The following is a 114,906-nucleotide window of genomic DNA, read 5'->3' as shown; positions in this document are numbered from 1 at the left end:
CACCAGCTCTCTTTTGGTTACTGTTTCCGTGGAATATCTTGTTTCATGCTTTCACTTTCAACCTATTTGTATCTCTGGTTATACAGTGAGTCTCTTGTAGACAGCATGCAGTGGGATCATGTATTTTTATCTACTCTACTGATCTCTGCCTTCTACCTGCTGAGTTTAATACTTTATATAATATAATAAATATTTTGTTATGTATTATTCTAGTATATTTATATTTAATGTAACTACTTATAAGGAGGGATTGACTTTTGCCATTTTGCTATGTGTTTTCTCTAAGTTTTCTATCTCTTTTATGTTCAAATCCTCCATTAGAGCCTCTTTTGTGTGGGATATTTTTAGGATACGATTTTGTTCACTTTCTTATTTCTCTTACCGTACTGGCATACCTCAGAGATATTGTGGGTTTGGTTCGAGACCACTACAATATAAGAAATATCACAATAAAGCAAGTCACACAAACTCATTGGTTTCCCAATGAATACAAAAGTTATATTTACACTATATTGTAGTCTATTAAGAGTCAGTAGCATTACGTCTAAAAAAACAATGCACGTACCTTAATTTAAAAAGACTTTATTGCTAAAAAATGCTAATTTTCAGCTGAGCCTTCAGTGAGTCATAATCTTTTTGCTGGTGGTGGATCTTCCTTCGATATTGATCAGTGTGGTGGCTGCTGAAGGTTGGGGTGACAGTGGCGATTTCTTAAAATAAAGCAACCGTGAAGTTTGCTCATCAATTGACTCCTCCTTTCATAAACTATTTCTCTGCAGCACATCATGCTGTTTGACCACATTTTTCTCACAGTAGAACTTATTTCAAAATTGGAGTCAATCCTCTCAAACTCTGTGCTGCTTTATCAACTAAATTTATGTAATAAATTCTAAATCTTTTATTATCAGTTCAACTGTCTTCATAGCATCTTCATCAGGAGTAGATGCCATCTCAAGAAACCACTTTCTTTGCTCATGCATAAGAAGAAACTCCTCATCCATTAAAGTTTTATCATGAGATTGCAGCAATTCAGTCACATCTTCACCCTCCACCTCTAATTTTAGTTCCCTTGCTGTTTCCCCCACATCTGCAGTTGCTTCCTCCACTGAAGTCTTGAAACCCTGAAAGTAATTCATGAAATTTGGAACTGACTTCTTCCAAACTCTTCCCATGATATTTTGATCTCTTCCCATGAATCACGAATGATTCTAATGGCATCTGGAAAAGTGAGTGTTTTCCAAAGAGTTTTCAATTTACTTTGTCCAGATCCATCAGAAGAATCACTATCTATGGCAGCAATAGCCTTACAAAATGCATTTCTTAAATAATAAGACTTGAAAGTCAAAATTACTCCTTGAGTGATGGGCTGCAGAATGGATGTTGTGTTAGCAGGCATGAAAACAACATTAATCTCATTGTACATCTCCATCAGAGCTCTTGGGTGACCAGATGCATTGTGAAAATGTGGTGATATTTTGAAAGAAACATTTTTTTCTAAGCAGTAGGTTTCAATAGTGGGCTTAAAATATTCAGTAAACCATGTTGTAAACGGATGTGCTGTCACGCAGGCTTTGATGTTCCATTTATACAGCACAGGCAGAGTAGATTTAGCATGATTCTTAAGGTTTCTAGAATTTCGGGAATGGTAAATGAGCATTAGCTTAAACATAAAGTCACCAGCTGTGTTAGGTCCTAACAAGAGAGTTAGCCTGTCTTTTGAAGCTTTGAAGCCAGGCATTGATTTCTCCTCTCTAGCTACTTGACATCTTCTTCCAAATTAAGGTGGTTTTGTCTACATTGAAAATCTCTTGTTTAGTGTAGCCACTTTCATTAATTATCTCAGCTAGATCTTCTGCACAACTTGCTGCAGCTTCTATATCAGCACTTGCTGCTTCATCTTGCACTTTTGTGTTATAGAGATGGCTTCTTTCCTTAAACTTCATGAACCAACCTGTGCTACTTCAAATTTTTCTTCTGCAGCTTCCTCCCGTCTCTCAGCATTCATAGGATTGAAGAGAGTGAGGGCCTTGCTCTGGACTAGGCTTTGGCTTAAGAGGAGTGCTGTGGCTGGTTTGATCTTCTATCCACTCTACTCAGACTTTCTCCATATTGGCAATAAGGCTGTTTCACTTTCTTATCATTCATGCATTCACTTGAGTAGGACCTTTAATTTCCTTAAAGAACCTTTCCTTTGCATTCACTACTTGGCTAACTATTTGGTGCAAGAGGCCTAGCTTTCAGCCAATCTCAGCTTTTGACATGCCTTCCTCAGTAAACTTAATCATTTGTTGCTTTTGATTTAACATGAGATTTATGTGACTCTTTTTTCACTGGAACACTTATAGGCCGTTGTAGGTTACTCATTGGCCTAATTGCCATATTGTGTGCCTCAGGGGATAGGGAGGCTGAGGAGAAGGAGAGAGACATGGGAAAAGCTGGTTGGTTGAGCAGTCAGAATGCATACAACATTTAATGATGAAGTTCATCGTCTTATATGGGAGCTGCTGATGGTGTCTCAAAACAATTACAATAGTGACATCAAATATCACTGATCAGAGATCACCATAACAAATATACTAATAATGAAAAAGTTTAAAATATTGCAAGAGTTACCATAATGTGACACAGAGACATGAAGTGAAGAAATGCTGTTGGAAAAATGATGCCAATAGACTTGCTCAATGTAGAGTTGCCGCAAATCGTCAATTTGCAAAAAATGCAATATCTACAAAATGCAATAAAGCAAAGCACAATAAAATGAGCTATGCATATATATTTTCCCATTAGTTTTTTTTGTTTGTTTGAGGAAGATTAGCCCTGAACTAACACCTGCTGACAATCTTCCTCTTTTTGCTGAGGAAGCTTGGCCCTGACCTAACATCTATGCCCATCTTCCTCTACTTTATACGTGGGACGCCTGCCATAGCATGGCTTAATAAGTGGTGCCTAAGTCCTCACTGGGATCTGAACTGGCAAACCCCAGGCCTCTGAAGCAGAGAGTGTAAACATAATGAATACACAGCCGGCCCGGCCCCCCATTAGTATTTTACTGGTTCCTTTGGGAATTACACTTAATATCTTCATTTGCAACAATCTAGTTTGCATTAATACCAACTCAGTTGCCATAGTATATGAAACATGTACTCCTATATAGCTCTACCTCCCTTTATTTCATTTTTATCAAAAATTGCATCATTATACATTTTGTCTCCATCCATATCAGTTGTAATTATTGTTTTGTGCAATTTTATTTCAAATCATATAAGCACAAGGCATTACAGACCGAAAGTGCATCAATGCTGACTTTTAAACTTTACACGTCTCTTCTGAGTATGCTCTCCATACTTGACATGCACATGGCTTTATAGATTCGCAAGGTGGGAGCTTTTAACACCCATATTCTCCAAAACATCTCACTCACCAGCCTTCCCTTCAAAGCTTTTCTGTGTGTCTATCGTTTGCCCCAACTAGTATTGGGGCATATGCCAGCAGCAAATAGATTTGTCTTTAAATATTTTTGACAAAGGCCCTCTGGTTATTCACCTCTCCATGTTGGGAAATTTCTGAGTATGGCTCAATAACAGCAAGTCTTTTGAACTGTTCCTTCAGGAGACACTGGCCTGCCATGGAGATGGGGATGGGGTAGAGAGGCAAAGTAGGTTAAAATGCCACAAACTCTCCTACCATGATTCAAACACCTTTTTCTAGGTTCAGTGTTTGCCTGCTCTGTAAAGCCTTGATTCATTTCTAGAGTCCCTATGAGTTGATTCTTGACAGCTTTTTACCAATATACTCACTGCTTTTGTGGGGTGATGGGCCCTTAGAATTCCCCATAGCATCATTTTCTCTGAGTCCACCCTGCATCTCCTGAAGAACATCCTTTAGTCTTTCTTGCAGTATGGCACTATCCATAGCATATTCTGTCAGCATTTTTTCCCCTGAATGTGTCTTTATTTCTTCTTCCTTCTTGAGGGATATTTTCCATGGATAAAAAGTTTTGGACAGAGAGTACTTTTTCTTTAATCATTCTATTATCATCTAACTTCCATTGTTTCTAACAAAACTAGTTGTCATTCTCATTTTTTCCTCTAAAATCCAATGTATGTTTTATCCTGTGGCTGCTGGTTAGGTTTTTTAACTTGAGTTTTCAATGATTGATTATGATGTGCTAAGGTGTAACATCTTTCCTTGTGTTTATCCATTTGGGATTTGTGGAGATTCTTAGATATGTAGGTTGATGTCTTTCATCAGTTTTTAACCAACATCCCTCAAATAGTTCTGCTGCTTGCTTCTCCTTCTACTCTCCTCTGGTCTTCAATCACGCACGTGTCAGGCCATTTCATATTGTACTTCATGTTATTGATGCTCTTTTTATTCCTTTTTTTTTTCCACTTTGTGCTCAGTTTGGATACTTACCATTACCCTGTCCTTAATTCCACTATGTTTTTTTCTTCAGATTTCTTCAATTTTCTGTGGATCCCACTCAAATAATTCTTTATTTCATATACTGTATATTTCAGCTCTAGGATTTTCCCTTCATTTCTTGTAGCATTGCCATTTCTCTACTTAAATTCTAAATCTTTTCACTCATTTTGTCCAATTTCCCCTCTGACTTCTTTAATGTCTTTATGATAGTCATTTACCTTCCATGCATTTATTTCCTTCTCAGCTTGATGGAATACATAGAGGAGGCCCAGCATTCCCAGGTGCTTACAGGATCCTCCACAGACTCAGGTTGTGCACTACCAGAGGCACCCAAATAAATTTCCTTTTAGTGAGTGTGACACTGATCCATTCCTGGCTGGAAGGTCACTAGGACTTGATTCTGAGATCCAACTGAGAAGTTCTGTCTGTAAGGTGTTTCCATTTTTTTCCATTTCAAGACTAACCCACCAAAATCCAGTTCAGGCTCCTTATAGTCCTAATAAGTGACAGATTTAAATATTTTCCTGAGTTTTGGTCATTCCAGGCCACCTTTGTGTAAAATCCCCCTTTAGCTATAAAATTGGAGGAGAAGCACATTTATAATTTTATATTTAATATTTTTTAAAGTCCTGCTCTTTCAGGGTCTACATTGGTCATTGAGGATGAAGATAAATCCAAAATGTCCCTGCCCTCATGCAGTCCAAACCCTGGTGGGAGAAAAAGATCTGAGCCAATATTAAGATTGGGAAACCTCTGAACTGAAAGGCGACTGGGTTCCTTGGAAGAAGGGCTGTGCAACATTATGGCAAGGACCTATGGCTGTTTTCTTGGGTGATTGTGCATGGAGCAAACATTTCCAGGACTACTGGAGACAGAGTTTGAATTGACATCAATATCTGGAGACCCAATGTGTCATCATGACACCCTTGTTAGAGTGGGGGCCTGAACAGATCAGGTAATAAATGGAGTCCCTGCTAAAGTCCAGCTCATGGTGTCTCCACTGGCTCAATGGACCCCACCCAGTGGTCATTTCTCCAGTGATCACATTCATAATTTGGGATCGATGTACTTGGCAATTAGAGCAATCTCCAATATATTGTCTCTGGTCTATGAGTAAGAGCTATTACAGTACAGAAGGTCAAGCGGAATATGTGAAGCTTCCAGAATCCAGGAGGCACCACCCCATGGCCAATATAGTAAATAAGAACAGAATATTGTATCCTCAGGCAAGGGTATGGCAGAGATTAGTCTACCATTGAGGACATAAAGGATGTAGAGTCCTAATCATTCCTTATCTGGGCCCTGACTGCAGGGCCTGACTCCTTTGTAGCTCTCTCACTCTTATGGTTAAATCCTGGGTCCAAGTCTCAGCATGGGCTAACAATGTTCTAGGAGATAAGGTTGTCTTTAAAAGCTGCCTGGAGGCCTTCTAATTTTCCTGGCATTCTCTGTGATGAGAGCTGATTGAACTGAGCCTGTCACTTTCTCCCAGGTTTCTGAGGTAGCTAACAAATCCAGCCAACACCACAATCCTCACAATTACCTTGCCTCTATGCCTTAGAGGTGCTGAGTTGACAGATACCTCAGTGCTGCCCCTTCAGCAGGACCACATCCCAACCCACCACGGAGAGTTGCAGAGACATGATGCTGTCTGACTAGTGAGTGATCCAGTTACAGAATCCCACGGAAGGTCTGCTTTCTAGATCTCCTTGTAGGACCAATGGACTTTGTTTGATTCCTGGGATCAGAGTCTGATGCAGGGAGAGGAGAGGGAAAGGATAAGGTAAGGGTGCACTACTGAGGCTGCTGCTGTGAGCAGTGAGAGCCCAGTTTCTCTAGGACCTCTTGCCTCCCAAGCAGCATCCAGAATGCCTCCAGAGGTGAAGCATGCATCTCCCAATCTCCTGACCCTTTGTTGAGGGTCCTCCTGGTCACTTGAGCTGTCCTGTAATTGCAGTTTCCCTTGAGCAAAGACAGAGGCGACATTTGTGATGGAGGAGAAGGCCCTAAATCCACAAAATGTAGAGTCATGGTTTCCAGGGGAGTTAGGGAGTGGCAAATGGGGAGTGCTCAACCTTGTTAAGTCATCAAGAAAATGTGAAATAAACCCCACGTGAGGCAATGATTTCCGCCTACTAGAATGGCAGTTAAAAGCACAAACTATACCAAGAGTATTGCCAATGATGTGGAATGTTCAGAACTATCATGAAATTCTGTGGGGAGTGTAGAATGGTACAACCACTCTGGAAAGCTGTCAATTTCTTGTAAATTAAATGTGTGTCTACCCTATTACTCAACCATTCCACTCTTACATATTCAAGGAAGAGGAGTGAGAGCATTTGTCCATACAAAAGACTTGCATACGGACATCCTTAAGAGCTTTCATCATAATAGCCTCTGACTAGAAAGAACCCAAATTCCTATCACCAGATGAATGGATAAATAATTGTGGTATATTCATGCACTACTTGGAGATGAAAAGGTATCAACTATTGATACGCATGACATGGATGAATCTCAGAATCATTAGGCAAAAGGAGCCAGACACAAAAGACTATATACTGTGTTATTCTATTTGTGCAGAGTTCAAGAACAGGCAAAATTCATCTATGGTGATAGGGATAAAAACATTGATTATCTCTTGGTAGAGGGGCGAGAAGGAGAACAAGAGTATTTTCTAGGGTGATGGAAATGTTCTATATTCCCGCTGACCACAAAGCCCCTCATTCTCCCCAATACTATGCGAGAGCCCAGGGACACTGATGAGTTGGCATTTAATCTGTGGTTCACAGAGACAATCTTTGCCTGGAAAATGCCACCCACTACCATTTTCGAAAACCATGAGGAAAATGAGCTGCCAGTATCTGCTTAATGACTGTTTCTTTTTGAACTAAAGCCTATCAGGTGGGCACTTATGACTCAAATTTTTTAAAGAATTAGAACCAATTTCTTCCTTCTCTCTGAGTACTGTTCTCACCCTCCCTGCACTTTTCAGAACTCCCGTGAGAATACCACCCAGAGCTTTAAAAGGCAAGGACCACGGTTTTCATAATTCCAGCCCAAAGTGGCCTGGATCCAGGTGGTCTAATGTAAATGTTTGTGAAATGTTACTAGTGAGGTTAGCCCATTTATTCCTGAGTTTTGGACCTATTCTTTGTCTAAAATAATAAGCCAATTAGATGAGGTTAGCAATAGAAAAAATTATAGGAACTGCACACAGGAGATATCACTAAAATCTTTAGTTTAAAAGAATGCACAAAATAGGCTCTTAACCAGTTCATCCTGCCCTCTCAACGATGAGGACAGAGCTTCTCCCATAGAGTGTCTTGGTGCCCTGTGGTTCACTCAGGATTTCATGTATTCATTCTCGTCTTCTAGTACAGACAATAAAAGAACTACCTCCTGGGTGGGCATAAGAAGTAAATGAAATAGTTCTCATAAGGCACATAGTGAGTGCTTAATAAATGTTCCTATTATTATCATTCAGCAACCATCACTGAGCCCACACCCATACTTGGTGATGGGCACATGGACTGTCCAGCTGGAAAAAATGAACAATATATGTATAAAAGTGTTAAATTCCGGGATGTCTAAAGAGCTCCTAAAATCACTGAGAAAAGAACAAGCCAATCAAAAACTGGGTAACAGATATAAACATATAGTTTATGGAAAAAGAAACATGATTGGCTTCTAAACATGAAAATCCACTCAACCTCACTCATCACAAGAGGGTTGCTTGACTGAGGAATCCTTTTTCGCTGATCAAAGCTGAAGAACAATACATATTATGTAATGTATTTGAGCAGGTGTGGGGAAGTAAGCAACCTCATATATTAAGAAAAACTCTGTCAAAATTTAAAGCGCCTATAGTCTTTAGCTTAGCAATTCACCTTCCAGGATTTCTTTGTGCAATTATACTTCTGTTTGTGAAAAAATATCCTTAAACACTAAAGCATTAATTTTACCACCAAAAGATTGGAAACAAGGTCAAGAGCCATCAACAGGGTCATGGATACATGAATTATGTATTTATATATAATTATATATTTATATATGTAACATACATATGATTACAATAAGTGTCAACAAATAGATGCTTTACAGGCAACAATGTGGGACTATCTCCCAGATACAGTTTTAGTAAAAAAAGATGCAGAATATGTGTCCATATTACACTGAGTGTGTAAAAAGCTTTCTGCTTAAACCCTTGCACATGTGTGACCTGCCCTGAGAGGGCGCTCAAGAAGCGGGTAACAATGGTTTCCTCTGAGTTTGGCAACTGGGTGTCTGGAGGGAAGAGGCTGGAGGGAATTTTGGATTTTGCACTTTGAGCAAGTATTTCTTTTTCAAATAAAGCACTACACTAATTAATTAATTGTTTGAGAAAAAGAGAGGTGATCTCTATCTCCAAGGCACTTGCAGCCTCATGAGAATGGCTGGAAGAGCAATGGGGGGACAGGGAAGACATGTGTCCAGCCTCTGCCATTTGGAAGCCAGGACTCCTTGGGCAAGTCACGGCTGCTCTGAGCCTCAGTATCTGCATGGACAAAATGAACACAGTGACTCGGTAGGCTGGGAGGATCCAAAGGGAGGAGAGTTTGCAAGTGATTCATCACGTGTGGGGCACCTCAGGGTCTGGGAATCATGGTGAGAGCTGGATTTTGTGATTGTCTGCTTCAGAAGGAGCCACAGAGGAGGAGAGATTGCTGAGCAGGAAGATGATGCGATACTGGGCTAACTTTGCTCGCACTGGGTAAGAAGACCTCCTGGCTTCGCCCACAAGCAGGTGTCTGGGGATGAAAACCTCATCCCTTTTCTGCTCTCCCTTCCAGGGATCCTAACAGGGAAGGCCTGCCTCTGTGGCCAGTCTACAATAAGACCGAGTGGTACCTGCAGCTGGACTTGAATGTGAGCCTGGGTCAGAGTCTGAAGGAGCTGGAGGTGGAGCTTTGGACAAAACCTCTCCACTTGACAATGTCCACTTCCGGGGCGCTCCCCAGTCCTCTCTCCTCCTTAGTCTTCCTTTCTCTGCTCCTGCCTTCCTTTTTCTCTTTCGCTCCTTGAGAAGTTACCTCCCTGTGATTTCCATTTTCCTTCTCCTTCTGCAATTTCTCCTGCAATCATTATCTTCACTCTGAGTTTAGTTACTTTGTGGAATCAGTTGCATTTGCAGATGTTTTATGGACTGGAGATGATTCTTAGGGAATTCTTTTCAACATTGAAAAATGCAGTTTGCCTGGAAGGCTACCAGATTTCTTCAGTAAATCTGCAGGTTGCCTGGCCTATTAGTGGGCATAATCACGATCTTGTTACTCATATGAAATAAATCAGAATGTGAAATATGCACAGAGAATAGAATGTAATTATGTACTGAAAACTCTCCCCCCACCTCTAGCACCCAAGATGAACTGGATTTTCTATCAGAGAAGCTGTCTGTGTGTGTTACTGAAACATGAGTCCCCCAACCCCAATCCAGGTGGGTTTCAGCCACAAGCCAAGCACAGATGTCCTGAACATCACTGGCTTGAGCTGGGCTCTTCTCTGGCTCAGGAGTTATGTGGGGGAGGGAGGCATGCTGGAGAGCCTCCTGCTCAGCGATAGAAGTCAGATGTCTCCAAGGTCAGGAACCCAGAAGTCGAATGCCAGGCAGCAAGGTCAGTTCAGGGACACCGAGGAGAAAAGATGTTTCCCTGATGGGGTCGATGTTAATCCGTCATTCAATAAATCTACATTGGGCATCTGATGTGTTCCAGATATGTCCTCACCGGGAATACAATGACGGGTAAAGAAATGCTCTCCACCAAGTGATGAGCAAACAGACAGTAAGGGAACATTCAGACAAGCGAATGTCTTATGATGTAAGTTTGGTAAGTTCACTCAGGAAAAGTAAGGTGTTTTAAGAAAGAGTAACAGGGGAACCTAATTTAGATTGAAGTCTTAGGAGATTCTCTCTGGAAAGATAACATTGATATTAAGAAAGGAGGAACTAAGGTTATCCAGATGACATGTAGGGAGAATGTCGCAAGTACATTCAAATGATGCAGTTTTACTTTTTATATCCGTACCATCCCTACTATAGCCATATAATCCATGTTATATCCATGTAATCCATATTAGAATCACATAAGCCCTAGTATATCCATATCATCCAATTATATCCATATAATCACTGGTATATCCATATCATCCATATTGTGTCCACATAATGTACCAGGGTAATTAGTTTTCCTTTGTGATTGCCCCAGGATTACACATGAGGACCACAGAGGAGGAGGGTTTCTGGGATGTCAGTAATTTAGAGTCATCTGGACCAGAGATCGCCAATCATAGCCTGAATCTGGCCCCCAGGAGTGTTTTGTTTAGCCCACACAATGTCAAAAATGTTTTGGAATTAGTTTCCAGCTAAATTTAAGTTAAGGAAATTTCACATTAACAACCATATTTCCAGCTTCTCCAGAAAAGAAGAAGATCTGGCCACACTGGAGCTCCATTCCCACATGGTAACCAGGGATTCTGAGAGCCCATATTGCCCCTTTGTGCAATTAGAAGGTATCCTTTCCTCAAAACCCTCCACAGACATCTTCCAGGAAACCATCAGTGATAAACATCTACATCTGTGGTGTCAATGACACCTCCTCTGAAGTAGTGTCCTTGTGCAGTGCAAGACTTGTAGACCGATTCTCAGTGACGCTGATGGAACAATCTGCAGGAGCTGAGTAGTGGTTGCCCCTTTATAAAGGCATGAGCTCTCAACTTTCCAGAGTGCTCACTAATCCCTTTTGTCTTGTGCCTGGCCTATTTCACTCACTGATGTTACCTGGCCTCTGAAGGTGTTTGGGATTGGACCCCTGGCTTCTCATTTTACAGTAATCTGTGGAATGGTGAAGGGAGTCACCCAGCATCACTCAGTGAGTTAGCAACAAGTCCAAACCAGGCCTTGAGACTCTTGTTTCTCCAGAGCAGGACTCTTCCTGCCGCGCTGCCTGCCTCCCTCAGCAGATGGTCCAAAGCTGTTGATTGTCTCTGGCTTAGGTGGCTGTGGGAGGGGTTGATCAGGGATGCTTGGGGCACTGTAGGGCTTTAGGAAGAGAGACCAGACCAAGTGCAGGCAAGCTGGGAATTCAGTTTCCTCTGCAGCTGCAGAAGGCTAAGGTCTCTGTTGATATTTGGCAAAACTAACAGCTTCAAAACAACACATAACTCATTTAAAAAAATATTATCATGTTAAATTGCATTGTATATATTGTTTATATACTGCTTGTAGTCACATCGTCCTCAAATATGGCTGTAATTTTGGTAGAGGTCTTCCAAGAGGGAGCATATTTCTAACTCATCCAGATACAGGGCCCACTTCCCTCCTTATTCCTGTCCACATGGAATGAGATGTTTTACTGAGTTGAAGTTGAGATATAAATGCCACTTAGCATCCTGCCCTTTTTTCACTGAATCAGGGTTTTCTATAGAGTGTATTTAGAAGACTCCTTTGGAGGGCTTTTCCTAAATTCCAATGCCCAGGCCACTTTCCTGTGCAACCAAAGTAGAATCCTCCTGGATGGGACGTGGAAATCTTTGATTTCAGACTTTAAGTGTTCTGTGCACACACATGGTTAAGAACTGCTGAGTATTCACAGCATGTCATATGCATTTTCCACAAGGCTAGAGATCTTCCCGAAGATCAGCTTTCATATCTGCCTGATGAGGATCCATCACAATCTCTTTAGCCACCAGCCGCTCCTGGACTTTCATGGGCATAATTTGATGAGAAAGTTTGGGAATGAGTATTTCTACTTTTAAAACAATTTCTGGCATCTGGATTAGCAGGAGGAGATGGCCCGGTCAAAGTCCATGCCTTTTTAGATTCTCTCCTGTGTTCTACACATTCGCTTCCCTAAAGGGTCCCATCACTTCAGCCTCCTCAGCAGCACAGGTGCATGTATTTCAGTCACCTCTGCTTTTCCATCGCTGAAAAACCTAAAATATTTAATTTTCTATCATAAAGTAAACAATTTACTTTTGAACAGAAAATCCTTTCTTCTTTTCTTTTCAAACAATCTTGGGCCTGAATCACTAAATCAAACAAAAACAAAACTTTGGAGATACCCAAAATCAGTCTTTGCCTGTGAATGTCCTAATGTCCAGCAGAGGGCAGCATTACAAATGGAAAAAAAAACCTCCGTCTGAGGCTCCTAGGGTGCTAAAGATGTGAAACTGTAGAACTAGGAAGGAAAAGAAAACCATACAAAAGAGTTAAATTACAAACAGTACCATTCATCATTGTCCCTTTTCCCTGTAACATCTGGAAAGGGGAAACGTACAATCCATTACCTGAAAATTCTGACTGAAATGACTAAACTCACAGGCAGAACAGAGGTTGGGCCAGCAGTCTTTTTCTTTCCTAATTTGCCTGCCCCACCCCGAGGCCCACTTCTCCTCCCTCTGAGCCTGTAGCCCTGGCTGCAAGTCAGGGGCTTCCCCTGGGCAGAGGTGGGGAGAGAGGGAGGCGGGCTGAGGCCCTGCACCTGGGAAGCTGCCCTGCCTGGCGCAGCCCCAGGTAACACATCTACAGGGTGAGCCTCCCTTCCCCCAGCTCAGACAGACCCACTGGGTCATGGCCCTTGTGCTCTGCTGGAAGTTTGTGTTAAGGGTGTGCCTCATGTTAGTCCCAGGGAAGGGGGGGTGGGGAGAGAACCTAACTTGGCACTTTCCTGGCCCGTAAAAGGGAATGCGTTGGCAAAGAGGTTACTGTCTGTCTGGATGAACTAGAACTCAAGATGGGGCATAAAGAATGGATAGGAGGATAAAGGCCAGGAGAGGTGTGGTGGCAGCATGACCATGAATATTCAGTGGTGGGGAGAGGCCCAGCCCAGTTGGCATCGTGGTTGGTATTGGCAAGGTTTCTGGAGACACCCTGGAGGCCTAGAGGAGCAGCTTTTAAACCTTGACCTGTAGGAAACAGATTTCTTCCTTTACAGGGGGATAATTGATAAAAGATGAATTTAGCTATCAATCTATATATCTGCCGGTCCATCCATCCATCCATCCATCATCCACCAACCACTTGTCCACTGGCCATTAATGTATCTATCAACTATCTGTCTATAGCTATCTATCTACCTATCTACCTATCTATATACCTATCTATCTATCGATCTATCTGTATCCATCTATCTACCTGTCTGTCTATCTATCTATCCATTCATCTATCTATCATCTACCTGTCTGAACCTCTTTATATGACTACCCTTGAGTCTCTATTGACCTCCTAGACTTTTCATATGCGCGAGTCAACATACTCAATATATGCTTTAGGTAAGATTAAATATGATGTACGTATCACATGTTATAAAGTCCTGATTAAAATAATTGCACATTTGACTATTTGCTTTCTATTCTATTTCCATAAGTGATATAGTCCTTAGTAATTTTGCCTATATCAATCTTCTCTCTTCTATTAGGTAATAGGTTCTTAAGACATGGTACAAATTTTTGAGTTTTTAAAGTGAATATAATACACATACAAAAAAGTGTATATGTGTATATATTCTATAAATATACATATATAATATATATTGTCTTGATGAATGTTCACTAACTGATCATGCCTGTATAGCAGCATCCAGATCAAGACACAGACTATGATGAGCATCCCAGATTCCATCCTGAGCTCAGTTACAGGCCATGCCCACCACCCCTCTTCCTAACCATCACCCACAATGGTAACCACGATCCTGACATCTAGCAGCATATTTCCGTTTTCTGGGTGTTGTGCTTCATAGAAACAGAGTCATGTACTCTTTTGTGCAGCTTCTCTCTCTCAACATCGTGTTTATGACGCTCATCCATACAGTATGTGCTTGTAGTTTGTTCTTTATCATTGCTGCATAGTCATTATTTGTGTGAATGTGACATCATTTATCCATTCTACTGCTGTTGGGCACTTGGATAGTTTCCAGTTTCAGGTTTGTACGAATAGAGTTTCCTTGAATGTTCTAGAACATGTCTTTTAGTGACTATGTGCATGCATTTCTCTGGCAAATTTACTTACAAGTGGCTTTGCTGTATCACAGGGGTTGCATGTGTCAACTTTATAGTAGACACTCCAAAAAGTTTTCCAAGGTGGTTGTCTCACCTTGTCCTCCTCTCAGCATACTAAGAGATTTCCAGCTGTTCTCTATTGTCGTCAACATTTGGTATTTTCTGAAAGTCTCTACACTTTTATCCTTATTAATTACTGTACATTTCTTTGTTTAGTTTTACTATGTGCAACAATTGATTTACAAAATTGCATTTCTGAAAATAAGTTACTGAATGGGAAAAGGGGACCATTGACGGTCAGTTAGTAATACAAGGGCAGAAACAACCTTGTCCACCATCATGACCACTAGTTAGGTGGCCAGGCACTGGTTTCATCAAGGGTCACTGTCACTGCAGCCATTTTCTTGACCTTCAGGGAACTCGTTTTTGACACTCAGATCTCTGAACAGAAATCACTTATGTTGATTTTACCAAGGCCCTTCGGACGCTCTGCTGTAATCGGGTGATCAGATTCCCCAGATTCACTCCAGTTCCAGGCCTGGCAGAGGCAGAGCACCTGTGGGGACTGTGGCCTGGGGGTGGGTCTCAGAGGGGAGAGCTGCCCACGCCGTGTGCGTTGGTGAGGGATGCCTGCACCCCACTTCCACAGGTACCAGGTAGCTCTCAATCCAGAGAGTTTTCTGCTGCCTCCACCTTGAATCCATGTGTGTGTGGGTTCCCTCCTCCCTGTGCCTTGACTGTTACTTTCCCTGCTCAGAAAGCGGTCGTCATTGCTTGTCCAGCTTCCACCTTCCAAAATGCTTCCATTCTGTTTGTCCCTGTGAGCTTGTGCCTTTAAAGACTCTATTTTACTATCCTTTTAGATGAATTTGGGGAGAGAGTGAAAATAAATGCAAGTTCTGATCGTTCTTCTTTAATAGGAAATGGCCAACTGCTTTTTAAATGAACATTTAAAAACACGTTTACATGTGTTTCTACTTTTTGACAGCTGCATAACATCCCAGAGCAGGAATACTTAGTAAATTATTTAACCGTTTCCTGTTGTCACTCACTAGGTTGTTTCATAGTTCTTACTACTGTCAGTATCACTGAGGTGAACCGTTTGATACACATATGTCAGAGTTATTCCTAGAGAGACCATCGCTGGGACAACGGTCATCGATAGAGTCAGTCTTCCGTATCCATGGATTCCACACCCACGGATTCGACTAACTGCGGATTGTGTACTATATTTATGATCCACAACAGTGGATACAGAGGGCCTACTAAAGGACGTGAGCATCCATGGATTTTGATATCCACAGCGAGTCCTGGAACCAATCCCTCATGGATATCCAGGGATGACTGTATTCGGATATGTTTTGCTAAATTGCCCCCCAAGCATACTTGCACTAATTTATCTCTCACACCAGCTGTATAAGTTCCTGTTTTTCCATATCTTTCCAATACTTGGCACAACCACTAAAATAATAAGGATACAAATCCTTGCCAATTTCATAGGGGCAATTTGAGTGTGTGGTTTTAATTTTCACGAGTTAATGTTCATGCTTATTAGTATATTGAAACGACATTTTGTATGCATGAGGTTGAAAGGCTCTTGGAACCTGGGTAATGGGATTGGGGGACAGTGGACTGACTCATTGTCCCACACACACTCTTGTGCCCAACACCAATGTGCTCCCGACCTGCTTGCGTAGAAGGACGAGTAGGACAGAACAGACAATGGTTTGGGGGATCTCAGAGGGTTACAACTTCCCCATGGTTTCCATGACCTTCTAAAGTGAGAACTGAGAATAGCATCGATAGATCCTGTGATCCGGCAAACTTAGTGCAGTCCAGCACTTTGGAGACACTTATGTCATTATTCTTGCTGAGGCCTGTGGGAACCAAAAAGCCAAGCTTTCCCAGGCAGAGAGCTTAGCCATTTTTGGAAAGGAGAGCTCACCTTCCTCTCTGCCAGTGAGTGCCCAGGAGGTTCCTTTTCAGAGTTATCCTCTTGTCCTCTCCAATGGCTTGCGTGCTACTGACAGATTCTACTTTCAGAAATGTCCTTTTAGGGACCGGCATCATGGCCGAGTGGTTAAGTTCTCGCACTCCACTGTGGCAGCCCGGGGTTTTGCTGGTTCGGATCCTGGGCGCGGACATAGCACCGCTCATCATGCCATGTTGGGGCATCGTCCCGCTTGCCACAACTAGATGGACCCGCTACTAAGATATACAACTATATGCCGGGGGATTTGGGGAGATAAGACAGGAAAATAAAGAAAAGAAATGCCCTTTTTATCTCGACATTCCCTTCATTAAAGCCTTTCAATGGCTCCCCATTGTCCGAGATGAAAGCCAGCTTTCCTTCATTTGGCACTCAAGCCCTCACTCCTCTACTCACCCATCCAACCCAAACGACCTCCCCAAGGAGCTCACAAACCCACCTTGCAGCACTGCTAATGTCCTGTCTTCTCTGTGCTTCCAGATCCTGCTCCCCTGTTAATGCCCAGTATAATCAGGAGAAGTAACAGAGAGTTTAGGGTGCTAATATGTATAAACTTTCTGGGTAAGAAAACGCACAAAACACCTGTCTAGTTAAGGTCACTGTATTCCCCAAATGTCTATAATAAAATATAACAGTAATTTGAGGTGACTGAGACCTTTCCAGAATATGATTCAATCTTAACGTTTCTGGGCCTAAATTTTAATATATCTTTCTAATTCACCCATTTACCTTTTTTATTCATAAAAACCTGCAGGAAACCTTTATAGTTAGGACTAGGAAGCAAGGACTGGATTTAAAATCAGGCTATTGGAATTTAAATCAAAGAAATGCAAAAGCTCAGCGTTCACCTGAGTGTAGTACACTTATTCCCAGAGTTAAACAAGATCATTTTAGATGGCATACAAAGAAACTTTAGTGCGTTTGTATAATGGCTACATATTTGTTTTGCTGTGTATTAGAAAAAAATCCCTAATATCAAATCCATCACTTATTATTTGTGGCAGGAATTGCCAGCTGTCCATTAAATTCTGTCCTACCTTCTTTGGTGCACACATTCCAGCCTTCCTTGCAATTAGATTGGTCATATGCCAAAGTTCTTTCCAGTGAAATGTAAGCAGAAATGAGGATTGCCAGATTCACGTCTGGTTCAAAATGCCTGCCCCTGACCATGTTCACTTCCTTATGCTCCTCCTCTCTCTAGCTGACTGGAATTGACACCCATGAAACTGTTAGAAACCATAAGTTAAAGATGCCAAAGCCATCATAGTCTAGGTCACAGGCTGGCAAACTATGGCCTATGAGCCAAATCTGGCCCACCTTCTGTTTGCCCAGGTATTGTCTATGCTGCTTTTGCTACTACAGCAGAATTGAGAAGTTGCCGCAGAGACCATCTGAACCCCAAGCCTAAGATATTTACCATCTGGCCCTTTACAGAATAAGTTTGCTGACCCCTGGTTAGATCCTTGAATGACCATGTGGAGGACAGCCACTTTGTTGACCTGAACAGCACCCCAGTTCTTTACCTAAGCAGGAAATAAGCTCCTGAAATTCTGGGCCCATTTGCTCCCATAGTTTACCCTACTCTCACAATACGTTCTTACTCAGCAGGAGCTAAACTAGGCAGCCCCATGTGATCGCCTGATGCAGATGACCTGACCGCCAGTTGCTAGTGCTGTGCAAGATGACCAGTTATGCCCATGGGGTAGTGCTCCCCTCTGGGACCCACTCTCAGGTCAAAACTTCCCACAGGTGCTCTCCCTCACTCAGTCCTAGGACCAGATCGACCTTTGGGAATCTGACCCCCTACTCACAATACAGCATTGTAGGGCTTGAGATTGGGAACGAGATGTGAGTTCTCCCCAGTTATCTGAGTATCAAAAGGAAGAAGTTCCCTGAAGCTCAAGGAAATGGCTGCAATAAAATGACCCTCGAGTTAGCCAAGGACTGGTCACCTGTCTAGTGGTCATGATGCTGGACTAGGTTGTTTCTGCCCTTATGTTAATAACTGTCTGTCAATGGTCCTCTTTTCCTATTGAGTAACTTATTTTTGGGTGTACACATTTGTAAATAGATTGAAGGTATTATTGCTGCTGTTTCCTTATACACATCTGATTTTTACCCTCATTTTAATTTCTAAAAATACAATGACACATTTTCCATGCTTACCTTTAATTCATGGTAAGTTGTAGAAGTCTTCCGTTTGTGGAAATGATGTAAAATTTCCTTTTTGAATGATTGTTTTCAATTAAAATGTATTAAACTGTTTAGGAAATGGAAAACTGCTAATAATAGTATAGATGGTATGTTGATATGACAAAAAATTATGATGTTATTATGAGAAGCAAAGAACATCAGAAATAACGTCAAAATAATGCACAAAAACAAAGTAACATCAAATAACGTCCAGAAACATGACATTATTATGAAAATAACTGAGGTTCCAGAAACACTGCTTGTGTCTAGGCTGCTTTGGAAAATGTGATGGGATGCTAGATTCACAGAATATTGATCCAGGTGGGATGGTGCATGAGAGGTCACCGCACCCATAGCCACCCCTGCCTCTCACCTCCTCATTTCCAGAAAGGATCCCTGAAAGTCACCCAGTGGGGTTCCCTGACCTCTGGTCGCCCAGTGCAGTGTTCTCTAACATGAAGGTTCTGCCTGATTAATCCCACGATTAATAGATAAGGTCAAGTGAAGGGCGCAGTAGAAGAGGTTCTCATACTAGTTCAGTGCTTCTTCTAGTGTGTGCTTCCCATATCTATTGAGTGAATTGATGGAGATGGAGAGGTTTGGGGGGCTAATGTAGATCCCCCACAGGTGTCTTCTCTCCTAAGACCTGCCCGACCACTTAGGAGTTAAGGCCAGTTTCTAGGATTTTACTCTTCATCTAATTCCACATGGGAAACCTCAGGGAGTTCCCCAAGGCAAAAACGATAATCCCAATCAACTGCCACTGAAACAAGAAGAGCTGTATTGCATACAGATGATGTGACCCAGAGAGATTACACACGTAAAGCAAAACTGAGGTCTTCATGAGGTTTCATGCACTCCAGCCTCTCCTATCACTTCTGCGGAGTCATCATGAGCCAGGAATGGCCTTCCAGGCTGTAGCTAGACATAGCAACTTCTGGGAGTGGCTCCCTCTGTTTGCAGGATTGGCAGGTGTCACAAGTGGGCATGTGATTGAACAGTGGGGTTGGGAAAATAATTCACCCCTGCCTTTTATATTGTGCTGAGTCAGCACCCTACAATCTTAGACTATGAGCCAGGGCTGTGTGCCCAGGTTGCAAAGGCCAGCTGAAGAGGGAAAAAGGTAGGATGGTTATGTTTTAACAGGTGTGTGTGTGTGTGTGTGTGTGTGTTATATGCTAAGTGATTAGAGACAGCCTTGGTGTCTACTTGTGAGAACCACCTAGATTGTCCCATGTGGATAGAGACAGGGGTGCTCTTCATTAGGTTGCTCTTTGTTACCTGTGTTTCTTTCCTGGATAAAAGGGAAGAACACAGCCTAGGTCAATCTTTATAGAAGCAATGAGCTCTGGGGACTGACTCTAATGCTGTCACAGAGTCCTCACCCCACCACAGGGCTTCCTCTCTGGCCTGCCACAGTGTCTAGGATTAGTATAAGTGAGCATCCCTTTTGGAATTTGTGTCTCCAGAAGCTTCATTCAGCTATAACCTACAGCCTTGGCCAAGAACCCGTGGGTTCTTTCTGGGGTTGTCATGTGCTTTATGCTGCTGGTTGCCCAGTTTTCCCTGATGTCAATATTGGTCTGGCCTGGACACAGGTAGGCGTGCCAATGACACTGAGAAAACAGTGTGAGGGTGGAGAAGGCACAGCTGCCTCTTTCCTGCACCGGCCTGGAGACAGCCCTGCTTCACATCTGCCCCTTCCCCATTGGCAAGAACGGATCTCATGACTCCAGTTAATGTAGGGGGCCTGGGGCATGCGTTCCCGGATGGGCAGCATTTTCTCAGTGACAAGTCCACACTGGGAGAGGGAACCGTGAAGTGTGAGCCATCATAGCAAGCCCTCCGCCACCTGGTCACCACCTCTCCCAGGAACCCCAGCACTCCTGGTTCCAAACAGCCTTCCAGGCAGCCTGAGGACCCAGGAAGACATGGCACTTTGAAGGGATAGAGGTGGCGGAGATCCTAGAAGAGAGAGATGACCTGAGTTCATCCACAGGGGAAACAATCATGTGCTTAGGGCATCAGAAAGTCGGTTTGTCAAAAAGTTTTGACACCACAGCTGCGTGGTTGAGAGTATGGCCCGTAATGTTATGCAGATTTATTCAATCCTCAGCTCTTCCTCGTACTTTATGTGTGACTGTGGGCCAGTTCCTGACCACGTGAGCCCGAGGAGATAATAATATCAATTCACAGGGTTATTTTGAGAACTAAGTGAGATCCTGCAAACAAGACACTCAGCACAGTGTTTGCCACACACTCAAATGAATGTCTGAATGAATAAAAGTTTTCAAATGAGTATAAACACTCAAAATACTATAGCCAGGAAATGGCTATGGAAATACTAATTACATGAATAATCTTTCAGAATTTTTCCTATGCAAAAAAAGATATATATTTTTACTGAAGTGGAATATTATACATAACTAGATTTTTAAAAAATAATTATTTTATTGAAATACAATTCATGTACCATAAAATTCAGCATTGGTTTTAGTATATGCACAAAGTTGTGTAATCATCACCACTATCTAATCCCAGAACATGTCTATCACTCCAAAAAGAAACCTCATACCCTTTATCAGTCATTTACCTTCCCTCCTCCCCCAGCCCCTGGTAATGGCTAACCTCCTTTCTGTCCCTGTGGATTTGCTTATTCTGGACATTTCTTACACATAGAAGCATACAATATGTGGCCTTTTTTGTCTGGTTCCTTTCATTACCATAATGTTTCCAAAATTCAACCTTGTGATGAAGGAAAAGATTCTTGTTGTAAGAAGTATCCGTACTTCGTTTCTTTTTATGGCTGAATAATGTTGCATTCTTTGGATAGATCACATTTTGTCCGTCCGTTCATCAGTTGATGGACATACGGGTTGTTTCCACTTTCCGTTATTAAGAATAATGCTGCTATTTGTGTACAAGTTTTTGTAGGAATGTGTTTTCATTTACCTTGGGTAATTACCTAGGAGTGAATGCTAGAAAATACGGTAACTTTACATTTAATCTTTTTGAGAAACTGCCACACTGTTTCAAAAGAGCAGCCATAATTGTCTTATAGTCCTTTTTTCCCTTCACAATACATCATGGCTGTCTTTCCTTGCCAATAAATAGCTTTGGGCATCACTACTTTGAGTGAATGGATAGCGTTTCCTTAGCCAGCTGTACCAGAGTGTCTATAACTGGTTCCCTGTTGTGGGACATTTAATGATCCTATGAAACAGGCTTTGAGCATGTTCCTCGTCCCCCCAGCAGGTAAAGGACACTCTTCCAGGGGTACCCAGAGCACTTTTTATCCATTTTGGACCTTTCAGATTGCACAGCAATTCACCCCCCCACCCCACACACACACCCTATCTGTCTTATCTATACACAGGGAGCTTCTTGAGGAGATGGAACATGTCTGGAATTCATCCTTGTATTTATAACACCTAGCACAGTGTCAGGCATTTGGAGAATGAATAAGCAGAATAATGAACAAATAGAAGGATGGATGGATGGATGGATGGATGGATGAACAGATGAATAGAGCCAGGGACAGGGAGGGATGCAGTTTGTTGCCGTAAGAACAATCTGTCCAAAGATCCCTGCCTCTAGAGCTAGCGAGTTCCCTGAGCCTGGAGGTTTATGGCAGGAAGCTCAGTCACCTGGCAGGAACATTGTAAAGTTAATTGGGCATCAGAAGGGAGGCTGGATGCAATTTAAGATGCTTCCAAACTGAACAGCATAGAGCTCTATGAAATAGAAGCCCAGGGAAGCTAAGAGATTGGTCCTCAGTTCCCCATCTGAGCAACTGCAGGACTGGGAGTTGCTCTGAAACTTTTCAAGTTGTTCTGGGAGCCCAAACCAAACTCTCCCCTTGTCCAAAAGCATCTGTTGCTTGTGTCTGCCTTTGGGAAGCTTACAGTCCACTGAGCTTAAAGTCCAGGAAGGCAGAAACTCTTATGTAACAAGTTGTTTAACCAGTCTATGGCTATCTGTAATCAGAGAGTTTACTCTGTGCCGTTTTGATGAAAGAGGGTACACTCTGGGAGGCGTTGCTTAGAGGTTCTGAAAAGGCCCTGACTGATCTTTGAAGGGGGAGAGTTTTCTGCCTGATTAGGCCATTGGCTGGGAGGGAGGGAATTGAGGGGCAGGGCAGGGAAGGGCTCTGGGGCTGACTGCATAGCCCCTTCCAGCAGCGCTGAGTCCTGCAGGCCCAGGAGCTGCTGTCCTTCCTTCCACGATGTGGCTCTTCGCTCTGGTCCTGGTCTCCTTGGCCACTTCTACAGTCTGGGGTGAGTCCGTCTGAAATACAGATGGGGGGCACATTGGAAATGCTGGTCCAGGGGTGAGGTGAGGGACACACATACAGGACAAAGGCGTGACAGCTCCGGTTCCACAGCTGCTGCCCTCCGGATGTGGGGCGCCCGGCCCAGACAGTCCCGTCCAGGGGAGGATAAACACCCAACTTCAGCTGCCAATGCCGCACGCAGGAGGGTACCAGCTAACCTCATGCCTCCAGATGAGGACTTTGAAGAACTCAGTTTATTTCCCCTTGAGATTTGTCCAGATATGGCCAAATCATGGAGAGTGACTTAGCAGAAAATAAATCTCAACTCTGGGGAAGAAGAGTGCGGGTTGGAGACCCAGCTCAGCCCTTAACTAGCTGTTTATCCTTAGCTAAGGTACTTCACTTTTCTGTGCCTCACTTTCTCTCTCTAAAATGGGGATGAGGACAGTACCTACCTCACTGAGCTGTTGGGAGGATGAAATACATTGTTTCTAAAGAGCATATTTTCTGTTATGAGGAGAGAGAGTGCAAAATAAAGATTAATAACTGAAGTGGTGGTTTTGAAATATAGTGTATAGATAGAAATTTAAGGTATGGTAAGATCAACAGACAAGGAGCCGACTGCCATTGAAAAGAAGTTTTTTACACACAATTCCCAAGGTGAGGTGGAATGCCAGCACAAGGTGAAGCACCTGGAGGGTCAGGAGACAGAGGGAGGAGGAGGAATTGTGGGCAAGAGTTTTTATCCTGCTTGCTGTGAGAAGGAAGGGGTGAGGCAGCATAAGCATGTTTAGGATTTGCAAACTAAACAAACTGCTCTGGGGCCAGGGGGCAGTCCACAGTTGTCAGGTAAGTGGCCCTGGAGTGGTTAGGGCAGGATGATAGAGGCCTGGAAGTCCCTCCAGTGTCAGCAAGGCCCCTGATATCAAAGCACCAAATACAGAGCGTAAAGACATGGTTAATACAAGGGTGCAGCAAGGGTCCTCAGAATACATCTTGTGCCATTTGATAGATGGAGAAAAAGAGACTCAGACAGGGAAATGTACTTGTCCAAGGTCAACTGGAAAATCACACTCAGAATCTATGTGTTTCTCCTGAATCCAGGATCAGTGCTTTGTCCAGTAATGTCCTGACAGAGTAGGCGCCATCTGGATTTTAAGTTCATTCTGGTGGAGTGACACCATGAGAGGCCTGGGAGTGAGTGTCAGGGCAGAGTAAGAGCTAAATTGGGAGGGATAATTCCTTTACCAATGGTCATCTCCTGGCAAGTCCATCTCAATTCGATCTTCAGAAAGTCTATAATGGCAGCATGCATTTCCTCAGCTTCCTCATTTGTAAATGGGATATATGAACACCTACCTAGCAAGGCACTTGTGAAGATTAATTTAGCTGACCTGGAATACAGATCTGGCACAAAGGAAGTGCTAGTACACAAATATTACCTATAACACACGTGGTAACTGCTGCTCTTAACACTATGGCTGATGCCTCTCACCCCATCGCCCACTTTGTCACCCTCGGCATCTGGCTTCTGTCCACTTCATCTCTCCTGAAGGTTAGCACTGGATATTCTTCTTTAAGAGCAAGTCTGGGTTATTCTTTCTGCTGTGGCCACACACTTTGAGGGAGATGCTGTCCTTTTGTCTACATCTAAAGGAGAGCAGTTGGGAGGACGAGAGGCTAGACATCATTTCCTACGAGGAATGCTGGAACCATGTGAGGACGGACAAGAGAAGGCCTGAGGGATGGGCAGGCTCAGGGGTCTGCAAGGCTGCTGCCACATGGGAGCTCAGGACGGGCCACAGCAGGTAGAAGCAGGGCTGATGTGGAAGCTGCAGGGGAGGAACTTCAGCTCAGCGAGGAAGAGCTGTCTGCTCCACAAGAACGGAACAGACGGGGATCTGACCCCAGTCTCAGCCCCTCTGGAAGACCCTGCTCAGAGCCGCCAGAAGAATCCTCTTCAAGCTGATGGTGTCACTCTCCCGTACTCTAACAGTTCATTCCTGCTCATTTACCCACAATAAAGCCCAAAACATTAGCCTGGCATTTGAGGCCCTCCCACACATGACCTTTCTCACCCCAGGATTATTTTCCTCTCCCATAGACTCTGTCTGCCTCACATGGGCCATCACTCTTCCTCGGGCAGGCCTTGCCTTTTGCTGTCTCAGAGCCTCGCCTCGGCACATTCTCTATACCTTTATACCCCTCTCCCATCTCCAATTGCTCAGCCCTCCTCGACTGCTAGTCCCAGGCTCCAAGGTGACAGCCTCCATGATGACACCTATCAGAAGGCCTCACTCCATCTTCTAACTCCTGTAGGACCTTACTGGTACTTCTCTAAGGACGCTGACCACTTTCTCCCCAGCAGTAGGGTCGAGCGTGTATGTGGCTCATTCTCCCCACAAGGCTCAGAGCTTCTGAGAAGAGGGGCCGCCTCTTGTCCATCCTCCCATCCAGCACGCAGCTCAGCGCCAGGATCCTCGTGGATAACTGTCTCCAGGGCTCGTGAGAGTGCAACCCCAATGTCTGCTTCACTCCCAGCAGCTCTCCTTCTTACATTTCCTTCTCACTTGATGCCGTTTTGCCTCCATGTCCAATTTGCTCCTTAAGACAGTCCTGGGAGTTAGGAAGGACAGTTGACCTCCTCTCCCTTTTACATAAGAAGAGACTGAGGCCTAGAGAGTTGAGGTGACTCATTCAAGGTCACAAGCTGAAAGTGGCAAGACTCCCAGAATCCAGGTCAAACCTTTCACTGCTGACATATCCTCTTTTCCTCTCGCTGTCCAGCAGGGCACCCATCCTCGCCGCCTGTGGTGGACACCGCGCAGGGCAAGGTCCTGGGGAAGCACGTCAGCCTGGAAGGATTTGCACAGCCCGTGGCCGTTTTCCTGGGGGTCCCTTTTGCCAAGCCCCCCCTGGGATCCCTGAGGTTTGCTCCGCCGCAGCCTGCAGACCCATGGCCCTTCTTGAAGAACACCACCTCCTACCCTCCCATGTAAGCCGGGGGCTTTGGCATCTTTCAGTGGGTGTGTGCCTCAAAGTAATGCAGGAAGGAGCCAAGGCCATCCTCCGAGTGGCTCATACTTTGTTCTGGAATCCTGAAGACATTGTAGATCCTTAGAGATACTCCAGAACTCTCAGAGCATTCTAGAGCCCTGTATTCAACACATGGTTGTTGAGCACCTACTGTGTGCCAGGCATGTTTGAGGTCTTGGGATCCATTAGCGAACAGAACCAAGATCCTGTCTTCATGGACCTTGCATTCTCGGAGGGGAGACAGATAATAAATAACATGCAAATTAATAAGTGAACTATGTCATATGTTAGAATATTTGATAAGAGCTTTGGAAAAAAAATTAAAAGGTGAACAGGTGAAGTCGATCAGGTGTAATGGCTCTGTTTATTCTCCTGTCTTGAACATTGCCATAGTTGGCAAGTAGGGTGAGCCAGGCAGTGTGTGGGTGGGGAGTGCTTTGGGATGTTGACCAGGCAAGTTCTCATCTCCCAGGTGTGTTTAGCCACCTAGACATGAGCAGAGGAATGGTGGATGTGTCCTAGTCACGCTGGCCATGTTGGGCAAAAGAGCCCCTCAGCCACCCTCAGGCCTCCATGCATCCATTTAGCCCTTATTCTTCTCAGCAAGGCATTTCTCTGAATCTCCAGGTTCCCACCTCTTGCCTTCTTTTCATTTCTTTCCTTTTTCCTCTTCTCTACTCTTCTCCCCTTCCTTTAAAAATTATATTCACTGTTTTTGTTTCTTGATTGTAAGTGTAATACATTCTTATTACAGAAATGTGAGGATGCACAGGTAAGGAAAAGTAAGAAAGTGAAAATCTTTTATGAATTTACCACTGGAGAGAACAGTGGCTTGTGTTTTAGGTTCTGTTTTCCAGACTTTCACGTGTTGCAATGTTTTCTCTCTTAAAAATAGAACCACCCAATATTCTGTACCAAATTTAACATTTGTGTTTCTTTTTCACACTAACTGGGTATCCTCCAATTCAACTCAATTCAGACACCATTTACCAGGAGGTAGTATCAGATGCCACCGGTTAAGAACTCAGTCCCATAGGATTGCCCTCTACTTCAGACTCCCAGTAAGGGTCCACGTTGTCATCTGTACTTCCGATTGACCAGCTATAAATCAGACATTCTCATGACGCCCTCCTTATGTTCCATTAATTTTCTATAACGGTTCACAGACCTCAGGAAACTGATTTAGTCACTAGAGTAATGGTTTCTGAAGGATTTTAAAGGATATGAATCAACAGTAGATGAAGAGATTCCTAGGGTGAGGCTGTGAAGAAAGCAACTTCTGTTCTCATGAAGTTTGGGTCTGGCAAAGCGGCAGTGGGAGGCATTCTGGTTCACCAACCCGGATGCTCTCTGAGCCCTTGTCCATTTGTTTTTTTACGGATGCGTCCTTACATAGGCATGATTGATTAAATCTTTGGCCATTGAACATTGATCCAACACCCAGCACCTCTCCCTTCTCTAGAGATTAGGTGAGTGGGACTGAATTTTCTAAGCCTCTAATCACTGGTTTGTTTCCTGGCAACCAGCCCACATCCTTAGCTGAGGTCCAAAAGTCACCTCATTAATATGATAAACACACCTTTATGGCTCTCATCTCTTAGGAAATTCCAAGGTTTTAGAAGCCCTGTGCCAGAAACTGCATGAAGAACAAATAGATGTTTCTTATTATAAATCACAGTATCCCATCACACTATACAGATAGTTTGGATGCCTCTTTTGCTCACTTATAAGTCTATCCTGAACATCGTTCTATGTCGTTAAATATCACAGCCTGACATTTAATAGCTGTGTTACGTTGGGTATTGAATCATCATTTATTTACCTGATCTCTTATTTGGGGTCACGGTTGTTCTTAATGTTTTTGATAATATACATAGCATGAACAACCCATAGTCAAATCTTTATGCACACTCACAATATTTTTGGAGAAGTTCCAAGAAATTAATTTCTGAGTCAAAGAATATGCACCTTTTTAAAAATTCCCCCCAAGAACTGTTCCAACTACACTCCTTTCATTAATGTAGGAAAACCTCCTTTCCCTGGACCTTTGGCAATACTTGGGGTTTTTTAAAAATGTATTTTGGCTAGTGGATAGACAAAATAGTAATTATTATCATCATAATAATATGTATGTATAGTTTTGCTATTTATTTTGCATTCATTTGAATACCAGTGATGTTGAAGTGTTTTCTGCTTTTTTGACATTTGATTTTTTTACTTTATGAATATTATGCCCCTTGCTCTTAGTGATCCCAGAAATCTTCCTCCGGGATGGAGATCAGGAAGTCATCTTTTCAGGCCTGACTCTGACTCCTGACAGCTGCGTCATCCAGGCACCTTAGTGCCTCAGCCACCTCATCTGCACACTGGGGGCGGTGACATCTGCCTTCTGCTTGCATTGAGATTCAGAAATGTTGATTTTAATGTTCTTGGAAATACAAGCACTCCATAGTATGGATCTTTATGTCTGTGTAAACAAAGGATTTCTAACCTGTCTGTCCTTCAATTGTCTTCTCTATAACATCTGGGTAATAATAGAAGCCATGTCACGGGGCTGCTTGAGGAGTAGATGAGTTAATACAAAAGGAGTACACACCTGACGTGCTGGGAGGACTCAGGAAATGTTACCAATTATAATCTATGCTGGATCTTCATGGTCTGTTATTAGGGCAACCATTAGTGCTTGTCTGGGCTGGATGTTGGTAGAACCTTAGTATGTCAGGGCTGCAAGGCCCTTAAAGAAATCTCTCCCTTCTCTTAGATCTGAAGATTGAGGATTAGAGCAGGGAAGGAATTCAACCAAGGTCACCAAGCTCATTAATGGCTAACACAGGACTAGAACACAGTTCCTTTAATGTTGTCCCACAAATATTTCTCCTGACATGTTGTACGCCCTGAATGTCTGCCACTTGAGTGACTTCTCATGGTTTATGGAAGTCTCCTGGCACTAGAACACCTGGTTTACCTAGTGGAGGAACATGGTCACCCTGCAGCCCACCATACAGAGCCCAGGGGAGAGCTAGGCTGTGTCAAGAGCCTGCAGGAAATGGTCCTCTCCCAGGTGTAGAGGCGGCCTCCTCTCCTTGACCCAGGGCATCCTGAAAGCTCTGGGAAGGGGACAGGTGACAGGCCTCCTTACTATACACACTTGTGGAAGAACCTAGTGTGCCCCAGGGCCCCCCACCCTGATCCTCAGTTACCTTCCTTGTCATTCCAGCATCTCAAGTCTGGTAAGAACAACATTAATACATGCCTAATACTCCCGGTTCAAGGCTCAGCCTGACCGTAGGAGACGTCTCCTTGCTCAGCTCTGACTGACTCAGGAGTTCTTCCTTCTCCCCTCCCAGGTGCTCCCAGGACACAGTGGCAGGGCAGATGCTCTCAGACCTCTTTACCAACAGAAAGGAGAACATTTCTGTCCAGATTTCTGAAGACTGTCTTTACCTAAATATTTATACTCCTGCTGACTTGACAAAGAAAATCAGGCTGCCGGTAAGTAGTGGGAACCACTGATCAAGGCTGGTGAGTTCCAGCCCTCCAGGATCTTCTGGTGGAGAATGGAAGAGGACAAAGGAAATTTTGGGTGGGGGCACCACCAACCATGGCTATTTCAGAGGCCCCAGGGCTTTCTTTACCCACCACAGCCAGACCACATGATCACAGGAAACCGCAAGGGATGAAAGCTTTTCCCGTCTTCCCTTCTAGGTTCTTTGGCTGGCCTAATAATTAAATTGACATAAGACAGATTAACAGAAGGAAAACAAATTTAATTTGGTATGTACAGCAGCTTATCAAAATTTGAGTATTGAAGAAGCGACCAAAGCAAGCAGAATTTATACATTTTAGACAAAGAAACATTTATGAAGATTTAGCAGCAAAGGGGTTTGGGTTGGAGGGGAAAGTTAAAGACGAAGTAACGAAGGTTGTTTCTACAGCCTTCTCGGCCTTGACTTCCTCATCTCTGGTGATAAGGATGCCTTTTCCTTTCCAGATGTAGGGAGATTACCCTTCACATGGGAGATTCATCCCTGCTTTCAGGAAACAAAAAGGGTTAGAGTGTCCTTGCACTGGCTGTTTTCTAAGAAATTTTCTAAAGTAAATTTAATTTCAAATAATCAGTATACCAAAATGGCATATTTAGGGGTGGCATGTTCTCCTCCCCTTCAACCTCAGTTATCCCTAGTCACAGACATAGGATCTTTTGGGGAGTTTGCTGTACATCTGTAATGTCCATTGTCCATTGTCCAGGTTCTCTTACACTAACAGAAGAAGAAGAATGATTACTCTTGGTTGCTACGTTAGGAATCTGACACCCAGAGCAGCTTATATATAATTTCCAACAAGGTCAGAGCTGAAGTAATCATAGTGATAAGCCAACAACCCAACCTGTACTTTACAGAGAGAGAACTGAGGCCCAGAGAGGAGAAGGAGAGGTCACACAGTAGGGTTGGCAGGATGAGAACGGTTGTCTTCTGATTTTCAAACCAGTGCTTTTTGGCACAGACTAGGAAATCAAGCCTGTGTGTGAACTTTCCTCAGCACACAAAGAAACCTGCCTCACAGTGTCTCCTGATAAAAGTGTGGAGAACACAACACGGATCAATCCAAGAAGCACTTTCCTTGGCCAGCTCTCTGGGACTTTGTTGTAGCCTACTTCCCTCCCTAGCAGAATTTGGCACAGGGTGATGACCCAGTGAGTCAGCATTTCCTGAATAAAGGGAGGCCCAGAGATGAGGGAGCCTTCCAGACTCAGGCTGGATGGTGGGAGAGGGGTTCTGGAAAAGAAGGGGGTCCCTGGGGTGGAAAAGGTAGGGGTGTGAGCACCCTGGAATCTCCCAGAACACATCTGGCATGATGCCTAGGAGTGGAGGAGGCGTCTATGAACTTGTGACTAGAAGTGGCACTGCACATGCTTGGCTCAAAGAGGTTGGAACAAAGACTCACTCATTCTTTCATTCATTCATTGATTTATTCTATGACGTACTCAGTGCCCCATATACAGAGCTAGACTTCTTAGCAGAAAGGAGGAACATGATACAATTACCAAGCAGCCCCTGCCTTTGCGGGTCTTACCATCTGGGCTGCACAGACGGACACTAACTTCAGCAAATCTCTGCTGCCCCGACCCTGTCTCAGCCTTCACTCAGAGATGACTCAGACTCAGCCCCTCCACCTGGAGGCAGGCGGCGATCAGAGGTGTGGGAGGAACAGGGCCTCTGGGAACCTGCAGGCAGGAGACCTCTAGCTATGGACACAGTTTCTGGAACTAAAGTCTCCGCTGAAATCCCGGTTCTGCCTTTTACTAGCTGAGACACCTGGCTCTGTTTCCTCAAAAGGAGAATAATCACATATGAGGATTCAACGATGACTATCAGGCTTTAACTCAGTGCCTGGCCAGGTACACAGAACAGTGCTCCTGACATGTTGCTTAGAGCTGAAGGGAAGATCTTCCTCCTTCCCTAACAGCTGACCTACTGCACCCTGGACATTGGCTGCAGTGACTTAACATGTGGACTCTGGAGCCACACTGCCTGGGTTCAAGTCCTGCTTCCACCACTTACAGGCTGCCCAACCTCGGGCAGGTTAAGTGTCTCAGTTTTCCTGTGTGTTAAATGGGAGAATAGTAGTTCCTACTTTAGGCTGGTTTAATTTTAAATGCTAAGTACAGTACTTGGCGCATAGTTTGTGCTATGAGTTCTTTTTTTTTAAAGAACAAAATTATTATAATATTATTATTTTAGCTACTCTCACTTCCTTGCTATGTGAGCTCCTTAAATGCAAGAGCCGTGAGTCATGAATTGTTTTGTCCACTCTCATCCGTAATTCTTATTACGGTCCCTGGCACATAGTAGTTTCTCAGATCATGTTAGCCAAATGACTGAGAACTTCTCAGAGGAGGTGGCTTTTAGGCTGGGCTTTGGAGGATTGATGGGATTTGGGGATGCAGAGGAATCGGCAGGAGGAAGAAGGAAGGCATATCAGGAAGACACCCCACTCAGGGCATGTGCGCTTCTTGAGATAATCATTCACGCATGAGAGAAGTTTAATTCACTGCATAAGAGATAACTAAGATGAAGCTGAAATACAAGGGCTGTGGCATGCAGAGTATGCTGAGCTGAGGGAGGGGTCCACGGACGAGGGTGATGGGAGTGTTGGGGAGAAAATGACACTTATAGACTTGACTGTTCCCGTGACTCTGAGCATGAAGAGCCCTTATAGAAGGTGGCACTGAGGCTGGAAGAACAGGCAGGGCCAGCCAGCATGCATTGATTGGGGTAGTGGCCTGGACCCCAGCTGGGACAGTAGGGGCAGAGGGCAACAGAATGCTCTAACTTTGGGGGACACTGGTGGACTTTGGGTAATGGCCTTCTTGAGTCATGGCTAAGAGACAGGTTTCCAAACCAGATGACATATTGAGGTCCTTCTCAGATCTGCTTCCTGTAACGAGTGTTATCGCTTCCTCCCTGTCCAGGTCATGGTGTGGATCCACGGAGGTGGTCTGATGATAGGTGGAGCATCAACCTATGATGGGCTGGCCCTCTCTGCCCATGAAAACGTGGTGGTAGTGACCATTCAGTACCGCCTGGGCATCTGGGGATTCTTCAGGTAGGATATTGGACTCTCCTCACAGTGAATTGGCCCCCAAAACAAGGAGGGTAGGGTCCCACTCCGGTCATGTCAGCCTTCAAGAGGATCTTTACTAAATTCCCTAGTGAGGCACCCAAGTCCCTTCATAACTGAGCTACACCTCCCTTCTCATTCCCCAGACACACTGGTCCGCTTGCTTCTGAGCTTTTGCATATGATGTTCCATCTGCCTGGAATATCTATTCTTTCAAATTTTTATTCATCCTGTAAGATCCTACTCAAATGTTTGTTGTTAGTGCTGTTGAGTCGATTCTGTCTCCTAGTGACCATGTAAGGAAGAGACAGAAGCTGCCTGATATTTTCGCATCATCCTGTCATCTTCTGGCGCTGTATCAGACAACGCTCTGCTGCTATTTATGAGGTTTTCATGGCCAATTTTTTCTTAAGTTGGTGGCTAGGTCCCTCTTCCTGGCATGCTTTGGTCTGGAATCTCTGATGAAACCTGTCCAGCATGGGTGACCCTACTGGTATTTGAAGTACTGGTGGTATAGCTTTAGCATCACAGCAACATGCAGCCGCCACATTATGGCAACTAGTAGACTACTGGTGTATTTCCCTGATGAGCAAACAAACCTGGGATGCAACGGTGACAGTACTGAATCTTAACCCCTAGACCACCAGGGCTGGATAACTCACGTTACCTCCTCAGAAACACTCACCTCCTTTTCACCTGTGCTGCCCCAGTACATTGCAACGTGTAAAGTGACAGTTAGCATCAGCACAGCAGTTATAGGCTTACACATCTTACCTCATAGGAAAGTAAGGAAGGAGCAGACTCATGTTGGGAGCTCAGTGAATGCTTGTGGGTGAAGGAATGGGTGGCTGGAGCTGGGAGATTGTTGCATCATCTGAGCTCAGTGAAGCCCTCCTAGGAACATCAGGTCCACTCATTCCATTTCCTTCTGCATTTGGTGCACACATGAGTCAAGGCTAGAGTGTTCTCCCTTGAGTCCTCATGGAAGCAGGAACCGCGTTTCCTGCAGGACAGTTACTAGTATTAGGAGCATTTTGTAAACGTACCAGCCCCAGGAACTCTGACCCTGAGATGGCTAATGGGTGGGCCGAGGGAGGGGTGGACTCCTCACTGAAAACAGCTATGGAGCTGGAGGAGGGGTATCCTAGGTGAGTCATGACTCAGAATGTATCACCTGCTCTTTCAGCCATGTCGCGTTTCTCTGCTCCCCGTTACAGTCAAACTGCTACATTAGTTCTTCCCAATTCCTCTCCTCCCAGTCTCTCCTTTAACCTATGTCAATCAGGTTTTCACTCCGACCACGCCACCTGACTGTTCTGGTCGAGGTCACCAATGACCTACCAGCTCTTGGCCCAAACTTGGTAAATATCCACATACCAACTTGACAGCATCCATACACGACCGTTCACTCCTTTTTGAAATGCTGCCTTCTCTCGGCTCATAGCCACCTCCTACCTCACAGACTAATCCTGGTCAGCCGCTTCACTGGAGCCTCCTCCTCCCCCTCCTACAGCCTCAGCGTTTGGCCCCCTCTCCATGTCCACTACTGCCCTGAGTGATCTCAGGGGGCGCCTTCACAGCTCCTTGTTTTAGCCCCACTTTCTCCTTTGAAACGCAGATGCACATGATTAACTATCTCCTTCTATGCCCACTGGACGTCTAAAGGGCACCTCACACTTCACTGGGACAAACTAAAGCCTTGACACCCACTGCCCCTCCCCCAAAATACTCCTCCTTTCCCCACAGTGCCTCCTGCTCCGCTTCTGCTTGCTCAAGATAAAGACCATGTGGTCAGCCTTGACTCTTGTCTTTTTCTCATATCCCACATCCAGTGGATTAGAAAATCCTCTTGCTTCCATCTTTAAGATTAATTCAGAATCCAGCCACTTCTCATCTCCTCCCTTTCACCTACCCTAATCTAAGCCCTCTGTGCCTCTCACCTGGCTTATTGTAACAACCTCCACTTTAATAATCCTGCTACTTTTATACTCTGTCTGATCTGCACAGTAGCCAGAGTGATCATTTAAGGCATAGATGGAGTCATGTCCTTGCCTTGCAGTGACTTCCCTCCTTACTTACAATGACATTGAGGTCCTTACCAAGGCCCACAGGACCCTCTCTAGCTGTGTGTCCTGCAATCATACTTTGTTCACTGGACCCTGGAGCCTTTGCATTTGCCATTTCTTCCACCTGGAATTCTCTTCTTTGGATGTTTGCAAAGCTCCTGTGCTCATTCACTCAAGTTTCCTCTCAAATGCCACAGCTTCCAAGAGGCCTTTCCTAGTCATGTGATCTCGAATAGAATCCTACTGCCCCACCTCTGCCTTTCCTTTTACCAGATTTTATTTCTCCTAAAAGTACTTTAACTACCTGACATTATACTCTATGCCTGTCTGTTTATTTGTTTATGATCTGTAATGTGAGCTCTGTGTGGTCAGAGGTTTGCTTGTTTTGTTCTCAGATGTGCTCCTGGCTCTTAGAACAGTGTTTGGTCATAGCAGATGCCAGATAAATGCCATATAAAGGAATGTAGAACTCACAGCAGAACAATGCCACAGGAGAAGAAGGCAGGTGGAGACACTTGTGTCAGGGCTGTGGAAGCCCCGTCTTACTCCAGAAGGCTCACCTAGATCCCCTAACCCCTTCTGTGGTTCTGAGAGCCCTGCCTTGATGTCTCTTCTTCCACCCTACCCTGTTCTCTTACTCACAGCACAGGGGATGAGCACAGCCCAGGAAACTGGGGTCACTTGGACCAGGTGGCCGCACTGCGCTGGGTCCAGGAGAACATCGCCAACTTTGGAGGGGACCCAGGCTCCGTGACCATCTTTGGAGAGTCAGCAGGAGGTGAAAGTGTCTCTGTTCTTGTAAGTGTTCCTGACCCTGATGTGGCTCCTGATAGGACTCTTGGAGACCAGTTTAGCCATGGGCACCTTTATTTACAGGACCTAGATTCAAGGCTGACCCCACCCTACACAGCAACAAATGGTGGAAAGCTAATAGCCCAACTCTCCTTGGCCCCCAGGAAGCTCAGAGCTCACCTAGCATCCTGGCGCCATAAGAATATTCAGTCACAGCTGCAACATTTCTCATTTTCTAACTTGGTTGCGCTCTCTCGCTCCTTCCTAATCATTTTCCCATTAGGACTCATCTCACTTCTCTTGGGATATAGGGGTGGTTATACATTATGAATAAGAGCAGGCAACCTTAAAGGTTGGGCAGAGTGTCATGGTTTGGCTTATAGCCATATACATGCCAAGGGGACATGGGCACAAAGATCAGGTCAGGGGCCTCCTCTGAGATGGTCTGAATGTTTGTGCATGCCCAAGAGGGAAGGCAGCAGTCTCTAGGATGTCTTGCTAGTGGCAATGGGGCTGGGGGAAGCAATGGTGGAAAATCAGATTAGAAGGTGCTAGGAGCTGTAAGGAATCCTCCAGCTGCCTCACAGGTGAGCAGAGGGTCAGCACTATTACTGTTTGTTTTTTGGTGAAGGAGATTGTCCCTGAGCTAAGATCTTTGCCAATCTTCCTCTATTTTCTGTATGGGACGCTGCCACAGCATGGCTTGAGGAGTAGTGTGTAGCTCCACACCCAGAATCTGATCCTGTGATCCTGTGAACCCCGTGCTGCAGAGCAGAATGTGTGAATTTGACCACTATGCCAGGAGGCCGGCTGACTGTTACTGTACTTTTACAACATGGATTGATTTCAGAGTTAAATACTCAGGGATAAATGTTTTTATATTTTATCGAATGGAAAAAAAGGAAAAGTACAAATAACCTTAAAGAAGAAAAAAGTCATACAAAATCCCATTACCCAGGGATACCCACCACAAACATTTTGACATGTATTTTTCTAGGCTTTTACCATGACGCACCCTATCCATCTATCTTTCTATCTACCTATCCCTCTATCTGTCTAACTACCAGCTGTCTGTCTGTCTGTCTATCTATCTGTCCATCTAGGATTATTTAAACAAAAAATCTTCCTTAGCATTTTAAGAGAACATTAATATTTCCCTAAACATTAAGCACTCCTCCATAATTTTATTTTTTATAATAATGTAGTATTCCATGGTAAGAATGAAAAATAGCATATTTACCAAATCTCATAATATTGAAAACTTATGATATTTTCTACTTTACTTTTATAAACAGCACGAGCATTTGTAGAAATCGTTGTGTGCCTCCGTGGTCATTTTTCTAAGGATATATTCTGAGTAATGGAAATGCAGAATCAGAACCGTGTCTTTAAAGTGTTGTTAGGAATTCCTAAGCATCTTTCAGATACTTTTGATTGTTTTAATTAGCACGCATGCCGCACACATCCTGTTCTGTCCCTTGCTCTGTGCTCCTGGCTGGCTCCGGCTGAGGGAGGTCTTCTTGGAGAACCGGGTCCTGGGGTCAGCCTGGGGAACAGGCCAGGCCAGGACCTGTCATGTCCACTGAGCCCCAGGGTCTCCAGGGGAGGGGCCAGGGCAGAGCTGTGGATGAGACTAGCTCTTCAAGACCCCTCCTGTGAGCGTAAACTCTCTACATCTCCACTTTCCTCCCAGGTGTTATCTCCACTGGCCAAGAACCTCTTCCACCGGGCCATCTCTGAGAGTGGCGTGGCCTTCACTGCTGGCCTGGTCCAGAAGGACTCGAAGGCCGCGGCTCAGGTGAGTCTCACACTGGGACACCCCTGCACCCTTAGCTCTGCTCTCCTGGAGTCTTCAGGGGTCTGTCTTGCTATGTGATCCAGCTGAGACCCTCAAAGCATCACAGTAGTGAGAATGGCTGTGAGGGAAAGGCAAGGAGACACCTCAGCCAACCTCCCAGTTATCCAGCTGAGCATACTTGGGCAGAGAGTGGAAGCAGCTGGCCAAGGTCAGAGAGTGATGGGGGCAGAGCTGGGACTCAAGCTCACGATTCTGGACTGCCAGCTCAGAGCACTGTCCATGAACCACATTTCCCAAAGTGTGCCAAAGTGGGGTGCCAGGCCAGACGGTGGGCAGTGGACTGTCACCATTTGTTGTGTTTCTCAGGGTTTGAGTTCTGGTGAATCCACTTGCAGCATGTGAGCCTGGAGTGGTCCTCACTGAGGCCTGTGACTGCAGGTGTTTCCTCGTGATGGGGAAAAATTCATTCATTGATCCATTTATTCATCAATGAATAATTTTTTTTTTTTGAGAAAGATTAGCCCTGAGCTAACATCTTCTGCCTATCCTCCTCTTTTTGTTGAGGAAGACTGGCCCTCAGCCAACATCCATGCTCATCTTCCTCTACTTTATATGTGGGACGCCTGCCACAGCATGGCTTGCCACACAGTGCCATGTCTGCACCTGGGATCCGAAACTGTGAACCCAGGGACGCTAAAGCGGAACATGCGCACTTAACCTCTGCGCCACCGGGCCGGCCCCCATCAATGAATAATTTTGATGTACGCAATATCTAGCAACCTTAGGAAGCTTCCATTCTAATGAAGGGCACAAATTAATGAAGACATAACCAAAAAAACCTAAAATGTCAACTCTGACAGGAGCAATAAATGAGAGATACCTGATGTCATAACAGAATCCAAAAGGAGCAGTTAGTCCAGTGTATAGGGGGAGGGTATCAGGAAAATCTTCCCTGAAAAGATGGTGAATGAGTTGAGATCATAAAAATAAGCAGTAATTTACTTGGTGAGAAAAGAATATTTCAGGAAGAGGGAACAATGTGTGCAAATGTCCCGTGGCAGGAGGAAGTATCACAAGTAAGAGAGAATGAGAAAGGCTTATGTGACCAGAGCAGAGGGAACCTGGAGTGAGCTGAGGATGGGGACATTGCAGGGGCTGTGCTGCACAGGACCCTGGTGAGGACTTTGTCTTTATCTGGAGACTGTTAGGAAGCCAAGGAAGAGTGAGCCACAGGAGGCTCTGCTGAGGAGAGCCCACTGGAGTCGGTGATGTGGGGCGTTTACGTAGGGCTGTGAGAGCTGCTTTCGTGGAGTGGTGGGGGCTGCAGCCAGAGTTAAGGGGGCTGGTGAATAGGAGGAGAGGAAGACACCAGGAATTTTTAGAATTTTTGAAACTGTTTTTCTGAATTCTCTGCTTATAAACAACAGAAGCCCCATTGACCAGGCTTAAGTTGAGAGGGGGGATTTATTTAAAGGAAACAAGGTTGACATAGATGAGGATGGATTTTGCTGTCAAATAAGAACCATAAATTGGGAAAATGAAGGGAATCTAAGGCTCTTATGTTCTCTCTCCCTCTCTCTCCTCCACTTCTCTCAGTACCTTTTTATTTATTCAACAAATACACACTGAGCACTGATTCTGTGTCAGACACTGTCCTAGGCTCTGGGGAGCCGTGCACACTCTCCATGGCTCCACCATCATGGAGCTTGCCTTCTTTCCATCTGCATCTTCTCCTCTGGTCTCTTTGTAAGTATCTTTCCTGAAGCCAAATGTCTAGTAAGAAGATGACACAAGATCTGAAACAAGACAGAGTGATTCTGGACTCCATGCTCTCAGCCCCACTCCTGCTGCCCCTCCTTAGATGTTCAGCTCTGAGATCTTTGTTCCCGTTCTAACAGAGACAAAGTAACAGAGACAGAGGCTGTGTAATTGGCATGACTGGGACCAGGACTCACACCTGTTGGCCCAGAGTATTTTCTACCATCCCTCTTGTGGCCTTTAGAAATTGAGATTGGGATGGAACACCTCTTTATTGATGAAAGGAAGGGCCATGGTGCTTGAATTCTGCTGTCACCTGTGATCTTTGCAGCAAATTGCTGTGTTTGCTGGGTGTAAAACCACGACCTCGGCTGTCATTGTTCACTGCCTGCGCCAGAAGACAGAGGACGAGCTCCTGGAGACGTCAGTGAAGATGGTAGGTGCATCCATTCTTGTGGTCGCATGAGGCCCCACCCTGTAAACTTGGCTGTAGCCTTCATCATTTCAGCTGTCTCCTTGACCCGGGAAAACTACCTGGGACAGTGTCTCACCTCTCAAGAGCAGTGTCAGCTTCTGCATGTGAATGGCGAATTTGTTTTTTCTTTTCTATCATGAAATATCTCAATCATTAGCATAGTCAAAAATAGTGAACATTGTGTAATAATCCCCTAGCTTTATCAAAACTTACCATTTTGCCTATCTTACTTTCAGATATATTTTTAAGAACTAAACATTACACATTACCAGAGGTAACTATCATCCTGAATTTTGGGGATGGGGGCATTAAGAACAAAGATTTTCGGAAAGGTTGCCACAATTTATCTTGGCTCATTTAGAAACTGCCTCAATTATAACCCAGTGGTGGCTTCTAGATTTTCTAGATTCTACCTTAATTGTGATTCTAGGATAACTACACATCCATCCATTTACCCATTCATCTTCTTATTTTCCATCTAGACATCCACCAAAGCATGCAATTCATCAATATCGTCTGATCAATTTAACATCAATCTATCCCTAGCATTCATTCACATATTATCAAGCATCCATGCATCATCCACCACCATATATCCTCACTCCATCATCCATCCCTCTAAAATCAATGATCCATCTATTTCCTATCCGCAAGTTATCATCCATCTAGCCATTTATCCATGCAATTCACTCACAATCCATGTATTAACAAACTCCATCCATCCATCCTTCCATCTGTCCATTCATCCATCTATCCATCTATCCACCCATCTACTTGTACTAAGTGTATGGGTGGATAACAGGAAGAGTGACGAACACATGAATTGCCTACAGTCCCTGCAGACAGGGAACTATTCAAAAAGAAAAACACTCATATACGTCCTGGCTTACGCGTATTGGGAGTACAGAGAGGGGAACCACTCATTATAGTCACAAGGATACTTCACAGAGAAGATGACATTTGAGGATTGATGGATGCCTATTGCAGTGGGTCATCACATGGAGGGTACAGCAGGACAGATGCCCAGAGAATGCAGCATCCGGGGACAACAGAAACTATTCCTTTTGTTGGGGGAGGGTGTGACTGTGAGCCCAGGAGTAGGCTGAGCCCCTGGACTCTCTGTCTGCACCCTGGGCTCCTTAGGATACTCCTGGACCCTCAGGGACAAACCTCCAGCACTAGACTCTGCTATTTCCATGGGTTGAGTCCAGTGTGACCCTAAAATTGGATCCTGGGTTTTAATGCTCACATAAGGTGACCAATGCATTCAAAGAATTAAAATGGAACTTTTTTCTTATGCGTGGAAAGAGGCAACTTTATTTCCGCAATTCTCGATGTGGCATGAGAGGACCTAGCATTTAAGGGAAGAGTTGGTGATCTGGGGAAAACCCGGAGAAGAAAGAGCACATGATCTTCTTAGATCTTCTGAGATCACGTAGGAGAGTTTCCCTGATTATGCACTCTCCTCAACACACACACACACACACGTACACACACACAAACCTGGATGGTAAGGTTACAACCCATAATAGAGGGACCCTTACTGGTCACTTCCTCCATGCCAATCAGATGTTTTAGCTACAATGTGACGTTACGATCAGTGCAATCTTGGTGAACACACAACAAAGAGAAGTGTAGGTTGGTGTGAATTTCTGTGAGCTTGAGTGAGTCAGGACTTTCTGATATGAGATGAGAAAATTCATCTCAAAGTGCCTAGAGCAGAAAAAGGAATGTGTTGTAACAGACTCTTCACGTAACTAACTAAAAACTAAACTACAGTTCAGGAGTAGATGGCTTCAGGCATGGCTGAATGCAGATGCACATATGATATTAATAAGAATCTATCTCCATCCCTCAGCTTTTTACTTCTCAGTGTACACTTCACTATCAGGCAGGTTTGTCCCCTAGGGGGGTAAGGACAACAATAGCCCTCTAAACTTAACATCCTGTCTGCTTAGAAACCTTGTTTTCCGATAATTCCTGCAAAAGTTTTGGCATAATCTCTATTGAACTGACATAGGCATGTGCTTATTCCGGAAGTAATGTCTATGGTCAGGGAGATGGGGCACCCCAGGTCACATAGATGCTTGAATTCAAGGACTGAGAGTGGGGAAGAGGGAGCTCCCCCAGGGAAAAAGATGGTGTTGTTGTCTGGGGGAACGATAAGGGGAAATGGATGGAGGGCGGGGCAGGCACCACCACAGACATCCTCTCCTGAGCCCCTCCCCCGTCCTACACCTACACTCTGTGCTCACGCCCAGGGGAACCAGGGTCCGGCTTTTCTCCAGGAAGCCTCCTCACCCACACCCTCTGCCTTTGTCTTCACAGAAATTTCTCAGTCTTGATTTCCATGGAGACTGCAGAGAGGTAAGGACCTGTGGTGTTGATTACAGATTTTAAGTTTGATACCTTTAAACTCCACTTCAATATGAGTGAAAGAGTTCCACGTGTGGACTCATAGTAACTCCCTGTGTTCATATGGCTCAGGCCCAGAGAGGGGTAGTGATTTGTCTGGAAAACACAGCCAGGAGGACTACATGTAGGACTGGAACTCCTTCCTCTGACTCCCAGTCCGGGGCTCCCAGTCATTAACCCTGTATCTCCTCAGCCCAGCATACCTCTCGTTTTTGTTTATATTTCCTGCTCCCCAAAATGGCTCCTGTAGAGAAGGCCGGACTAGAACCTTCCACTGTGGGGAGAGGGAGATAACTGGGTAAGGGGTTTCTTCAGAAGCCTTCACTGAGGAGCCCAGAACTTCTCCTGGAGGCTGTTGGGTAGGTTAGCTGTGCAAGCTGCACTGTCGGCAGGGCCGTCAGGAAGGGAGCCAAGAATCTCCATCCTGAGGAAGCCCCCTCCTCCCAGCCAGGAGGTAACTCGAACAGCATCCTCCCCATCTCCTTCTTCCTCCTCTCCTGCCCTCTAATATGTTTCCAGTTTCCAATGGCATTATCTCTGCAACGTCTCACATTCCTGTCCTCTCTGCTCTCTCCCTGGGGATGGTAACACTTCGCTTAAAAAGTGTGGTGAGGATTAGATGAGATTCGCTCAGTCATTCAGCAAAGATTTAAATAGTACTTACTACATGCCCTACCTGATTCAGGATCTGGTGTTATAGCAGCAAGACAAGTAAAATAGAGGTATGCCTTGCCTCCTAGAGTGAGGGAAGAGTCAATAAACAGACAAATAAAATACATACTGTGTGTGATGATAGTCAGCATTAGGGTAGAACAGTAATTGGGAGGTGGGGCTGGAGTTTCCCCGTGGTTTGAATTTACATGGCAGAGTGGGGAATGCTCCATGAGAAGGTGATATTAAGCCCAGTTCTGGAGGAAGAGAAAGAAGCCAGCTGTCAGGAACATGGGAAGAAGAGTGTTCCCAGCAGAGGGAAGAGCAACAGCAAAGGCCCTGAGGCAGGAGGGCAGTGTGGCTGGTGTGGAGGGAAAGAGGAACAGGGCTGAGGCTGAAAAGGGAATGGGAGGTGGGGGGTGGTCCTTTAAAGGACTTGGATTTTGATCCCAAGTGTAACCAGAAGTCTTGGGAGGGTTCTAAACAGAGGAGTGAGTGACCTTGGATGTTACAAAGGGCTCGTTGACAGCTGTGTTAAACGGAAGGTAGGGAAGGGGCAGTGCAGATGCAGGGACAGCAGCTGGGGGAGCCCTGGGCTGCAATAATCCAGGCAAGGGATCACGGCGGCTTGGACTAGCCCACAGCAGAGGGAGTGGTGAGAAGGGCTTGGCGCCTGGATATTTTTGAAGTAACAGCTGACAGCATGTGCCAATGGACAGGATGTGGGGCATAAGAAAAAGACAAGGGGTGAAGCAGACCCCTGCTTTTCAGACCTGAGCCAGGAGATGAAGGGGCCGCACGCAGGGCGACCACCTGCAGCCACTCATGACAAAGGACATCACTGCCCTTCCCACTGATGCTGGTGTCCGTCAGCCCCCACTGGATGCTGCTCCACTTGGGCCCTCATGGTCTGTCTCCTGGACTTTCACTATCTTCCACCTGTACTCTCCCTCCCACTCCTATGCCCCACGTTGCAGCCAGACTTACCCTTGTGGACCCAGGTCAGGGCATGTCGCCCCTTCTTAAAAGGCTGACCCTCCTTAGACAAATCCACTCACCTCCATGGAGTTATCCTTCAAAGCATATCTGAGTCCCTGCTCTGTGCCAGACATGGTGCAGAAAGTGTGCTGCACCGTCTACTCTCTCTCTGTCCATGCCCCACAGCCTTCCTCCAAGCCCAGGGCTCCCGGGGTCTGAGGTTCCTGGGATTAGTGCTACACACTGATACCACAGTCACTGTGCTCACGCCGTTCCCACTGTTTGGAATACTGTTCATTCCTGAGGCCCACTGCAGGTGACGGGTACTTCCTGCATGTGGCCTGCTCTGTGTCTTCCTTCCAGAAGGAGTTGCTCCTCTAGGCAGCTTCCCACAACAGCCCTTTCTGAACTGCACAGCCTTTCAAAGAGATCAGTGGTGGCACCCAGATCCTTTGTCCCTGTTGTCAGCCATATTGCATTAGGATGTGGGCCCTTGTCCTGCTGAGTCAGATCACTTGACAGAACTTTTCCTCTACAGCCCAAACTGGCCGGTCTTCATTGGCCCTTGTGGAGCAGACACAGGTCCTGGGAGTCACAGGGTCTCAAAGCCTGGGTATTGTCCAGTTTCACCTGCCATCCAGGGGGGAATATGACACATAGTGGGTGGAGCTGGAAATATGGCACGTGGTGCTGGTGTCTAAGTGAGGGATCTGGAACAACACTGCTCATGAATAATATCTAATGTTCATCCAGCCCTTTCCAGGTACAGGGACTGTGCTGAGCATTTTGCATGTGTTCAGCCATTTAAGCCCCACAACAACCCATCTTATAGATAAGGAAACTGAGGCACAAACACATGAAATTACTTTCCCTGGTTATCAGCTAGTAAGTGGCAGAGCCCTGTTTCAAATCCAAATGGTCTGGCTCCAAAATCCATGCTCTTAACAACTTCTGTGAGCGAATATGAAATATAACTGTACCCAGAACCAGCTTCCCAGATGGTGACAGTGAGTCAGGCTCTGCGGGACCATGTAAATATTTTTCAACAAATGTAAAATCTAAAATTAAGGCATTGATCAACACAATGCGAGCCCATCCCTGATTCTTTTTCTCCTGCTATTGCTCTCTGATAGGGAGCCAAGCCTCAGTTTAGGCACCTGGAGTGATGAGCAGCTCACTGCCTCCTTGAAGCAAACCTTTCATCAAGAATAGCTCGTGTTTAAATATAGAGACATAGATACAGTCAATTGTCATTAATCATGAATTCTGTTTTTCTGAGTTCACCTATTCACTGAAATTTATTTCTTACTCCAAATCATCACTCGGAGCACTTTTGTGATCATTCAGGGACATGCGCAGAGGGACAGAAAGTGCAAGTCAAGTGATGACCGTGCGTTCCCATCTGAGATCAAAGAAGGCTACACTCCGTCTTCTGTATCATCTCTCATACTATTAAAAAATGTCATTCCCATGGTCCATTTAGTGCCACGTTTTTCACATTTTTATGCTTTCTGTTGGTGGTTCCTCTGTTTAAAATGGCCCCAGGCATAGTGCTAAGGGGCTGTCTAGTGTTCCTAAGCAGAATAATGCTTCGATGTGCTCAACATGGGAGAAAGTACGTGTGTTTGATGAGCTTCGTTCAGGTGTGGGTTACAGTGCTGTCGGCTGTGCGTTCAGTGTTAATGAACCAACCCTGCAGCCCATCCAGAAAAAGGAGGAGGAAATTTGCTCTGAGGCCCCTCTGGAAAGGCTAAAGTAACATCCGTAGGGTGTGATGAAGCTGTGGAAAAATTGCTACAGTTGTGGATTCATGAGATGATGACGATAAACTCATAGTAGACAGCACTGTCACAAGGCTGAAGGACAAGGAAATTACAGTCACATTACCCAGGCTCCAGAAAATGTGGAGTCCTTATCAGCTGGTTCTTTATTATAAATAAGAACTACAGATAACTAGTCATGTGTAATAAATGTATATTGCATAAGATGTCTTCAAACACACACAAAAGAGGGTTGATGAAAATGTGACCACAGGCATGCAGGAACCTGACCCCATATTTCCCCTGGGAGCAGTGGCTCAGTGATCACTAATTCAGAGTTCACAGTGACTTACAGCCCTAAACCACCACGAATAATGAGGACTGACTGTAGAGAGAGAGACACATACATAGATATATACACTCCAATTGAAATATATGTAAGTATGTATATATATCTAAATGATTAAATCTATACATATATTTATATACTTATACATATTTGAATATATATAAATGTGTATATGTGTGTGTATGTATATGCATATATCTTCCAATTTGAGGGAGACTTGCCCCCAGCACCTTACCATATCTAGCCTCTGGTCGAATTTCTGCCCTTGGGTGCGACAGAGACTTACCATCCTTTGATGGGACCCTCAGTTCTGTGGTCACTGCCATGGGCACGCAAGTCTGTGGTGCTGGCCTTGTGCTCAGCCAGGTGGAGATACGGAGGCAGGTGTTTCCTTGAGAGACGAAGCACAGACACTGTGCTCCCTCTTCCCAGAGCCATCCCTTCCTGCCCGCTGTGGTTGATGGAGTGCTGCTGCCAAAGATGCCTGAGGAGATTCTGGCTGAAAAGACGTTCAACACTGTTCCCTACATCGTCGGAATCAACAAGCAAGAGTTTGGCTGGATTATTCCAATGGTGAGAATGTGCTGGTCTCTTAGACTCACCTCCCCTGCCCTTCACATCGCCTCTCCCATCTCAGGTCACAGGAGCTCCTCCTTGTCCAGACCCTCCTCGGGTTCCAGGACAGCCGTCACCTTTGCACAAGTTGACATTTCCATGGAAACCTTCTCTGGCTTGGCCCAACTGTCACCTGAGTGTGCAGCCCTGGGAACTTCTCTCCCTAAACACTCTCTGATTGTTCTCCAATCCAAGAATCCTGAAATGTCGATGCTGGGGGGCCTGTAGAGACAATCATGGGGCAGATGAGAAAATCGAGGCCTGGAGAGGACAAGGAGCTCAGGGCTGAAGGAGTGTGAGGCCTGGGGCCCAGCAGCCTCTCCCCTGGGCTTGGTGCCTTCATGGTTTCTCCATAAACTCCACACACGCTCCTGGTCATCAAACTGCAAACATTCATAGGAGTTCGCTTCCTCCTGTGTTAAAATGACTGCTGAAAGCTAGGAAGGGCTGTCCCTTCTGCCAAAGATCAAGCCGACAGGAACGTAAGTGGTGAGGACAAGTTTTATTCAGTTATATCACTGCAGTGGGGAAGAGAGTCCAGCATGAACTGAGCAAGTCCCTGAAACTAAAGCTTGGGGCCTGTTTAAAGGGTCCATGTGCTCAGGGAACGGCATGGTGTGTGCAGGGTGGTTTGCCCATGGGACTAGTCCACCTGTTTTAGCTAATTGGTGTTCATTGGAGGAGAAGCAAATTTTCCTGTTTTGTTTTGTTTTTGGTGAGGAAGATTGGTCCTGAGCTAACTTCCATTGCCAGTCTTCCTCTATTTTGTGTGTGGGATGCTGCCACAGCTTGGCTTGATGAGCAGTGTGTAGATCTACGCCCACATGGGATCCGACCCAGTGAACCCTGGGCCACTGAAGCAGAGCGGGTGAACTTAACCACTATGCCACTGGACCAGCCCCAAAACTCTCTTGCCTTTATGACAAGAGACAGTGGTATATGTTGGAGCAAGGTGCCCAAAGCAGTTAGGTTTCTACCCTCCTCCAGGGACTAAGAGAGAGCAAGAGTCATTCCCTCAAAGTTTGCTTTCAGAGAGATGGCTCTCAGGTCCTTAAGGAAACAGGTGGGATAGTTTCTTTACATTGTAAAGGTCAGAGAAAGGATTTATAATTGCAAACTATCTGAAGTTACTACTCCGAGAGGGATTTCTGGGACCTATCTACCTATCACCAGGTTTGGGCCGTTAACAAACAGTAAATTTCCCCTGAGAAAACCCCTTGCTTCGTCAGGCAGGCATTTTAAGGGAAGCTGCATCATCCTAAAGACAGGGCCTTGAGCTGCCTAAGCCTGGTTAGATTTTGGTCAAGTCCCTTATGCAGAGGTTTAGATGGAGTCATTACGTACAGAGTTCTGCATTTCTCACTTCAGAACAATTTCAGGGGTCATATTGAAGGACCAAAGCCATAATGGCAGGATTTAGGGCTTCTTCAGTCAGCTGAGACAGAGAGGGTATTTGTGAGCTCTGTGTCCTCTGCCCAGAGCCCTTCGCTTCCATACTAGCCTGGCTTAAGCCTTCCCTCTCTGTCTTGATGACCATTGTGGGGACTGTAGCCTGACATATACATGCACATACATACTGCAAAGGACTGGGACAGCTCTTCCTAACATTTACTTTACCCTCTTTGCACTCCTTGAGCATCTGGGTATAAGTCCGTTGGACTCATTGATTTTGCCCAACTCTTCAAAGACCCTGACTGTCAAGACATGACAAGGTGACCTTCAGTCTGCATCAATATGGTTGATGGGTCAGTTTGATTCTTCCTCTAATTCCCAATGATTCACAATTGCTTAACCTTTGTTTTAACAGATGATGGGCTACCCGCTCTCTGAAGGCAAGCTGGACCAGAAGACGGCCACATCACTCTTGCAGAAGTCCTGCCCCATCCTTGTAAGAGTCTAGGGAATCACAGGAACTGGCTAAGACCCAAAGAGGGGAGGAGTTTCCCCAAATCACAAAATGATTAAATTGCAGAATGAAGATGTGGGCCAGAGGGTTTTGCCCCCATTTTTCTACCTTTCTCACCCACCACCCAAGGTGGGGGATGGTTGCACAGGGCTCGAGAGGCTCACCATTAACACAAGAAGAGAAGCTGTGCCACTCACTGGAGGGTGGCGATCACTTTCACTCTTGACCTATTTCAGCACATCCCTGAGGAACTGACTCCAGTGGCCACTGAGAAGTATTTAGGAGGGACAGACGACCCTGTCGAAAAGAAAGACCTGTTCCTGGACTTGATAGGCGATGTGATGTTTGGTGTCCCATCTGTGACTGTGGCCCGTCTCCACAGAGGTGAGTCCCAAAGGTTGGAGAAGAAAGGGACACTGACCCAACCAGCTGTGCTGTCTGTCCTGCCCACACCGCTACATAAAGAAATATTTGGAAAGTTTGTCCTATATGGCCTAGGGTGGCATGTTGTCCTATGTTGGTTTCTGCTAGAAGGTGACTCTTGGAAAAGGATCCAAGTGCAAGTAGTTTGTTTTGGAAGTGATCCCAGAAAACATGAGTAGAGGAGTATAGAAGTGACACACGAAGTAGAAGGAAGCCAATCCATGCTGCCCTATCAAGCAAGTATCCATTTGCACACTGGAACTGGGGAGCTCTGGGAAACCTGCTGTAGACAATCTCAGGGTTATCTCAAGAGAGCAGTATGAGAGTTCCAGTATTTATCCTCCAACTGCCAGGAGTCCTTGGTTGAAGGCTGTTCCCAAGGGGTTGTTAGTTCTCTGGTGCTTTGACCTACTGTACACATGGGCAGAGTGGTCTTTGGTGGCCGAAGACCTCAGGCAAAGAGCTACAGACCTGGAGGTGGAAGTCAGTTTGGCATGTCCAGAAGTAGAGGATATGGTGAGGCATCAACTGCATCTGCTACAAGGACTCCTCACTTGAAAATTTTGTAGTCCATGGGGCCATAGAGCTAACCTTAGAAGACAGGTTTTGGAAGGTCCAGAACAAACTAATTCATTAACTAGTGGAGCTGGGGGTAGAGTGAGGCCAAACAAAAGATCAGGAGGGGTTGTCCAGGACCAAGAAAGCTGAAAGAAACGAGTAGCAGGAGGTGTGGGGGCAGGTGGTCTGGAGAATGTCAATGTTTGCAGCTGGCTTTTGTCCATCCTGGTGTGTGCTGGGTCTACCACAGGACCTCCCACACTGACGCAAGGCCGTGTGGGTGGGGTATGAGGTCAGGGTGGATGTGGTCACCTAGAGGGGAGGTGTCCCTTCTGTGTGCCTTTCAGAGGTCTTCACAGGACCCGTCCTTCTCTAGGAGCCCTCCTTCGCCTAGTCTGCAAGACAGGAAATGGTTCTCTGGTCCTGACCTCTCTCTCTAAACTTGCTGGGATGGTTGTAAATTCAAGATGTTATAAGAATGGTAAAAAGTACCTCCAGCTGACCTACTATGTGCCCGATCACTCAGGACAATAACATACAGGTGCTGGTTACCACTTCCTCCTCCTGAGGGTCCTGATGAAACTCTATAGCCAGGGTCCACCTGGGTCAAACCTGTTCTTTCATAAACTTGGTCTTTATTCTTCCTACCTGTCTGATTTGTGGTATCCCTGTCTGCATCATCTGCTGGTCCAGCCACACCGGACTTGTGTTTTTCATCTGAAGTCTCATGACTTTGAGTTCAGGGTCTTTTGACAGGACTACACAGATTTTGCCAACGTTATTCTTTCATTTGTGTATTTTCCTCACTGTCTTTTTGATAAAAAAGAACTTTCAGAATATAAAATTTATATATAATAATTATAGTATATTACAGTTGTGGAAAGTTTTGAAAATGCGGAACACATAAAGAAGCAGTTAGATATCACTCGTAACCCCTCCACCTAGAAGAATCTGCTATGAATTTTTGATATGCTTTCCTCTAATAATCTTTCTATGCCTTACATAAATTTAAAAATTAATTTATATTATGTTTTTACTTATAGAACACGATATTGTCGATGTTTCTTCAATGTCAGTAAAACCTCATTGAAAACACTCATCATTTCATGGATTAAAATTTATTGTAGTAGTTGGGGCTGGCCCAGTGGTGGAGTGGCTAAGTTCACCTGCTCCACTTCAGCGCCTCAGGGTTCACAGGTTTGGATACCGGGCACGGCCCTAGCACCACTCGTCAAGCCATGCTTTGGAGGCATCCCAGATACAAAATAGAGGAAGAGTGGCACAGACGTTAGCTCAGGGCCAAACTTTCTCGCCAAAAGAACAAAAATAAAAGATTATTTTAGTATTCCTGTCCTATTGGACATTTCACCTGACTTCTCACATTTTAATGCTAGAAAAACATTCTGCTCGGCCTTATTTGCATACGTCTTTGATCTTGTCTCTAATAATTTTTTAGGATTGGTTTTAGAAGTGAAATTAATATAGGCTGTGATGTAGGAGCATTTTCAAGTTGCTGATGCAGAGTTTGAAATTTGTTTCCAGTGGTAAGAGGGTGGATTTCTTAATTCTCTCACCCGAGACTCTCACACTAAAAAAGAAAAACAACACTGCCTCTTTAATAAGCTCTTCCTCACCAAAAAAAAAAAAAAAACAGAGAACATCACACTGTTTTAATTTGCATATTTTTTATTACTAGCTCTCTCTTTCCTTCTGCTTCTCTCATTGTTCCCAATCGTAATTATCTAAATCTGTGCCTTACTTAACTTTGAAGATGTGTTGTGATTGTAAGGATTTTATAAATCTCAGTGATTTAAGGCAGAAAGTTAAAAAATGAAGAAAAAGAAGTATATCTTTTGGGCAGCATTGTGCCAAAAATAAGTTCTCCTCATTCACAGAAGATCTCTCCTCTATGGCTGTGTTCTGAGCTCCTCTCTAAAACGTTTGGGCGGCAGAGGCAAGGTGAACCCCCTCATTTCAGGGAGCTCTGCTGACCTGGAAGCAGCTGTTTAACAAGTGGATTCCTGAACTGCAGGGGATTGCTTCTTCCAAACACCTCCTCTCCCCAAACCAAGGGTGCAATGATGGGGTGTGGGAGGCAATTAAATAATTTATTCTACTTCCTCATGTCATCACGGTATATATTGTTAAATCGTTGGATGAATATTTAATGATGAGAAGAAATGATTATAATATTTACATAATAACATATACAATATTGTCTCAACTTTATATACATAAGAGGAACATGTGGGGCTGGCCCCATGGCCAAGTGATTAAACTTCTGGGTGCTCTGCTTTGGTGGCCGGGTTTGTGGGTTCAGATCCTGGGTGCAGACTTGCTCCACTCGTCAGCCATGCTGTGGAGGTGACCCAGAAATAAAGCAGAGGAGTATTGTCACAGGTGTTAGCTCTAGGCTAATCTTCCTCAAACAAAGAAATAAAAAGGGATATATGCAAAAATATTAACAGTTTTCTCTGAATGGTGAGATTATATATGCTCTTCTTGTTCCTTTTCCTTTTTTCTGCATTTTCCAAATTTGTTATTGTGTCCAAGGGGAGAAAAAGTTGTAAAGTTTCTCCAGCAGCCTCACTTGGGATATGACCTTTAACTCCTTGTAGGCAATATGATTTCTGCAAAGTGCTGACATCCATGCCCAAATGGCCCATGAGTTAGCCCTGAGGGAGCAGGGATGGGCAGCTCTGGTGAAGCCATCAGCAGGAAAACTGACATCTCTGTGGCTTAGAGAGGAGGAAGTGAGAGAGGGGGCAGGGGAGAGGAGGAGAGAGGGCAGGAGAGAGGCAACGTTGTCCTTCCTCAGCCCCCTCTTCTCTCTTACGCCACCACCTTAACACTCCCCAGGCCAAGGAGGAGGCAAGACATGTGAGGTGACAGAGGAAAAGGGAAGGCTGAGTTTGAGGTGCCCTGAGAAACAAGAGACAGATTGTCCCCTTTCTGCATGTGTTTGTATTTAAATATTTGTGCTTTCAGACCAGCGACTTGGAGTTGCTTCATTCTTCTCAGAATAGGTGAGAAAAAACACTGGAAACTCTCAAAACTGGCCAGAACAGATGACTACTGTTGGACAGCAGGGATTCTCCAAAGGAATGGAAACTAGCCTGTTATCAATGAAATCCAGTAGTGTCAACTGTAGGTTTGTAGGTGTTCTTGAGTGTGGATGCATGAGGAAGCAACTGGGTTTATGGGAATTGACCCAGTGACCCTATAATGATAGTTATTTTCAATGGATCTATCTAGTGTTTCAATATTCATTTATTCATTCATTTAATCTTCATTCATTCATTCAACAAACACTGGCTCAAATTCCATTCCACCTCCACCACCTATGAGCCCTAAGGCAAGTCAGAGAACTTTTGAAAACATTATTTATTATGCTGATAACCAAGAGTTTTCTGCAGGGCCACACAGTGTCCAGCACACAGCTGACACTCACAATGACAGTTGTTATTAATATTGTTGTTGTTGTGTACTCAGGACCCAGGTGTGCCACCAATTCCCTGAGTGCTCGGGGCCCCCAGAGACCTTGATACCATCCAGGTGTGCATCAGGTAAAATGAACTGTGTATGAATCCATGTCTTCTCAGATGCCGGAGCCTCCACCTTCATGTATGAGTTTCAGTACCGCCCAAGCTTCTCATCAGTCATGAAACCCAAGACGGTGATAGGGGACCATGGAGATGAGATCTTCTCTGTCTTCGGGGCCCCATTTCTAAAAGGTGATGGCCCTTTACTGACTACAAACTTGGGATTAGCAGATCTGGGTACAAGTCTCAGCTTGGTGGCCTTGGGCAATTTACTCCTTCTTTCCAGGTCTTAATTTCCCAAATTCTCCATAACAGGGTTGAGCAACAAGTGTCCCCAACCTTTCTCTTGCTGCAGCATGCCTGATAGAGAATGCGTATCCATGTGCCCTCATTCATGGTCACTACAAGAATCCAGACCTGGGCATTAATGTGACAAGCGGTTGGTGAGCTGTCAGGTCCAGATCAAGGGCTAGAACGCCACCCCCATTTCCACTCACAAGAGCATAGCAGACTGAGAGATAGAGAGGTCAGAATGGGTGTTGAGGTTGAATCAGGGCTACTGTGTGTCTATTTACCTATCCAACCATTTGTCCATCTTTCTAAAACTCATACCTTTTCAAACTTATTATATTAATAATATGATATTATAAGAAACCCTTTCACAAATGTCTTCAATGCCTTAATTATTAACAGTGAGGGATGAGTTGCATGACTGACCTCCACAAATAGCAACCAGGGTTATTTGTGACACACCACTGCCTCTGGAACTCCCAGGTTGGGTGACACTTTAGGACCATTGCAGCTCTGTTATTTATCAGAGTCTGTGTAAATTTGGGTAGGTCAAGGGGCTTGAGAACAGGCCCAAAGGAGAGAAATCTTCTGAGGTGGGGTTGCTGTGATGGAAAGTCAGGGGTACAGCATTGTAATTCTGAAGGGGGTGGTGTAGGACTGGTAGGCACTGAAGACAAAGGCTTTCAGATTGACTGCATCCATTTATTGTGTTGTAGATCTGTAACTCTCAAGCTTAAAGTGCACATACGTTACCCAGCGTCTTCTTAAAATGCAGTTTTTGACCCAGTGGGTCTGCAGTAAGAGCTCAGATTCTAAATTTCTTACAAGCTCTCAAGTGATGCTGCTGCTGTGGGTCCATTAAACACACTTGAGTAGCAAAGGCTTTTTGTCTTCTTCTCCACAGAGGGTGCCTCAGAAGAGGAGATCAAACTCAGCAAGATGGTGATGAAATTATGGGCCAACTTTGCTCGGAATGGGTGAGCCTGGTGGCAATGATGGAGCAGAGATGGGAAGTGGTAGGGCATGTCTGTTAGAAAGGGGTAGCATATAATGTTTAATGGTCAAACTCCTGACCCTGTGTCCTTTGACATGAGAACTCTCTAAAAGTAGGCAGGCTGCTCAGGAGATGGTGAGCTCCCTATTGTTGGAGGCATATGAGCCTCTAGGCAGAGATAACACCAGAAGTCCCTGAAACTCTCAGAGGATTGTTGAGACCACACAGTGGATTTGGGGAATATCTCTTTGCTTCTGTTCCCAGGAACCCCAATGGTGAGGGGCTGCCCCACTGGCCAGCATACGACCAGAAGGAAGGCTACCTGCAGATTGGTGTCACCACCCAGGCAGCCCAGAAGCTGAAAGACAAGGAAGTGGCTTTCTGGACCGAGCTCCTGGCCAAGGAGGCAGCAGAGAAGCAACACCAGACAGAACACATTGAACTTTGAGTAGGCAACCTATCAGGCCTCAGGGGCCTGGGGGAGCCAGGAAAGAGTGTTCTACAAAATTTGCTTAAAGTCCGAAGAGGCATCTTATTGTGGAGGCTGGGGAATTGTCTGGGGGGGCGGGGGCGGGTGTGGACAGAGGCCAGGGAGGGGGAATTTCTGTATCTGTGGCCTCAATTTTGGGAATAAATGTCCATTTGGAGACCAAGTCGGTGTCTGTGTCTTGAACTGGAGAGTAAGCCATCCTCCTTGTAGAGAGAAGGATGAAGAGAGAGGGCACTATCTGCAGCAAGTTGCCTCTGACAGGTCTTACTCGGCCTCTGGACAAGCAGAGCAGCAGGCTGGGCCCTGGGACACTTTGCATCTGCTCCATGTCTCTAGGCCCTCAACACCTTCCAACAACAGGATGTGGGGTGGCCAGAGTGCAGTGTCCCTATCTTCCTTGTGGAATTACCTGTAAATACGGAGGCGGCACAGTTGAGCATCTACCTGGAGTCCGGGGGAGAGGGGAGGTTCCTTGCTGACCTTGACACATGTTATGTGGCCTTTATTGACCTTTCTACAGGTCTACAATTCTTTCTTCAACATGCACAGTATCCTCGAAGACCACTCACTGAGGTCATCTCTTCCAACAACTCGTCTGAGCCCCTTCTGTAGTCTGGACCACTTCAGTTAAAGATGTGACCACCTTGGAGTGATCCCTGAAGTGTCAGGCTCTAACTGCCTCTTTAAGAATCCCTGGGGTGACTCCTGGCTTCTGCTGGGATGTAGAAAGCTCTACGGAGTGACACTCCCACCCTAATAGCAAGGAAACACTGGAGTATCCTCAAAACCATGACTTTTCCTAAACCATTCAAAGATCTGAGGCAGCAGGTGAACAATTACCCTGAGGTCTCAGGAAGACAGGCACTTTGGAGCAGAGATGGAATGTGGATGCTGACTCACTGTCTGCTACAGGTGGAAGATGGGGTCACCGTGGGTGTGGGTAGAATTACTCTAAGATTCCTAATCAAGTGCTAAAGGCCAAGTGTGGGCTAGTGTGAGGGTATAAAGTCCTTGAGAGCCACAAACGCATGGGGGAGTGTACACAGACTCTTCTCCATGGACCTCCATCAGAGGCTCCTAAGAAAGATGGGGAGCATGTAGTAAGACCAGAGAAAGCCTGTCTCAGGGGTGCAGGCATGAAGTCCTGCTCAGAGGCTTCTCCCTTAAGGAATGAAATCCCTAAACCATTGGGAAAAGGGCAGCAAAACCACTCCCTCAGGGCCTTGGGGAAGACCTATTGAGGCTGCAGAAAGGAGAAAAATTTAAATCTTCTATTCCTGGGACTGTAACAGGAGACCATCTTGGGTCCTGGTCCTTAGAGGTCCTTTACTGCTGGGGAGGGCCAGAATCACTGAGAAAGCCCCCTCTCCATGACCAAGGAACACAGGGTCTGCCTGAGGCTGAGGCTGGACCAGGACAAGAGAAACCACTCCTGGATGCCAGCACTCAGTTAGCACACACCAAGGACTGAGAAGCAGAAGTTTACCACTGGGGAAGGGAGACAGTGTGGAGCGAGACCCTCTCTGAGGGGCAGGTGCACAGGGCAGGGCTATAGCTGAGGGTAGCACAAGAATATGGGGAAAACCTTTCAGCAGCTCTCGCCCTAAGCATGAGGTAACACTGGAAGAATGTGAATCGGGTGGTGCACTGAAGAAAACCACAGCAACAATGAAACCCAAGCTCAGCTCCACTCCTGATAAACGCACTCAACTCTCCCAACAAACACACGTGCACACACACACACACACGTACACACAAACACATTATCAGAATAGCAGAAGAGGCATTCCCATTTCCACTCATACATACTATTTACTTCATTTTCTACTCTCTCACATTTGCTGCTCAGGGGGACTCTGGATCCCTCATCCAATATTGCAAACACACAAAAAGCAAGAAAAAACTCCACTAACACGAAACAAAACAATCAGCAGAAGTAGAGTCAGAGATGGCCCAGGTGTTAGAACTAACAGACTAGGGATCCAAAACAACTATATGGAAAACTTGCATCAACAGATGGGTAATTTCCACAGAGAGAAGCAAATTTATGTGTTAGAAATTTTGAAAAATAGTAACAGAGATGAAGAATACCTTCAATGGTTTTATCAGTACACTTGACACAGCTGAGGAGAGAATGAGCGAAGTTGAGGAGAGGTCGATAGACATTGCCCAACTTAAATAAAAAGAGGAAAAAGAGTAGAGAAAAACAGTACAGAGGATCTAAGAGATGTGGAGTAATATGGAATGGTCCAACATAGGTGTAATTGGAATCCCAGGAGGAGAAGAGAGAAAGAAGGAGCAGAAAACGTATTTCAAAAACTAGTGGCTGAGAATTTTCCAAAAATAATGAAAGATACTGAAGCTTGGTCCAGGAAGATCAGTCAACTCCAAGCGGGATTAAAGGACAACACACACATCTAGCCATACAATGAGACAATATTGAAGGCAACCAGAGGAAAAGGACATGACATGCCGTAGAAGGGCACCAGGGATGGCACTTGACCACCTATGTGTATGGACAAAGGAGGCCCAGAGAGGGGAAGGAACTGGCTCCAATAACCCAGAAGACATGCATGAAACTACTGGAGCCAAATTGAGGCCTCCTTGCCCTTAAGCTGGCATCTCCCTACGGCACTGCCTGGCCACCCCCAGATCGACCCTGCCCACACAGGAAGGGCCTTTTCCTCTTGACCATACTCTCCACTCCTCACCCATCAGCCCCTGCCTACAGCTGCTCCCCCTCCCTGCCCAGCTCTGGGGTGTGCAACCGAGTCTGTCAAACACGCTTTGCCCCCACATTCCAGGCAGCTGTGAGAGACCAGGGGCTTTGAAAGTGCTATTAATGAACATTTCCCTTAAATAATTATGACTAATCTTTGGGGAAACTGGTGGCATTAGCTGGTGCCTGATGTAGACCAAGTCATGACCTACAATAGAGGAAGGGAAAGCAGAAAAAGAAGGGAGAAAAAACATGTAAAAGAAAGACTGGAGATGAACAAAATTCAGGCTGGCTTAAAAGAAGCAGAAACCTACAGAGGCTGAAAGAAATCCACTGGATGAGACGTTCTCCATCCTCACTGCCACTGGAGTCAGCTGAGCTGCTTTTAAAAAAATACCTTTGCCCGGGCCCCATCTTGATTCTGATTCCCTTCCTCTGAGGAGATGCCTGCGCGTCAGGAGTTTTTACAAGCCCCCCACGTGAAGATGGTGGACAGCCAGGGTTGGAAACCCCTCACCTGCTCCATCTGTTCCTGAGGGGAACACTTTCTATCAGTCTCTGCGTCTCCAGGGCCGTGCACAGAGCGTGTGCTGAATGCCGGCAGGCATGCAGGGCTGAATGCACGAGCAGGCGAGTGAAGGAGTTGTTTCCCAGGTGCCTGGAGATTGTAAACATGTGAGCCCACCCAGGATTTCTTCAGTGACTGGGATCTTGTGATCAGAATGCAGGAAGAAGAAGGAAAGCAGCACATTGACCAGGCCTTCTGGAGACTGGAATATCATCTGGGAGATGAACCCTAGGTAGTTATGACAACAGAGTCATTGTATCATTTCCCCTGCAGTGACACCCACCTCCCCAACCCTGGATGTGGCCCTTCATGGCAACTCAACCCCTCTGAGCTTCTGCTTCGACAGCTCCTGCTGATGTCTCTGGGTCGCTGAAGGTTTCTGCTCACTGGGACCTCGCGTTGCACTATGTCTGCTCTCCTGACCTCTGGCTTTCTCTGCACAGTTTCAGTCCAACCTTCCTGAGACAGAAGGTCTGATTGATCGTCTCAGCCACCCTCCAGTAGAGACCATCCCAACCATGGTGTGGTTCTCCACTTCTTGGCCTGGGTGCCTGCCCTGGACTGTGCAGCTGTGACCACACCATGGGGAGCAGAGCAGCCCACATCTCACCCTCAGAAGAGCACTGGGGAGGGGCAGCCTTCTGAAGCTGGTCCCTCGTATCTGTAGGCCCTGCCTGGAGCTTCCCTGGTCAGTCCAGGAGATGAGCATCCAGAAGAGGGATGAACAGTGAGTCTAGGGTCAGCAAACGTGTCCTGTCCATCAGTCCCTGTGCCATCAGCTCATTTGTGTTCCTCTGTGCACTGGCACCAGGAATAAATGTGAAGGCAGGGAAGCTGGTGACCAGAAGGGTTCCTGTTAGACTGGGGGCTCCTCGGGGTCAGGACCAAGGTCAAATTCATTTTCACGGTCCCCTAGAAAGTTCTTGGCAACAGGACTATATTGTCAGATTGATAGATGGCAAGCCAGATGGATCTTTACAACGTGGATTTGGACATCACCTTTGGTGACCAGTAGATTATGTCTTTGAACTCTATGCTAATAATAGTAACTAAAAGTTACTAACTATTTATTATTTGTCTTCATAATAAAACACTTTTCATATTAATTGAAATAATCTTTATGGCAACCCTCTCAGGTTGCCACAAGGCCCAAGAAAACTCAATTAGTAAGTGACAGCCAGGACCAGCTACTCAATTGACTGTGCAAAATAGAAATGTGTAATTTGCATAATTTTGTTGTGCAGAATAAAATAACTCCTCATTTCAAAAATTAAGATTAACAAGATTGTAGCAGCAGAGCATTAAAGCAACTGGGGAGCCAGGAGGCCTTCAGAGAGCCGGGTCTGTGTGACTGCACAGGTCTCACGCCTGTGAAGCCGCCCCTGGTGACAGAGCTGGGATGTGAACCTCGCAGTCTGGCTCCAGAGCCTGAGTCCTTAAGTGCAAAGCAACCCTTCCTTCCTACACAGGACATTGTTTACTGTCCACGTCTGGGCCTGAAGGCATCCTAACTTCATCTCCTGATTCTGGCCAGAGGCACCAATTTGGCTGAGAATTCTCTGCTGCCCTCTTGTGGGCAGAGTCCATGCAGCCACACCTGCTTCAAGGATGGAGCCAGGACTGCACCCCAGGCCAAGACTCTCCACCGTGTCCCCAAATAGTGTGACCATGCCTGAGCTGACACATCCAGGGATGGTATTTAGAGTAATCTCTTGGCTCTTGTGGCCTCTGGGGTCCTATCCATGCAGGGCCTGCTTGGGTGGAGCTTCCTAGATCTTATTCCTCCTTCAAACTGAGATAAATGCCTTCATGCCCAGGTGTTCTCCCAGCCTCTAAGACAGAACTAATCCAGTTCCCAGCTCCTCAAAAGTGCTCAGGAAGCTCCACTCACATAACATTTCTCTGCAGAAAATCTATACTTTGCCTCTCACCTGAGCTCGTTTAAGACTATCTAGTCTGCCTGCCATTATTCTCCACCCTGCAGAGCCAGAGTGATGCATCTGAATGGCCACAACTGTTATCACCTCTCTATACATACACCCTTTGCCATGCGATTCTGCAGGTCCACTCATTCAGAGTCTGGGCTGGACTCTTGACTTGCTTTGACAGTAAAACAAGGTGGAAGTGATGGGGTGCCAGTTCTCACCTAACAACTCATAAGTCCTTGCATGTGTCCCCTCCCTCTCGTGAGCCCATGTGACTGTCATGTGAACATTCCCAGGCTAGCCTGCTGGAGAACGAGACACCACATACAGGGGAGCCATCCCAGGAGAGGCTGTCTCAGACCAGCCAGCCTCCAGCTGACCCACAGCTACAGATACATGGTTGAGCCTGACCAAGCTCAACTGACCAGGTTGAGATCAGCAGGACTGTAGGAGGCAAGTGGTCCACAGACTCATGAGCTACATACATGGTTATTGTTTTAAGATCGGAGGTGGCAATAGGAGACTGTTTTGGTGCCACCTGGAAACCACAGTGCCCGTGTTCTATTTGAATCAGCTTCATCTGTTGCTCAGGTGCCCTGTCAGCTCAGAGAAGGGGAGAGAGAAGCTGAAATGGGGAGAAATGCTCTGCTCAGCAGTCATATGCATCTACTTAGCCAGCTCAGAGGTTCCTCCCTGAATGCCAACCTCAGGTCTGTCTGTCCTCACCCTGCAGGAACTGAGTCCTGAGTCCCCATAACGTGAGCCCAAGAGAATAATGATCTCAGCCCACGGGACAAAGAAGCCCTTCTCTAGGGCTCTCATTCCACGGTGCTTTCCACAACATCCCTCCCCACCTTTTTCAGCAGATGATAGAATCCCGGGTGAGGATGCCACGGGAAGGGAGACAATGACCAGCCTCTTCCCGATATCCTTCTTGTCCTCTTCCTAAGAGAAATCTGATTCTGTCCAGAGAAGCAATGTACTGAGTTACAAATTCTTACCCCAACCCCCATACTCCCTTGTAGTTAGCAGTTGCCATGTTACAAGGATCTGGCCAATGAGATGGAGGCAGACATCTGAGTGGGGTTCTAGAAAAATCTATGCTTCTCCAGAGTAAAGAGGCACAGACTCAGCTGGCATCTGCGTTATACACTCTTTATTTTCCTTCCTCCTACGTGAAAGGTGGGCAAGATGTCTGCAGTTGTGTTACCCATTTTTCCTCCATGAACATGAGAACCACATGCTATGGATGGTGGAACAGCAAGCTAGAAGGTTTCCAAATTCTTGATGACTTTCTTAAGCATCTCCAGAGTGTTCCTGGGTTTCTGGGCATGTCCAAGGAGAGACCATCACTAAGTTCTTTTCCAGAACCAAGGACACCTCTCCCTCTTCTTCCTGATGAAGAACACCTCTCTCCCTGACCCATTGCCTACTTGTCACACAGAATGAGAAAACCTCATTTGTCGAGAGACCATAGTTATTTCTGTTACATGGAGCCACTTGTCATCCTTACATATATGTACTGTATATATAGTCTTTTTGCTTCTTGATAGTGAGCTCTATTTCTGGCATAAAGAACAAGAAAGCATGGGATTGGGGTGTACTTGCAGAAAGCCAGTAAACCATATTTCCCCTGGGATACACGAGACCTCTGTTTAAGATGAACTCTCTCTTACTGTGTGACATAGGATAAGTCATTTCTTCCTAGCACATTGTAGGCTCTTACATATATATATATATAAATCATGTATACTTTAGTGTGTGTGCATATATATGTTACATATATGTGTACAATTATACATATGTATATACAAATAGATTTAATTTAATATGTATTATGCATTTGCAACAACGAGGGTGTTCGAACAGTTGAGGACCTATGTCCCTACCACCTGGACCATGTTATGCCTGTACGGCTGGGGACCAGGGAGATGGCATATCAGAGTCGTTAAAAGAACAGACCGGAGCCTTACTTCCTGGGATCAAACCCCAGTCTCACCCCCTAGTAACTTATTTCATTTCTTTATGTCTCAGTTTCCCCCACTTGTAAATGGGCTTAATAATACTACCTCATGGACTCATTAGGAGGATTCAGTGAGCTGCAGTTTATAAAGCACTAGAAATGGTAACTGGCACAGGATAAACCAATGTGTTTGCTAATTACATGTCAGCTCAGGGCACTGGCCTTGTCCAAGGATGCTCCTAAGGTCTCAGTCCTTCTGGGAATCCATGGCTTGTGAGACTGGGATGACCCCATTCTTTCTCTTAACAAAGCCAGGTACTCCTTCTGCCATGTTTCCCCTCCAGTTCAAAAACTCCAGTGGGGACCTCTGTAAACTTAATTACCTAGCTAGTAATTCTAATCTTGGCTCTGTGTCTGACTCTGCATCTGAAATGAAATGTCAGAGTTGCAGTGTTCTTTCTTATCTCAAAATTGGCCATGCCCTCACACTCCTCTCCATTGGTGGAGTATTGTTACTGCTAAGTGACTAGAGATTGAGGGGAGGGTTCAACAGCAAATATGAGGAGGGTTTGCAAGGTTATGGTGCAGGAACGAAATTTAGCTAAGACCAGGGAATGAGCTCAAGATGGGCAGCCTGCAGGTGACTTGCTGTTGGACTGACCATGGCCTTCAAGTCTGCAACAGGGTTACTGTGGCCAGGGACTGGGTTTGCTTCATGCCTCTTCTCTTCTGACTCTGAGTGATCCTGTCCTAGGTTGGGACTCTGGAATGGAGTGTGAAGCTGCAGGAGGTGTGAGAGCTGCTCCCTGTATAATAGCCATTCTCTGCCGAAGAAATAATGGATCTAGGACTCCTGGTTATGTCGATGCCATGGCCCTTAAGAGAGCCTTCTCTGGGGACAGAAATGGTCTTGCTTGATTTCTTTAAGCCCAAATGCTCACCTTCATACCCTGCTAGTCTGTCCTAGCTCAGGCCTTCCGAGGCCTGAGGCTGATAGAGCCAGTAGCTGATAAGCAGGACACCGGGAGCCAGTCAGTTACCAGCTCTTTCAGGAGTCTCTGGTCACCGCACTTCTGACTTGAGCATTCACGGATTTTGGTATCCACAAGGGATCCTGGGACCATCCAGGATAGATTAGATAGATTTTGGATAGATTTTGCCAAATCATCCCCTAGGACACTATGCTAGTTAATCTCCCACATGAATTGTGAAACTTCCTGTTTTCCATACTCTTTACAATACTTGGTGGGGGCTGGCCCCATGGCTGAGTGGTTAAGTTCACGCGCTCCGCTGCAGGCGGCCCAGTGTTTCCTTGGTTCGAATCCTGGACACGGACATGGCGCTACTCATCAAGCCACGCTGAGACAGCATCCCACATGCCACAACTGGAGGAACCCACAACAAGGAATATACAACTATGTACCAGGGGGCTTTGGGGAGAAAAAGGAAAACATAAAATCTTTAAAAAAAATATTAATACTTGGCATGACCACGAAAACAGTAATGGTACAAATCCTTGCCAATTTGATAGGGGCAATTTGAGTGTCTGGCTTTACTTTGCACGTCTTGATGTTCATGCTTATTGGTATGTTGAAATGACATTTTATATGTACGTAGCGTGAAAGGCCCTTGGAACCTCGTGATGGGATGGGGGACAGTGGACTGACTCATCCTCCACACACACTGGTGCCACCCGCAATGTGCTCCCAATCTGCTTGCATAGAAGGACAAGTGGGACAGGACAGACAACGGTTTGGGGGATCTCAGAGGGTTACAACTCCCCTGTGCCTTCCATGACCTTCTAAATTGAGAACGAAGAACCAGCATCCATAGATCCTGCGATCTGAGAAAGCTTTGCACAGTCCAGCACTTTGGAAATGCTTATGTCATTATTCTTGCTGAGGCCTGTGCGAGCCCAAAAGGCCAAGCTTTCACACGCAAAGAACTTAGCCATCTTTGGAAAGGAGAGCTCACCCTCCACCCTCCCAGTGAGTGCCTGGGAGGTTCCTTTTCAGAGGAACCCTCTTGGCCTCTCCAATGGCTTGCCTGCTTCTGCCACATTCTACTTTCAGAAATGACCTTTTTGTCTTGTCATTCCCTGGATTAAAGGCTTTCAATGGCTCCCCATGTCCAGGGTGAAAGTCACCTTTCCTTAGCTTAGCATCCAAGCCCTTGCTCCTTATTCACCCACCCAGCCCCAGTGACCTCCCCAAGAAGCCCACAAATCCACCTTGCACCACTGCTAATGTTCTCTCTTCTCTGTGCCTCCAAATACTGCTCGCCTGTTAATGCCCTGTATAATCAGGAGGTCACAGAGAGTTCAGGGCACTAATACATAGAAACTTTCTGGGTAAGAAAACACACAAAACACTTGTCTAGTTAAGGTCAGTGTAATCACTCGGATGTCTATAATAAAATATAATAGTAATTTGAGCTGTGGGCCCTTTCCAGTGTATGATTCAGTCTTAACTTTTCTGGGCCTAAATTTTAGTGTTTATTTCTGATTCACACATTTACCTCTTTTTTTCATACAAAACTGAAGGAAACCTTTGTAGCTAGCCCTAGGAAGTAGAGACTGGGTTTACAGTCAGGCTCTGGTAATGTAAATCAAAGAAATACAAAATCTCAGTGTTTACCTGAGGGTAGTATACTTATTCCCAGAGTTGTACAAGATTGTTTTAGATGGCATGCAAACAAACTTTAATGTATTTATATAATGGTTACATATTCATTTTGCTGTCTATTAGAAAAAAATCCCTAATATCAAATCTGTAAATTGATGTATTAATTTTGTCAGGAATTGCTAGCTTTCCATTAACGTCTGTCCTACCTTCTTTGGCGTAAAAACTGACCACGATCCCAGCCTTCTTTGCAATGAGTTGGCCACATGGCTAAGTTCCTTCCAGTGGAATGTGAGTGGAAGTGTGGAGTGCCACATCCAAGTCTGGTCCAAAATGCACCCTCCACCGTGTTCACTTCTTCATGCTCCTCCCCTCTTCAGCTGACTTGAATCAACACCCATAACAACATGCGAAACCATGAATTAAAGACAGCAAAGCCATAATGGTCTAGGTCACAGGCCACCAAACACAGGCCCATGAGTCAAAGCTCCCCGCCATCTCTTCTTAAAATAAAGTTTTACTGAAACACAGCCATGCCCATTTGCCTAGGTATCGTCTATGCTGCCTTTGCTAAAACAGCAGAGTTGAGTAGTTCCCACAGAGATCATACGACCCCCAAAGCCTAAAATATTTACTCTCTGGCCCTTTACAGAGTAAGTTTACTGAGCACCTGGGAAGTCCCTGAATGAGCACGTGGAGGACAGACATCTTGTTGACCTGAACAGCACCCCAGTTCTTTACATCAGCAGGAAATAAGCCCCTGAAATTCTGGGCCCATTTGCTCCCACAGTACTCTACTCTCACAGTACGTTCTTACTCAGCAGGAGCTAAACTAGGCAGTCCCACATGATAACCTGATGTAGATGACCTGATCACCAGTTGTAATGCCATGGAGAATGGCTACTTATGCCCACGGGGCAGTGCTGCCCTCTGGGACCCACTGTCAGGTCAAAATTTCCCACAGGTGCTCTCTCCCACTCAGTCCTAGGACCGGATTGACCCCAGGAAATCTGACCACCTGATTACAACACAGCATCAAGGGCCTTGAGATTGTGAACAAGATGTGAGTCCTCCCCAGTTATCTGAGTGTCACAAGGAAGAAGTTCCCTGAAGCTCGAGGAGATGGCTGCAATAAAATGACCCTCGAGGTAGCCAAAGCCTGGTCACCTGTCTAGTGGTCATGATGTCGGAAAACTCTGTTCCTGACCTTATGTTACTGTCTGTCAATTGTCCACTTTTCCCATTAAGTAACTTATTTTTGGGTGTACACTTTTGTAACTCGATTGAAGATATTACTACATATATTTCCTTAGCCATGTCTTATTTTTACCATCACTTTAATTTTTAAAAATACAATGACACATTTTCCATGCTCAACTTTAATTCATGGTAAGTTGTAGAAGTCTTCCATTTATGTAAATTATGTAAAATTTCATTTTTAAATGATTGTGTTAAAGTAAAATGTATTAACCCATTTAAGAAATGGAAAACTGCTAATAACAGTATAAGCGGTATGCTGATATGGCAAAAAAAGTGATGTTATTATGAGAAGAAAAAACATTAAAAATAACATCAAAATAATGCACAATAAAAAAATAACATCAAATAACATCCAGAAACATGATGTTATTATGAAAATAACTGAGGTTCCAGAAACACTGCATATGTCTAGTCCCCACAGGAAAATGTGAAAGAATTCTAGATTCAGAGAATATTGATCCAGTTTGAATGGTGCATGAGAGGTTACCACACCCATAGTAATCCCCTTGCCTCTCACTTCCTCGTTTCCAGAAAGGATCCCCGAATGTCACCCACTGGGGTTCCCTGACCTCTGGGCTCCCAGTGCAGTGTTCTCCACCATGAAGGCTCTGCCTGGTTAATCCCATGGTTAATAGACAAAGTCAAGTGAAGGGCCCAGGAGGACAGGGGCTCATGCTACTTCAGTGCTTGTTCTAATACGTGCTCTTCACGTATCTATTGAGTGAACGGATGGAGATGGAGAGGTTTGGGGGGCTAATTTGGAGACCCAGATGTGTCTTCTCTCCTGAGACCTGCTCAGATGCTTAGGAGGTAAGGCCAGTTCCTGGGATTTTACTCTTCAGTTCATCTCATTCCACATGGGAAACCACAGGGAGTTCCCCAAGAGAAAGCGATAATCCCAATCAACTGTCACCAAAACAGGAAGAGCTGTATCGCTTAGAGGTGATGTGACCCAGGGAGATTACACATGTAAAGCAAAGCTGAGGACTTCTTGAGGCTTCATGCACTCCAGTCTCTCCCGTCACTTCTCCAGAGTCACCATGAACAAGGAATTGATTTACAGCCTGCAACTACGCATAGCAACTTCTGGGAGTGGCTGCCTATATTTGAGAGATTGGTTGGTGTCACAAGCAGGCATGTGAGTGAACAATGGTATTGAGAGAATAATTCACCCAAGCCTTTTTTTTTTTTTTTATGCTTTTTGAGGAAGGTTAACCCTGAGCTAACAGCTGTCGCCAATCCTCCCCTTTTTGAAGACTGGCCCTGAGCTAACTTCTATGCCAAGCTTCCTCTGCTTTATATGTGGGACGCCTACTATAGCATGGCTTGACCAGCGGTGCCACGTCTGCACCTCGGATCCCAACCAGTGAACCCCAGGCTGCCGAAGCAGAACGTGTGAACTTAAACACTGGCCCCTAATTCACTCCTGCCTTTTATATTGTGCTAAATCAGCACTCTACAATCTTCATAGGCTGAGAGCCAGGGCTGAGCTCCCAAGTTGCAAAGGCCAGCTGGCCAGGGCAAAAAGCAGGATGATTATGCCTTAACAGGTGTGTGTGTGTGTGTGTGTGTGTGTGGTGTGCTAAGTGATTAGAAACAGCCTTGCTATGTGCTATCAGAACCACCCAGATTGTCCCATGTGGACAGAGATAGGGGTGCTCTTTATGACCCGTGTTTCTTTCCTGGATAAAAGGGAAGAACACAGGCCAGGTCAGTCTTTGCAGAAGCAATGACCTCTGGGGACTGACTCTAATGCTGTCACAAAGTTCTCACCCCACCACAGGGCTCCCTCTCTGGCCTGCCACAGTGTCTAGAATTAGTGCAACTTAGCATCATGTTTTTAGTTTTGGGTCTCCAGAAGCTTGATTCAGCTACAGCCTATGGCTTTGGCCAAAAATCCATGAGCTTTTCTTAGACTGTGATGTGCTTTATGCTGCTGGTTGCCCAGTTTTCCCTGACGTCAATATTGGTCTGGCCTGCACAAAGGCAAGCTTTCCCATGACACTGAGAAAACAGTGCGAGCGTGGAGAAGGCACAGCTGTCTCTTTACCACATTGGCTTGCAGACAACACTGCTCACATCTGCCCCCTCTCCATTGGCAAGAATGAATGTCATGACTCCAGTTAACTCGAAGGGGACTGGGACTGGGACACGCAATCCTGGCTGGGCAGCATTTTCTCAGTGACGAGTCTGCACTGGGAGAGGGAACCATGAAGTGTGAGACATCAGCAAGCACCTCCACCACCTGGTCACTACCTCTCCCAGGAACCCCAGCACTCCTGGTTCCAAACAGCCTTCCAGGCAGCCTGGGGATCCAGGAGGGGTCAACAGAAAGATATAGCCTTTTGAAGGGATGGAGGTGGCAGAGATCCAAGAAGAGTGAGGTCACCTGAGCTCACCTATAGGGGAACCAAGAAACAGAAAGTGGGTTTGCCATAAAGTTTTTGACACCAACGCAGAGTGGTTGAGAGTATCGGCTATGACGTTGTGCAGCTTTTGTTCAATCCTCAGCTCTTCCCCATACTTGTTGTGTGACTGTGGGCCAGTTCCTGACCAGGCTGAGCCCCAGGAGATAATTGTATCAATTCACAGGTTTATCTGAGGTCTAAGTGAGATCCTGCATACAAAACACTTCAGCACAGTGTCCTCCACACAGTAAAATGAATGTCCAAATGAATAAAAGTGGAAAATATAAATGAGTATAAACACTCAAAATCCTACAGCCAGGAAATGGCTATTGTAATACTAATTAGATGTAAAACCTTCCAAAATTTTTCCTATGTAAATAAAGATATATTTTTACTAAAGTGGAACATTATATGTAATATTTTAAATTTTAAAATATTTTAAATAATGGTAAATTTTAAAAAATATTTGTTTTATTGAAATAAATTCATGTACCATAAAATTCACCATTTTAAAGTGCACAACTCAGTGATTTTAGTATATTCGCACAGTTGTATAATCACCACCACTTTGTAATCCCATAACATTTCCATCACTCCCAAAGCAGCCTCATCCTCGCTAGCAGTCATTTCTCCTTCTCTCCTCCTTTAATCCCTAGCAACCTCTAATCTACTTTCCGTCCCTGTGGATTTGCTTATTCTGCACATTTCTTATACGTAGACCCATACGATATGTGGCCTTTTGTGTCTGGATCCTTTCACTAGTGTAAGGTTTTCAAATTTCAGTCTTACAATGAATGAAAAGATCCTTGTTGTAACAAATATCTATATTTCATTTCTTTTATGACTGAATAATATTTCATGGTTTGGATAGATCACATTTTATTTGTCCATTCATCTGTTGATGGATATTTGGGTTGTTTCCCCTTTTGGCTATTATGAATAATCCTCCTTTTGTGTACAAGTTTTTGTATGAACATGTTTTCAGTTATCTTGGGTAGTTAACTAGGAGTGGATGCTAGAAAATATGGTAACTTTACATTTAATTTTTTTGAGGAACTGTTAAACCTTTTCCCAAAGAGCAGCCATAACTGTTCTGTAAGCTGTTCCTTTTTCCCTTCACAACACATCATGACTGTCTTTCCTTGCCAATAAATAGCTGTGGGCATCACTACTTTGAGTGAATGGATAGTATTTCCTTAGCCAGCTGTACGAAAGTGTCTATAACTGATTCCCCATTGTTGGACATTTAATGATCCTATGAAATAGGCTTGGAGCATATTTCTCATGGTACCCAGAAGGAAAAGGGCACTTTTCCAGGTGGACCCAGAGCACTTTGTATCCCTCTATTTTGATTATTTCATATTGCACTGCAATTCACACCCCACACACACCCACACACACCCCATCTGTCTTACCTACTTCACAGTGAGCTCCTTAGGACATGGAACATGTCTTTAATTCATCTTGGTATTCATAACACCTAGCATGGTGCCAGGCATTTGGTAAATGTTTGGAGAATGAATGAATAAACAGAATAAGAACAAATGGAAGGATGGATGGAAGGATGGATAGAAGGATGGATGGATGGATGGAAGGATGGATGCGTGAATGAACGAATAGAGTGAGGAACATGGAGGGATGCAGTTTGTTGCTCTAAGAAGATTCTATCCAAAGATCCTTTCCTCTAGAGGTAATGAGTTACATGACCTGGGAAGTGTGTGAAAGGAGGCTGAGTCACTTGGTAGGAATATTGTAAAATTAATTTAGGCATCAGAAGGGAGACTGGATGCAATTTAAGATGCTTCCAAGCCTGATAGCAGAGACCCCTATGAAACAGAAGCCCAGGGAAGCTAAGAGATTTGTCCTCAGTTCCCCAGCTGAGCATCTGTGGGGCTGGGAGCTGCTCTAAAGGTTTTTGTGTTTGTTCTGGGAATCCAAGACCAAAGTGTTCCCTTGTCCAAAAGCATCTGTTGCTTGTGCCTTCCTTTGGGAAGCTCACAGCGCACTAAGGCTAAAGTCTAGTAAGGGAGAAAAACTTATGTAACAAGTTGTTTGACCAGTCTGTGGCTATCTGTAATGGCAGAGTTCATTCTGTGCTGTTTAGATAAAAGAGGGTAAACTCTAAGAGGCGGAGCATAAAGGATCCACAAAGCCCAGAGTGATCTTTGGAAGGGGAAATCTGTTCTGCCTGATTAGGCTATTGGCTGGGAGGGAGGGAGCTGAGGGGCAGGGCAGGAGCTGGGGCTCTGGGGCTGACTGCACAGCCCCTCCCAGCCACGCTGAGTGCTGCAGGTCCAGGAGCTGCTGTCCTTCTGAGATGTGGCTCTTTGCTCTGGTCCTGGTCTCCCTGGACTCTTCCACAGTTTGGGGTGAGTCTTTCTGACATATAAATGGGGGGCCACATTGGAAATCCTGGTCCAGGGACGAGGTAGGGGACATGCATGTAGGACAAAGGCGTGACAGGTCCGGTTCTGCAGCAGCTGCCCTCCAGATGTGGATCTCCCGGTGCAGACTGCCCCATCCAGGGGAGGATAAACACCCAACCTCATGTGCCAGGGCCGCACGCAGGAGGGTAGCAGCTAACGTCGTGGCCCCAGATAAGGACTTCGAAGAACTCAGTTTGTTTCCCCTTGAGGTTAGTCTAGATATGGCCAAATCAATGACAGTGGCCTCACAGAATATAAATATCAACTCTGGGGCAGAAGTGTGTGGGTTTAAGTCCCTGCTCAGCACTGAACTAGCTGTGTGTCCTTAGGTGATATACTTCGCCTTTCAGTGCCTCAATGTCCTCCTCTCAGATGGAGAGGAGGACAGCACCTGACTCATCGGGCTGTCGTGGGGACGAAATGCATTGTTGTTGCTAAGGGGTATATTTTCATCAGAGTTCAAAATAAAGATTAATAACTGAAGGGGTGGTTTTAAAATATAGTATATTCATAGAAATTTGAGGTATGGTAAGACCAACAGAGCAGGACACCACTGCCCCTGAAAAGATAGTTTGTTACTCACAGTTCCCAGGGAAGGAGGCATGTCACCACCATGGTGGCCACAGCGTGAAGGACCAGGTGGGTCTGGAGACAGAGGGAGGAGGAGGAATTGGGGACAAGAGTCTTCATCCTGGTTGCTGTTGGAAGGAAGGGGTGAGGCAGGGTAAGCAGGATTAGGGTTGGCAAACTCAACAAACTGCTCTGGGGCCTGGGACCATCCACCGTTGTCAGGATCCTGGAAGTGGAGTGATTAAGGCTGGATGACAGTGGCCTGGTATTTGAGAGGCCCATGAAGAAGGTGGTCGGGGTGTGGGCTCCAGCAAGCTGGAAGGGCAAGCTAATTCCTGCCTCTAGGAATGGCTGAGTCTGGGAGGGGTGGTCCCTCCATGGTCAGCAACGTCACCGATGTCAAAGCATCTGATCAGAGAAACTAAAAGACATGGTTAATACAAGGGTGCAGCAAGTGGCCTCAGAAAGCATTTGTGCCATTTAATAGATGGAGAATGTGAGACTGAGACAGGGAGATATATTTGTCCAAGAACAACTGAAAAATTACCCTCTGGAGTCTGTCTGTGACTCCTGAACCCAGAGCCAGTGCTCTGGCCATCAGTGGGGACAGGCCAGGCCCCACATGGATTTCATGTTCTTTCTGGTGGTATGACACCATGAGAGGCCTGGAACTGAGTGTCAGGGCAGAGTAAGAACCAAATTAGGGAAAATCATTCCTTTACTAATGGTCCCCTTTTAGCAAGGCCACCCCATTTCCATCTTCAGAAAGTCCACAGTGGCTGCCTGCATTTCCCCAGCTTCATCATCTGCAAAGAGGGCACAATACACCTACCAGGATAGGCCTTTGTAAAGATTGATTTAGCTGACCTGGAATGCACATTGGCACATTGGAAGTGCTATTACCTATAACACACGTGGTAACTGCTGCTCTTGCACTACGGCTGATGCCTCTCACGCCATCGCCCACTTTGTCACCCTCGGCATCCGGCTTCTGTCCACTTCATCTCTCCTGAAGGTTAGCATTGGATATCCTTCTTAAAGAACAAGTCTGGGTTATTCTTTCTGCTCTGGCCACACACTTTGAGGGAGATGCTGTCCTTTTGTCTACATCTAAAGGAGAGCAGTTGGGAGGACGAGAGGCTAGACATCATTTCCTACGAGGAACGCTGGAACCATCTGAGGACGGACAAGAGAAGGCCTGAGGGATGGGCAGGCTCAGGGGTCTGCAAGGCCGCTGCCACATGGGAGCTCAGGCCGGGCCACAGCAGGTAGAAGCAGGGCTGATGTGGAAGCTGCAGGCGAGGAACTTCAGCTCAGCGAGGAAGAGCTGTCTGCTCCACAAGAACGGAACAGATGGGGATCTGACCCCCGTCTCAGCCCCTCTGGATGACCCTGCTCAGAGCCGCCAGAGGAATCCTCTTCAAGCTGATGGTGTCACTCTCCCGTACTCTAACAGTTCATTGCTGCTCATTTACCCACAATACAGCCCAGATCCTTAGCCTGGCATTCAAGGCCCTCCCATACATGACCTTTCTGACGCAAGGATTATTTTAGGCTCCCCATAGACTCCCTCTGGCTCACACGGGCCGTCACTCTTCCTCGGGCAGGCCTTGCATTGTGCTGTCGCAGAGCCGCGCCTCGGCACATTCTCTTCTCTGCTCTGTACCCTCATAGACCCTCGGCCATCTCCCCCTGCTCAGTCCTCCACTACTGCAAGTCCCAACTCTAAGGTCACCGCCTCCATGATGCCACCCAAGCAGAAGGCCTCGCTCCCTCTTCTAACTCCTGTAGGACCTTACTGGTACTTCTCTCAGGACACTGACCACTTTCTCCCCAGCAGTAGGGTCAAGTGTGTCTGTGGCTCATTCTCCCCACAAGGTTCAGAGCTTCTGAGAAGAGGGGCCGCCTCTTGTCCATCCTCCCATCCAGCACGCAGCTCAGCACCAGGATCCTAGTGGATAACTGTCTCCAGGGCTCGTGAGAGTGCAACCCCAATGTCTGCTTCACTCCCAGCAGCTCTCCTTCTTGCATTTCCTTCTCACTTGATGCCGTTTTACCTCCATGTCCACTTTGCTCCTTAAGACAGCCCTGGGACTTGGGAAGCACAGTTGACCTCCTCTCCCTTTTACATAAGAAGAGACTGAGGCCTAGAGAGTTGAGGTGGCTCATTCAAGGTCACATGCTGAAAGCAGCAAGACTCCCAGAATCCAGGTCAAACCTTTCACTGCTGACATGTGCTCATTTCCTCTCGCTGTCCCGCAGGGCGCCCATCTTCACAGCCTGTGGTGGACACCGCGCAGGGCAAGGTCCTGGGGAAGCACGTCAGCCTGGAAGGATTTGCACAGCCCGTGGCCGTTTTCCTGGGGGTCCCTTTTGCCAAGCCCCCCCTGGGATCCCTGAGGTTTGCTCCGCCGCAGCCTGCAGATCCATGGCCCTTCGTCAAGAACGCCACCTCCTACCCTCCCATGTAAGCCAGGGGCTTTGGCATCTTTCAGTGGGTGTGTGCCTCAAAGTAATGCAGGAAGGAACCAAGGCCATCTTCCGGGTGGCTCATACTTTGTTGTGGAATCCTGAAGACACTGTAGATCCTTAGAGACACTCCAGAGCTCTCACAGCATTCTAGAGCTCTCTATTGAACACACAGTTATTGAGCACCTACTGTGTGCCAGGCATGTTCTAGGTCCTAGGATCCATTAGTGAACAGAACCAAGATCCTGTCTTCATGGAGCTTACTTTCTAATAGGGGAGACAGATAATAAATAACATGCAAATTAATGTGAACTATGTCATATGTTAGAATATTTGATAAGTGCCTTGGAAAAAAATAAAATGTTGACCAGGTGAAGGGGATCAGAAGTAGTGGTTCTGTTTATTCGCCTGTCTTAAAACATTGCTGTAGTTAGCAGGTAGGGTGAACGAGAAAGTGTGTGGGTGGGGAGGGCCTGGGGTGTTGACCAGGCAAGTTCTCAACTCCCAGGTGTGTCTAGCCTCCTAGTCACAAGCGGAAGAGTGGGTCGTGTGTCCTAGTCACCCTGGACAAGCCGGGCAAAGAGGACTTGCAGCTGCACCTCGGAGACACGAATGCCTCCATGCATCCAGTTAGACTTCATTCTTCTCAGCAAGGCATTTCTCGGAATCTCCAGGTTCCCACCTCTTGCCTTCTTTTCTTTTTTCTCCTTTTTCCTCTTCTCCTGTCACTTACTTCTTTCCTTAAAAAATAATGTTCACTGTTTTTATTTCTTGATTGTAAGTGTAATGCATACTTATTACTGAAAAGTGCGGGAGTACAGGTAAGGAAAGGTAAGAGAATGAAAATCCTTTATGATTCCACCCCTGGAGAGAACTGCGCTTCATGTTTTAGGTTCTGCTCTTCCAGTCTTTCATGTGTTGCATGTTTTCTCTCTTAAAAATAGAACCACCCAGCATTCTGCACCCAATTCAACATGGGGAGTTTTGTCCACACTAGCTGGAATTCAACTCAATTCAGACACTATTTACCAGGAGGTAGTATCAGATGCTACGAGTTAAGAACTCAGTCCCACAGGACTGTCCTCTCCTTCAGATGCCCATCACAAGTCCACATTGTTATCTGTGCTTCTGATTGACCAGCTATAAATCAGACATTGCCATGGCACCCTCCTTGAGTTCCATTAATTTTCTAAAGCAGCTCACAGAACTCAGGAAACTGGTTGACTCGCTACGTTACTGGTTTATTACGAAGCACATTAAAGAATATGAATCAACAGCAGATGAAGAGATTCCTAGGGTGAGGCTGTGAAGAAAGCAGCTTCTGTTCTCATGAAGTTTGGGTCTGGCACAGCGGCACAGGGAGGCGTTCTGGTTCACCAACCTGGATGCTCTCTGAGCCCTTGTCCATTTGGTTTTTATGGATGCTTCCTTACATAGGCATGATTGGTTAAATCTTTGGCCACTGAACATTGATTCAACACCCAGCCTCTCTCCCTTCCCTAGAGGTCCGGGGGGTGGGACTGAAAGTTCCAGCCCTGTAATCACTGACTGGTTTTCTGGCAACCAGCCCACATCCTTAGCTTAGGTCCAAAAATAACTGTGCACCTTAGGTGCAAAATTCACCTGATTAATATAACAAACACACCTTTATGGCTCTCGTCTCTTAGGAAATTCTAAGGGTTTTAGGAGCCCTGTGCCAGAAACTGGACGACAAATAAATAGATATTTCTTATTATAAATCACAGTATCCCATCACGCTATACGGATAGTTTGGATGCCTTCTTTGCTCACTTTTAAGTATGTCATGAACGTCGTTCTATGTCATTAAATATCACAGTCTGACATTTAATAGCTGAGTTACCTCAGGGATTGAATCATCATTTCTTTACCTGATCTCTTATTTGGGTCACAGTTGTTCTTAATGTTTTTGATAATATATATAGCATGAATAATATAGTTAAACGTTTATTCACACTCATGAATATTTTTGGAGAAGTTCCAAGAAATGACTTTTCTGAGTCAAAGAATATGCCCTTTTTGTAAAATTTCCTTCCAGAAGTGTCCCAACTATACACCTTCCATTAATGTATGAAGAGCTCCATTCACCGAACATTTGACAACGCTTGAGGTTGTTTTAAAGAACGTGTTTTTGGCTAATGGATACGCAAAATAATAATAATTATTATCATAATTATTATATATATACTTTGGCTATTTATTTTGCATTCATTTGAATACCAGTGATGTTGAAGTGTTTTCTGCTTTTTTGACATTTGATTTTTTTGTTTTATGAATATTATGCCCCTTGCTCTTAGTGATCTCAGACAACTTCCTCCAGGGTGGAGATCAGGAAGTCATCTTTTCAGGCCTGACTCTGCCTCCTGACAGCTGTGTCATCCAGGCACCTTAGTGCCTCAGCCACCTCATCTACACACTGGGGGCAGTGACATCTGCCTTACATTGAGACTCAGAAATGTTGCTTTTAATGTCTTGGAAATATAAGCAATCCATACTATGGATCTTTCTGTCTGCGTGAACAAAGGATTTCTAACGTGTCTGTCCTTCAATTTTCCTGTGTATAAAATCTGGGTAATAATAGAACCTATGTCACGGGGCTGATTTGAGGATTAGATGAGTTAATACACAAGGAGTATAGCACCTGACATGCTGGGAGAACTAAGGAAATGTTACCAATTATACTCTACGCTGGACCTTCATGATCTGTTATTAGGGCAACCATTAGTGCTTGTCTGGGCTGGATGACGGTAGAATATTAGTATGTCAGGGCTGCAAGATCCTTAAAGAAATCTCTCCCTTCTCCTAGATCTGAAGATTGAGGATTAGAGCAGGGAAGGAATTCAACCAAGGTCACCAAGCTCATTAATGGCTAACACAGGACTAGAACACAGTTCCTTTAGTGTTGCCCCACAAATATTGCATCCCTGACATGTGGTCTGCCCTAAATGTCTGCCATTTGAGTGACTTCTTGTGGTTTGTGGAAGTCTCCCAAAGACTAGGACACCTGGTTTACCTGGTGGAGGAACGTGGTCACCCTGCAGCCTACCACACAGAGCCCAGGGGAGAGCCAGGCTGTGTCCAGGGCCTGCAGGAAATGGTCCTCTCCCAGGTGTAGAGCCGGACTCCTCTCCTTGACCCAGGGCAGCCCGAAGGCTCTGGGAAGGGGACAGGTGCCAGGCTTCCTCACTATACTCAGTCCTGGAAGATCTTAGTGAGTCCCAGGGCCCCCACTCAGATCCTCAGATACCTTCCTGCTCATTCCAGTGTCTCAAGTGTGGTAAGAGCAACTCTGTTACAGGTCTAACCCACACAATCCAAGGCTCAGCCTGACCGTAGGAGACGTCTCCTTGCTCAGCTCTGACTGACTCAGGAGTTCTTCTTTCTCCCCTCCCAGGTGCTCCCAGGACACAGTGGCAGGGCAGATGCTCTCAGACCTCTTTACCAACAGAAAGGAGAACATTCCCGTCCAGATTTCCGAAGACTGTCTTTACCTAAATATTTACACTCCTGCTGACTTGACAAAGAAAAGCAGGCTGCCGGTAAGCAGTGGGAACCACTGGTCAAGGCTGGTGAGTTCCAGCCCTCCAGGATCTTCTGGTGGAGACTGGAAGAGGATGAAGGCAGTTTGGGGCAGCGGCATCACCAGCCATGGCTGTTTCAGGGGCCCCAAGGCTTTCTTTACCCACCACAGCCAGACCTCGTGCGTGACCACTGGAAACTGCAGGGGATAAAAACTTTTCCCTTCTTGCCCTCTAGGTTCTTTGGATGGCCCATTAATTAAAGTGACACAAGACAGATTAACGGGAGAAAAACAATTTTATCTTCATAAGTACAAGAGGTTATCAAAATTTGAGCATCAAAGAAATGACCAAAACGAGGAGCATTTATACATTTTAGACAAAGAAAAAGTTATTTGTGAAGATTTGACAAAGCAAAGGGGTTTGGGTTGGAGTGAAAAGTTAAAGAGGAAGTGACAAAGGTTGTTCATACAGCCTTCTTGGCCTTGACTTCCCCATCTCTGGTGATAAGGACGCCTTTCACCCTCAGGTGCAGGGAGGGTATCCTTCACATGGGAGATTTATTTTCTACTTTCAGGAGACAAAAAGGGTTAGAGTGTCCTTGCACTGGCTGTTTCCTAGGAAATTTTCTTGACTAAATTTAATTCCAAATAATCAATATACTAAAATGGCATATTTTGGGGTGGCATATTCTGCTCCCCTTCAACCTCAGTTATCCCTAGTGACAGACATAGGATCTTTTGGGGAGTTTGCTATACATCTGTAATGTATCTTTCCATTTTTCCAGGTTCTCTTGCATTATAGAAGAAGAATGATTACTCTTGGTTGCTAGGTTAGGAATCTGATACCCAGAGCAGCTCATATATAATTTCCAACAAGGACAGAACTGAAGGAATCGTAGAGATAAGCCAACAGCCCAACCCGTCCTTTACAGATAGAGAAATTGAGGCCCAAAGAGAGGAAAGCGAGGTCACACAGTAGGGTTGGCATGACAAGAGCATGAGTCTTCTGATTTTCACACGCTTGCTCTTTGACTCAGACTAGGAAATTGAGCCTGTGTGTGGACTTTCCTCAGCACACAAAGAACCCTACCTCACAGTGTCTCTTGATAAAAGTGTGGAGAACACAATGCGATGAATCCAAGAAGCACCTTCCTAGGCCTTTGGCCAACTCTCCGGGACTTTTAGCTAATTTCCCTCCATAATTGTCCCTGGCATGGGCTGAAGACCCAGTGAGTCAGCATTTCCTGAATAAACAGAAGCCCAGAGATGCGGCAGGCTTCCAGACTCAGGCTGGAGGTGGGGGAAGGGTCTTCTGGAAAAGAAGGGGGTCCGTGGGGTGGAGAAGGGAGGGGTATGAGCTTCCTGGGTTCTCCCAGAACACACCTGGCATGATGCCCAGGAGAGGAGGAGGCATCTGTGAACTTGTGACTAGAAGTGGCACTGCTCATGCTTGGCTCAAAGAGGTGGGACAAAACTTCACTCACTCATTCATTCATTCTTCTGTTTTGTACTCAGAGCGCCACACACAGAGCTGGAATTGGGGGTTAGGAGAAAGGAGGAACATAAAACCATTACCTAGCAGCCCTTGCCTTCAAGGGTCTTACCATCTGGGCTGCACAGATGGACACTAACTTCAGCAAATCTCTGATGCCCCGACCTTGGCTCAGCCTTCACTCAGAGATGACTCAGACTCAGCCGCTCCACCTGGAGGCAGGCGGGGAGCAGAGGTGTGGGAGGAACAGGGGCTCTGGAACCTGAAGGCAGGAGACCTCTAGTTATGGACACAGTTCCTGGAACTTTAGGGCCCAGGTTTAAATCCTGGTTCTGCCTTTTACTTGCTGAGACACCTGGCTCTTTTCCCTCAGAACTGGAGTAATCACGTATAAATATTCAGTGATGACCGTCAGGCTATATCTCAGGGCCTGCCGAGGTATCCAGGACAGTGCTCCTGACACGTTACTTAGAGCTGGCCGAAGGCAAGATCTTCCTCCTTCCCTAACAGCCGACCTACTGCACCCTGGACATTGGCTCAAGTGTGCTGGGTGGCCCAACATGTCAACTCTGGAGCCAGACCACCTGGGTTCAAGTCCTGCTTCCACTACTTATTAGCTGTGTGACCTCGGGCAGGTTAAGTGCCTCAGTTTTCCTGTCAGTTAAATGGGGCAATAGGAGTCCCTACTTCAGGACTGGTTTAATTTTAAATGCTGAGTATAGTACTTGGCACATAGTTTGTACTATGAGTTCTTTCTTTTAAATAACAAAATTATTACAATATTATTATTTTAGCTACTCTCACTTCCTTGCTATGAGAGCACTTTAAATCCAAGAGCCATGTGTTATAAATTGTTGTGTCCACTCTGATCCTTAATTCTTATCACATTCCCCGGCACATAGTAGGTCTCAGATCGTGTTAGTCAAATGACTGAAGACTTCTTGGAGGAGGTGACTTTTAGGTTGTGCTTTGGAGTATTGGTGGTATTTGGGGATCAGAGGAATCGGGAGGAGGGAGAGGGAAGGCATATCAGAAAGACATACCACTCGGGGAATATCTTGAGATAATCATTCACGCATGAGAGAAGTTTAATTCACTTCATAAGAGATAAGTAAGATAAAGCTGAAATACAAGGGTTGTGGCATGCAGAGTATGCTGAGCTGAGAGAGGGGTCCACGGACAAGGACGATGGGAGTGTTGGGGAGAAGATGACACCTATAGCCTTGACTGTTCCCATGACGGTGTTCTGAGCATGAAGAGCCCTTGTAGAAGGTGGCACTGAGGATGGGAAAACAGGCAGGTGCAGCCAGCATACATTGAGTGGGGTGGTAGCCTGGAACCCAGATAGGAGAGTCAAGAAGGAGAGTGACAGACTGCTCCAACTTTGTGGGACACTGGTGGACTTTGAGTAATGGCCTCACTGAGTCATGGCTAAGACATAGGCGACCAAACCAGACTTCACCTTGCGGTCCTTCTCAGATCTGTTCCTTATAAGTGGTGTTGTTGCTTCCTCCCCGTCCAGGTGATGGTGTGGATCCACGGAGGGGGTCTGATGGTAGGTGGAGCATCAACCTATGATGGGCTGGCCCTCTCTGCCCATGAAAACGTGGTGGTGGTGACCATTCAGTACCGCCTCGGCATCTGGGGATTCCTCAGGTAAGATATAGGACTTCCTCACTGTGCATTGGCCCCCAAAGCGAGAGTACTAGGACCCCACTCTTGTCATGTCAGCTCTCAAGGGGATCTTTACTAAATTCCCTAGTGAGGCACCCAAGTCCCTTCATAACTGAGCTACACCTCCCTTCTCATTCCCCAGACACACTGGTCCGCTTGCTTCTGAGCATTTGCATGTGATGTTCCATCTGCCTGGAATATCTATTCTTTCAAACTTTTATTCATCCTGTAAGATCCTACTCAAATGTTTGTTGTTAGCGCTGTTGAGTTGATTCTGTCTCCTAATGACCACGTAAGGAAGAGACAGAAGCTGCCTGATATTTTTGTATCATCCTCTCATCTTCTGGCGTTGTATCAGAGAATGCTCTGCTGCTATTTTATGAGGTTTTCATGGCCAATTTTTTAATAAGTGGATGGCTAGGTCCCACTTCCTGGTCTGCCTTGGTCTGGAATCTCTGCTGAAACCTGTCTGACATGGGTGACCCTACTGGTATTTGAAGTACTGGTGGCATAGCTTTCAGCATCACAGCAACACACAGCAGCCACATTATGGCCACTTACAGACTAGTGGTCTATTTCCCTGAGGAGCAAATAAGCCTGGGATGCAACGGTCAGAGTCCTGAATCTTAACCCCCTAGACCACAAGGGCTGGATAAGTCACGTTACCTCCTCAGAAATGCTCATCTCCTTTTCACCTGTGTTGCTCCAGCACTTGCAACCTGTAAAGTGACAGCATCAGCACAGCAGTTATAGGATTACACATCTTACCTCACGGGAAAGTGAGGAAGGAGCAGATTCTTGTTGGGAGCTCAGTGAACGCTTCTGGGTGATGGAATGTGTGGCCAGAGGGGGGAGGTTGTTGCAGCATCTGATCTCAATGCACAGTCCTCCTGGGGAAAGTCGGGTCCACTCATCCCATTTCCTTCTGCATTTGGCGCACCCATGAGTCAAGGCTAGAGTCTTCTCCATTGAGTCTCCATGGAAACTGGAACCAGGTTTCCTGAAGGACACAGTTGCTAGGAGCATTTTCTGAATGCACCAGCCCCAGGACCTCTCACCCTCAGATAGCTGATGGGTGGGCTGGTGGAGGGGTGGACTCCTCACTGGAAAGACCTATGGAGCTGGAGGAGAGTTATCCCAGGTGAGTCATGACTCAGGATATATTGCCTTCATTGAGACTGCTTATCTCTTTCACCGTTTCTCTGCTCCCCATTACAGTCAAACTGCTACATTAGTGCTCCCCGCTTCCTCTCCTCCCAGTCTCTCCTCAAACCTATGTCAATCAGGTTTTCACTCCGACCATGCCACCAGACTGTTGTGGTCACCAATGACCCACCAGCTCTTGGCCCAACCTTGGCCACACACCATCTTGGCAACATCCACACATGATGGGTCACACCCTTTTGAAATACTTTCTCTCTTGGGTCCCGGCCACCTCCTACCTCCTGGACTGCTCCTTCTCAGCCCCTTCACTGGACCCTTCTCCTCCCTTTCCTCTTGCCTGTGTGTGTCTCCCTCTCCATTGAACACTGGTGTCCTAGTGACCTCAGGGGGCACTTTTACAGCTCCTTATCCCCAACTACTCCTTTGAAACCCAGAAGAACATCATTAACTATCTCCTTCTCCCTCCTGCTGTCTCTACTAGACATCAAAGGGCATTTCACACTTTACTTGGACAAACTAAACCCTTGACTCCCACTGCCCCTCCCCCAAAGTACTCCTCTTTTCCCCACAGTGCTCCCTGCTCAGCTGCTGGCAATTCCATCCTTCTGCTTTCTCAGGATAAATGCCTTGTGGTCAGCCTTGACCCTTCTCTTTTTCTCACACCCATATCCCGTGGACCAGAAAATCCTCTGGTTCCACTTTTAACATTCATTCTGGATCTCAGCCACTTCTCATCTCCTTCTTTGCACCCACCCTAATCTAAGCCCTCTGTGTCTCTCACCTGGATTATTGTAACAACCTCCACTCTTATAATCCTGCTACTTTTATACTCTGTCTGATCTGCACAGTAGCCAGAGTGATCATCTAAGACACAGACGGAGTTATGACCTTCCCCTTCAGTGACTTCCCCCCTTACTTACAATGACATCCAGTCCTTACCAAGTCCCACAGGGCCCTCTCTAGCAGCATGTGCTATACTCACACTTTGTTCATTGAACCCGGGGGTCTCTGCACTTGCTGTTTCTTCCACCCGGAATTGTCTTCTTTGGATATTTGCAAAGATCTGTGCTCTCTCATTCAGTTGTCTACTCAAATGCCACAGCCTCAAAGAGGCCTTCCCTGGTCATGTTATCTGAAATAGGATCCTACTGCCCCACCTCTGCCATTTCCCTTACCAGATTTTATTTTTCCTGAAAGCATTTTCACTACCTGACATTAGATTCTATGCTTATCTCTTTATTAGTTTGTGATCCATGGTGTGAGCTCTGTGTAGTCAGAGGCTTGCCTGTTTTGCTCTCAGACTTGCTCCTGGCTCTTAGAAGATTGTTTGCACATAGCAGACGCTCAATAAATAGATGCCAGATGAAGGAATGTAGAACCCACCACGGAACAATGCTACAGGAGAGGAAGGCAGATGGAGAGCTCTGTGTCAGGGCAGTGGAAGTCCTGTCTCATTCCAGAAGGCTCACCTAGAGTTCCCAGCCCCATCTGTGGTCCTGAGAGCCCTGCCATGACATCTCTGTTCCCACTCCACCCTGTTCTCTTTCTCACAGCACAGGGGACGAGCACAGCCCCGGAAACTGGGGTCACTTGGACCAGGTGGCCGCACTGCGCTGGGTCCAGGAGAACATCGCCAACTTTGGAGGGGACCCAGGCTCCGTGACGATCTTTGGAGAGTCAGCAGGAGGTGAAAGTGTCTCTGTTCTTGTAAGTGTTCCCGGCCCTGTTGTGGCTGTGGATGGGACTTAGTGGAGACCAATCAATCTAGACATGGCACCTTTATTCACAAGACCTAGATTCAAAGCTGAGCCCACACTGCACAGCATCGGATGGTAGAGAGCTAATGGCCCAGCTCTCCTTGACCCCCAGGAAGCTCAGAGCTCAAACAGCATCGTGGGGCCATAAAAATATTCAGCCACACCTGCAACATTGCACATTTTCTAACTTGGTTGCTCTCTCTCTCTCCTTCCTAATCATTTTCCCATTAGGGCTCATCTCACTTCTCTTGGGATGTAGGGGTGGGAATGCATTATGAATAAGAGGAGGCAACCTTAAAGGTTGGGCAGAGTGTCATGGTTTGCCTTATAGCCATATACACGTCAAGGGGACACGGGCACAAAGATCGGGTCAGGGGCCTCCTCTGAGATGGTCTGAATGTTTCTCCATGCTCAGAGGGAAGGCAGTAGTCCCTGGGATATCTTGCTAGTGGTAGTGGGGCTGAGGGAAGCAATGGTGGAAAACCAGATTAGCAGGTGCTAGGAGCTGTAAGGAATCCTCCAGCTGCCTCACAGTTGAGCAGAGGGTCAGCACTATTACTGTTTGTTTTTTGGGTTTTTTGCTTTTTGGTGAGGAATATTGTCCCTGAGCTAACATCTGTGGCAATCTTCCTCTGTTTCTTATGTGGGATGCCACCAAAGATGGCTTGAGGAGTAGTGTGTAGAATCACACCTGGAATCTGAAGCTGTGAACCCTGTGCTGCCGAAGCAGACGGCAGGAATTTGACCACTATGCCATGAGGCCAGGCTGCTATTATTGTATTTTTAATACATGTATTGGTTTCATAGTTGAATACTCACAGGTATTCTTTTTGTGTTTTATAAAGTGGAGCAAAAGGAAAACCACAGAGAAGCTTAAAGGAGAAAAAAGTCATCCATAATCCCATTACCCAGGGATACCCACCGCAAACATTTTGACATGTATTTTTCTAGGCTTTTTCCATGACTCACTCTATCTATTTTTCTGTCTATCTACCCGTCTATCTGTCTAACTACCAGCTATCTGTCTGTCTAGCTATCTAGGATTTTTTTTTTAAGAAAATCATCCTTAGCATTATAACAGAACATAAATATTTTCCTCAGTATTAAGCACTCCTCCATAATTTTATTTTTATAGTATTTTAGTATTCCATGGTAAGATTGAAAAATAGCCTATTTACCAAATCTCATAATATTGAAAACTAATGTCATTTTCTACTTTACATTTATAAATGCCATGAGCATTCGTAGAAATCGTTGTGCACCTCCATGGTCATTTTTCTAAGGATATATTCTGAGTAATGGAAATGCAGAATCAGAACCGTGTCTTTAAAGTGTTGTTGGGAATTCCTAAGCGCCTTTCAGATACTTTTGATTGTTACAATCAGCATGTGCCGCTCACATCCTGTTCTGTCCCTCGCTCTGTGCTCCTGGCTGGCTCCAGCTGAGGGAGGTCTTCTTGGAGAACCGGGTCCTGGGGTCAGCCTGGGGAACAGGCCAGGCCAGGACCTGTCATGTCCACTGAGCCCCAGGGTCTCCAGGGGAGGGGCCAGGGCAGAGCTGTGGGTGAGACTAGCTCTTCAAGACCCCTCCTGTGAGCGTAAACTCTCTACATCTCCACTTTCCTCCCAGGTGTTATCTCCACTGGCCAAGAACCTCTTCCACCGGGCCATCTCTGAGAGTGGCGTGACCTCCACTGCTGGCCTGGTCCAGAAGGACTCGAAGGCCGCGGCTCAGGTGAGTCTCACGCTGGGACACCCCTGCACCCTTAGCTCTGCTTTCCTGGAGTCTTCAGGGGACTTTCTTGCCATGGGATCCAGCTGACATCCTCAAAGCATCACAGAAATAAGAATGGCTGTGTGGGAAAGGCAAGGAGACACCTCAGCCAACCTCCCAGTTATCTAGCTGAGCAACCTGGGGCAGAAAGTGGAAGGATCTGGCCAAGATCAGAGAGTGATGGGGGCAGAGCTGGAACTCAAGCTCACAATTCTGCACTGCCAGCACTGTGCACTGTCCACGGACCACACTCCCAAAATGTCCCAAGGTGGAGTGCCAGGCCAGAGAGTGGGCAGTGGACTGTTACTGTGTGTTGTGTCTCTCAGGGTCTCAGTTCTGGTGAACCCACTTTCAGCATGTGAGCCTGGAGGGGTTCCTCTCTGAGGGGCTTGTGACTGGGGGTGGTTCCTTATGACTATGGGAGAATTCACTCATTGATCCATTTAGTCATCAACGAATAATATTGATATACCCAATATCTAGCAACCTTAGGAAGCTTTCATTCTAACGCAAGGCACAAATTAATGAAAACATGACCAAACAAATTATAAAATGTTAATAGTAACAAGAGCAATAAAGGAGAGATACCTGGCGTCATAACAGAATCCAAAAGGAGCAGTTAGTCCATGAGTAGGGGAGGGTATCAGGAAAGGCTTCCTGAAAAGATAGTCAATGAGTTCAGATCAGAGGGATAAGCAGTAATTTACTTGGTGAAAAAAGAATATTTCAGGAAGAGGGAACAATATGTGTTAATGTCCTGTGACAGAAGGAAGTATCTCTAGTGAGAGAATGAGAAAGGCTAGTTGAAACCAGAGCAGAAGGAGCAGAGGGAACCTGGAGTGAGCTGAGGATGGGGACATTGCAGGGGCCGTGCTGCACAGGACCCTGGTGAGGACTTTGTCTTTTTCTGGAGACTGTTAGGAAGCCAAGGAAGAGTGAGCCACAGGAGGCTCTGCTGAGGAGAGCCCACTGGAGTCGGTGATGTGGGGCGTTTACGTAGGGCTGTGAGAGCTGGTTTCATGGAGCAGTGGGGGCAGCAACCAGATTTAAAGGGACTGATGAGCAGGAGGAGAGGAAAGGAAGACATCAGGAATTTTTAGAATTTTTGAGAATTTTTTTCAGAATTCTCTGTTCATAAACAACAGAAGCTCACTTGACCATCCTTTAGTTTTAAGGGGGAAAATATTTAAAGGAAACAGAAGTGGCAGAGACGGGACTGTGTTTCGCTATCAAACCGGAATAAGACATTGGCAAAATGAAGGGAATCTAAGACCCTTATTCTCTCTCTCAGTCTATCTCTCTCTCTCTCCTCTACTTCTCTCTGTGACTTTTTGTTTATTCAACAAATACATCCTGAGTATTGATTCTGTGTCAGACACTGTACTAGATTTTGGGGAGTCATGCACACTCTCCAAGTTCTCCCATTGTGGAGCCTGCCTTCTCTCCATCTGCATCTTCTCCTCTGGTCGCTTTGTAAGTGACTTCCCTGAGTGCAAATGTCTAGTAAGTGGATGAGCTGAGATGTGAAGCAGGACAGTGTGATTCTGGACTCCATGCTCTCAGCCCCACTCCCGCAGCCTCTCCTTAGATGTTCAGCTCTGAGATCCCTGTGCCCGTTCTAACACACAAGGTAACAGAGACAGAGGCTGTGTAATGGGCATGACTGGCACCAGGACCCACACCCACTGGTCTAGAGTGTTTTCTGCCACCCCAGCTGCCTTTAGAAATTGAGGTTGGGATGGAACAACTCTTTATTGACCAAGGGAAGAGACATGGCTCTGAATTCTGCGGTTGTCTGTGATCTCTGCAGCAAATTGCTGTGTTTGCTGGGTGTAAAACCACCACCTCGGCTGTCATTGTTCACTGCCTGCGCCAGAAGACAGAGGACGAGCTCCTGGAGACGTCGCTGAAGATGGTAGGTACATCTATTCTCGTTGCCGCAGCAGCCCCCACCCTGTAAACCTGGCTGCAGGCTTCATCATTTCAGCTGTCCCCTCACCCCAGAAAATCTAACTGGGACAGTGTCTCACCTCTCAGGAACAGTGTCAGCCTCTGAATATGAATGTGGAAATTCTTTTTTTTCTTTTCTATCATGAAATATCTCAATCATCAACAAAATCAAAAAAATAACATAGTGAGAATTGTGTAATATCCAGCAGCTTTATCAAATCTTATCATTTTGCCTATCTTAGTTTCAGATATATTTTTAAGAACTAAACATTCCACATTCCCAGAGGTAACTACCATCCTGAATTTGGGGGATGGGGACATTAAGAAAAAAGATTTTCAGAAAGGTTGACACAATTTATCTTGACTCATTTAGAAACTGCCTCAATTATAACCCAGTGGTGGCTTCTAGATTTTCTAGACTCTACCTCAATTGTGATTCTAGGATAACTACACATCCATCCATTCATCCATCCATTTATCCTTTTATCTTCTTATTTTCCATCTATACATCCACCAATGCATCCAATTCATCAATATAGTTTAATCAATTTAATATCAATGTATCCATAACTTTCATTCATGTATTATCAATCATCCTGCCACCATGTGTCCTCACTCCATCATCCATCTCTCTAAAATCAGTTATCCATCTATCTCCTATATGCAAGTTATCATCCATCTAGCCACTTATCCATCCAATTCACCCATATGCCATATATTAATAAACTCCATCAATCCATCCATCCACTTGTCCATCCATCTATCTATCCATCTACCTGTGCTGAGTGTATGACTGGGTAACAGCAAGGGTTATGCACACGAATTGGAGGCAGTGCCTGCTCACAGGGAACTATTCAATGAAAAAAACACTCATATACATCCTGGGTTAAGTATAGGGGGAGTACAGAAAGGGGAAACATTCATTATAGTCACAAGGATACTTCACAGAGAAGACAACATTTGAGGATTTATGGATGCCTATTGCAATGGGTCATCACAGGGAAGGCACAGCAGGACAGGTGCCCAGAGAATGCAACATCCAGGGACAATAGGAAATCCTCCCTTTGTGGGAGAAGGGTGTGAATGTGAGCCCAGGAGTAGCCTGAGCCCCTGGACTCTGTCTGCACCCTGGGCTCCTGAGGATACTCCTGGACCCCCGGACAAGCGTCTAGCGCTAGACTCTGCTCTATTTCCATGGGTTGAGTCCAGTGTGACCCTAAAATTGGATCCTGGGTTTTAAGGTTCAACTAAGGTGACCAATGTGTTCAAAGAATTAAAATAGAACTTTTTTCTCATGCCTGGAAAGAGGCAACTTTATTTTTGCAATTCTCCATGTGGCACGAGAGGACCTCTCATTTAAGAGTTGGGGTTCCTGGAAAAACCCAGAGAAACAATGAGCACGTGTTCTTCTTAGATCTTCTGAGAGCACGTGGGAGAGTTTCCATGATTATGCACTCCCCTCAACACACACACACACACACACACACACCCCTGGATGGTAAGGCTACAATCCATAATAGAGGGACCCTTACTGCTCACTTCCTCCATACTGATCAGACTTGTTAGTTACAGTGTGCAATAGGTGCATCTTGTGAACACACAACATAGAGAAGCGGAGGGTGGGGTGGATTTCTGTGAGCTTCAGTGAGTCAGGACTTTCTAATGCGAGATGTGCCTAGAGCAGAAAAAGGAATGTATTGTAACAGACTCTTCAGGTAACTACCTGAAAACTAAACTATAGTTCAGGAGTAGATGGCTTCAGGCATGGCTGAATTCAGATGCACATATGATATTAATAAGAATCTGTCTCCAACCCAAAGTTTTTTATCTCTCAGTGTTGGCTTCACTCTCAGGCAGGTGTGTCCCCTGGGGGATAAAGACAAGAACACACTCTAGAAGTATATTATATCTGCTTAGAAACCCTCTTTCCCAATAATCCAGCAAAAGTTTTTGGGTAAATTCTATTGGACTTACATGGCTTGTGCCCATCCCTGAGTTAGTCTCCGTGGTCAGGGGGATGCGGCACCCCAGGTCACACATAGAGGCCTGGATTCATGGACTGAGAGTGGGGAAGAAGGAGGTCCCTCAAAGGAAAAAGAGGATGTTGTCTCCTGAGGGAACAAGAAGGGGAAATGGTTGGAGGGCAGGGCAGGCACCACCACAGACATCCTCTCCAGAGCCCCCTCCCCCATCCTATGCCTACACCCTGTGCTCATGCCCAGGGCAGCCAGGGTCAAGCTTTTCTCCAGAAAGCCTTCACACCCACATATTCTGCCTTTGTCTTCACGGAAATTTCTCAGTCTTGACTTATTTGGAGAACCCAGAGAGGTAAGTACATTTAGTTTCTTGATTACAGGTTTGAAGTCTTGACACCTTCAAGCTCCACTTAAATAGGAATGAAAGAGTTCCCCTTGTGGACTTATAGTAACGTCCTGTGTTCATGCTGTTGAGGCCCAGACAAGGGTTGTAACTTGCCTGGATAACACAGCCAGGAGGACTAGAGGTAGGACTGGAACCCGATCTTCTGAGTCCCACTCCAGTGCTCCCGTTCATTAACTCTGTGCCCCTGAGGCCAGCCTAGCCCTTGTTTTTTACAGTTCTTGCTCCAAAAAATGGCTGCTTTAGAGAGAGCTGGACTAGAACCTTCCACTGTGGGGAGATGGAGATAATTGGGTAAGGGGTTTCTTCAGGAGCCTTCATTGAGGAGCCCAGAACTTCTCCTGGAGGCTGCAGGGCTGGTTAGCTGTGCAAGCTGCACTGTCTGCAGGGCCGTCAGGAAGGGAGCCAAGAATCTCAATCCTGAGGAACCACCCTGCTCCCAGCCAGGAAGAAACACCAGCAGCATCCTCCCCATCTCCTTCTTCCTCCCCTTCTGCCTTCTAACATGTTTCCAGATTCCAGTGGCGTTACCTCTGCAATGACTCACATTCCTGTCGTCTATGCTGTCTCCCTGGGGATGGTAGCACTTAGCTTAAAAGGTGTTGCAAGGATTAAATGAGATTCGCTCAGTCATTCAGCAAAGATTTAGTTAGCACTTACTATGTACCAGGAGCTGATTCAGGAATTGGAGATATAGCAGTGAAACAGGCACAATAGAGATAATGCCCTGCCTTCTGGAGTGAGGGAAGAATCAATAAACAGACAAATAAAATACATACTGTGTGTGATGTTGGGCAGCATTAGGGTGGAAAATTAGTTTGGAAATGGAGCTGGAGTTTGCCAGTGATTTGAATTTGCAAGGCATGATTGGGAATACTCCATGAGGAGGTGACATTTGAGCCCAGTTCTGGAGGAGGAGAGGAATCCAGCTGTCAGGAAGGCAGCAGGAAAAGTGATCTAGGCAGTTTTCTAGAGGGAAGAGCAGCTGTAAAGGCCCTAGTCAAGAAGCCAGTGTGGATAGAGTGGAGGGAAAGAGGAACAGGACTGAGGCTGAAAAGGGAATGGGAGGTGGGGGTGGTCCTTTAAACGACTTGGATTTTTATTCCAAGTGTGACAGGAAGTCTTGAGAGGGTCTTGAACAGAGCAGTGAGTGACCTTGGATGTTACAAAGGGCTCGTTGACAGCTGTGTTAAATGGAAGGTGGGGAAGGGGCAGAGCAGATGCAGGGACAGCAGCTGGGGCCCCTGGGCTGGAACAATCCCGGCAAAGAATCGCGGCGTCTTGCACAAGCCCACAGCAGAGGAGGTGGTGAGAAGGACTTGGTGCCCGGATATTTTTAAGTAACAACTGACAGGAGGTGCTAGTGGACAGAATGTGGAGCATAAGAAGAAGAGAAGGGATGAATCAGGCCCCTGGGTTTCTGACCTGAGCCAGGGGATGCAGGAGCCCCACACAGGACAGCCACCTACAGCCACTCTGCACAGCGGCCATCACTGCCATTTCCACTGTTGCTGGTGCCTGTCAGCCCTGCTGGACACCACCCTGATCAGGCCCTTGTAGTCTGCCTCCTGGGCTTTCACTTCCACCTCTACACTCCCTCCCACTCCCATGCCCCACGGTGCAGCCAGACTTAACCTTGTGGACCCAGGTCAGGGCATGTCGCCCCTTCTTAAAAGGCTGACCCTCCTTACGAGACAAGTCCCCTCACCTCTGTGGAGTTACCCTTCAAAGCACATCTGAGTCCCTGCTCTGTGCTGGACATGGTGCAGAAAGTTGCTGCACCATCTAATCTCTCTGTCCACGCCCCACAGCCTTCCTCCAAGCCCAGGGATGCTGGGGTCTGAGGTTCCTGGGATTAGTGCTACACACCTCGGTCACTGAACTCATGCCATGCCCACTGTTTGGAAAATCGTTCTTTCTCCAGGGCCACAGCAGATGGCAGGCATCTCCCCGATGTGGGCTGCCCTGTGTCTTCCTCCCAGAAGGAGTTGCTCCTCTAGGCAGCTTCCCACAGCAGCCCTTTCTGAACTGCACAGCCTTTTGAAGAAAGTAGCAGTAGCACCCAGATCCTTTGTCCCTATTGTCAGCCATATTGCATTCGGATGTGGGCCCTTGTCCTGCTGAGTCAGACTCATTTGACAGAACTTCTCCTCCGCAACCAGAACGTGCCCATCGTTGACCCTTTCAGAGCATATATACGTTGCTGGTCTCAAAGCCTGGGAATTGTCCAGTTTCACCTGCCATCCAGGGGGGAATATGGCACATAGCATGTGGAGCTGGAAATAAGGCCCATGCAGCTGATGTGTATGTGAGGGGTCTGTAACCACACCTCTAATGAGTAATAGCTAATGTTTATCCAGCCCATTCCAGGTACTAGGTACTGTGCTGAGCATTTTGCATGTGCTCAGCCATTTAAGCCTCACAACAACCAATCTTATAGATGAGGAAAGCGAGGCAGAAACAGGTGAAATTACTTTCCCAGGTCACCAGCTAGTAAGTGGCAGAGGCAGGTTTCAAATCCAGATAGTCTGGCTCCAAACCCATGGTCTTAACAACTTCTGTGACCAAATATGGAGCATTCCTGTACCCAGAACCAGCTTCCCAGGTGCTGACGTGTGAGTCAGGCTCGGCAGGATTTGTGGCCATGTAAATATTTCCCATCAAAGGTAAAACCGAAAATTAAGACATTTATGCACACAACGTGAGCCCATCCCTGATTCTTTTTCTCCTGCTGTTCCTCTCTGATAGGGAGCCAAGCCTCAGTTTAGGCACCTGGAGTGACGAGGAGCTCACTGCCTCCTTGAAGCAAAGCTTTCATCAAGAATAGCTCATGTTTAAATATAGAGACATAGGTACAGTCACTTGTCATTGATCATGAATTCTGTTTTTGTGAATCACCTACTCATTGAAATTCATTTCTTACTCCAAATCAATACTTGGGGCACATTTGTGGTCATTGATGGACGTGCAAAAAGGGGCAGGAACTGTGAGTCACATGATGACACGTATGTTCCCATCTGAGATCAAACAAGGCAACACACTGTCTTCTGTTTCGTGTCTCATACTATTAACAAATGTCCTTTCCAGGGTTCATTTAGTCCCACATTTTTCACATTCTTGTGCTTTCTGTTGGTGGTTTGTCTGTTTAAAATGGTCCCAGGCATAGTGCTAAGGGGCTGTCCAGTGTTCCTAAGCACAATAATGCCATGATGTGCCCAACATAGCAGAAAGTACGTATGTTTGATGACCTTCGTTCAGGCGTGGGTCACAGCGCTGTCAGCTGTGCGTTCAGTGTTAATGAATCAACCCTGCAGCCCATCCAGAAAAAGGAGGAAGAAATTTGCCGTGAGGCCCCTCTGGAAAGGCTAAAGCAACATCCATAGTGTGTGATGAAGCTGTGGAAAAACAGCTACAGTTGTGGTTTCATGAGAGATGATGATAAAGAGCATAGTGGACGGCACTGTCACAAGGCTGAAGGACAAGGAAATTACAGTCATATTACCCAGGGCCCAGGAAATGTGGAACACTTCTCAGCTGATGCTTTATTATAAATAAGAACTACAGATAACTAATTATGTATACTAAATGTATATTACGTAAGACCTCTTTAAACACAAATAAAACACGGCTGATGAAAATGTGACCAGTGGCTGGCAGGAACATGACCCCGTATTTCCCCTGGGAGCAGTGGCTCAGTGTTCGCTAATTCAGAGTTCACGGTGACTTACAGACCTAAACCACCACGAATAATGAGGACTGACTGTAGAGAGAGACACACATAGGTATACATACACTTTAATTGAAATACATGTAAAGTGTGTGTATATATATATCAATTATTAAATATATTTATATATTTATATATATTTGAATCTATATAAATGTGTGTATATGCATATATATTCCACTTTGAGGGAGACTTGCCCCCATCACCTTACCACCTCTAGTCCCTGATTGAAGTTCTGCCCTCTGGTCCCTTTGATGGGACCCTCAGTTCTGTGGTCACTGCCATGGGCATGCAGGTCTGTGGTGCTGGCCTTGTGCTCAGACAGGTGGAGATGAGGAGGAAGGTGTTTCCTTGAGACGAGAAGGGCAGACACTATGCTCCTTCTTCCCCAGAGCCATCCCTTCCTGCCCACTGTGGTTGATGGAGTGCTGCTGCCAAGGATGCCTGAGGAGATTCTGGCTGAAAAGAAGTTCAACACTGTTCCCTACATCGTCGGAATCAACAAGCAAGAGTTTGGCAGGATTATTCCAATGGTGAGAATGTGCTGGTGTCTTAGACTCACCTCCCCTGCCCTTCACATCACCTCTCCCATCTCAGGTCACAGGAGCTCTTCCTTCTCCAGACGCCCCCCCCCCCCCCAGGGTCCAGGGCAGCCATCACACAAGTTGACATTTCCATGGAAACCTTCTCTGAGATGTCCCAACTGTCACCTGCGTGTGTGGCCCTGGGTATTCCTGTCCCAAACACTCTCTGATTGTTCTCCAATCCAAGAATCCTGAAATGTCAATGCTGGGGGGCCTGTAGAGACAATCACGGGGCAGATGAGAAAACCGAGGCCTGGAACGGGAAGGAGCTCGGGGCTGAAGGAGTGTGAGGCTGGGGCCCTGCAGCCTCTCCTCCCAGGCTTGATGCCTTCATGGTTTCTCCATAAACTGCAGACATGCTCCTGGTCATCCAACTGCAAGCATTCAGAGGCGCTCGCTTCCTCCTGAGTTAAAATGACTGCTGACAGCTAGGAAGGGCTGTCCCTTCTGCCAAAGATCAAGCCGACAGGAATGTAAGTGGTGAGGACAGGTTTCATTCAGTTATATCACTGCAGTGGGGAAAAGAGTCCAGGGTGAACTGAGCTCAAGTCCCTGAAACAAAAGCTTGGGGCCTGTTCAAAGGGTCCATGTGCTCAGGGAAAGGCACGGGGTGTGCAGGGTAGTTTTTCTATGGGACTAGGCCACCTGGTTTAGTTAATGGTGTTCATTGGAGGAGAAGTAAACTTTCCTGTTTTGCTTTTTTGTTTTGTTTTTGCTTGAGGAAGATTGTCCCTGAGCTCACATCTGTGCCAATCTTCTTCTACTTTCTATGTGGGACGCCTGCCGCAGCATGGCTTGATGAGCAGTGTTTAGATCCACGCCCAGGATCTGAACCAGTGAACCTCAGGCCACTGAAGCAGAGCGGTCAAACTTAACCACTAGCCACTGGACCGGCCCCCACACTCTCTTGCCTTTACGACAGGAGACAGTGGTATATGTTGGAGCAAGGTGCCCAAAGCAGTTAGGTTTTCTATCCGCCCACAGGGACTGAGAGAGAGCAAGAGACATCCCCTCAGAGTTTGCTTTCAGAGAGATGGCTCTCCGGTCCTTGAGGAAACAGTTTCGGGTAGTCTGTTTACATCTTAAAGGTCAGAGAAAGGATTTATAGTTGCAAACTCTTTAAAGTAACTGCTCTAAGAGGGGGTTCAGGAACCTATCAACCTTTCAGCAGGTGTGGCTGGAACAAACAGTAAATTCTCCTGGTTGCAGGCGCTTTCTCAGGCAGGCATTTTAAGGGAAGCTGCGCCATCCTAAAGACAGGGTCTTAAGCTGCTAGAGCCTTGTTAGAGTTTCGAAAATTCTGTTACTCTAGAGATTATCTTGGAGCTGTTATATGCAGAGGGATGTATTCTCGCTTCAGAACAATTTCAGCAGTTACACGAAAGGACCAAAGCCATAATGGCAGGATTTGGGGCTCCCTCAGTTCAGCTGAGACAGGGAGGGTATTTGTGAGCTCTGTGTCCTCTGCCCAGAGCCCTCCACTTCCACATTAGCCTGGCTTAAGCCTTCCCACTCTGTTTTGATGACCATTGTGGGGACTCTAGCCTGACATATATATGCGCATACATACTGCAAAGAGCTGGGACATCTTTTCTTAATATCTGCTTTCTCTTGTTTGTACCCCTTGAGTATCTGGATATAACAAGTCAGTTTGATTAATTAATTTCACCCAAATCTTCAAAGACCCTGACTGTGAAGACATGACAAGGTGACCTTCAACCTGCATTGGTTTGGTTGGTTGGTCAGTTTGCTTCTTCTTGCTAATTCCCAATGATTCACGATTGCTTAACCATTGTTTTAACAGACGATGGGCAACCAGCTCTCTGAAGGCAAGATGGACCAGAGGACAGCCACGTCACTCTTGCAGAACTCCTCCACCCTCCTTGTAAGAGTCTAGGGAGTCACAGGAACTGGCTGAGACCTAAAGGTGGGAGGAGCTTGCCCCAAATCACAAAGCAATTAAATGGCAGAATGAGGACTGGGGCCAGAAAATTCTGCACCCACTTTTCTACCTTTCTTACCCACCACCCGAGGGGGGTGATATTTGCACAGGGCTCATGAGGCTCACCATTAACACAAGAAGAGAAGCTGTGTCATTTACTGGGGGGGGGGAGGGGGGTGGTCACTTTCACTCTTGACCCATTTCAGCACATCCCTGAGGAACTGACTCCAGTGGCCATTGAGAAGTATTTAGGAGGGACAGACAACCCTGTCAAAAAGAAAGACCTGTTCCTGGACTTGATGGGGGATGTGATGTTTGGTGTCCCATCTGTGACTGTGGCCCGGCTCCACAGAGGTGAGTCCTGACGATTGGGTAGGAGAGGGACACTGACTTCACCAGCTTCACTGTCTGTCCTGCGCGCCCCTCAGCATAGACAGATATGGGGAAACTGCTGAAGGTCAGGCCTGCAAGGCTTTTCCCATGTGGCCTAGGGTGGCATGTTGTCCTATGTTGGTTTCTACCAGAAGGTGACTCTGGGAAAAGGATGCAAATGCAAGTAGTTTATTTTGGAGTTGATCACAGAAGACACCAATAGGGGAATGGAGAAGTGAACAAGAAGTAGAAGGAAGCCAATTCATGCTGCCCTGTCAAGCAAGTACCTATGTGGACACTGGAGTTGGGGAGCTCTGGGAAACCCACAGAAGACGTTCTCAGGGTTATTCTGAGTGAGCGGCATGGGAGCTCCAGTATTTATCCCCCAACTCCCAGGAGTCATTGGTTGAAGGCTGTTCCCAAGTGGTTGTTAATTCTCTGGTGCTTTGACCCGCTGTACACATGGAAGGGTGGTCTCTGGTGGCCAAAGACCTCAGGTAAAGAGCTAGAGATGCCAGGGGTGGAAGTCAGGCTGGCACGTCCAGAAGTCGAGGATATGGTGAGGCATTGACAGTGTCTGCTACAAGCACTGCTTGCTTGAAATTTTTGTAGTCCATGGGGCTAGAGCAAATCTTAGAAGATGCATCTTGAAAGGTCCAGAATTAGCTTCAAACTAATTCGTTAACTGATGGAGCTACGGGTAAAATGAGGACAAGCAGAAGACCAAGAGGGCTGCCCGGGACCAAGAAAGCTGAAAGAAATGAGTAGCGGGAGGTGTGGGGCCAGGTGGTCTGGCGAGGGTCAACGTCTGCGGCTGGCTTTTGTCCAGCCTGGTGTGTGCTGGGTCTACCACAGGACCTCCGACACTGACCCAAGGCTGTGTGAGTGGGGTGTGAAGTCGGGGTGGATGAGCTCACCTAGAGAGAAGGTGTCCCTTCTGGGTCCCTTTCTGAGGTCCTCACAGAACCCTTCCTTTTCTAGGAGCCCTCCTTCAACTAGTCTGCAAGCCAGGAAATGCTTCTCTGCTCCAGACCTCTCTCTCTAACCTTGCTGGGAGGGCTGTAAATTAAGGACATGATGAGCAGGGTGAAAAGTAGCTACAGCTGACCTACCATGTCCCCGAGCACTAGGGACAGTAACGTACAGGTGCTGGTTAGCACTTCCCCCTCCCAAGGGTCCTGATGAAACTCTTCAGCCAGGGGCCATTGGGTCAAACCTGTTCTTTCACGAACTTGGTCTTTCCTCTTCCTACCTGTCTGATTTGCGGTATCCCTGTCTGCATCATCTGCTGCTCCAGCCACACCAGACTTGTGTTTTTCATCTGAAATCGCATGACTTTGAGTTCAGGGTCTTTTAACAGCACTACACAGATTTTGTCAACATTATTCTTTCCTTTGGGTATTCTTTTTACTGTCTTTTTGATAAAAAAAGAACTTTCTGAATATAAAATTTGTATATAATGACATATAATATATTATAGTTGTGGAAAGTTTTGAAAATATGGAACGCATAAAGAAAAAATTAGATATAACTTGTAACACCTCCACCTAGAAGTATCTGCCATAAATTTTTTTGTTGTTTTGTTTTGTTTTTGAGGAAGATTAGCCCTGAGCTAACTAGTGCCAATCCTCCTCTTTTTTCTTTTGCTGATGAAGACTGGCCCTGAGCTAACATCCATGCCCGTCTTCCTCTACTTTATACATGGGATGCCTACAACAGCATGGTGTGCCAAGAGGTGCCATGTCCACACCCGGTATCCAAACAAGTGAACCCCGGGCCACTGAGAAGTGCAACATGCGAACTTAACTGCTGCACCACCTGGATGGCCCCTCTACGATAGATTTTTGATATGTTTTCTTCTATTGATCTTTCTGTGTTTTACATAAAATTTAAAAATTAATTTATATTATGTTTTTGTTCATAGAACACTATATTGTTGGCTTTTCCTCAATGTCAGTAAAAGCTCATCGAAGACATCCATCATTTCATTGATTAAAATTTATTTTAGTACTTGGGGCTGGCCCAGTGGTGCAGTGGTCACTTTCGCCCATTCGACTTCGGTCACCTGGAGTTCACAGGTTCAGATCCGGGGCATGGACGAAGCACCATTCATGAAGCCATGCTGTGGAAGCATCCCACATACAAAATAGAGGAAGATGGGCACAGATGTGAGCTCAGGGCCCATCTTCCTCACCAAAAAAAAAATTATCTTAGCATTCCTATCATATTGGATATTTTGGCTGGCTGCTCACATTGTGATGCCAGAAAAACATTCTTCTCAGCCTGATTTTCATAAATCTTTAGTGTGGTCTCTAATAATTTTCCAGGGATTGGTTTTTAGAAGTAAAATGACTAGGCTGGGATGTAGGAGCATATTAAAGTTATTGATACAGATTGTGAAATTGGTTTCCAATGTTAAAAGGTGGATTTCTTAATTCTCTAACCTGGGACACTCAGGCTAAAAAGTAAAAATAGCACTGCCAATTTCATAAGCATTTCCTCCCCAAAAAGAACAAAAAGTAGAGATCATCACACTGTTTCAATTGGCATATTTTTGATTACTAGCTCTCTCTTTCCTTCTGCTTGTCTCATTGTTCCCAACTGTAATTATCTAAATCTGTGCCTTACTTAACTTTGAAGACGTGTTGTGATTGTAAGGATCTTATAAATCTCAGTGGTTTAAGGCAGAAAGTTAAAAAATAGAGAAAAAGAAGTATATCTTTTGGGCAGTGTTGTGCCAAAAATAAGTTCTCTCATTCACAAAAGATCTCTCCTCTATGGCTGTGTTCTGAGCTCCTCTCTAAAACGTTTGGGCGGCAGAGGCGAGGTGAACCCCTCCTTTCAGGGAGCTCTGCTTGACCTGGAAGCAGCTGTTTAACAAGTGGATTCCTGAACTGCAGGGGATTGCTTCTTCCAAACATCTCCTCTCCCCAAACCAAGGGTGCAATGATGGGGTGTGGGAGGCAATTAAATAATTTATTCTACTTCCTCATGTCAGCACAGCATGTATTGTAAAATCATGTGGATGACTATTTAATGATGTCAACAAATGATTATAATATTTACATAATAGCATATACAACATTGTCTCAACTTTATATACATAAGAGGAACATGTGGGGCTGGCCCCATGGCCAAGTGATTAAACTTCTGGGTGCTCTGCTTTGGTGGCCGGGTTTGTGAGTTCAGATCCTGGGTGCAGACTTGCTCCACTCGTCAGCCATGCTGTGGAGGTGACGCACAAACAAAGTAGAGGAGGATTGGCACGGATGTTAACTCAGGGCTAATCTTCCTCAAGCAAAAAACACCCAAAAAGCAGGATATGTGCTAAAATATTAACAGTTTTCTCTGAATGGTGAGATTATATCAGATCTTCCTGTACATTTTCCTTTTTTCTGCATTTCCCAAATTTGTTACTCTGTCCAACAGGGGGAAAACTTGTAAAGTTTCTCTACCAGCCTGACTTGGGATACGGCCCTTAACTCCTCAGAGGCAATATGATCTATGCAAAGTGTCAACAGCCATGGCCAGGTGGCCTTTGAGTTACACCTGAAGGGGCAGGGATGGGCAGCTCTGGTGAAGCAGTCAATAGAAAAACTGACATCTCCGGGACTTGGAGAGGGGGAAGTGAGAGAGGGGGCAGGGGAGAGGAGGAGAGAGGGCAGGAGAGAGGCAACGTTGTCCTTCCTCAGCCTCTTTTCTCTCTTCTGCCACCACCTTAACACTCCCCAGGCCAAGGAAGAAGCAAGACATGTGAGGTGACAGAGAAAAAGGAAGAGCTGAGTTTCTGGTGCCCTGAGACACAAGACACAGATTGTCCCCTTTCTTCATGTGTTTGTATTTAAATATTTGTGCTTTCAGACCAGCAATGTGGATTTGCTTCATTTTTCTCAGAATGGGCCAGAAAAAACACTGGAAACTCTCAAAACTGGGCAGAACAGATGACTACTGTTGCACAGCAGGGATTCTCCAAAGGAATGAAAACTAGCCTGTTATCAATGAAATCCAGTAGTGTAAACTTTATGGTTGTAGGTGTTCTTGAGTGTGGATGCATCAGTGGGCAAAGGAGTTTATGTGAATTGACCAAGTGCCGCTATAATGATGGTTATTTTGAATGGCTCTATCTAGTGTTTCAACAGTCATTCATTCATTCTTTTAATATTCATTCATTCATTCGACAAACACTGGCTCAAATCCCATTCCACCTCCACCAGCTATACACCCTTAAGCAAGTGACAGAACCTTTGCAAAATACTACTTCTCCATTACGCTGATAACCAGGACTTTCCTGCAGGGACACACAGTGTCCAGCACACGGCTGACACTCACAATGGCAGCTGTTATTAATATTGTTGTTGTTGTATACTCAGGACACAGGCGTGCCACCAATTCCCTGAGTGCTCAGGGCCCCCAGAGACCTTGATACCATCCAGGTGTGCATCAGGTAAAATGAACTGTGTGTGAATCCATGTCTTCTCAGATGCCGGAGCCTCCACCTTCATGTATGAGTTTCAGTACCGCCCAAGCTTTTCATCAGCCATGAGACCCAAGACGGTGATAGGGGACCATGGAGATGAGATCTTCTCGGTCTTTGGGGCCCCATTTCTAAAAGGTGATGTCCCATTGGTGACTACAAACTTCAGATTAGGAGATCTGGGTACAAATCTCAGTTTGGTGGCCTTGGGAGAGTTACACCTTCTCTCCAGGTCTTAGTTTCCCAAATTCTCCATAACAGAGTTGAACAAGAAGCGTCCCCAACCTTTCTCTTGCTGCACCGTGCATGATAGAGAATGTATGTCCATGTGCCCTCATTCATGGTCACTACAAGAATCCAGAGCTGAGCATCAGTGAGACAAGCGGTTGGTGACTTGTCAGGTCCGGATCAAGGACGAGAATGCCACCACCCATTTCCGCTCACAAGAGCATAGCAGATTGAATTATAGAAAGGTTAGAATGGGTGTGGACCTTGAATCAGGGCTACTGTGTGTCTATTTACCTATCCAACAATCTGTCCATCTTTCTAAAACTCATATCTTTTCAAACTTAGTATGTTAATAATATAATATTTTAAAGAAAACCTTTCACAAATGTCTTCAATGCCTTAATTATCCACAGTGAGGGATGTATCACATGTGACCCACCTCAGGGCTATTTGTGATACACCAGTGCCTCTGGGGATTTCCAGGTTGGGTGAATCTTTAGGACCATTACAGCTCTGTTATTTATCAGATTCTGTGGAGATGTGGGTGGGTGAAGGATATTGAGTTAAAACTCAAAGGAGAACAATCTTATGGGGTGGGGTTGCTGTGGTGCAAAGCCTGGGGTACAGCATTGTGACTCTGAAGGGGACGGCAAGGGCTGGTAGGCACAGAAGACAAACGCCACCCACCCATGGACTGGCTGCAGCCCTTTATTAGATCAGTAAGTCTCAAACTTGAAGCGCACATACATTACCCAAGATCTTCTTAAAATGCATCGTTTGACTGAAGAGGTCTGGAGTAAGGACTCAGATTCTGATTTCCTAACAAGCTCTCAAGTGATGCTGCTGCTGAAGGACCATGAACCACAGTTTGAGTAGCAAAGGCTTTTTGTCTCCTTCCCCACAGAGGGTGCCTCAGAAGAGGAGATCAAACTCAGCAAGATGGTGATGAAATTCTGGGCCAACTTTGCTCGGACTGGGTGAGCCTGACAGCAAAGATGGAGCAGGGATGGGAAGGGGTATGGCATATCTATTGGGAAGAGTAGCTTCTAACGTTTGATGGTCAAACTCCTAGACCTGTGTTCTCTGACAGGAGAGCTCTCTAAAAATGGACAGGCTGCCCAGGAGATAGTGAGCTGCCTGTCTCTGGAGGCATACGAGCCTCTAGGCAGAGATGACACCAGGCATCCCTGAAAATTTCAAAGGATTGTTGGGACCACACAGTAGATTTGGAGAATATCTCTTTGATTCTGTTCCCAGGAACCCCAATGGTGAGGGGCTGCCCCACTGGCCAGTGTACGACCAGAAGGAAGGGTACTTGCAGATTGGTGTCACCACCCAGGCAGCCCAGAAGCTGAAAGATAAGGAAGTGGCTTTCTGGACCGAGCTCCTGGCCAAGAAGGCAGCAGAGAAGCAACACCAGACAGAACATGTTGAACTTTGAATACGCTACCTGTCAGGCCTCAGGGGCCTGGGGGAGCCAAGACAGTGTGTTCTACTAAATTTGCTTAAAGTCCAAAGAGGCACCTTATTGTGGAGGCTGGGGAATTGTCTGGTGGGGGTGGACAGAGACCAGGGAGTGGGAATTTCTGTATGTGGCCTAAATTTTTGAAATAAATGTTCTTTAGGAGACCAAGTGAGTGTCTGTGTCTTGAACTGGAGAGTAAACCATCCATCCTCATTAGAGAGAAGCATGAAGAGAGAGGGCACTATCTGCAGGGAGTTGCCTCTGACAGGTCTGACTTGGCCTCTGGACAAGCAGAGCAGCAGGCTGGGCCCTGGGACACTTTGCATCTGCTCCACGTCTCTAGGCCCTCAACACCTTCCAACAACAGGATGTGGGTTGGCCAGAGTGCAGTGTCATTGTCCTCCCTGTGGAATTACCTGTAGAGATGGAGAATGCACAAATCGAAGATGTACCTGGAGTCTGGGGGTAGGGGAAGTGCCATGGTGACCCTATGCCACTGTTGTGTTGCCTTTAATAACCCTTCCACAGGTCTACACGTCTTTCTCCAACATACACAGTACATTCCCAGTCCTTTCCCTGAGGCTGTCTCTTCCAGCAGTTCATCTGGACCCCTTCAGCAGCTGCACCACTAGAAGTGCAAACAGTGACCATCTTGGAGTGAGTCCCTGAAGTATCACCCTAAAACTGCCTCTTTCAGCATCTCTGGGCTGACTCCTGGCCTCTGCTACTTGTAGAAAGCACTAATGAGTGACACTCGCACCCTAACAGCAAGAAAAAGCTGGATATTCTCAAAATCATGACTTTTCCTGAATGATTCGAAGAGCTGAGATTGCAGATGAACAATTACCCTGAGGTCTCAGGAAGACAGGCACTTTGGAGCAGAGCTGGGATGTGGATGCTGACTCACCGTCTGCAACAGGTGGAAGATGGGGTCACCGTGGGTGTGAGTAGAATTACTCTAAAATTCCTAATCCAATGCTAAAGGCCAAGTGTGGACTAGTATGAGGGTATAAAATCCTAGGGAGCCACAGACCCATGGGGGATTGTATCCAGACTCTTCTCCATGGACCTCCATCAGAGGCTCCTGAGAAAGATGGGGAGAAGGTAGTGAGACCAGAGACAGCCTGCCTCAGGGTTGCATGCCTGAAGCCCTGCTAAGACCCTTCTCCCTTAAGGAACAAAATCCCTAAACCATTGTAAAAGGGCAGCAAACACACCTCCCTTGGGGCCCTGGAGGAGACCTATTAAGACTGCAGAAGAGGAAAATTTAAAAACCCTCTACCCCGGGAGTGGGACAAGAGACCATCCTGGGTCCTGGTCTTTAGAGGTCTTTTACTGCTGGGGAGGGGCACAATCATTGAGAAAGCCCCCTCTCCATGACCAAGGGGCAGAGGGTCTGCCTAAGCCTGAGGCTGGACCAGGACAAGAGACCACTCCTGGATGCCACCACCAAGTTAGCACACACCAAGGACTGAGCAGCTGAAATGTACCACTGGGGGAGGGAGACAGTGTGGAGAGAGAACTTCTCTGAGGGGCAGGTGCACAGGGCAGGGCTACAGCTGAGGGCGGAACAGGAACATTGGGGGAAACCATTCAGCACCTCTCGCCCTAAGCACAAGATACCACTGGAAGAATGTGAATCGGGTGGCGCACTGAAGAAAACCTCAGCAACAACGAAACCCAAGCCCTGCTCCTCTCTTGATAAATGGACTCAACTCTCCCAACACACACACACACACACACACAGGCAAACATACATGCACAGACACACGCGTACACATGCACACTATAAGTCTAGCAGAAGAGGTATGACCATTTCCATGAATACAAACTATTTACTTCACTTTCTACTCTCTCACATTTGCTGCTCAGGGAGACCCTGGATCCCTCATCCAAAATTGGAAACACACAAAAAGCAAGAAAAAAATTCCACTAACATGAGACAAAACAATCAACAGAAGTAGAGTCAGAGATGGCCCAGGTGTTACAACTATCAGACTAGGGATCCAAAACAACTATATGGAAAACTTGCATCAACAGATGGGTAATTTCAGCAGAAGGAAGCAAATTGGAAGGTTACAATTTTTTAATAATAGTGATACAGATGTAGAATGTCTTCAACACGTTTATCAGTACACTTGACGCAGCTGAGGAAAGAATGTGTGAACTTGAAGAAAGGTCAATATAAATTACCAAACTTCAATAAAACGAGAAAAAGAGTGGGAAGAAAATAGTACAGAGGACCTAAGAGATGTGGGACAATATGGAATGGTCCAACGTAGGTGTAATTGGAATCCCAGGAGGAGAAGACAGAAAGAATGAGCAGAAAACATAGTTGAAAAGCTAATGCCCAAGAATTTTCCAAAAATAATGAAAGACATCGAAGCCTAGATCCAGGAAAATCAGTCAACTCCAAGCAGGATTAAAGGACAACACACACATCTAGACACACAATGAGACAATATTGAAGGCAACCAGAGGAAAAGGACATGACATGACCTAGAAGGGCACCAGGAAGGGCACTTAACCACCCACATGTATGGACAAAGGAGGCCCAGAGAGGGGAAGGAACTGGCTCAAATCACCCAGAAAACATCAACAAAACCTTGGAGCCAAACTGAGGCCTCCTTGCCCATAAGTTGCAGTCTCTCTACTGCACTGCCTGGCCACCCCCACATGGACCCCATCCATGCATGAAGGGTCTTTCCCTCTTGACCATACTCTCCACTCCTTTTCCCTCTGCATCTGCCTATAGCTGCTGCCCCTCCCTGCCCAGCTCCAGGGTGTGAAACCGACCCTATCAAACACTCGTTGCCTCCACATTCCAGGCAGCTATGAGAGACCAAAGACTTTCAAAGTGCCATCAACGGACATTTCCCTTCAATAATTATGACTAATCTTTGGCGAAACTGGTGGCATGAGCTGGTGCCTGATCTACATCAAGTCATGACCTACAATAGAGGAAGGGAAAGCAGAAAAAGAAAGGAGAAAAAAACATGAAAAAGAAAGATTGGAGATGAACAAAACTCAGGCTCACTTAAAAGAAGAAAAACCTATAGAGGCTGAAAGAAATCCATTGGATGAGAAATTCTCCATCCTGGTTGCCCATTGGAATCAGCTGAGCAGCTTCTAAAACATGCCGTTGCACGGGCCCCATCCTGGTTCTCATTCCTATCCTCTGGAGAGATGCCTGGGCATCAGGACTTTTTAAAAGCTCCCTATGTGGAGATGGAGTACAGCCAGTGTAGAGAGCCCCTCACCTGCTCAGTTTGTTCCTGAAGGAGGACCCTTTCTATAGATCCTGCGTCTCCAGGCCCTGCACAGAGCGTGTGTTGAGTGCAGGCATGCACGGCTGAATGCAGGAGCAGACAAATAAAGGAGTTGTTTTCCAGGTACCTGGAGATTGCAAAAATGTAGGCTCAACCAGGATATCTTCAGTGACTGGGGCTTGTGGTCAGAATGCAGGAAGAAGGAAAGCAGCACACTGACGAGGCCTTGTGGAGACAGGAATGTCATCTGGGAGGAGAACCCAAGTAAGCTACGACAACAAGGTCATTGTGTCAATTCCCCTGCAGTGTCGTGTACCACCCCCTAACTTGGATGGCCCCCTTCATGGTCACTCAGCCCCTCTGAGCCTCTGCTTCTGCAACTCTTACCGATGTCTCTGGGTCTGACACTAAGGTTTCTGCTCACTGTGACCTTGCATTGCACTCTGTCCCCTCCCCTGACCTCTGGCTTTCTCTGCACAGTTTCAGTCCAACCTTCCTGAGATGGAAGGTGTGATTGGCTATGTCAGTCACCCTCCAGCAGAGATCATCCCTGACCAGTGTGTGGCTTGTGCACACTAGTCCTTCTTGGCCTGGGTGCCTGGCCTAGACTGCACAGCTGTGACTACACAATGGGGAGCAGAGCAGCCCACATCTCACCCTCAGAAGGGCATTGGAGAGAGGCAGCCTTCTGAAGCTGGCATCTCGTAACCGCAGGCCCTGCCTGGAGCTTCCCCGGTCAGTCCAGGAGGTGAGCACCTGGATGAGGGATGGACAGTGAGCCCAGGGTCAGCCAACGTGTCCTGTCCACCAGTCCCTGTGCCATCAGCTCATTTGTGTTCCTCTGTGCACTGGCACCAGGAATAAATGTGAAGGCGAGGCAGCTGGTGAGCAGAGGGGTTCCTGTTAGACTGTGAGCTCCTCAGGGTCAGGACCCAGGTCAGATTCATTTTCATGGTCCCCTGGAAAGTGTTTGGCAAAGGGACTAGGTGGATGGACTCATGGATCTTTACAAGGTGGAGGTGGACATCAGCCTTCGGTGACCTGTGATTATGTCTTTGAAGTCTATACTAATAATAGTAACTAAAAGTTATTGAATATTTATTATGTGTCTTCATAATAATTACTTTCATATTAATTCAAATAATCTTCACAGCAACCCTATGAGGTTAACACAGGGCCAAGAAAACTCAACTAGTAAGTGATAGACTGGACCAGCTACATAATTAACAGTGCAAAATAGAAATGTATAATTTACATAATTAGGTTGTGCAAAGTAAAATAATCCTCATTTTAAAAGTTATTAAGAATTTCATGATGGTGACAGAGAAGCATATAAGGCCTGCGGAGGCCTTCAGAGAGCCGGGTCTGTGTGACTGCACAGGTCTCACGCCCATGAAGCCGGCCCTGGTGACAGAGCTGGGATATGAACCTCGCAGTCTGGCTCCAGAGCCTGAGTCCTTAAGTGCAAAGCAACCCTTCCTTCCTGCGCAGGACACAGTTTACTATCCACCTCTGGGCCCCTCCTCATCTGTATCTTCATCCCTTGATTCTGGCCAAAGGCACCGATTTGATGATTCTCTGCTGCCCTCTTGTGGGCAGAGTCCATGCAGCCACACCTGCTTCAGGGATGGGGCCAGGACTGCACCCCAGGCCAAGACTCCCCACCATGTCCCCAAATAGTGTGACCATGCCTGAGCTGACACATCCAGGGACGGCAGTCAGAGTAACCTCTCGGTTCTTGCAGCCTCTGGAGTCCTAGCCATGCAGGGGCTGCTTGGGTGGGAGCTTCCCAGCTCTTATTCCTCCTTCGAACTGAGATTAAACACATTCAGGCCCAGGTGGTCTCCCAGCCTCTAAGACAGAACTAATCCAGTTCCCGCACCTGGGAAGTGCTCAGGAAGCTCCACTCACACAGCATTTCTCTGCAGAGCATCTGTCCTCTGCCTCTCACCTGGGCAGGTCTAAGACTCCTATCAAGTCTCCTGCCTCTGTTCTCCACCCTACGGGGCCAGAGTGATGCATCTGAACGGCCACAACTGTCATCACCTCTCTGGACACGCACCCTTTGCCATGCGATTCTGCAGGTCCACTCATTCAGGGTCTGGGCTGGCCTCTTGACTTGCTTTGACAGAAAAATGTGGGGGAAGTGATGGTGTGCCAGTTGTCAGCTCGGGACTCAAGAGGCTTTGCGTGTGTCCACTTGCTCTCTTGAGTCCACATGACTGCCAAGTGAACAAGCCAGGCTAGCCTGCTGGAGAATGAGACACCACATGGAGGGGAGCCATCCCAGGAGAGGCTATCTAAGACCAGCCAGGCTCCAGCTGACCCACAGCTGCTGACACCTGGGTGAGGGTGTCCAAGCTGTGCTGAGCCTGGCCTAGATGAGCAGAACTGTGGGAGATAGGTGGTCCGTAGACCTTGAGCTATGTACATGGTCATTGCTTTAAGATCTGAGGTGGTTTGTTACCCAGCAGTCACTCACTGAGACCCTGTACACACCGAAGTATGATCACATCACTGCACCAATCTAAAACTTCCAGCCCACTCCCCAGGGACCCTGGAAAAAGTGGCATCTCCTCATCCTGCCACTGGAGGGTCCTCATCTTCTGGTTTACTTTCCTCTGCAGCCTGTCCACTTAGACCTTGCAAATTTCTGCAAACTCTTGTACTGCCTGTACTGCGTCATGCCTCTGTGCTGTCAGTTTTGCTGTCTCACAACCTGGAATTACCCTCAAGACTGAGCTCAAGTGCCACCTGTTATGGGGAGCCCTCTCTGATGTCCCAAGGTGGGGTTCTGTGCATGATTTCTCTGCCAGGCTGTGAGGTGACTTTGTCCCATTTGTCTCTGTAACCCAACCATCCCCTGAGGGCCGACCATGTGCCAGATACTCGTCTAGACTCTGGAGACATACAGAGAAGTGGTTGTACCTCCCGTCCGAAAAGTTGCTGGCCCCTGAAAGTTCATGTCAACAAACTGTGGTAAGTGCACTGACAGGCGTAGGTCAAGGAAGGCTCTTCTAGGGGTGAAATCTTGAGGGAAAGATAGGACTTAGCCAGTTTCAGAGAGATGGAGAAAGGCCCAGGGATGAGGCCCAGGGCCCACAGCGTGCTGGGGACACACCTGCATTAGTCTAGGGCGATTGGGGCAGAGAGGCGGGGTGAGATGAGGAGGGAGAGGCTGAGGAACTTGGATTTACGTGAAGGCAACGGGGAGCCTCTAGAGGACTTCAAACAAGCATGCAGGAGGTGCTCAATATGTGTTTCCTGATCAGCACACCAGCTGTCTCCTCCATCAGACCGAGAGTTCCTTGAGGACAGGGTTATTTGATCTTTGTGTTCTCTAGTTCCTCCCTGGCTCCTAGAAGGAGTGGGTATGACTCTGATGAGTGAATGAGTGAATCCATCCAAGATATAACTGTACGAAACCAAGTAGGTCTTTTATTCAGACAAGAACCTGTTTCACTCCCTGGTTCAGGGAATTGTTGAGGGTTGAAATAGGCTCTGAAATGGGTCCAGAGACAAAGACCTCTAAGTCCTCCTGGCTTCCTTCAGTCTCTGCTTGGCAGAAGGAGCCTGTTTGGGTGCCACCTGGCGACCACAGTGCCATATTCTATTTTAGTCAGCTTCCTCTGCTGTTAGGTGCCCTGTCAGACCACAGAAGGGGAGAGGGAATCTGGAATGGGGAGAAATGCTTTGCTCAGCAGACGTAGCCCCCTGCTCAGCCAGCTAGAGGTGCCTCTGTGAACGCCAACCCCAATCTGTCTGTTCTCACTCTGCAAGAACTGAGTCCCGAGTGCCCACAACCTGAACCCAAGACAATAATGATCTCAGCCCGTGGGTTAGAGAAGCCCTTCTCTATCGCTGCTCAGACCTTCGTGCTTTCCACCCCTCCCCACTGTTCTTAGCAGATGAAGGAATCCAGAGTGAGGAAGCCATGGGAATGGAGGCAACGACCAGCATCTTCCCTATATCCTTCTCATCCTCTTCCAAAGGGAACCCTGATTCTGTCCAGAGAACCAATGTACTCAGTTACAAATTCTTCCCCCACCCCCTAGACTCCCTTAAAGCTGGAAGTTGCCATGGTGCAAGGATCTGGTCAATGAGATGTAGGCAGACATCCAGATTGGGTTCTAGGAACTCTACTCTTCTCCAGAGTAAAGAGGCATAGACTCAGCTGACCTCTGCCTTCTGCCCCCTCTGTATTTCCCTTCCACCTGCCTGATAGGTGAGCAAGATGTCTGTAGGTGAATTAGCCATTTTCTCTCCATAAGCATGAGAACCACATACTATAGATGGTGGAACAGGAATCTAGAAGCTTTCCAAATTCTTACTGACTTTCTTAAGCGTCTCCAGAGGGTCCCCAGGTTTCTGGGCATGTCCAGGCTGAGACCCTCACTAAAGTCCTACCCCAGAACCAGGGACACTTCTCCCTCCTTGTCCTGCTGAAGAACATGTGTCTCCCTGACCCACTGACCTTATGGCACAAGAGAATCCCATTTGTTAAGAGACCATAGTTATTTCTTTTACCTTCAGACACCTGTCCTCCTAACACACGTACTGTATGTGTAATCATTTTGCTTCTTGATAGTAAGCCCCGTGGAACCTGTATCTGGCACAAAGAACAAGAGTATGGGATTGGGGTGTGCTTGGAGAAAACCAGCAAAGGTATTTTCGCTGGGAGACACGCCAACTCTGTTCAAGATGAACTCTCTCTTACTATTTGACCTAAGACAAGTCATATCTTCCCAACCCATGGTAGCCACTTAAATATTTACATATACATTTATATATAAATTATATATACTTTAGTATGTGTGTATATATATGTTACATATATGTGTACAATTACATATATGTATATATAAAAAGATATATTTATTTCTATATGTCTTATATATTTGTAATGAAGAGACTGTTGGAACAGTTGAGGACCCACGTCCCTACCATGTGGACCATGTTATGCCTGTACGGCTGGGGACCAGGGGAGATGGCGTATCACAGTGGTTAAGAGCATAGACTGGAGCCAGACTTCCTAGGTTCAAAACCCCAGTCTTAACAACTAGTAAGTTATTTCGTCTCTTTTGGTCTCAGTGTCCCTGACTTGGAAATAGAGTTAATAATATGACCGCATGGACTCACTAGGAAGATTCAATGAGCTGCAGTTTATAAAGCACTAGGAACAGTAACTGGCACAGGGTAAACCAATGTGTTTGCTAATTAAATGTTAGGTCAGTGCCTTGGCCTTGTCCAAGGTGCTGATTCTCATATCAGTCATCCTGAGAATCCATGGTTTATGGGACTGGGATGGCCCCATTCTCTCTTTTAACAAAGCCACAGATACCTTGATCCATGTGTCGCTCACAACTCCAAAACTCTAGTGGGGACCTCTAGGAATTTAACTACCTATCTAGTAATTCTAGTCTTGGCTCTGTGTCTGACTCTGCATCTCATTTTAAACGTCAGAGTTCCAAAGTCCTTTCTTATCTCAAATACTGGCCCTGCCCTCTCACTCCTCTCCATTGGTGGAGTACTGTTACTATGAAGTGAGTGGAGATGGGGGTCAGGGCTCAAGGGCAACTACCAGGGGAGTTTTCAGGGTTGTGGTGCAAGATTGAAATTTACTTTGGATCTTGGAATGGGATCCAGTTGGTAGGCAGGCAGGTGCCTTGTTGTTGGGCTGACCATGACCTTCAAGTCTGCAACGGGGTCACCGTGGCCAGGGGCTGGCTTGATTCAGGCCTCTCCTCTTCTGACTCTGAGTCATCCTGTCCTATGTGAGACTCTGGAATGGAGCTTGTAGCTGCAGTGGGTCTGGGGGCTGCTCTCTGTATAATAGACCTTCTCTGCTGCGGAAACCATGGAGCTGTGGCTCCTAGTTATGTCCAAGCCCTGGCTCTTGCTAAGGCCTTCTCCAGGGATAGAAATCATCCTGTAAAGATCTTCCTTGATTTCTTTAAGCCCAACCCCTTACCTGCATACCCTGCTTGTCTGTCCCAGTTCAGTCTCTCCAAGGACTGTGGCTAAGAGAACAAGTAGATGATAAGCAGGACACCAAGAACCAGTCAGTTTCCAGCTCTTTCAGGAATCTCTGCTCATCACACTTCTGAATTGAGCATTCACAGATTTTGGTATCCATGTAGGGTCCTGGAACTAATCCCCTGCGGATACCAAGGGATGATTGTATTGACATTTTGCCAAACTGCCCCCCAAGAAAGTATGCTAGTTTATCTCCCACATCAGTGGTGAAAGTTCCTGTTCTTCCATACTCTTTCCAATACTTGGCATGACCACTAAAACACTAGTGGTACAAATCCTTGCCAATTGGATAGGGGCAATTTGAGTATCTGGCTTTACTTTGCACGTCTTGATGTTCATGCTTATTGGTATGTTGAAATGACATTTTACATGTGTGTACTGTGAAAGGTCCTTGGAACCTGAGTGACGGGATTGGAGGACCATGGACTGACTCATACCACCCCTCACACTCTTGTGCCCACTGCCAAAGTGCTCCCGACCTGCTTCTATATAAAGATAAGCAGGCACAGAAGAGATAACAGTTTTGAGGTTCTCAGAAGGTTACAACTTCCCCATGGCTTTGGTGACCTTCTAAATTGAGAACTAAAGGCCAGCATCAATAGATCCTGGGACTTGGCGAAACTTTGTGCAGTCCAACATTTTGGAGATGCTTATGTCACTATTCTTGCTGAGACCTGTGGGAGCACAAAAGGTCAAGAATTCACATGCAGAGAACTTAGCCATCCTTGGAAAGGAGAGCTCACCTTCCACCCTCCGAGTGAGCACCTGGGAGGTCCTTTTCAGAGCAACCCTCTTGGCTTCTCCAATGACTTGCCTGTCTCTGCCAAGGTGTACTTTCAGAAATGCCTTTTTTATTTTGTCATTCCCTGGATTAAAGCCTTTCGATGGCTCCCCATTGTCCAGGGTGAAAGCTGGCTTTCCTTAACTTGGCATTCAAGCCCTCCATCCTCGACTCACCCTTCCGACCAAATGAGCTCCCCAAGAAACCCCTAAACCCACCTCACACCACTGCTAATGTCCTCTCTTCTCTGCTCCTCCAAATCCTGCTAACCTATTAATGCCCAGTGCAATCAAGAGAAGGTCATGGAGAGTTTGGGGCATTAATATATACAAATTTTCAGGGTAAGAAAACACTTGTCTAGTTGAGGTCACTGTATTCACCCAGATACCTATAACAAAATCTGTAATAGCAATTTGAGTTGCTGAGTGCTTTCCAGAGTATAAGTGAATCTTAAGTTTTCTGGGCCTAATTTATTACATGTCTTTTATTCATCAAATGCTGAAGGAAACCTTTATAGCTAGCCCTAGGAAGCAGGGACTACGTTTACAGCCAGTCTCTTAGAATTTAAATCAAAGTAATGCAAAACTCAGCATTTACCACCTATGTGGGATGGTTTTAGATTGCTTACAAGAAACTTTAAATTATTTAGATAACGTTTATATATTTGTTTTGCTATGATTAGAGAAAAATATCTCTAATATCAAATGTATAATTTAACGTATATTACGTGGGGCAGGAGTTGCTAGCTGTCCATTAAAGTCTGTCCTACCTTCTTTGACGCACAACCAGACCATATTTCTCAGCCTTCCTTGCAATTAGATTGGCCATGTGGCTAAGTTCTTTCCAGTGGAATGTGAGTGGAAGTGAGGTGTGCCACATCCAGGTCTGACCCCAAATTCAGCTCCCGCTGTACCATTTTAGCTTCTTATGCTCCTCCCCTCCTCAGCTGGCTGGAATCAACACGCATAACAACATCAGAAACCATGAGTTCAAGTTTGCGAAGCTGTCATGATATAGATCAGGGGTCTGCAAACTCTGTCCTATGGACCAAATCTGGCCCACTGTCTGTTTTTAAAAGAAAGTTTTACTGAAAACAGAGCCATGCCCATTTGCCTGGTATTGTCTGTGTTTCTTTTGCTACAACAGCAGAGTAGAGTAGTTGCCACTGAGTGTATATGACCCACAGACCTTAAAATATCTGCTATCTGGCTCTTTACAGAATAAGTTTGCTGACCCCCTGGTTAGATCCCTGAATGATCATATTGACGACAGCCAACTTGTTCACGTGAAAGCACCACAGTTTATTACATAAGAGAGAACAATAATAAGTTCCTCAAATTCTAGGACTGTTTGCTACCTTTGTTTACTCTACGCTCATAGTGCTTTCTTACTCAGCACGAGCTCAACTAGGGAGTCTCACCAGATCGCCTGATGTAGATGGCCTCACCACCAGTTGTTTGTGCCACGCTTATGCCCCTGGGGCAGCACTCCCCTCTGAGAGTCACTCCCAGGCCAAAATTTCCCACGTGTGCTTTCCCTCACTGAGTCATAGGACCAGATTGAAGTCAGGGAGTCCGGACACCTAATAACAGCCCAGCAATAAGGGCCTAGAGTGATGTGAGCATAATGAGATTTCTCCCCAATGAACTGAATGTCAAACAGAAGAAATTCCCTAAAGCTCAAGGAAATGGCTACAGTAACAATGACCCTTGATGTAGCCAGTGTCTGGTCACCCACCGAGTGGTCATGATGTTGGACAAGGTTGTTCCTGCCCTTATATTACTAACTGACCATCAATGGTTCCCTTTTCCCATTGAATAACTTGTTTTTGGGTGTACCCTTTATTAAATAATTGAAGGTATTATTGCTTATATTTGATTCTTCACTTCTTATTTTACGTACTTATTGTACGTTATATGAGTCTTGCATTGATGGAAATGATGTAAGATTTCTTTTTTGAATGATTGTGCTAAAGTAAAAAGAATTAATCCAGTTAGGAAGTGGAAAAGTGCTAATAATGTTTCAGATGGTACTCTGATATCCCCAAAACATGATGTTATTACGAGAACCAAAGGGGCCGGCCCGGTGGCACAGTGGTTAAGTGCGCACGTTCTGCTTTGGTGGCCCAGGGTTCGCCGGTTCGGATCCCGGGTGCAGACATGGCACTGCTTGGCAAGCCATGCTGTGGTAGGCATCCCACATATAAACTGGAGGAAGATGGGCACGGATGTTAGCTCAGGGCTGATCCTCCTCAAAAAAAAAAAAAAAACAGAGAATCAAATTATATCAAAAATGACATCAAAATAACCTACAATAGCAAAATAGCATCAAAAAACATGACGATTTTACGAGAATAACAGAAGTTCCAGAAATACTGCATATGTCTAGGCTGCTTTGGAAAAAGTCATTGGATTCTAGATTCACAGAATATTGATCCAGGGTGAACAGCGCATGAGAGATCACCTACCCATTACCACCCCCTGCCTCTCATGACTCCATTCCCAGAAAGGGCTCCTGAATATCACCCAGTTGGGTTCCCTGACATCTCATCTCCCGGGGCAGTGTTCTCCATCATGAAGGCTCTGCCTGATTAATCCCATGATTAATAGACAAAGTCAAGTGAAGGGCCCAGTAGGACAGCAGCTCATACTAGTTCAGTGTTTGTTGTAGTCTGTGCTCTCCATATATGTACTGCATATATCGATGAGGATGGAGAGGTTTGGGAGACTAATTTGGAGCCCCCAGAGGTATCTTTTCTCCTAACACCTGCCCAGATGCTTAGGAGTTAAGGCCAGTTCCTAGGATTTTACTCTTCAGATCATGTAGTTCCACGTGGGAAACCTCAGGAAGATCCCCAAGGGAAAAGTGATAATCCCAACCAACTGCCACTGAAACAAGAAAAGCTCTATTGCTTACCGCTCCTGTAAACCAGGGAGAT

At 46.0% G+C, this 114,906-nt stretch overlaps 2 protein-coding genes across 3 annotated transcripts; both read left to right on the top strand.

The window, feature by feature from the left end:
- The first annotated feature begins 22,670 nt into the window (after positions 1–22,670).
- LOC123275586 (liver carboxylesterase-like) lies at positions 22,671–54,591 on the top strand. 2 transcript variants are annotated; one of them, XM_044761507.2, is made up of 14 exons: positions 22,671–22,920; positions 25,704–25,911; positions 29,300–29,444; positions 32,425–32,558; positions 35,284–35,437; positions 37,125–37,229; positions 39,319–39,423; positions 41,791–41,829; positions 46,048–46,188; positions 48,038–48,118; positions 48,373–48,520; positions 52,720–52,851; positions 53,855–53,927; positions 54,209–54,591. In XM_044761507.2, the coding sequence occupies exons 1-14, from the start codon at positions 22,869–22,871 to the stop codon at positions 54,390–54,392; spliced, it is 1,701 nt and encodes a 566-aa protein (XP_044617442.2). In that variant the 5' UTR covers positions 22,671–22,868; the 3' UTR covers positions 54,393–54,591. The 2 variants fall into 2 exon arrangements, with proteins under 2 accessions (XP_044617442.2, XP_014706906.3); XM_014851420.3 differs by having other exon boundaries at positions 22,725–22,920; positions 25,707–25,911.
- A 15,517-nt stretch (positions 54,592–70,108) lies between these two features.
- On the top strand, positions 70,109–102,053 carry LOC106837701 (liver carboxylesterase 1-like). Its single transcript, XM_044761518.2, has 13 exons — positions 70,109–70,267; positions 73,157–73,361; positions 76,776–76,920; positions 79,916–80,049; positions 82,785–82,938; positions 84,618–84,722; positions 86,572–86,676; positions 93,210–93,350; positions 95,206–95,286; positions 95,550–95,697; positions 100,196–100,327; positions 101,322–101,394; positions 101,675–102,053. Exons 1-13 carry the CDS (start codon positions 70,216–70,218, stop codon positions 101,856–101,858), a joined length of 1,659 nt encoding a protein of 552 aa, XP_044617453.2. The 5' UTR covers positions 70,109–70,215; the 3' UTR covers positions 101,859–102,053.
- Positions 102,054–114,906: the final 12,853 nt, after the last annotated feature.

This window comes from Equus asinus, chromosome 28, assembly GCF_041296235.1.
Source record: "Equus asinus isolate D_3611 breed Donkey chromosome 28, EquAss-T2T_v2, whole genome shotgun sequence".
Taxonomy (NCBI): Eukaryota; Metazoa; Chordata; class Mammalia; order Perissodactyla; family Equidae; genus Equus; species Equus asinus.
Note: the sequence above shows the minus strand (reverse complement) of the source record. Positions and strands in the feature narration are given on the sequence as shown.

Excerpts from the sequence above, each read along its gene's own strand:
- LOC123275586 (XM_044761507.2), top strand. The coding sequence starts at position 22,869 with ATGTGGCTCTTCGCTCTGGTCCTGGTCTCCTTGGCCACTTCTACAGTC. Across the intron at positions 25,912-29,299 it reads ACCACCTCCTACCCTCCCAT|GTGCTCCCAGGACACAGTGG; the intron begins GTAAGCCGGGGG and ends CTCCCCTCCCAG. Across the intron at positions 39,424-41,790 it reads TGGAGACGTCAGTGAAGATG|AAATTTCTCAGTCTTGATTT; the intron begins GTAGGTGCATCC and ends TTGTCTTCACAG.
- LOC106837701 (XM_044761518.2), top strand. The coding sequence starts at position 70,216 with ATGTGGCTCTTTGCTCTGGTCCTGGTCTCCCTGGACTCTTCCACAGTT. Across the intron at positions 73,362-76,775 it reads GCCACCTCCTACCCTCCCAT|GTGCTCCCAGGACACAGTGG; the intron begins GTAAGCCAGGGG and ends CTCCCCTCCCAG. Across the intron at positions 95,287-95,549 it reads AGAACTCCTCCACCCTCCTT|CACATCCCTGAGGAACTGAC; the intron begins GTAAGAGTCTAG and ends GACCCATTTCAG.